This window comes from Hypanus sabinus (genome assembly GCF_030144855.1).
Source record: "Hypanus sabinus isolate sHypSab1 chromosome X2 unlocalized genomic scaffold, sHypSab1.hap1 SUPER_X2_unloc_14, whole genome shotgun sequence".
Taxonomy (NCBI): Eukaryota; Metazoa; Chordata; class Chondrichthyes; order Myliobatiformes; family Dasyatidae; genus Hypanus; species Hypanus sabinus.
Genome location: NW_026778984.1, coordinates 33,908 through 158,523, shown reverse-complemented (window position 1 = coordinate 158,523; position 124,616 = coordinate 33,908). Strand labels below are relative to the sequence as shown.

The window sequence follows — 124,616 nt, the reverse complement described above, 5'->3', positions numbered from 1 at the left end:
GGGATACCTGTCGTTATATGGAAAGTACTGAACAGAACTCTTGGAAGGACTTTTTAAAACATGAATTGTATCAAAAGCTTGAGATGTGTCTGGTGCCACACGACAGAAAACGTTTAATTGCACTGGAGATTCATCAGAATGTATGGTATGGACTGAGGAGCAAGGAGAGACCGCATTGGTGGGAATAATGTTCTCCTGGAGCATCCAATGTTGAGAGGTGATCTTAAAGAAGACAATGAACATGAGGTGCATCGATAATATAAATGGAGACCGCCTTTTCAAGCACGAGGGGGTGGTTGTAAAACTCAAGGGCATAGATTTTACGTAAGAGAAGAAAGACTAAAAGGGGACATTTTATCCACAGGCAATGATGGGGATGTGGAAGGAGCGACTATAGAAAGTGGTAGGGTGGAGTTCAGCTAGAGGGTTTAAAGGATATATTTACAGGCTAATGGATAGTACCTGATCACAGTGTTATGGGCTAGATGCAGGCAAATGGGCTGAATTCAAGTGGGCATGGACCATTTGGAAGGAAGCACACTTTCTCTTCATTGGGACTCTGTGATTCCAGACAGAGGTCTGAATAACAAGGAGTGTTTTAAGAAGAAGCGTGTGAAGTTTAGAGGTGATCTTAGGAATAATTGCTTCTGAAGGTCACCATCTGGAACATAATGACGGAGGACATGTTGCAAGCAAGCATTTAAAGACCATCTCTTTGAGCATTTGAATCAGCAAGGCAGAGAAGGCAATAGACCAAAGGCTGAATTGGAGAAGGCAGATAACTGGGATATAATGATGAGCTGAAATCCCTGTTTCACTACTTACATGCCGGTTTCTTAGCCTTTACACAGGCCTTTTGATCATAGTTAAACACTGTAAAGTTTTATGAGATTTTTTTTTTTATTTAGACGCCTTCTGCAGGAGCCGGTGGGCAAGTTATACACGGGTTTCTGAGATAGAGATTGGGATCCCACAAGGCAGTATTTATTATTTCTTATTATAATTAATAACATTTTCTCTGAGATAGATACAGGGGTGGGTAAATCACTATTTGCAGATGATAGAGCTTTAAACATTAGAGGTAGAAATGTCAGTTTAACTGTATATAGGATGCCATTAGCAATTAATCAGCTGGTAAATAGATGGGACTTGACCTTTCAGTGGAAAAACACAAGTCACGTGTTTTATAAACAGGATTAATAGACCTGCGCTTGATTTGAAATCATCTGATCAAACTCCTGAAGACGTGTCAGTGGTGAGATTTCCAGGCAGGTGGAAGCACAATGAGCTGACATGGAAGCACCGTATCAGTAAAATAATTGAGAAATATAAAGGAGCAGTAAATATTCTCGGTGTCTCTGTGGATATTCTTCGGGTGCGACATGAAAATCTCTGCTGACCATTTACATTTGTTTCATTAGATTTTGTCTTGATTCTGTGGCTCATGGATCAGCTTCATCTCCAACTTTCAAATGTTTGGCTGTGATACAAGCACAGGCTTTAAGATTCTGTTATGGTGCAGTAATGTCGTCTCCTGTTTCAGGTTTACTGATTGATTTTGCGGAGATTGAATTTAATGTTAACGTACTGGATTAATTTGAAGTAGCAAAGAAATGATCAACCTGTTGGAGGTGTGTCGGAGGACTGTTGGGAACATCACAAGAAGAGTGTTATAGTTTTGGGTGCTTGGGTTCTTATTACGCTGGGAACATGGGTTCGTTGAATTATGCAATATGTTCCACTGTGGCATTCTCGGTAACCCCAACTTGTTTTTTAAATGCCTTTATTGATTTTGGGATACACGATTTCATAAGGCCTCAGGATTTTGTTATGTCTGAGAATCTGTTAGTTCATTGGTATATTAAGGAAATTTATTGTGATGTGTTAACTATTTTTCAGAAGGATCAAAATATAATTTAACTGGGATTGTTGGTGTGGCTGTTTTTGTGCCCACATTATAGTTAACGATAAAGAAACGACATTGACTGATTTCTGGAGAAGAACATTCTCGATACACGTTCAGATGAAGCACGTGACCCATCGTGAACTTGGTCACATCCTCATCATGGAAGACAATCCAATTGATGTCATCCAAGCGGTCCTGCAGCATGAAGACCGATTGGTCGGACCAACAGTGGACGGATCACCTATGGCCGCTTCTTGTTTCAGCTTTTGCATGTACATCGGCAGAAGCCGGATCAGAGAGTGATCTGATTGTTGAAGTGTGGTCGGAGAAGCACTTTGTCAGCGTTATGGAAAGGTCGAGAGTGCCAGCTCCCCGAGCGCTCACCTGGATGTGCTGACAACACTTCGGAGGGGCTTCAGTCTGCGATGCTGGATTAAAGTCAGGGCGACAATGAAGGCAGCCTCTGGGTGGGCAGTCTTCAGCGTGGTGAGGGTTTCATACAGTTCCTTGAGAGCCCGGTCAGTATCAGCCTGGGGCGGAATGTACACTGCTGTGATGAAAACACCGTGAACTCCCTGGGCAGCCAGTAGGGTCTAAACAGCTGCTCCACATCTGGGCAACAAAGGATTGGAGCACATGCATATTCTGGGGGTTGCACCAAGCATTGTTGACCATGAAGCATACCCCTTTACTCTTCCCTGTGAGTGGTTTCCACCTGTCCACAGGGAACAGGGAGAACCCAGAGGGTTCGATGGCGTGGTCCGGTGTCTCCTCCGTCAACCAGGTCTCCACAAAACCCGCTGGTGAGAGATTTCAGCTGTCAGTTCACACAGCTTGTTGTCCACGGACTGAGTTCTCATCACTCTGGGAATATGAGTTTGTTGGATTATGCAATATGTCCCACTGAAGCGTTCTTGGTAACCCCACATTGTTTTTCTCAATCCCTTTAGTTGATTTTAGCATACACAATTTAATGAGGTCTCAGGATTGACAATCTTGATTCGTCTGTATATTGTGGAAAATTATAATGATGTGTTAAACATTGCTGCAGAAGAATCAAAAGATAACATAACCGGGCTGTTTTTTGTTCCTGAATTACAAGTAACGATAAAGAAACAATTTACCAACCATTTATCAGTATATACAGTAGAATTTGTTTCCATCATTTTAGGCTTACAGTGGGTGGTGGAAATTTGTTCATGTAAAGTTGTCATTTGTTCAGATGCCTGTTCGGTTTTGATGAGTCTTAAAACAGGTAGTTCTTGCAGTAGGACAGATTTACTGTTGGAAACTCATCAAACATTATTTCATACGCAGAGTATTGGTTTCTATTTCCACTTCTTATGGGTCCCTGCACACAGCGGATCAGTTACAAAAGCTGTTAAAATTTCAACTAGCACATAAGCGAAGGGGTTGTTGGATTGATAATTAAATCAAGATTGGTGGGATAAAGGGCATCAATGGAGACAACTTTACAGAATGTTGTATTTCCATGTGAACCCCCAAACCCGCTGACATCCCCACAAGCACATTAGATTATCCCAGAGAAAGAATCATTTCAAACAGTTCACAGAATAGCTGCCTCCATCTTAAAACGTTGAAAAAGCAAACTGCATTCATTTTTAAAGAATTTGTCTGTTTGCATCTCTATTTGTTCCTTTGCGTCCTCGTATGTGTCTGTCCATCTCTTTGTGTGTCTGTGTGTGTTTGTGTCAGAGACCAGGTCACAGATGGCGCTCGGTCTTTGTCGTGACGGCGTAGCTACTGAGAACACACGGCTATCCCGTCTACTCCACATCCCCTCCCCCGCCTATTCTGTAGCGCACAGAAAGGGAACAAACTGGCCTCTCCCGGAAACCACAAGCCTTTATCTTCTGAGAGAACATTGCTGCTTTCCAAACTATGAAGAATTACACAACATCTATAATTCACTGTGCGTGTCAACCGTCATCACAGTGCGGGGTGGGGGATGTGGGGACGGGTGGGTGGCGGGGAAAAAGGCGACAGAAAAGGGGGAAGATTAGGGAGGAATGTGTGGAGGAAAGAGTTGGGCAGTGTGGATGAGAACGGATGAAGAGAGGAGGACAGGGGAAAGAGATTGAGGCTATATTTATTCATTCTCTCTCTCTCTCTCTCTCTCTCTCTCTCTCTCTCTCTCTCTCTCTCTCTCTCTCTCTCTCTCTCTCTCTCTCACTCTCTCTTTCTCTCCTCTCTCCTCTCTCCTCCTCACTCCCTAACCCGGCCTATTCTGTAGCACATAAAAAGGGAACAAACTGGCCTCTCCCGGAAACCACAAGCCTTCATTTTCCGAGAAAACATTGTCACTGTCCAAACAACGAAGAATTGTACAACATCAGACAATTCACTGTGCGAGTCAACCGTCATCACAGTGCGGGTGGGGGATGTGGGGACGGGAGGGTGGCCCAGAAAATGAGCTGCAGTAAAGGAGGAATTGTGGTGAGGGTGAGAGGCAGGGGAAGCATTGGGTAGAAAGGGAGAAAGAGACAATAAGGGAGAGAAGAAGGGGAGTGAGTGAGTGAGTAGGGTAGGGAGGAATGTGCGGAGAACAAGGGTGTGTCAGTAGGGAAGGGAATGGATGAAGAGAGAAGAGAGAGTGTGTGAAAGAGAGGGAAATAGGTGAGGTGAGAGGAGGAAGAGAAAGGATGAGGGAGTGGGAGACATGAGATGGAGAGAAAGGGTGAGGGAACGGGGAAGCAGAGGTGGCAAGAGAGGGAAGGGGTGAAAATGGGGGCAGGAGAGTTTGAGGCAAGGAGGAGGAACGAGCAATTTTTTGGAAGCGGGGTGAAGGGCAATGGGAAGAGAGAGAGAAAGAGAGGGGGGGGGAGAGAGATAGAGAGAGAGGGGGAGAGAGAGAGAGAGAGAGAGAGAGAGAGAGAGAGAGAGAGAGAGAGAGAGAGAGAGAGAGAGAGAGAGAGAGATGTATGTGTTTGTTTGTTTTCAACTGCTTTACAATCCCTGCCTCTGATCGCCACACTTTGACCATGGATATCCAGTATCTATTCACATCTGTCCCCAGCAGGAAATCCTGAAAGCTTCCCGACAACAGCCCCAACCAATTCCCCTTCATCGACACTTTATTTGGAGTCAGAGAGCACTATAACAAACAAACAAACCCTTTTTCCCATTTAGTCCGCACCGAATTGTTATTCTGCTGAGTCCCATAACCGCAGCTGGACCATGGTCCTCAATACCCCTCCCGTCCCTGTACTGATCCAAACTTTTCTACAATGAAATGCATAACTTCCACTGGCAGCTCTTCCCCGACCCTCACCACCCTCTGAGTGAAGGAATTCCCACTCAGATTCCTTATAATTATTTTACCTTTCACCCTTAAACTGCGACCTCCAGTTCCCATCTCACCCAACCTCAGATGAAAAATCCTGCCTGCATTTTCCAACACCAAAGGGAATAAAGTCCTTAACTTTTTTCTAAAGCTCGAGTCCTCAAGTCCCAGCAAACGTAAATTTCTCTGCACTCTTTCTATTTTGCTGATAATTTTCCTTCAGGCAGGTAACAAAAACCACACACAATACTCCAGATTAGGCTTGACCAATGTCTTATACAACTTCAACATAACATCCCTTCTCCTGTACTCAATACTTTGATTTATGAAGTCCAATGTGCCAAAAGCACTCATTTTGACGCTGTCTACCCGTGACGCCACTTTCAAGTCATTATGAACCTGTGTTCACAGATCCCTCTGGTCTACCAACTCCTCAGGACCCGTGACTTCATGCACCCCAAATCAGTGCACACCCCGAATTCAAACCTTTGAATATGAAACAATGTTTGATGAGTTTCCAGCAGTAAATCTGACCTGTTGCAGGAATGACCTGTTTTAAGACTCTTGGAAACCGAAAGGGAATCTGAACAAATTACAACTTTGCAGCAAAAAAATTCCTCACCCACTGTAAGCGTGAAATGATGACAAGCGATTCTGTTGCACCTGATAAATAGCTGGTAGGTCATTTTTTTATCATTTCCAATAATTCACGCAGAACTCAGCAACATCAACAATCCCAGTTAAATTATATTTTGATCCTATGGAAAATGGTTAAACTTTCTCAATAATTTCCTTAATATACACTGAACCAACAAATTCTCAGGCAGAACAGAATTGTTAGACTTCATTAAATTGTGTATCCTATAATCAAATAAGGGCTTGACAGAAACAAGGTGGGGTTACCAAGAACACAACTGTGGGACGTTTTGCATAACCCAACAAACACATATTTCCAATGTGATAAGAACCCAGGCAACGAAAACTAAAAACACTCTTCTTGTGAAGTTCCCAAAAGTCCTCCAGCACACCTTTAACAGCATACTCATGTTTCCCCCTTAAAATAATCCAATATGTTAAGATTAAATTCAAACTCCATGATTTCAATCAATAAAGCCGAAACAGGGGACGACCTGACTGCACCACAACACAATCTCAAAGCCTGTGCTTGTATCACACACAAACATAATAAAGTTTGAAGCTGAAGCTGATCTATAAACCACAACCATAATCAAGAATAGATCCAATTAAACAAATGAGATTGGTCAACAAATACTTTCATGTAACACTCTAGAATATCCGCAGGGATAACTGAGAATATTTAATGTTTCATTATATTTATCAATTATTTTCTGATCCAGTGCTTTCATGTCAGCTTATTATCCGTCCACATGCCTGGAAATCTTACCACTGACACCTTTTAACATGTTTGACCATATCATTTCCAATCAAGTGCAGGTTCATTAATCCTGTCTGAAAAACACATATCTTGTCCCACCCATACCTGACTCAAAATGTTCAATTAAAACAACTCAAAGTTAGATAATAGCCCCTCCATCTTCATTTCCACAATTTCTTAAAAATTCTTTCCTTCCATAAATACCATTTGCCTTTTGAATAGTAAAAATACTACTGTTACAACGTCTATATTCAACTGGCTTTACTAATACCATCTTCCAAATATAAACATGAATTCAATGTCATACTTGCCCATCCAGACCTTTACAAGATGTACAAATAGAAACAATTAGATAAAAATTGTACAATAGCTCTCTCAATTACATTTCCAAACATTAATCAAAAGTTCGTCCTTCAATAAATATTATTTGCCTTTTCAATATCAAAAATATTGCTTTACAACATCTTTATTTAACTGTACTTTCCTAATATGATCTTACAAACCCAAACTGATTCCAATGTTATTTAAGGCAGAGATTGCTAGGTATCTGAGTAGCCAGGGTATCAACGGTTATGGGGAGAAGGTGGGGGAGTGGGACTAAATGGGAGAATGGATCAGCTCATGATGAATTGGCAGAGAGTCGATGGCCCGAATGACCGACTTCTGCTCCTTTGTCTTATGGTCTTATTCTACCGTTCCAAATTCCCCTCTGATAAAACGTGAAATTACCTCTTTTATCGAAAATATAATTCAAACATTCGATTACCATACATTCTACAAGTTTACATAAATGAGACTTTAATGATATTGGCCTACAAGGAGGATCAGACGGGGAGATCCAGGTTTTAGAATGGGAACTACTACAACCATTTTCCATGTAAAAAGTAGATGGCCAAACCTCCAAATACGATTCAGAAAGTTAAAATCAAGATTTTCTACAAGTTCATGATGTAGTCTATTCCCATTCACAACACTATACTCTGCCCCTTTTCCTTATAAAACTGACATCACCCCTCTACCAACTAACCTGTCAAGCCAAACGACAATATAATCCTGCACAGGAATAAAACTTAAAATGAGCAGGTTTCCTGAACAGATATAACATTGGAAGAAGCCGACAATTCAGAAATAAACTGCTGAAAGTGTTGGCCATGTAAAATCAGGCTTCTTGCATTTCGCTTCAATATTTCAATCCCATTACATATCTTCACAAGTAGACTGGGATGCAGAAACCCCCACAACTCAGAGCTTCATTTACAGCTTCCCACAGAACACCAGTTACATCGAGATACCTTTCTGCAGCTTTCACAATGATTTTAATTCCCTCAGTCTGATGAGATGTCTGACATGTACAATTCACCGCATCCGTTATAAACATCACAAACTTCATTTTAACCAGCAGTGAAGTATCTTTGGTGAGGGAACTGTGATGCCAGCATATATCCACTGACATCACAGTCTGTTCTCTGAGTGGGATCACTTTATCCAGTTTACCTGCTCTGCTTGCTGTACTTGTCCTTGAACAGGCCCTTCTGCTCACTGTGTTGTTCTGAACCAATTGTCACTTCATGCCTTACTAAACCAAGCCCTTCTGACGACAGAAGGAACACATCCCTCCATTCTCCTCACATCCACGTGGTATCTAATAGCCTCTTTTGCACCTGCCTCCACCACCACCCGATATTCACTCCAGACACCCACCACTATGGGAATGAAAAGCAAAACTCGAAACGCAAATATCCTTTAAACATCCTGAGTCAGGTTTTTAACATCATTGCCTTTTCAATTTTTTTTTTTCAACAGCAGCGCTGCAGAGAAAAGATACAAAATGCACTAAATTACAAAATACCTCAATACTGCAAAAAGTCCAATGAGGATGTGTTCCCCCTTTTTCCTGAAGTTCATGCCCACTGGCATTGGACATTTCCACCTTAGAGAAAAAATCCCGGCTCTCCACTCTGTCTGTGTCTCTCACATTCCTGTAAACGTCTGTCAGACCTCCCTCAGCTTCTGCCACTCCGCAGAAAATTCCCCGAGATTGTCCGGTCTCACTTTATCCAGGCAGCATCTCGTTAAGCCTCTTCGGCTCACCATCCAAAACCTCTGCATTATTCCTGCATTTGAATGCAATTCTCCAGATGTGGTAAAACAAGAGATTTATACAGCTGCAACATAACTGCCTGACAATGGAACCACTGTCTGGGAGTTATGAACTCGGATTCCAAGATCCCCCTGCAGATCAACACAGTCCAATCTCCCCCAATGTATATAACAGCAAAGAGATAATGCTGAGGCTTTATAAAACACTAGTCAGGCCACACTTGGAGAATTGTCAACAGTGTTGGGCCCCACATCTCAGACAGAATGTGTTGTCATTGGAGAGAGTCCAGAGGAGGTTCAGAAGGATTATTTCGGGAATGAAGGGGTTAAAATGAGGAGCACTTGGCAGCTTTGACCCTGTGGTCACTGGAACTCAGAAAAATGCGGGGCATCTCATTGAAACCTACCGAATGTTGAAAGGACTGGATAAGGTGGATGAGGAGAAGGTATTTCCTGTGGTGGGGCACAGCCTCAAAGTTGAGGAGCCACCTTTTCAAACAGAGGTAAACAGCTTATTTTTTTTATTATCCAAGGTGTATTGGATCTGTGGAATGCTCTGCCACAGACCGAGTGTGTGGGTATATTCAAGGCGGAAGTTGATCGTTTCCTGATCGGTCAGGGCATCAAAGGATATGACGGGAGGTCAGATATATGGAATTGAGTGCGATCTGGGATCAGCCATGATGAAAAGGTGGCTGACTCAATGGGCTGAATGGCCTAATTCTGTTCCTATGCCTTATGGACTTATGAACAGAAGCCCCCTCAATCATGATGAATCTCCTCTGCACTCTTCCAGCACAAAACATCCTTTGTACAGAATGCTAAGCGGAACTGAATGCAACTTTTCAAGAACGTTGTCAAGTCGAGCCGCATCTGTTGAGGGGAATAGAGTCGATGACTGGGACAGAACCCATCACTTACGGCACTAACACAGGCCCTTCAGCCCAAATTTTCCTTGACACAGAACACAGAAATCTACAGCACATTACAGGCTCTTCAGCCCACAATGTTGTACCGACCATGTAACCTACTCTAGAGACTGCCTAGGATTTCCTGATCGTATAACCTTCTATGTTTCTAAGCTCCATGAACCTATCTAAGAATCTCTGAAAATATCCTATTGTATCCACCTCCACCATCGCTGCCGGCAGTGCATTCCACGCACCCACCACTCTGTGTGTAAGAAACTTACCCCTGACATTCCCTCAGTACCGACTTCCAAGCAGCTTAAAACTACATCCCCTCATGTTATTCACTTCAAGCCTGGGAAAATGCCTCTGGTTACCCACATGGTCAAAGCCTCTCATCATCTTATTACAATTACTTATGTACAGGTTAGGAGAAATATCGCTTCAACATCACCTCACAGCTCTTGAACTCAATCCCACGGTTGATGAAGGGCATCACACCAGACCCCTTCCTAACAACACTGCCAACCTCCACAGGAGCTTTGAGTGTCGTATGGACCCAAAATCTCTCTGACACTCCACACTGCCAAGAGTCTTACCATTAATATTATATTCAGTGTTCAAATTTGACCTGCAGAAATGAATCTCTTCATCTGTGTTGAACTCCATCTGCCACTTCCCGGTTCTGCATCCGAGGCAAGGAAATAGATTGCTGAGCCTCTGGCTAGGATCATTATGTCCTCATTGTCCATGGGAATGGTACCGGAGGATTGGAGGGAGGCGAATGTTGTCCCCTTGTTCAAAAAGGGTAGCAGGGATAGTCCAGATAATTACAGACCATTGAGCCTTACATCTGTGGTGGGAAAGCTGTTGGAGAAGATTCACAAAGATAGGATTTATTGGCATTTAGAGAATCATGGTCTGATCAGTGACAGTCAGCATGGCTTTCTGAAGGACAGATCGTGTCTAACAAGCCTGATGGAGTTCTTTTAGGAGATGACCAGGCATATAGATGAGGGTAGTGAGTGGATGTGATCTACATGGATTTTAGTAATGCATTTGATAAGGTTCCTCATGGAAGGCTTATTCAGAAAGTCAGAAGGCATGGGATCCAGGGATGTTTGACCAGTTGGATTCAGAATTAGCTTGCCTGCAGAAAGCAGAGAGTTGTGGTGGAGGGAGTACATTTGGATTGGAGGGTTGTGACTAGTAGTAGGGTCAGTTCTGGGATCCCAACTTTTCGTGATTTTTATTAACAACCTGAATGGGTTGGCAAGTTTGTAGAAGACACAAAGGTTGATGGTGTTGTGGATAGTGCAGAGGATTGTCAAAGATTGCAGAGAGACATTGATAGGATGCAGGAGTGGGCTGAGAAGTGGCAGATAGAGTTCAACCTGGAAAAGTGTGAGGTGGTACACTTTGGAAGGACAAACTCCAAGGCAGAGTAAATGGCAGGATACTGGGAAGTGTGGAGGAGCAGAAGGATCTGGGGCTACATGTCCACAGATCCCTGAAAGTTGCCTCACAGGTAGACAGAGTAGTTAAGAAAGCTTATGGGGTGTTAGCTTTCATAAGTCTATGGATAGAGTTTAAGAGTCACAATGCAATGATGCAGCTCTATAAAACTCTGGTTGGGCCACACTTGGGACTACTCTGTCCAGTTCTGGTCACCTCACTATAAGAAGGATGTGGAAGCATTGGAAAGGGTACAGAGGAGATTTACGAGAATCCTGCCTGGTTTAGAGAGTGGGTATGGATTATGATCAGAGATTGAGGGAGCTAGGGCTTTACTCTCTGGAGAGAAGGAGGATGAAAGGAGAAATGATAGAGGTATAGTTAAAATTAAGGGAAATAGATCGAGTGGAGAGCCAGCGCCTCTTCCCCAGGGCACCACTGCTCAATACAAGTGGACATGGCTTTAAGATAAGGGGACGGAAGTTCAAGGGGGATATTAGAGGAAGATTTTATACTCAGAGAGTGGTTGGTGCGTGGAATGCACTGCCCGAGTCAGAGGTGGAGGCAGAAACACTAGTGAAGTTTAAGAGGCTACTAGACAGGTATCTGGAGGAATTTAAGCTTAGGGAGGCAGAGTTCAAGGGTCGGTACAACATTGTGGGCCGAAGGGCCTGTATTGTGCTGTATTGTTCTGTGTTCTATCTATTTCTCGCTGGAATCTCTCTTTTAATTGAATTTTTCATTGAAGGCACGACACCGTACAGAAAACGTAATGCATTACATTTTCCTCCATTTTGCTTTTATACCTTACCCGTAAAGAACACCACAACGTCATCAGTGGGGCCTTCTGGGAGTTGTAGTCATTGGTTCTCGCTCGCTCCCTGTCAAAGCATGTTTCGTCAGCCACCACAGACGGCACCGAAACAGACCCACCGAGGCGCGAAGGGGAATCACACCCGTCCTTGTGGGCGCCGAGGCCGGCGACACCGACAGAAGCGACTCGCTGATCTCCACCATGGCGATGGAGCGGAAGAGCAGGGATGCCCCCGGGCCGATTTCCTCCAGCCTATCGTAGCTCAGACTTAACACTGGCCCCTGTTGTCATTGGTTGTAGTGCCTGTCGCTCAAATGGGAACTCAGAGGGTGATTAGTTTCTGTGAACTTCAGTCAGCCTTCCCGTCTTTATGAGTTTGGATTTGGATTTATAACGGGACAGGAAGCAAATTGGGAGAAATGTGAGTTTTTATGTGATGGTGCATCAGTCTCCGAGTTATATTATTAACAATAAAAGGGCAAAGGCCGTGGTGAGGAAGGAGGTGATTTACTGGAGGTTATATGGATGTAAAGGGGGCCCTCAGCTGCGAGTCGAGAGTTCGGAGGGGATCGAATTGATCTCCAACGGTTGTGCACGAAGTGGTTTGGACTTTGATAAGTTTGGCGACTTTTCTTTATTTTTTTTTCTTCATATATACTGTATCGTTATTAATCACTTAGTTATAGTAACCTTTATAAATTGTACTCATTTAATCGCATATGGTGTTGTCAGAAACACACTGAGTCTCAGCAATTTGCAGAACGGTAAACTTTATTTTTCGAGTCTGCAGAGTCGGACCCAACCAGCTCCTGCTAGATTGAGTGCCGAATTACACTTTGCACAGTTTTTTTATACCCTACTTGTTTACGAGTTTGTGAGTTGCACCCATGTGAGGTGCAGACATTCTTCCTTAATCTCATTACAAAATTACAAATGTGATTACCCTTTGGCCCACTTATCAGCCTCAGCGCATTTTGACCGTTATTGTTCAACCGTTAAGCATGTCTTCCCGTTACCCGTATCGCTTCTTTAATCAGCAAGCTATTGTTTCATCCTCATTTTGCAAATTGGTTTATACGTTGCCCAGCAAGTTGCTTTGCACGCTCTTTCTGTGTCAGCACATTCTAAATGGACTCCTTAAGTACCGTCTTTAATTTAATCATTTCTCTCAATCCACCCTTTTTCTTTTTAGAATGTGCTATCAATTGGGCTTTTGCCACGGGTTTACATAGGCTTCTTCCTCTAGCTCTATTTCTTTTTCTCATTCTGGATTATAGTCTCCTTAACTTTATCCGCATAATCGTCTACCAATATCGAGGGAATATCCCACTGTCCTCCCTTGTTAATGCATAGCCATTTATCCTTGGGAGGACAAGTGGTAACACTCCCATATACCCCTAATCCTTGGCCCTCAAACCCCCACACATATCCCTTATTTCTTACTTGATAATATCGCCTTCCGTTTTCCAGGCATTCCTCCTTTTTGTTGTAGTCATAACATTTCTCGTTTACATGCGAGTGTGATACAAAGGACCCTGGAAAAACCGTCATGCCCACCCTTACCGTCGTCCTGCACTTATCACATCCCCCTTCAGCGCTTCTCAACAATAGCAGTATATACATTACAGTCCCAAAGTTCATTCTGTCCGTCTTTTGAGCTTTAGCACCATCGGGTCTTCTCCCTGGACGCAAGTCGGGCTTTACGGGTCCCTTGATTCTCGCGGCGTGGGTCCACCCTTTTTCTTTTGTCCTTACTGCGGCTTCGGTGGTTAGTAGCACCTGGAATGGGCCTTCCCACTGCGGCTGTAACTTCTCTGGCTTCCAAGTCTTAATCAGGACCCAGTCACCGGGCTGAGTTCGGTGGAGTGCGAAGTCCAGAGGTGGGGTTTGTGCGAGTAACCCCTTCCTGCGCAATTCTGCAAAAGAACGAGACAGTGCCTGTAAATAGTCCCTTACAAAGACATCTCCCCCTTGCAGGGAAGGATAGCCCTCCACCTTGTTCCAATATGGAAGGCCAAACAACATTTCATAAGGGGATACTCCTATATCTTTTCGAGGAGCCGTGCGGATTCTTAGTAGGGCCAGGGGTAGACACTTGGTCCAGGGTAGCTTGGTTTCCATCATTAGTTTTGTCAATTGCGTCTTCAAAGTACTGTTCATCCTCTCAACTCTTCCTGAGCTCTGAGGGTGCCAGGGGGTGTGCAGCTTCCACTGGATTCCTAAGGCGTCACAGATTAGCTGGTGTGTTTTTGAGGCAAAGTGTGTTCCCCTATCTGAATCAATAGACCCCATTATTCCATATCTCGGGACTATATTTTCTAATAGGATCCATGCCACTGTAGGGGCGTCCGCTTTAGTGGTTGGGAATGCTTCCACCCACCGAGTGAAGTGATCCACAATTACTAACAGGTACTTCCATCTCTGAACTTGTGGTAGTTCCGTAAAGTCTATTTGGATCCGATGGAACGGCCGGACGGCTAATGTTTGTCCCCCCTTATGGGTGGCACGCATCATTTTCTTGTTTACCTTTTGGCAGGTGTAACAGCCCCACACCTCCTGTTGAGCTAGTGTGAATATCCCTTTACAAACATAGTCCCTTAGGATAGTGTCGCACATAGCTTGCACTCCCCAATGGCTTTGTTGTTGCAGTATATGACGAGTTACTTCCTTATTCAGTACTTGCCGTCCGTCGGGGGTCTTCCACTCACCTTCTGATGTTTGTCGGGCTCCCAGCTGGCTCATAGCGACTATTTCTACTTGGGTGAAGACTGGTAGTTTGTTAAGCCCTTCCCTTATTGGTATCAGGGTTAGAAGTCGGACCGTTTTTTCCATTGCTGCCCGTTTGGCTTCTTCATTTGCGAGCCGGTTTCCTATTGCTTCCGGGGCTGTTCCTCGTTGATGTCCTGGAACGTGAACCACTGCAATTTCTTGAGGTAATGTTAGGGCTTCCAGAGTCATGCTTATCATTTGTTCGTGAGCTAATTCCCTTCCCCTGGCTGTTATCAACCCCCGTTCTTTCCAAATCTTTCCGAAGGTGTGTACCACTCCATAGGCATACTTAGAATCGGTGTATATAGTGCCTATTTTGTTTCTTAACAGTTGTAGTCCCCTCTGCAATGCATATAGTTCACAAGACCTCGCTGACCGATTACCCGGGAGCCGGCCGGACTCCACCGTCTCCCTAGTCCTCCCGTTTATAATAGCATATCCACTGTGTCGTACCCCATTGATGCATCTGGAGGAGCCGTCGATATATAGTTCCTCGCCTTCAATTAGGGGAACTTCTTGTAGATCTTCCCTACTTTTTGTCTGAAGGTCTGTTAGCTCCACGCAGTTATGCTCGGTTTCCTCCCCTGTTGATTCCCCGTATAAGAACTGTGCCGGGTTACAACTATTGTTCTTTTCAAAGCTTAAATCATCCCCGACCATCAGAATGGTTTCGTATTTCAGTATGCGAGAGTCCGTCAACCACCGCTGAGCTTTTTGGGCTAAGAGGGTGCTAACGGAGTGCAGGGTATACACCGTCATTCTTCCCCCAAAGGTTAATTTCCGTGCTTCTTCTACTAGTACGGCTGCTGCCACTACGGCTTGTATGCACGTCGGCCATCCCCGGGATACCGGGTCTAACATTTTTGATAAAAAGGCCACAGGTTGCCGCTTTCCTCCTTTTTCTTGGGTTAGTACTCCTAACGCAGTTCCTTCATTGTTTGTTGCATACAGCTGAAAGGGCTTTTCCAGTGCTGGCAGTGTTAATACCGGGGCCCGAATTAGTTGCCCTTTTATTTTCCTGATCTTCTGTTCTTCTTCTTCGGTCCAGCTGATTATTCCCCGGTCTTCCTTTGCCAATTTGTCGTACATAAACTTCACCAGGGAGGTATAATTCTCTATCCAAATCCGGCAATAGCCCACTAAGCCCAGAAATTGTCTTATTTCCTTCTTTGTCCTGGGAAGCGGTATTTTAGTTATTCCCGCTATTCTTTCTGGGGTTATTTGGCGGTGCCCTTTACTGACTCCGTGTCCGAGATATGTTATTTCCTTCTCGACAAATTGCAGTTTCTTCTTGGACACCCGCAATCCTTTTTCTCCTAGGTAATTCAGGAGTCTTATAGTATCGTCTCGCACTACCTCCTCTGCTGGTCCCGATAGTAATAGGTCATCGACATACTGTAATAGTTGGTTCTTTTCGGTACAATGGAATCCAGCCAATACTTGCTCCAGTACCTGTTCGAATAGGTTTGGGGACTCCGTGAACCCTTGGGGCAAGACGGTCCACCGGAGTTGCTTCTTCCGGATGTCTTGCCATGCTTTTGATACAAATTCAATTCGTATGAATTGTTCCCCTACTGCCGAATTAGGGTCCACCCCCGCATACTGTTGCACATTTTTCCGCACCCTGTCGAGGAAGTCGGTTGGGCTCTCATCTTTCCCTTGGTGGTTTCCAAACGCCTTGGCAAAGTTGTGACCTTTTGGCACAGCCTCCCTTATTCCCTTGATGATGTACTCTCGCCACTGTCGCATATTGCGTCTTCCCTCTTCTGCTTGTTTGTCCCACTGTGGGTCGTTTACTGGAAATTTCCGGTCCCCCGGTAACTCATTCGGCTGTTCCCTTCCCCAAATTGATATTGCAGCTTGTCGTATCATTTGCCTCTCTTGTGCAGAAAATAGCGTTCCCATAATCGCATGCATTTCTTCCCAAGTGTAAACATTAGGTCCTAAGAATTGATCCAACTGTTCTGCCAGTCCCATTGGATCTTCTAATAAAGTTTTCATATCTTTCTTAAATCCTCGTACTTCGGTACTTGTCAGAGGGACGTTTACAAATCCTGTCCCTCCTCGTGCTCCTCCCATTGGAACCTCTCGAAGGGGACACAGCTGTACCTCTTCCTTTTTTAATTCGTCTTTCTTTTTCTTATCTGCTCCTGTCACACTCCTTGTTTCGATCCTTGCTTTTGCTTTTTCCCTAACATCCCTCTCCGGGTCTATTTCTTCTGTTTTTTCACTTTCTTCACGTCCTCCCTCTGCTCCCGCAAGGGGCGCAGAAGGCTGGACATAGGGAGGGGGTAAATGATCGAGTGGGTCCCACTTCCGCTCCCCTTTAATGCCCAATTTAAAACTCTTTGTTGTTATTCCTGGCCAGGGAGCCCAACAAAAAGCGTAAGCAATTTCTTCCGGTTTTACATTTGGTTTTGAATTAACGTAAATGTTTAAGGCTTGTCGTACCCAATCCTCCTCAGACCCAAGCCGCGGCCACCAGGCCGCAGGTTTTTCTATCGGCTGTTTCGACCAAATTAAACAGTACTGTATCATTTTTTTCTTTTGTTTCCCTTTTAGTCTTCCACATCCCCAATTCTCAAACATTCTACCGAGGGGGCTATCAGGAGGAACCCCCGGGTATGGTCCCGGTCTTTCCGTTTCCTCTTTCTTTTTAGAGCCACCCCTCCCATCTTATTCCGCTCTTACTTAATCCCGCACCCTTCTACTGCAACAGTAGGCACTTTACCCGGTGCGTACCAAGGACTTTTATCAGGAGGACCCCCGGGTAGCTATCCCGGTCTTCTCCGTCCTTACTTATTCCCGCACCCTTCTACTATAATAGTAGGCACTTACCCGGTGCGTCCTGGGGACTTCCAGTACCAGGTACTGTCCCCTTCTCCCCGTTTACCGCTCTGCGCTGTCCGGATATCACTCGCTCAAGCCGCGCCGGAGCGACGAGCACGGAGTCAGGGACCGCCAAACTCGGCGGGGTGCACCGTCTCCGATGTCCTTCCTCGTGTCCACCGCGGCCGGTGTGTGGATCCCGGACGAGCCCCCACGTTGTCAGAAACACACTGAGTCTCAGCAATTTGCAGAACGGTAAACTTTATTTTTCGAGTCTGCAGAGTCGGACCCAACCAGCTCCTGCTAGATTGAGTGCCGAATTACACTTTGCACAGTTTTTTTATACCCTACTTGTTTACGAGTTTGTGAGTTGCACCCATGTGAGGTGCAGACATTCTTCCTTAATCTCATTACAAAATTACAAATGTGATTACCCTTTGGCCCACTTATCAGCCTCAGCGCATTTTGACCGTTATTGTTCAACCGTTAAGCATGTCTTCCCGTTACCCGTATCGCTTCTTTAATCAGCAAGCTATTGTTTCATCCTCATTTTGCAAATTGGTTTATACGTTGCCCTGCAAGTTGCTTTGCACGCTCTTTCTGTGTCAGCACATTCTAAATGGACTCCTTAAGTACCGTCTTTAATTTAATCATTTCTCTCAGTGTACTGTCTGTTTTTGTGCGAGGCGGGGACATCACACAGCATCCACACCAGCTAATTACCCAGTTTGACGGGACCGGAGGCTGCTCCCCCTAGACAAGAATGAGCTGAGCGAGCCTGAGGCGACTCAGGGGGTTACATGGAAATAATATTGGAAGCGATATTAAACTTGGAATTGTTTGGGATATGATTTAGAAAGTTGTGAGAGTTATGGGGATCATAATATTCCAGTGTTGATTAATGAGGGCAAAATGATTGTTACTGAAACAGGGAAGGTTGTGTCACTGGCTGGGTCATTTGCTGAGATTCATAGTCAGGATAATTTAAGTGAAGAAATTAAACAATGTAGGGATACGATTTTCACTGAATACCCTGTTGTGCTGGAAGTCAGCTGTAGCAATGACAGTATCACTGATGGAGAGATTTCTTTGTTTGAATTTAAGAAGTCTATTAATAATGCAGGTCAGGGGTCTCCAGGAAAGAGTGATATTTGAAATTGTAATTGTATATAATTCACTTTTGTAAAATATTATATGTTTGAATTGTGCATCTACTTTCCTCATGGAAAATGGAAATAGCAGTGCCTGTTCTAAAACCTGGCTGATCCCCATTTGATCCTTCTAGTCATGGGCCTATATCGTGAATGTCTCATTTAAGTAAACTTATGGAATGTATGGTAATCAAGTATATTTTGGAAAGAGTGGTAATGAAGTTTTTTATTCGAGTTGGTTTTTGAAGGGTGAAATGACATAAGAGTCAGTTTTAGGTTTGGAAGATGATATTCGGAAAACACAATTAAATAACGATGTTGTAATAGCAGTATTTCTTGATACTGAAAAGGGAAATGATATGGAAGAAAGGACTTTTGATTAAATTAGGAGTGAGGTGGACATTGTATAATTTTTCTGAGTTTTTTTTTGGATGGACTGTCCAAGTACCGGTCAGCATGTTATGTGTGTGTTTCTATGAGATAGAGAATGGGATCCATCTTCAAATTAACAATGTTTGTATGTGATACAATTACAGGCAGTATTTGTAGCCCTTTATTATTTAATATTATGATGGGAAAATGGGATTCCCTGGGTAAATCACAATATACAGATGACGTAGCTTTATAGATTAGAGGTATTAATCGTAATTTGCAATTAATAGGTCACAGTGGACATATTGATGAGGATTTTAAGCTTTCAGTTGTTAAAACACATTATGTGGTTTACAAACAGCATTAATAGGCTTGCACTTGATTTTAAATTATATGATTAATATCCTGAGGAAGTGTATGGATGGATAATAAGCTAACGGGGAAGCTATCAGTGAAATAATTGATAAATGTAAAGGAGCTTTAAATCTCCTCAGACATCTATGTGGGTATTCTGTGGTGCAACATGATTATGTTATATTATCTGTTCTTGATTATGTCTGTGTGGCTTGTGGATCACTTTCATCTTCAAATTAGAAATGTTTGTATGTGATACAATTACAAACTTTAAGATTATGTTCTGGTGTGGTAATATTATCTCCTGTTTTGGCTTTACTGATTGCAATGGGACAATTGCCCTCAAAGTAACAGAGGTTCAAGTTGATGTCAATATACTGGATTAATTTGCAGGGGCAAGGAAATGATCATCCTGTTAAAGGTGTGCTGGAGGATGGTTGGGGACATCACAAGAAGAGTGTTTTTTTTTGTTTTGTGTGGCTTGGTTCTTACCACGCTGCGAATATGGGTGTATTTGATGATACAGTATGTCCCACTGTAGCTTTCTCCGTAACCCCACCTTGTTTTTTCCAATGACTTCAATTGATTTTATGTTACACGATCGGATTCAGTTCTGCCTGAGAGTCTGTTGGTTGATCAGTATATTCATGAAAGTTATTATCATACAGTAGCCATTTTTACAGATGAATCAAAAGGTAAGTTAACTGGGGATGTTGGTGTGGCTGTTTATGTGTGCCTGAATTGCAGGTAATGATAAAGAAATTACTTATAGCCATTTATCAACACAGGAAGCAGAATTCTTTCCCAATAGGAAATTGGTCCTTATAATTTGTTCAGAATACATTTCGGTTTTGATGACTCTTAAACAGGTCATTCTGGCAGTAGGTCAGATTGACTGTTGGAAACTTGTCAAACGGTATTTCATATATAAAGTTTGATTTATATGTCTGCACATTATGGGCCCTGCACATCACACTGTTGAGGGAAATGATGATGTTGACTGTTTAGCACCAAAAGCTGTTAAATGTTCTGTGGATATAGATCTTCCACTTAGCAAATTAGAAGCTAAAAGGTTGGTAGTGTTAAGAATTAGGGGCTTATGGCAAGACGTAGGATAATGGACGTAAAGACAGACACCTTTCCAGAATACATAAACCTGTCGGGTTTATAGAAGAAGGGCTTAAAACAACTGAAGGAATGATATTCACATGACAGAAATATCCACACTATGCTTAATTATGCCTTGTAACTAATTGGAAAACTTCATTCTGTGTCGTGTACATTTTGTCATTATGAAACCGTCGAAACACATACTATTTCAATGTGAAGCGTACAAGGCTGAAGAAAAATCAAATGCAGTCTTCAGTACAATCTTTGCGAGGGTAGATAGTTCCAGATAAAAACTTAATTAAATTATGGGAATGACTAATTGACCGTTTGAGCTGGAAAAGGCTTGTAATAATTGTGTTAAACCTCAGGAAATGGCATATAGGACCCGGGGGAGCTCAGGACCGGCCGCCCGCAGCTGCTGCTGATTCCCCGGTGTTTCTGTTCGGTTGACAGATGCGGTGAACAAGTTAAAATTAATTGATCGATAATTCTCATGTTGTGTTTATTTCACTCCATAAAACCATAGAACACTGCAGCACAGAAAGCAAGCCATTTGCTGTTTCTAGTCTGTGCGGAAACTTTTATTCCGCTCGTCCCATTGACCTGCACCCAGTCCGTAACCCTCCAGACCTCTCCCATCCAGGTACCTGTCCAATTTATTCCGAGAACTTAAGAGTGAGCCTGCATTTACCATGTCAGATGGCAGCTCATTCCACACTCCCACCATTCTCTGCGTGAAGACGTTCCTCCTAATGTTCCCCTAAACCTTTCCCCTTTCACCCTAAAGCCATGTCCTCTCATATTTCCTAATCTAAATGGAAAGAACCTACTCGCAGTTTCTGTCTATATCCCCCATAATTTTGTAAACTATCAAATCTCCCCTCATTCTTCTACGCTTCAAGGAATAAAGTCCTAACCTGTTCAATCTTTCCCTGTAACTCAACTCCTGAAGACCTGGCAACATCCTAGTAAATCTCTGCACTCTTTCAATCTCTCCAACCTCTCCATGGATACCTCATGTCTGAACTTTCTGAACTAACCTCACATGTGGGACCTTGTCAAAGGCCTTACTAAAGTTCATGTAGACAACATCCACAGCCTTTCCTTCACCTACTTTGTTGGTAACCTCCTCGAAAAACTCTTCAAGATTCATTAAACACGATCTACCATGCACAAAGCCATAGTGACTATCCTTAATCAGCCCTTGGCTGTCCAAATACTTGTAAATCTAATCTCTCTGAACATCTTACAATAATTTACCCACTACTGATGTCAGGCTCACTGGGCTGTAATTACCTGGTTTACTATTGGAGCGTTTTTTAAACAATGGAATAACAAGAGCTACCCTCCAATCCTCCGGCACTGCACCCGTGGCTGAGGACATTTTAAATATTTCTGTCGGGGACCCTGCAATTTCAACTCTAGTCTCTCTCAAGGTCCGAGAAAATATCAAGTCAGGCCCGGGGGATTTATCTACCTTTATGCGCTGTAAGGCAGCAAGCATCTCCTCCTCTTTAATCTACAGATGTTCCATGACACTACTGCTTGTTTCCCTTCCTTCCATATACACTATGCCAGTTTCCTGAGTAAATACCGATGCAAAAAAACTGTTTAAGATCTCCCCCATCTCGTGAGGCTCCACACATAGACGACCACTCTGATCTTCTAGGGGACCAATTTTGTCCCTTACTATCCTTTTACTCTTAATTTACTTTTGGAAACCCTTCAGGTTTTCCTTCACATTATCTGCCAAAGCCACCTCATGTCTTCTTTTTGTCCTTCTTTTGTATTTTCTTACGTATTCTATACTCTTTAAGTAACTCATTTGCACTTTGTTGCGTCTACCTGCGATACACTTCTCTCTTTTTCTTAACAAGATCACCAATATCCCTTGAAAACCAAGGTTCCCTATGCCTCTTAACTCTGTCTTTAATCCTGGCAGGAAAAATGCAAACTCCGCACCCTCAAAATTTCACATTTGGAGGCCTTCCACTTACTGAACACATCCTTGTCAGGAAAAAAAAAATTATCCCAATCCACTCTTCCTAGATCTTTATTCATTTCTACAAAGTTGGCGCTCAACTCGAGGACCAGACCTATCCTTATCCATAATTAACTTGAAACTGATGACATTATGGTCACTGGACCCAAGATGTTCACCTACAGATACTTCTGTCACCTGACCTGTATGGTTTCCTAATTCGAGATCAAGTATTGCATCCAATCTCATAGGTACCTCTATATATTGATTTAGAAAACTTTCCTGAAAACATTTCACAAATTCCAATCCATTTAGCTCTATTACAGTTAGGGAGTCCTAGTCAATATGTGGAAAGATAAAATCCCCTACTATTACAACTTCCTGTTTCTTACATCGGTCTACTATCTTTATACAGATTTGCTCCTCCAATTCTCTCTGACTATTGAGCGGTCTATAATACACCCCTATTAGTGTGGTCATACCTTTCCCGTTCCTCAGCTCCCCCCATATGACCTCTGTAGACAAGCCCTCCGGGCTGTCCTGTCTTGGCACAGCTGTGATATTTTCCCCGACTAGTAATGCCACTCCTCCCCCTTTCATCCCTCCCCCTCTATCATGTCTGTAACAACGAATATTTTAATCATGTATAAACCTTAGGTGAGAGGTTATCTTTTTGTATTAATGTATTAAAAATAAATTATAAATTCTACCAATGGAGCCTCTTACTAAAAGATTCATATTCAAAATAGTATCCAACAAATCAGATTCTTGCATATATGGAAACTGGGATAATTATTTTTGTAAAAAATATCTAACCTGAGGATCTTGCAGTAAGTGTGTATGAGAGAGAGAATATTTGCTAATCAAAAGTCATCAATCGACCATCACAAAATAAATGAAAATAAAAATAAATAAATCTGCAAAAGAAAGCAGATCCCCTTAATCACTAAAGATTAAACAAGTTTGGGAGAGAGAACTTAATATGACCTTTGTTAATGAAGATGGTCAATTCTTCTTTGATATGTGCCAATCAGTGTTTAATTCAATTTAAAATTGTTTACTGTTGCTATTGAACAAAGGAGAGACTATCCAAAATATTTCCTAACATAGACAATTATTGCAATAGGTATAAAACTGAAGTAGCCACTTTTTCACATATGTTCTGGTCATGTTCTTCATCAAAATCTTTCTGGAAATCTTTATTTTCTACAATTTCTAAAGCTCTGAAAATTAATTTACAACCTAATGTACACACCTTTGATTTCTGTCTATATATGCAGTCCTCGCATGACCTTTAGACTCCTCCACCTCACTATCTACTCTAACACTCTGGTTCCCCTCCTTCTGCAAGTCATTTTTACACCCCCCCCCCCCTCCCAGCGGAACTGCAAATTTACCTGCCAGGATGTTAGCACCCTCCAGTTCAGGGGCAAAACGTCCCGTCGGAACAGGTCCCACCTTCCCGGGAACAAAGCCCAATTGTCCAGAAACATGAAGCCCTCCCTCCTGCACCATGTATTTAGCTGCACTCTCCGCACATTTATATTTACAGGGACTTTACTCCGGACGCCGGTCCCGGGACACGACCCGTTTACAGACCCGGAGCGGAACCGGAGCAGATTCTCAGCCCCTGATTCACATCCACAGTCCGGAAGAGAGGATAAAGTTTCCCCGTGAATTTATTCCCAGTGAAGGTGTGGAGATGGGACATAGTCTCCGCGTTGTAAAAGGAAACTGTCCCGGACTCGTAACTAAGATAAACTCCCACCCTCCCGGGGATGGGACCGGCAGGGAGACGGGCCCCGGGGGAGGTGAGATCACGGGACACGTCACAATCACGATGTAACACGTCACAATACCGCCCGATGACCCAGAACCCGGTCTCCGGACTCAGTCTGACCCATTCCTTCCTCTCCACAGACTCTGCGGCGACTCCCAGACCCCAGAACCGATTCCCCGTCACCTCCACCTCCCAGTAATGTTTCCCCGATGTGAATCCCTCCGATCCCAGCACACAAGGCCAGATTGTGAATCTCTTCCCGGAGTCATGGAGATTCCTCCAGGTCTCGGTCCGTCTCACACTCTTCCGATCCTCAGACACCTCGAGACACGGACCCGCCGTTTCCACATCCAGATTGACAGAGACTGGGGGGAGAAGCAGAGAATTAGAGAGTCCCCGGGGATCGGGGGGGAGACTCGGACAGAGCGGCCCCGGCGATCGGGGGGATACTCTGTCAGCGCGGCCCCGGGGATCAGGGGGAGACTCGGGCAGCGCGGCCCCGGGGATCGGAGGGAGACTCGGGCAGCGCGGCCCCGGGGATCGGGGGGAGATTCGGGCAGCGCGGCCCCGGGGATCGGGGGGAGACTCGGACGGCGCGTCCCTGGGATCGGGGGGATACTCGGGCAGCGCGGCCCCCGGGATCGGGGGGAGACTCGGGCAGCGCGGCCCCGGGGATCGGGGGGAGACTCGGACAGCGCGGCCCCGGGGATCGGGGGGAGACTCGGACAGAGCGGCCCCGGCGATCGGGGGGATACTCGGGCAGCGCGGCCCCCAGGATTGGGGGGAGACTCGGGCAGCGCGGCCCCGGGGATCGGGGGGAGACTCGGACAGCGCGGCCCCGGGGATGGGGGGTGGCGGAGACTGGGACAGCGCGAGCCCGTGGATCGGGGGGAGACACGGGCAGCGCGGCGCCGGAGATGGGGTGGGGGGGGAGACTCGGTCGGCGCCGTCCCGGGGATCGGGGGGAGAATCGGGCGGCGCGGCCACGGGGATGGGGGGTGGCGGAGACTGGAACAGTGCGGCCCGGGGATCGGGGGGAGACTCGGGCGGCGCGGCCCCGGGGATGGGGGGAGGCGGAGACTGGGACAGTGCGGCCCGGGGATCGGGGGGAGACTCGGGCAGCGCGGCCCCGTGGATCGGGGGGAGAATCGGTCGACGCCTTCCCGTGGGTCGGGGGGAGAATAGGGCGGCGCGGCCCCGGGGATGGGGGGTGGCGGAGACTGGGACAGTGCGGCCCGGGGATCGGGGGGAGACTCGCGCGGCGCGGCCCCGGGGATGGGGGGTGGCGGAGACTGGGACAGTGCGGCCCGGGGATCGGGGGGAGACTCGGACGGCGCGGCCCCGGGGATCGGGGGGAGACTCGGGCAGCGCGGCCCCGGGGATCGGGGGGAGAATCGGTCGACGCCTTCCCGTGGGTCGGGGGGAGAATAGGGCGGCGCGGCCCCGGGGATGGGGGTTGGCGGAGACTGGGACAGCGCGACCCCGGGGATCGGGGGGTGACTCGGGCAGCGCGGCCCCGGGGATCGGGGGGAGACACGGGCAGCGCGGCGCCGGAGATGGGGTGGGGGGTGGGAGACTCGGTCGGCGCCGTCCCGGGGATCGGGGGGAGAATCGAGCGGCGCGGCCCCGGGGATGGGGTGTGGCGGAGACTGGGACAGCGCGGCCCGGGGATGGGGGGTGGCGGAGACTGGGACAGCGCGGCCCGGGGATCGGGGGGAGACTTGGACGGCGCGGCCCCGGGGATCGGGGGGTGGGGGGAGACTCGGTCGGCGCCGTCCCGGGGATCGGGGGGAGACTCGGGCGGCGCGGCCCCGGGGATGGGGGGTGGCGGAGACTGGGACGGCGCGGCCCCGGGGATCGGGGGGGATACTCGGGCAGCGCGGCCCGGGGATCGGCGGGGAGACTCGGACAGCGCGGCCCCGGGGATCGTGGGGAGACTTGGGCAGCGCGGCCCCGGGGATCGGGGGGATACTCGGGCAGCGCGGCCCGGGGATCGGCGGGGAGACTCGGACAGCGCGGCCCCGGGGATCGGGGGGAGACTTGGGCAGCGCGGCCCCGGGGATCGGGGGGAGAATCGGTCGGCGCCGTCCCGTGGGTCGGGGGGAGAATCGGGCTGCGCGGCCCCGGGGATGGGGGGTGGCGGAGACTGGGACGGCGCGGCCCCGGGGATCGTGGGGAGACTCGGGCAGCGCGGCCCCGGGGATCGGGGGGAGACACGGGCAGCGCGGCTCCGGAGATGGGGTGGGGGGTGGGAGACTCGGTCGGCGCCGTCCCGGGGATCGGGGGGAGAATCGGGCGGCGCGGCCCCGGGGATGGGGTGTGGCGGAGACTGGGACAGCGCGGCCCGGGGATGGGGGGTGGCGGAGACTGGGACAGCGCGGCCCGGGGATCGGGGGGAGACTTGGACGGCGCGGCCCCGGGGATCGGGGGGTGGGGGGAGACTCGGTCGGCGCCGTCCCGGGGATCGGGGGGAGACTCGGGCGGCGCGGCCCCGGGGATGGGGGGTGGCGGAGACTGGGACGGCGCGGCCCCGGGGATCGGGGGGGATACTCGGGCAGCGCGGCCCGGGGATCGGCGGGGAGACTCGGACAGCGCGGCCCCGGGGATCGTGGGGAGACTTGGGCAGCGCGGCCCCGGGGATCGGGGGGATACTCGGGCAGCGCGGCCCGGGGATCGGCGGGGAGACTCGGACAGCGCGGCCCCGGGGATCGGGGGGAGACTTGGGCAGCGCGGCCCCGGGGATCGGGGGGAGAATCGGTCGGCGCCGTCCCGTGGGTCGGGGGGAGAATCGGGCTGCGCGGCCCCGGGGATGGGGGGTGGCGGAGACTGGGACGGCGCGGCCCCGGGGATCGTGGGGAGACTCAGGCAGCGCGGCCCCGGGGATCGGGGGGAGAATCGGTCGGCGCCGTCCCGTGGGTCGGGGGGAGAATAGGCCGGCGCGGCCCCGCGGATGGGGGTTGGCGGAGACTGGGACAGCGCGACCCCGGGGATCGGGGGGGGGGGTGGACAAAAGCGGGTGGAAAACTAATGTCTCCCCAAGGGTTTTACGCTGGCCGGAGAGCAGAGAGACCCCTGGCGTTTGACTCCTCAGACAGGGGAAATATCCTCCCTCATTCCTGCCTGTTGACCCCTGAAAGAATTTTGTGTTTCCATGAGATCTCCTCTCATTTTCCGAAACTGGGAACAGAGAACATAGAGCAGTACAGCACAGGAACAGACCCGTCATACAATGTTCACATTCATTTGTGAGTGGGAAGTGGGGCAGTGTGATGGTTTGAGACTGTAAAGGAGGTGATAATGGGAACCAGTATGGGTGAGATGAATGGCAGATTGAACCAGGAGGGGGAGGGGTGGAAACCCCGTAGGTGAACTGTGTGTGTAGACGTAATGAGAAGATAGAGGGGGCAAAGATGGCAGATGAGGATGACTTTGTCCCCTTTCCCACAACCCATGCCCCGCAGGCCCTCATTAGGACAGATGTCGAAGGCTGTGCTCACCGTTCTCGACCCACCCACATCCTCCCAACATCGACTCTCTCCAGACAGGTGTCAGAGAGATCTGGCGAGACCCTTCATCAGGACCTGTGTGGCTTGGATTACCAGCATCTGCAGATTTTCTCCTGTTTGATTTTTAAAGCGGAAGTTAATAAGTAAACATCTTGATCGTATGGGAAGGAGGCCGGAGAATAGGATTGAGAGGGATAGTAAATCAGCTATTCTGCTAAACTCCGGTGAGTACAGGCCCAGAACCATCAAACACGCCTCATATGTTAACTGTTTCATTCCTGGAATCATTCTTGTAAATCTTCTGGAACCCCTCCAATGCCAGTACATGTTTTCCGATAGAAGGGACCCAAAATTGCTCACAATAATCCAAGTGTGGTCTGACCAATGCCTTATAAAACCTCAGAATTACATCCTTCCACTTGTATTCTAATCTCCTCGAAATGAAAGCAAACATTGAGTTTGCCGATCTTACCACTGACACAAATTGCAAGTTAATCTTATGGGAATTTTCGCCCTGTTTCCAGAATTGTCTCTGCCTTTATTCCTTCGACCAAAGTCATACCTGCCTAAGTTTGTACCTGTCAAACTCTACCTGTGCTACAAGATTCTTATTCCGTATACTGGTGCATTCAAATAAGACCATAAGACAAAGCAGCAGAAGCCGGCCATTCGGCCCTTCGAATCTGCTCTGCCATTTTATCATGAGCTGATCCATTCTCCCATTTAGTCCCGCCCCCCGCCTTCTCACCATGACCGTTGATGCCCTGGCTACACACATACCTATCAATCTCTGTCTTAAATGACCTGGCCTCCACTGCTGCAAGAAATTCACAGATTCACCACCCTCTGGCTAAAAAAATTTCTTCGCATCTCTGTCCTGAATGGGCGCCCTTCAATCATTAAGTCATGCTCTCGTACTAGACTCCCCCACCATGGGAAACAACTTTGCCACATCCACTCTGTCCATGCCTTTTAACATTCGACATGTTTCTGTGAGTTCCCCCCTCATTCTTCTAAACTGCACGGAGTACAGTCCAAGAGCGGTCAAATGTTCCTCATATGTTAACCCTCTTATTCCTGGAATCATTCTAGTGAATCTTCTCTGAACCCTCTCCAATATCAGAACATCCTTTCTTAAATAAGGAGCCCAAAACTGCACACAGTATTCCAAGTGAGGTCTTACCAGTTCCTTATAGAGCCTCAACATCACATCCCTGCTCCTATACTCTATTCCTCTAGAAATGAATGCCAACATTGCATTCGCCTTCTTCACCACCGACTTAACCTAGAGGTTAACCTTAAGGGTATCCTGCACGAGCACTCCCAAGTCCCATTGCATCTCAGAACTTTGAATTCTCTCTCCATTTAAATAATAGTTTGCCCGTTTATTTCTTCCACCAACGTGCATGTCCATACACTTTTCAACATTGTATTTCATTTGCCACTTCTTTGACTATTCTCCTAATCTATTCAAGACTCTCTGCAGACTCTCTGTTTCCTCAGCACTACTGTCCCCTCCACTTATCTTTGTATCATCAGCATACTTAGCCATAAAGCCATCTATTCCATAATCCAAATCGTTGATATACAACGTAAAAAAGAAGCGGCCCCAACATGGACCCCTGTGGAACACTACTGGTAATTGGCAGTCAACCAGAATGAGATCCTTTATTCCCACTTTCTGTTTCCTGCCTATCAGCCAATGCTCTATCCAGGATATGTAAATTTCCCATAATTCCATGGGATCTTATCTTGTTTAGCGACCTCATGTGCGGCACCTTGTTAAAGGCCTTCTGAAAATCCAGATACCGAACATCTACTGCATTTCCCTTGTCTAGCCTACTTGTAATCTCCTCAAAAAATTTCAGTGGGTTTGTCAGGCAGGATTTTCTTTTAAGGAAACCATGCTGAGCTTGGCCTCCAGATACTCAGTAACCTCATCCTTGACAATTGACTCCAACATCTTCCCAACCACCGATGTCAGGCTAACAGGCTAATTTACTTTTTGCTTCCTTGCCCCCTTCTTAAATACCAGAGTGGCATTTACAATCTTCCACTCCGCCGGAACCATGCCAGAATCTATTGACTTTTGAAAGATCATTGCTAATGCCTCCGCGATCTCCACAGCTACTTCCTTCAAAACACAAGTGTGCATTCCATCTGGTCCTGGAGATTTATCTACCCTCAGACTATTCCGCTTCCTGAGTACTTTCTCTGTCGTAATTATGACTGCGCACACTTCTCTTCCCTGACACCCTTGAGTGTCCGGTATACTGCTGATATTTTCCTCAGTGAGGACAGATGAAAATACTCGTTCAGTTCCTCAGCCATCTCCTTATCTCCCATTACAATTTCTCCAGCATCATTTTCTATCGGTCCTATATCCACTCTCACCTGTTTTTTTATTCTTTATATACTTGAAAAAGCTTTTAGTATCTTCTTTGATATTATTTGGTAGCTTCCTTTCATAATTCATCTTTTCCCTCTTAATGGCCTTCATGGTTTCCTTTTGTAAGCTTTTAAAAACTTCCCAATCCCCTGTCTTCCCACTAATTTTTGTTTCCTTGAATGCCCTCTCCTTTGCTTTTACTTTGGCTTTGACTTCTCTTGTCAGCCACGGTCGCAACGTTTTTCCATTTGAAAATTTCATCTTTTTTGGAATATATCTGTCTTGCACATTCCTCACTTCTCGCATAAACTCCAGCCACTGCTGCTCTGCCGTCCTCCCGCTAGTGTCCCTTTCCAGTCAAATTTGGCCAGTTCCTCTCTGTCTCCACTGTAATTTCCTTTACTCCACTGCAATACCGACACATCGGATTTCGGCTTCTTTTTCTCAAATTTCACAGTGAACTCTATCATGTTACGATCACTCCCTCCTAATGGTTCATTCACCTCAATCTCTCTAATCACCTCTGGTTCATTACACAATATCCAATCCAGTATCTCTGATCCCCTAGTGGGCTCAACAACAAGCTGTTCTGAAAAGCCATCTCGTAGACATTCTACAAATTCTCTCTCTTGAGATCCAGTGTCGACCTGTTTTTGCCAATCCACTCGCATGTTAAAATCCACCACAATTATCATAACACTACCCTTCTGGCAAGCCTTTTCTATTTCCTGTTGTAATTTGTAGTCCACATCACTGCAGCTGTTAGGAGGCCTGTAGATAACTGCCATCAGGGTCCTTTTACCCCTGCGATTGCTCAGCTCAACACAGAAAGATTCTGCACCTTCTGATGCTATGTCACCTCTTTCTAATGATTTAATATCATTTCATACCAATAAAGCCACGCCACCCCCTCTGCCTACCTGCCTATCCTTCCGATACACCGTGTATCCTTGGACGTTCAGCTCTCAGAGACATGCATCCTTTAGCCACGTCTCAGTGATGGCCACAAAATAATACCTGCCAATCTGTAGCTGTACGACAAGATCATCCACCTTATTCCTTATGCTGTGTGTATTTGAGTATAACACCTTAAGCCCAGTATTTGGTACTTTTTCTTTTGATTGCACTGCAACCCATCCCAGTGGCTCCAAATTTGCTCCATCACCTGCCTGTCCTTCCTGACATCTTTACTGCTCACTATCTTAGATTTATTTCTGCTTTCCCCCTCCTCCACTCTATCATTCCGGTTTACCACCCCCCTGCCAAATTAGTTTAAACCCTCCCTACCAGCTCTATTAAACATTCCCGCAATGGTTCCGGTGTAACCCGTCCTTTTTGAACAGTTAATACTTCCCCCTGAAGTATTACCAATAATCCATGAATCAGAAGCCCTGCCTCCTGCACCAGTCTCTCAGCCACGCATTCATCTGCCTGATCCTACTATTCTTGCCCTCGCTAGCACGTGGCACAGGCAGCAATCCTGAGATTACTACCCTGGAGGTCCTGCTTCTCAGCTTCATTCCTAACTCCCGGAAATCTCTCTTCAGGACCTCCTCCATTTTCCTCTCGATGTCATTGGTACCAACATGTACCAAGACAGCTGGCTGCTCGCCCTCTCCCTTCAGAATATTCTGGAGCCGATCCGAGACATCCTGTACCCTGGCACCTGGGAGGCAGCACACCATGCGGGTATCTCTACCAGGCTCACAGAATCTCCTGTCTGTTCCCCTGACTATGGAATCCCCTATGACTACCGCATTCCTCTTCTCCCTCCTTCCCTCCTACACAACAGCGCCAGACTCCGTGCCAGAGACCCGGTCACCGTGGCCGTCCCCTGTCAGGTCATCCCCCTCAACAGCATCCAAAACGATATACTTGTTGCTGAGGGGGGCAGCCACAGGGGTGCTCTCCACTCTCCGGGCATTTCCCTTCCCTCTCCTGACAGTCACCCAGTTTTCTGACCCCTGTAGCCTATGGATGACTACCTCCCTGTAGCTCCCGTCTATCGCCTCTTCATTTTCTCTAATAAGCAGTAGGTCATCAAGCTGCAGCTCCAGATCCCTAACACGGTCTCCGAGGAGCTGAATCTCGGTTCACCTGGTGCAGATGTGGCTATCAGGGAGGCTGGAGGTCTCCCAGGATTCCCACATCTGACACCCTGAACAAAGCACTAACCCTGCAGACATGCTACCTAATTCTACAGGAATGAAACAAAGAAAGATAGGTCTACTCACCCACTTACTTCGGCAAGCACACGGACTTTTTAAACCGTTAGCTAATGTGCCCTGCTGTTCCCCCGTCCGTCCAGGCCGATTTGCCAAGGGGAGAAAAAGAGTCGGTGCCTCGCTATCGCCTCTTCCCGTTACCGCCTAAGCCCGTTGAGCCAAAGCCCTACACTCTGCTACCACCCACTCCGCTGCCCGCTGTATAGGGTGGTCATCTTTTTAAACTCTCCGCGCTGTCCTGCGCAGTCTCGCCGTTCTTGTACGCAAAGTTTTTTAAAAAACTGCCTTCCTTCAGAATTTAGCTCCCACGCCGCCCTTCTTGTCCCAATCTAAAAAAAAAACACCTTCAGTCGTGTATTCATCAGCCTATTCCACACAGTCCACATGAAATTCAGCAAGGCCTTTGATGTCGATGACAGACCACACTTGGAGCATTGTCTGCATTTCCGGTTCCCGAATATGGGGAGGATGTCATTACACTGGACAGGAGGCTTCAGGAGGACGTTACCAGGACTGGGGGCTTGGGTTAAAAGCAGAGAGTGGATAAGCTTGGGCTATTCACCTGTAGTGTAGGATGTTCAGGTATGACCCCTTATCGAGGTAAATAATTCATAAGGAGCTTAAAGTTTCTTTTTCCAAGAACTGGGAGCACAGAACCAGAGGCCTCAGACTGAATGTGAGACGGGAAATTTTTCTGAGTGGTCTATCGGGTAACATTCTCATAGAGAGGGAGGTTGGTAAATGGAATTTGCCGTCAGACACTGTAGAAACAGGTAAAAATAAAATATTTTAAAATAAATTTCGGCTGGTACACAGATGGGAAATGGTTAGAGGAATGGTGGGGGGAAACACACACAAATGGGCCATGCTCAAGAAGACATCTTAGTCTTGCAGATTGATGAAGTGGGCTGTGAGTTCAACATCCATCAACATTCCTGAAGAATCTCACCCGGGAGTCTGTCTGTGAAGTGTTGATGTGACGTCACATCAGAGGGCAGCTCAGTGACACAGAACAGACAGGCTGGGTAAGGACGGCAGATTTCAATCCCAAATGGGAATTTGTGCCTATTTCTGTGGCCGTGTGTCACACTCTGATAGTATATCCGTGTGTGTGTGTGTGTGTGTGTGTGTGTGTGTGTGTGTGTGTGGGCGCGCGCGCGTGTTGATTGTGCTAAATATCCGTCTGGTGCGTATACACATTGAAGGAGAGTGTGCACATTGAAGAATTTGTATGTCACAGTGAGTCATCACATGTCTGGTGTGTGTTGACAATGTGTCACACGTGATTGAATTGTTTAAATCAATAAATGACTGTCGCTGAAGAGACTGGTTTCCAGGTTACTGAGGGAAATAACTACGTACATTGCTGAGGCTCTGACTACAATCTGCCAATCCTTCCTGTGTGTGTGTGTGAGGGAGCTTTGCCAGGCCGGTTATGCTGTGTGTGCTTCTCCCGAGATGAAATCTTGACCCATGTCAATGCTTGTTGGTGTGTCCGAGCTCATTCTCTCAACACTTCAATGTAGTGGTCTGATCACCAAGGCATAGGAGCAGAATTAGGCCATTTGCCTATCGAGTCAGCTCTGCCATTCAATCATGGCTGATCCTTATTTTTCCTCCTCAGCCCCACTCCCTGGTCTTCTCCCCGTAACCTTTGATGCTGTGTCCAATCTGGAACCTATCAAGCTCTGCCTTAAATACACACAACAAGTTCCACAAATTCACCAGCTGCTGGCACAAATTTCTCCGTATCTGTTTTAAATAGACCCCCCCCCCCTCTATCTTGAAGCTGTGCCCTCTTGTCCTGAACTCCACCACCATGGAAAACATCCTTTCCACATCTACTCTGTCTAGGACTTTCAACATTCAAAATGTTTCTAGGACTTTCAACATTCGAAAGGTTTCAATGAGATCCCCCCTCATCTTTCTAAATTCCAGCGAGTACAGACACAGAGCTATCAAACGTTCCTGGTATGATAACCCTTTCATTCCTGGAATCATCCTTATGAAATGAACCTTCTGCAATGCCAGCACATCTTTTCTTAGATGATGAGCCCAATATTGTTCACAATACTCAAGGTGAGGCTTCATCAAATCCCTGCTCTTGGATTGAATGCTAACATTAGGGTTTAACCGCAGATTAAAATCCAGGAGCAACAGCCTCCAGGACAGCTTCTTCAACCAGGCCATCAGACTGATTAACTCATGTGGACACAGCTGTATTTCTCTGTTATATTAACCAGTCTGTTATGCATATTATTCTTCATAAATTGCACATTGCACATTTAGACGGAGATGTAACGTAAAGATTTTTAATCCTCATGTATATGAAGGATGTAAGTAATAAAGTCAATTCAATTCAAATCAATTTCTTGTTTATTTTTTTCATCTCAATCATTCTTTCAGTTCCTCTCTGTAGATATTTAAAAGCTTCCCAATCCTCTGTCTTCCTGCTAATTTTTGTTTAGTTGTATGCTCTCTCTTTTGCCTTTACATTAACTTGTCTTCCCTTATCAGCCACGGTTTTACTATTATGCCATTTGAGTATTTATTTATTTTTGGAATACATCTATCCTTCACCTTCCTCATTTTCCCAGAAACTGACACCATTTCTGCTCTGCTCACATCACTGCCAGCATCTCCTTCCAATTTGCTTTGGCCAACTCCTCTCTCAGACCACTGAAATTTCTTTCACTCCTCTGAAATACTACAATTTCAGAGGATTTTGAAATTCAGATCTCCCCCCACCTCGTCACTGTCTCACCGCCCACCTCGTCACTGTCTCACACCCCCACCTCGTTATCTCCTTATCAGATTTCAAGTTGAACTCAGTCACGTTGTGAGCACTGCTTCCTAAGGTTTCTTTTCACTACTCCCCTCTGGTTCAATACATAACACCCAATCCAGTAGAGCTGTTCCCCGAGTAGGCTCAACGACAAACTGCTCCAGAAAGCCATCACATTGCATTCAACAAACTCACTCTCTTGAGATCCTTTATCAACCTGATTTTCCCAATTGACCTGCATGTTGAAATCTCCCATGATTATCATAACATTGTCCTTTTCATCAGCCTTTTCTATTTCCAATTGTAATCTGTGGGCCACAACCCACTGACTGTTGGGAGGCCTGTATATGACTGGTGTCAGTGTCATTTTTACTTTTGCAGTTCCTTACCTCAACCCACAAGGATTCAACATCCCCCTATCCTATGTCACATCTTGCTGCTGATTTACCAGCAGAGCCACACCACCCCATCGGCCTTCCTTCCTTCCTCCGATACATTGTGTAATCTTGAACATTCAGCTCCCAACTACAACCATCCTTCAGTCACGATTCCGTGATGGCCACAACATCATACCTGACAATCAATAATAGTGCAACAAGATCATCCACCTTATTTCTCATACTCCATATATTGAGATATAACACTTTGTGTACTGTATCTGCTACCCTTTTTAATTCTGCATCCCTAATGCACTGATACTCACCTTGCTAGCTGCAATTTTCTCATCACATCTGTCCATCCTATCTGACAGTTTGACTGCACGCTATCTTTGCATTTTACCATCAGTTCTATCGCTTCACTCCACTTCCAACCCCTCACCCCACCAAATTAGTTTAAACCCTCCCCGAGAGCTCTATCAAACCTCTCTGTGAGAATATTGTTCTCCCTTGGGTCCAGGTGCGACCCATCCCTTTTGAGCAGGTCATTCCTCCACCAGAAGAGATCCCAATGATCCAAGAACCTGAAGCCCTGCCCCCAGCACCATCTCCTCAGCCATGTTTATCTGTCAAATTATCCCATTTCTACCCTCACCAGCAATCCAGAAATTACTACCCTGGGGGGTACTGCTTCTGAGCTTTCTACCAAGCTCTCCAAATTGTATTTTCAGGACCTATTTGCTTTTACTTCCAATATCATTGTCCCCAAATTTGCCAAGATATCTGGCTCTTTTCCCTCCCTCTCTAAAATGCTGCGGACCCGATTCGAGGCATCCCTGACCCTGGCACCCAGGAGGCAACAAACCATTCGGGTGTCCCGTTCACATCAATAGATCCTACTGTCTGTTCCTGATACCTGCTTTTATTCCCTACAATATTATCGTTAGTATTAAATTCCCTGTTCCTCTGGTTGATCCAAACACATGTCCTGGTGTGTTAGTGCATTGTGCCTGGGATCAGGACACAGTGGTTCATCTGCCAGTCCTGTGTATTGGTTGTATTGTGACCCTATGCTGGTGTGTCCAGGGGTCTGACATCTCCAGCTGACCATGTGACAGTGATGCCTCCCAGTTAGTGGGGCAGATGTGGAATAAACTTCAGTTCCCCTTCAGCCCAGTATTACAGACAATCTTTGCCTCAAATTGGAACGAAATTGAGCTTCATAAACAAGGGGAAATGAATCTTTGTAAGTTTTACCTCGATTAATAGCATCAAGTGATTCTCTCAGCACTGTGTTCAATAAATAGAGGTGATCGAATTTTTCAACCGGTAGGGTCTCATCTGTCACTGACAATTCCTGGACATCGTCATTAATCCTGTAAATATTAAACTGCTGGTTATAAATTGCTATTCTGAACTACTTTACAAATCCATTCAGGGTTTCAGTAAAGAGCGTGTCCTACCTGCTGTTCCGACGAGCTTCCTCCTGAAATAAATAAAACATAAATCTGATTAGACTTGGACTTACTGTCCACATCCTGAATTTCATCCAAATCATTACAAGGTGCTGAAAATTCCAACTCCCACAGTCACTCACACACACAGACAATACAGAACCATGGGGTAAATTACAGGGAAAGTTTCTGAATGTGAAACCATTACTGAGAGGATGAAACGTACAGGGAAGACAGGACAGGCTGTGCATTATCATCTGGATATGACGTCAGTGTGATAGGATCGAGGAATTTAAGATCAGTGATGTATGTGATTGTGTGCGGGTGGAGGAAGTACCTCTATTTATGGGGAGACTTGTGGGGAGATGTAATTCCAGATGGATTTTAACAAATTCCACAATAAATTTTGTGAAGAGGATGAGGAACTCAGTGCCACAGGAGTGGCTGAAATGGAACAGCTGAGATTGACTGTAATGGGGAGGCTGGATAAACACGTGAGGGACCAGAGATTTCATGACACTGTTGCTGGTTGTGGTGAGTAGGTGGCAGGAGGATTGTGAAGCAGGGAAATTGCGAGGAGAAAATGGGCCGAATGGCCTGGATATGTTTTGAACGATTGAACGTTATCTGTAAAAGTAAAGAGACAATAATAGTTTCCCTAATTTAATGGAAACCGGATACAGAAGATGTCTGATGTGTGGGTCAAATTCTTTGTTCTCACTGATTGACAGAGAGACGCTCACACCCACCGCACCAGACACACTCACAGCCTTTGACTGGAAATGGGAGTTAATGAGAGTTTTAGAGGATATTTAATGAGGAATTAAGGAGACAGTCAGCAGCTGTCTGTTATGATCAGAGTAAATAATTTCAGAGAGATTTGCATTCTGTCCTGGGATGTACAGAAGTTGTGGAAGTCCACTTTTGGGACAATAGACAATAGGTGCAGGAGAAGGCCTTTCGGCCCTTCTAGCCAGCACCGCCATTCACTGTGATCATGACTGATGGTACACAGTCAGTACCCCGATCCTGCTCTCTCCCCATATTCCCTGACCCCGCTATATATAAGAGCTCTATCTAACTCTCTCTTGAAAGCATCCAGAGACCTGGCCTTCACTGCGTTCTGTGTGAGGTTGCCAGAGCGACAATTGATTTGTTAGAATTGGCTTCGGTGCTGTGTTTATTTCAAATAGACCACTGTTCATTTAGTGCCCTTTGACAGAAACAAATTGAAATATAATCCCTCACCTTGAGAAACATCACACTATCTTTTTGATCCATCTGTTCCTTTAACTTAGTGATTTCTTCCTGAATAATCCTTATATTCTCTTGAATCTTCCAATGATTTTTCTCCATTGGATTGAGAATCCTCTTCTCTTCTTCCCTGAGATCCCTGAGTAAGCTCTGCTCTTTCTCAGTGATAATCTGGCGCAGTTCAGCAAACTGGGATGTGATGTGGGACTGAACACTGTGTGACTGTTCCTGTCGAATGAAAGGTGAAGATTAATGTACTGCATTACTGTGCTCTGTTTCCTTTTGTCGTTCAGTTCGGTCAATTGGAGTCCATGCTACTTCTGAAAGCATTCCCATTAACACCATTCCCTCACCTTTTCATGAAACCTACTCTCACTGATTGACCCATAAACTCCCATCTGATTCACACACACAACCTTCCCACCTTCACAGGGTCAACGGTAATTAGCCATTCATCGGACATGTCATTGGGATGTGTCGGAGTCTCTTGTGGCCATAGGGAGAGCATGCAAACTCCACACAGACAGCAGCAGAGGTCAGGATCGAAACCAGGTCACTGGAGCTGCCATATTCGGCTATTCTGCATAAAAGGGAGCAAAACTCGACAGTAAAATCAGAAATCCCGCTCAGGAAGCCTCACCCAAACTCCGGAAATCTTCTCTTTCTGTTGCTGCTCCTTTTCCTGGAAGTCTGATTTCTTTTTTGTGAGAGAGTCTAAGGAAGATTTTAGCTGATCCTGGAAGTCAGTGAGTGAAGGAAATAGAAACAAAGATGCATCAAAAGAAACAGGTGATCAAACCCGATTATCACACAAAATGCCAGAGGAACTCAGTGAGTCAGGCAGCATCTATTCAGGGGAAATAAAACGGTCGGTGTTCCGGGATGAGACCCTTCATTAGGACTGGGAAGGATGGGACAGGACCCAGAATAAAAAGGTTGGGGATGAGAATCCGCCGACAGGTGACGGGTGAGACAACGTGAGGGGAAACGTGGGGGAGGGTGATGAAGTGAGAAGCTGAGAGGGGACAGGTGGAAGAGGTAAAGGGCTGGAGAAGAAGGAATCTAATACGAGAGGACATTCGACCATGGAAGCAACGGGAGGGACTGGGCTGTTTGCGGCCCTGAATAGTGACGAGGGAGGAGGTTAGGAGTCAGGTGTAGCACTTGTCCCGCTTGCAGGTGTCAGTGTCAGGAGGGAGATCAGTGGGGAGGTGCGAGTGGATCAGGGCGATACAGTAGGGGAAGCGCGATCCGTATAGAGAGCGGAGAGTTGCGGGGTGCGGCGGTTGGCTGTGGGACAGGTAGGTGCTAGAATCCCGTTGGATATGGCGGAAGTTGCAGAGAATGATGTGTTAGTTATAGAGGCTCGTGCGATGGTATGTAGGACAAAGGAAATATGTTAAGTATTAAATTAACGTTTAGTTTTTACCGTGCAGATTTTAACAGCTCCTTTAATCGGCCTGAAGCAGTGCTCTCTGTGTTCCTGCGCAGCTGCACAGATCACACAGATCAGTGTCTTGTCCGTTTCACAAAACAGCTTCAGTTCTTCCTCATGTTCCTCGCAGTGACGTTTACTTTGCTTCTCTTTCGGATTCAGGTTTAGATTTCGAGCTTTTTCAGCCAGATTTGCTAAGGCCCGATTCACCCTGAGGGTGCGGTCAGCAAACTCCTCTCTACATTCCGGGCAGGAGTTTCTCTCCTCCCTTTCCCAACACCGTGTGATACAAGAGCGACAGAAGTTGTGTCCACACTCCAGTATAACCGGATCGATGAAGAAATCCAGACAGACGGGACAAATTGCCTCCTCGCTCAAACTCTCGGCCTTTCTTTTCGAAGCCATGTTAACTCCAGCACTTGCTTATTCAGAATGCTTTCACGTTCAGGGAGCTGCTGATCCTCTGCAGTACCGGGATTGTCCACTACGCGCGCTGCAGACTCGGGGAATCAAACAACACACACACAATGCTGGCGGAACACAGCAGACCAGGCAGCATCTGTAGGGAGAAGCACTGTCGACGTTTTGGGCCGAGACCCTTCGTCATGACAGCTGTTGTGGTATTCCACCCTTTCCTCAGAGTAGTTTCTTTTTAAATCTTTTTATTGATTTTAAGCAAACATAAATGAAACATGAATACAAAGAGCTTGAGATAACATAATTAATAGGTTAAAGTATAAATACAAATAGATGATAACAACCTCCCAAACTCATAGTGGTTACAAAAATTGGAGAAAATAAATTTTAAAAGTTCTAACCGACATGGGCCATTGCATTATATCACTTACACACAGTAGGATCAATAACTCTGCACCTACACCCAAATAATATAGGATATTAAAAGTAAGGTTTCGGAAAAGTAAGTTTAGCTCATATGAAAATGTTGAATAAGAGGTCTCCAAATTTCTTTAATTTTAACTGAAGGGTCAAAGACAACACTTCTAATATTTTCTAAACTCAAACAAGAAATGGTTTGAGAAAACCACTGAAATATAGTTGGAGGATTAATTTCTTTCCAATTCAATAGGATAGATCTTCTAGCCATTAATGTAACAAATGCAATCATCTGCCGGGCAGGTGGAGGGGGGGGGTGGAATAAATGACTATTATCCACCATTGGTAAACTGAAAGTTGTAGTAATAGGATGCGGTTGCAATTTGATATTCGGAATTGTTAGAAATAATACCAAAAATATCTTTCCAATAATTTTGCAAACAGGGGCAAGACCAGAACATGTGGGTCAATGAAGCAACTTCAGAATGACATCTGTCACTGGTTCGATTAACATAATAATAAAATTGAGCGAGTTTATCCTTGGACATGTGAGCCCTATGAACAACCATAAATTGTATTAGGCATGTTTAGCACAAATAGAAGAAGAATTGACTAATTGTGAAATGTTCTCCCACTGCCCTGTGGGTATAAGAAAGTGAAGTTCTTTTACCCATTCCTTCTTAATTTTTTCTGATACTCCTGGCTGTATTTTCATGATCATATTATAAATGATGGCTACTAAACCCTTCTGGCAAGGATTCGAGCCTGATTTTTTTCTGTAATGTCCATTGGACACAATTTCAGAAAAGACTAACATTCAAGAAATTTCTAACTTGCAAGTATCTAAAAAAAATGAGTTTTAGGCTGGACAGCTGTTCAAAGGACAGAAAACTGTTATCTAAAAATAAATCAGAAAAACATGTTATACCTTTTGTTTTCCATAACACAAAGGCCATAAACTCAATAACACAAAGTCCATAAAAGAGGGCTGGAAAAAAAGTTAGATATAAGATGGCTTGATAAGATAAACTTATTCAAGCCGAAGAATTTACGAAATTCAAACCATATTCTTAATGTATGTTTAACTATAGGATTAGTTATTTGTTTATTCAGTTTAGATAAAACAAAAGGAGGCAAAGGTTCTAAAGTAGAAAACAATGAGAAGTCTTGTACAGATTTACACTCCAAATTTACCCATTGTGGGTAAATTTACCCATTACACCAATTCTCGTGTCCAAAATATTAACTATCGGATGTTAACTGCCCAGTAGTAAAATCTTAGGTTTGTCAAAGCCAGAAAACCTTCCTACTTAGGCTTCTGTAAATATTTCTTACTTAATCTAGGATTATTATTCTGCCACATGTATGAAGACATTTTGCAATCAATAATATCAAAAAACGATTTAGGAATAAAAATTAGTAATGCTTGGATTAAATATAAAAATATGGGTAATACTATCATCTTGATAGTATTAATTCGACCAACCAATGACAGAGATAATGGGGACCACCTGGTAACAAGTTGCTTGATTTGGTCAATTAAAGTTAAAAAAATTAACTTTAAATAAACCCTTATGTCTCTTGGTAATTTTAATACCCAAATAAGTAAAATGATCTGTGACAACTTTAAATGGTAAGTGTTTATAAATTGGAATTTGCATATTTAATGGAAATAATTCACTCTTATTAAAATTCAGTTTGTAGCCAGAAAAGCTACTAATCTGAGCAAGCAAGGATGAAATAGGGGTCTCGGGGTCAGATACGTATAGAAACAAATCATCAGCATATAATGATAAATTATAACTCCCTTACCCACAGGTAATACCAAAAATATTAGGTGATTCACAAATGGCAAAGGCTAAAGTTTCCAAAGCAATGTCAAATAATAGAGGACTTAAAGGGCAGCCTTGCCTCGTACCACAGGACAACCGAAAAAATGGAGATCTTCGATTATTGGTAAAAAGTGAAACCAAAGATTTATAATACATTAATTTAATCCATGATATAAACTTCAAGCTAAAATTAAAATTCTGCAACGTATTAAATAAAAACAACCGTTCAACTCTATCAAACGCTTTTTCAGCATCTCAGGTAATGACATTCTGGTATTTTAGATGAAGAAGTATAAATTATATTCATTTATTTTCTAATGTTAAAAGATGAATAGCAGGTTTTAATAAATCCGGACTGATCTTCAGAGATAATTTGAGGTAATACATTTTGTCATGTAGTGGCCTAACTTTTGGTAAAAATCTTAGAATCCGTATTCAGCAAGGATATTGGCCGACAGGATGCACATTCAGTGGGGTTTTTATCTTTTTAAAAAATTGGAGTAATGGAGGAATCATAAAAAGTTTGTGGTTATTTACCTACAGCTAACGCATCATTAAAAATATTACAAAGACAAGGAACGAGTATAGAAGAAAAGGATGAAAAAGATTCAGCAGTATAACCATCCGGACCAGGGGCTTTACCTGAATTCATTGAAAAAGGGAGTGGGTTCCCCTTTCCAGACCCTGCCTGTGGACATGTGCCACTCCTCAGGGTTATATATGGAACCTCTTGGGCAGGGACAGGGAGTCAGTTCCCCTTTCCAGACCCTGCCCGTGGACTTGTGCCACTCCTCAGGGTTATATATGGAACCTCTCGGGCAGGAACAGGGAGTAGGTTCCTTTCTGGAGCCTGCCCGGGGACTTGCGCCACTCCTCAGGGTTATATATGGAACCTTTCGGACAGGGACAGGGAGTGGGTTCCCCTTTCCAGACCCTGCCCGGGGACTTGCGCCACTCCTCAGGGTTATATATGGAACCTTTCGGACAGGGACACGGAGTGGGTTCCCCTTTCCAGACCCTGACCGGGAACTGACCTGCACTCCTCAGGGTTATATATGGAACCTTTCGGACAGGAACAGGGAGTGCGTTCCCCTTTCCAGACCCTGCCCGCGGACTTGCCTGCACTCCTCAGGGTTATATCTGGAACCTCTCGGGCAGGAACTGGGAGTGGGTTCCCCTTTCCAGACCCTGACCGCGGACTTGCCTGCACTCCTGAAGGTTATTTATGGAACCTTTCGGACAGGGACAGGGAGTGGGTTCCCCTCTCCAGACCCTGCCCGGGGACTTGTGCCACTCCTCAGGGTTATATTTGGAACCTCTCGGACAGGGACAGGGAGTGGGTTCCCCTTTCCAGACCCTGCCCGGGGACTTGTGCCACTACTCAAGGTTTATTTGGAACCTCTCGGACAGGGACAGGGAGTGGGTTCCCCTTTCCAGACCCTGCCCGGGGACTTGTGCCACTCCTCAGGGTTATATATGGAACCTCTTGGGCAGGGACAGGGAGTGGGTTCCCCTTTCCAGACCCTGCCCGGGGACTTGTGCCACTCCTCAGTGTTATATATGGAACCTCTCGGACAGGGACAGGGAGTGGGTTCCCCTCTCCAGACCCTGCCCGGGGACTTGTGCCACTCCTCAGTGTTATATATGGAACCTCTCGGACGGGGACAGGGAGTGGGTTCTCCTTTCCAGACCCTGACCGGGGACTTGCCTGCACACCTCAGGGTTATATATGGAACCTTTCGGACAGGGACTCGGAGTGGGTTCCCATTTCCAGACACTGCCCGGGGACTTGCCTGCACACCTCAGGGTTATATATGGAACCTCTCGGACAGGGACAGGGAGTGGGTTCTCCTTTCCAGACCCTGACCGGGGACTTGCCTGCACACCTCAGGGTTATATATGGAACCTCTCGGACAGGGACAGGGAGTGCGTTCCCCTTTCCAGACCCTGCCCGCGGACTTGCCTGTACTCCTCAGTGTTATATCTGGAACCTCTCGGGCAGGAACTGGGAGTGGGTTCCCCTTTCCAGACCCTGACCGGGGACTTGCCTGCACTCCTCAAGGTTATTTATGGAACCTTTCGGACAGGGACAGGGAGTGGGTTCCCCTTTCCAGACCCTGCCTGGGGTCTTGTGCCACTCCTCAGGGTTATATATGGAACCTCTCGGACAGGGACAGGGAGTGGGTTCCCCTTTCCAGACCCTGCCTGGGGTCTTGTGTCACTCCTCAGGGTTATATATGGAAACTCTCGGACAGGAACTGGGAGTGGGTTCCCCTTTCCAGACCCTGCCCGGGGACTTGCCTGCACTCCTCAAGGTTATTTATGGAACCTTTCGGACAGGGACAGGGAGTGGGTTCCCCTTTCCAGACCCTGCCTGGGGTCTTGTGCCACTCCTCAGGGTTATATATGGAACCTCTCGGACAGGGACAGGGAGTGGGTTCCCCTTTCCAGACCCTGCCTGGGGTCTTGTGCCACTCCTCAGGGTTATATATGGAAACTCTCGGACAGGGACAGGGAGTGGGTTCCCCTCTCCAGACCCTGCCCGGGGACTTGTGCCACTCCTCAGGGTTATATATGGAACCTCTCGGACAGGGACAGGGAGTGGGTTCCCCTTTCCAGACCCTGCCCGGGGACTTGTGCCACTACTCAAGGTTTATTTGGAACCTCTCGGACAGGGACAGGGAGTGGGTTCCCCTTTCCAGACCCTGCCTGGGGTCTTGTGCCACTCCTCAGGGTTATATATGGAAACTCTCGGGCAGGGACAGGGAGTGGGTTCTCCTTTCCAGACCCTGCCCGGGGACTTGTGCCACTCCTCAGGGATATATATGGAAACTCTCGGACAGGGACAGGGAGTGGGTTCCCCTCTCCAGACCCTGCCCGGGGACTTGTGCCACTCCTCGGTTATATATGGAACCTCTCGGACAGGGACAGGGTGTGGGTTCCCCTTTCCAGACCCTGCCCGGGGACTTGTGCCACTACTCAAGGTTTATTTGGAACCTCTCGGACAGGGACAGGGAGTGGGTTCCCCTCTCCAGACCCTGCCCGGGGACTTGTGTTACTGCTCAGGGTTATATATGGAACCTCTCGGACAGGGACAGGGAGTGGGTTCCCCTTTCCACACCCTGCCCGGGGACTTGTGCCACGACTCAAGGTTTATTTGGAACCTCTCGGACAGGGACAGGGAGTGGGTTCCCCTTTCCAGACCCTGCCCGGGGACTTGTGCCACTCTTCAGGGTTATACATGGAAACTCTCGAGCAGGGACACGGAGTGGGTTCCCCTTTCCAGACCCTGCCCGGGACTTGTGCCACTCCTCAGAGTTATATATGGAACCTCTCGGACAGGGACAGGCAGTGGGTTCCCCTTTCCAGACCCTGCCCGGAGACTTGTGCCACTCCTCAGGGTTATATCTGGAACCTCTCGGACAGGAACAGGGAGTGGGTTCCACTTTCCAGACCCTGCCCGGGGACTTGTGCCACTCCTCAGGGTTATATATGGAACCTCTCGGACAGGGACAGGGAGTGGGTTCCCCTTTCCAAACCCTGCCCGGGGACTTGTGCCATTCCTCAGGGTTATATATGGAACCTCTTGGGCAGGGACAGGGAGTGGGTTCCCCTTTCCAGACTCTGCCCGGGGACTTGTGCCACTCCTCAGTGTTATATATGGAACCTCTCGGACGGGGACAGGGAGTGGGTTCTCCTTTCCAGACCCTGACCGGGGACTTGCCTGCACACCTCAGGGTTATATCTGGAACCTTTCGGACAGGGACACGGAGTGGGTTCCCCTTTCCAGTCCCTGACCGGGAACTGGCCTGCACTCCTCAGGGTTATATATGGAACCTTTTGGACAGGGACAGGGAGTGGGTTCCACTTTCCAGACCCTGCCCGGGGACTTGTGCCACTCCTCAGTGTTATATATGGAACCTCTCGGACGGGGACAGGGAGTGGGTTCTCCTTTCCAGACCCTGCTCGGGGACTTGTGCCACTCCTCAGGGTTATATATGGAACCTCTCGGACAGGGACATGGAGTGCGTTCCCCTTTCCCTGGCAGACGCCCGAAGGTTACCGGGATCCACCAGAGGGGCTGATGTAATACAAGCCCTGGCACGGTTGGTCGCTGAGGTAAGGGAACCCATTTGAATGACTGCCCGACTGCACGCGGATTTTGGTGAATTTACCTGATAACTACAGGAAAAAGGAGAATCCCTTGGGCGCTTTCTAGCTCGTTTTAAGGATACGTGAGAGTCCAATGCCGGCAAACCCCTGGACAGATCAGTGTGTCCAGCTGGCAGTGCAGACTTTCCTAAACTGTCTCAGACCCAAGCCTGCCCACTCCTTTAAGTTAACTAATCTCAATTGGTTGTGTCAGACCTGGCCCCGGGTGACATAAATTCTGATGAATATGGAGCGCAATTGACTCTTTAAAGGGACTGGGGAAAAGCGAGAGTGTGCACAGAGAACCGGTAGTGAGGAGATGGAGTTCGGGTCCCGACGAAGAACCCAGAACGGGTGGCAGGATCGTGCGGACGGTGCAGATGAAGAGGACACTTGGCTAAGGACAGAAACGGAGTTTATAGAAAGAGGGGACATTAGGCCAGAGATTGTCGCACTGCAATCACAGACAAGAATAATAAGGGGCAGTAAGTGATCCTGGATGACAGTGACACTCGACAAGAGTGCCACATTTACTCTCCACAATTCCTTCGGTCCCGGATAGTGCAGGCCAGAGGGGACGGATCAGAGTAATACTCGACAGAGTACCACATTTACTCTCCACAATCCCTTTGGTCCCGGAAAGTGCAGGCCAGAGGGGACGGATCAGAGTAATACTCGACAGAGTAAAATATTTATTGTGCAGAATCCCTTTGGACCCGGATAGGACAAGCCAGAGGGGACGGATCACAGTGATACTCGACAGAGTACCACATTTACTCTCCACAATCCCTTTGGGCCAGTTTCCGGCAGGCCAGAGGGGACGGTGATACAGGCGGCTGTGATCAGGCTCACCACACGGGCAGGCTCTTTTCTAACTGCTGTGATCAGGTAGAAGGTACAAGAGCCTCAGGACTCGCCCCACCAGGGTCAGGAACAGTTACTACCCCTCAACCATCAGGCTGTGGTACACACAGGATAACTGCACTCACCTGCTGTCCATAGAGTTGCTCCCACAACAAATGATCGTACTGGGACTGTCTGAAACTGAGTGAAACAAGAGGTGGTTTAACTGAGACAGATTGAATTCCTGTCTCAGAATTAGAGAAATATAATCTCACAGGATATTTAAAGTGGAAATGCTGGAATGATGTTTCCCAGAAGGTGTGGATCTAGCACTCACAAACTCAGAATCCGAGGACAACTCAGCAGGACTGAGGTGAGGAGAAATTTCCTCACCCAGAGTGCAGTTAATCATTGCAATTATCTTCACAAGGTTTCTAAATTGAATAGACATATCCTGGGGCTCAGCGGTGATGGAAAGTTGCAGGAAAGTGGTGCTGAGGTCAAACGTCAAGCATGTTCTGAGTTGAAGGGCAGTGGTAGCGCAAGGGGCCGAATGGCCACGCCTTCTCGATTTATTGTTTTCTGAAACACTCGGTTACCTTTGTGCCTCACTGTTTCTTGTCCTGTCAGATTGGACACGGAGAGCTGAGAGCACCGGACATCTATCGGCAGCCGCTGCGGTTATTTCATGTTCTCCTTGTTTATTTGCATTGGCGAAGTTTGTTGTCTTCTGCACTTTGGCTGATCTTTCAGTGATCCAAATATAGTTACCGTTCTGTAGCTTTGCTCTGCATGTTTGCAGGAGCTGCATGTGGCGACTTATATGTACTCTGTTAGTTTTTGGAATAGACGCTTGGGGAATCTGAGGTGGAGGATTTGGGGCTTATTTAAAATATACATAGATATTATCCAAATAGTGATTATTTGACAAGGGTTAATTCTGATATTGAAACTAACTGCTCTTTTTGTGGTTTATATCCAGAGGATTTATTTCATCTGTTTTGGGATTGTGAATATGTTGAAACATTTTAGGTTGATGTTTGTCAATTTATAGATCAATTTATTAATGTGGATTTTACTTTTTGTTTTGAAAATGTCTTATTGGGTTTACTAGTAATACCAAATCTCACAGGGATCACTTCTCTATCATAAATCTTTTGTTAATTTACAGCAAATTTTATATCCATAAATGCAATCACAGCAATAAGAAACCTTCATTTAGATTTTTACCTCAGACTTCTGAACACTTCCCGTAACTGGAAAGCTGTAAAGACTGGACAAATCTGTCAACATTTTGTGTTATCTCTGTAAATGTTCCTGCTTTGTGACTCCTCTCAGATACAGTTCCCTCCGTCCAGCAGTATTTAGAGCGGATTTCCTTGTTTATTTGCATATTTAAAGTTAATGGTTATATATTCGTTGCTGCTTTTGTGTGATTTCCTGGCTTTGTTAGCATATGTTTAGTGTTTCTGTTTTTGTTTGTGTTCAATAAAAATTTAAAATATTAAAAAATAAAAATAAAATTTACTTTGAACTTTGAGCCTCGGGGAACTTGCTATGAGACTGGGAACAAACGGTGACTGACATCTCCAGCTCCCGGCAGCAGTCCGCCCTCGGACACACTCCCAGCCAATCAGCGAACACCGCTGGTAGAATCTTGCTTCCATTGGCTGAGGAGTATCAGTGGGCGGGACACTGGGCGGACCGAAGTTTGGAACCGGGAACGAGTGGACCCGGTGAGAACCCGAGATTGGGAGGAGCTCCCGGGGTAAAGGCTGCAACAGCGGCCGGAGTTTTGAACCCTTCCGATGGCGGAGGTGAAGATTCGGGCGGAGATTCCGTGAGATGTTTCAGCCACACAGGGGGTGCCCGGTCTTTCCCCGCCGTGGATCGGGGCCTGTTGTCGAGCGCTCCCCTGTGCAAAAGGACAGGCTGAAGGTCAAGGGAGAACCAGGCGCAAAGGTAAACTCGGACTTTAGAAACAAATAAAACAGGAGCAGGCTAGGCCACTCGGCCCGTTCCGCCTATTCCACCCTTTCCTCAGAGTAGTCTTTTCTTTCTAAATCTTTTTATTGATTTTAAACAAACATAAATGAAACATGAATACAAAGAGCTTGAGAGTACATAATTAATAGGTTAAGGTATAAATACCATATTAATATTAATCTCCCAAACTCATAGTGGTTACAAAAAATGGAGAAAATAAGAAACCCTCCCCCTCCCAAAAAAATGGAAAAAAATCCTAACCGATATGGGCCATTGCATTACATCAATTATACACAGTAGCGTCAATAACTCCGCACCTCCATCCAAATAATTAAGGACAATAAAAGTAAGGTTTAGGAAAAGTCAGTTTAGTTTTTATGGAAATGTTGAATAAACGGTCTCCAAGTTTCTTCATATTTAACTGAAGGGTCAAAGACAACACTTGTATTTTTTATTAAACTTGAACAAGAAATAGTTTGAGAAAACCACTGAAGTATAGTTGGAGGATTAATTTCTGTCCAGTTCAATAGGATAGATCTTTTAGTCATTAATGTAACAAATGCAATCATCTGCAGGGCTGAGGGGGGATAAACGACCATTATCCACCATTGTTAAGCCAAAAATTGCAGTCATAGGATTCAATTTGATATTCAGAACTGATGAAATAATACCAAAAATATCTTTCCAGTAATTTTGCAAATAGGGGAAAAACCAGAACATGTGGGTCAATGAAGCAACTTCAGAATGACATCTGTCACTGGTTGGATTAACATAAGAATAAAATTGAGTGAGTTTATCCTTGGACATGTGAGCCCTATGAACAACCTTAAATTGTATTAGGCATGTTTAGCATAAATAGAAGAAGAATTGATTAATTGTAAAATGTTCTCCCACTGCCCTGTGGGTATAAGACAGTAAAGTTATTTTACCCATTCCTTCTTAATTATTTCTGATACTCCTGGCTGTATTTTTATGATTGTATTATAAATGATGGCTACTAAACCCTTCTGGCAAGGATTCAGAGCCTGAATTTTTTCTGTAATGTCCATTGGACATAATTTCAGAAAAGACTAACATTCAAGAAATTTCTAACTTGCAAGTATCTAAAAAAAAAAGGGTTTTAGGCTGGATAGCTGTTCAAAGGACAGAAAACTGTTATCTAAAAGTAAATCAGAAAAACATGTTATACCTTTTGTTTTCCATAACACAAAGGCCATAAACACAATAACACAAAGTCCATAAAAGAGGGCTGGAAAAAAAGTTAGATATAAGAGGGCTTGATAAGATAAACTTATTCAAGCCGAAGAATTTACGAAATTCAAACCATATTCTTAATGTATGTTTAACTATAGGATTAGTTATTTGTTTATTCAGTTTAGATAAAGCAAAAGGAGGCAAAGGTCCTAAAATAGAAAACAATGAGAAGTCTTGTACAGATTTACACTCCAAATTTACCCATTGTGGGCAAATTTACCCATTACACCAATTCTCGTGTCCAAAATATTAACTATCGGATGTTAACTGCCCAGTAGTAAAATCTTAGGTTTGTCAAAGCCAAAAAACCTTCCTACTTAGGCTTCTGTAAATATTTCTTACTTAATCTAGGATTATTATTCTGCCACATGTATGAAGACATTTTGCAATCAATAATATCAAAAAACGATTTAGAAATAAAAATTAGTAATGCTTGGATTAAATATAAAAATTTGGGCAATACTATCACCTTGATAGTATTAATTCGACCAACCAATGACAGAGATAATGGGGACCACCTGGTAACAAGTTGCTTGATTTGGTCAATTAAAGTTAAAAAATTAACTTTAAATAAACCCTTATGTTTCTTGCTAATTTTAATACCCAAATAAGTAAAATGATCTGTGACAACTTTAAATGGTAAGTGTTTATAAATTGGAATTTGCATATTTAATGGAAATAATTCACTCTTATTAAAATTCAGTTTGTAGCCAGAAAAGCTACTAATCTGAGCAAGCAAGGATGAAATAGCAGGAATAGATCTCTCGGGGTCAGATACGTATAGAAACAAATCATCAGCATATAATGATAAATTATAACTCCCTTACCCACAGGTAATACCAAAAATATTAGGTGATTCACAAATGGCAACGGCTAAAGTTTCCAAAGCAATGTCTAATAATAGAGGACTTAAAGGGCAGCCTTGCCTCATGCCACAGGACAACCGAAAAAATGGAGATCTTCGATTATTGGTAAGAAGTGAAGCCAAAGATTTATAATACATTAATTTAATCCATGATATAAACTTCAAGCTAAAATTAAAATTCTGCAACGCATTAAATAAAAATAACCATTCAACTCTATCAAACGCTTTTTCAGCATCTCAGGCAATGACATTCTGGTATTTTAGATGAAGAAGTATAAATTATATTCATTTATTTTCTAATGTTAAAAGATGAATAGCAGGTTTTAATAAATCCGGACTGATCTTCAGAGATAATTTGAGGTAATACATTTTGTCATGTAGTGGCCAAAATTTTGGTAAAAATCTTAGAATCCGTATTCAGCAAGGATATTGGCCGACAGGATGCACATTCAATGGGGTTTTTAATTTTTTTAACAATTGGAGTAATGGAGGCATCACAGAACGATTGTGGTTATTTACCTACAGCTAACGCATCTTTAAAAATATTACAAAGCCAATGAGCGAGTATAGAAGAAAAGGATTTAAAAAATTCAGCAGTATAACCGTCTGGACCAGGGGCTTTACCTGAATTCATTGAAAAAGGGAGTGGGTTCCCCTTTCCAGACCCTGCCCGGGGACTTCTGCCACTCCTCAGGGTTATATATGGAACCTCTCGGGCAGGAACAGGGAGTGCGTTCCCCTTTCCAGACCCTGCCCGCGGACTTGCCTGCACTCCTCAGGGTTATATCTGGAACCTCTCGGGCAGGAACTGGGAGTGGGTTCCCCTTTCCAGACCCTGACCGGGGACTTGCCTGCACTCCTCAAGGTTATATATGGAACCTTTCGGACAGGGACAGGGAGTGGGTTCCCCTTTCCAGACCCTGCCTGGGGTCTTGTGCCACTCCTCAGGGTTATATATGGAAACTCTCGGGCAGGGACAGGGAGTGGGTTCTCCTTTCCAGACCCTGCCCGGGGACTTGTGCCACTCCTCAGGGATATATATGGAAACTCTCGGACAGGGACAGGGAGTGGGTTCCCCTCTCCAGACCCTGCCCGGGGACTTGTGCCACTCCTCATGGTTATATATGGAACCTCTCGGACAGGGACAGGGAGTGGGTTCCCCTTTCCAGACCCTGCCCGGGGACTTGTGCCACTCCTCAGGGATATATATGGAACCTCTCGGACAGGGACAGGGAGTGGGTTCCCCTTTCCAGACCTGACCGGGAACTTGCCTGCACTCCTCAGGGTTATATCTGGAACCTCTCGGGCAGGAACTGGGAGTGGGTTCCCCTTTCCAGACCCTGACCGGGGACTTGCCTGCACTCCTCAGGGTTATATATGGAAACTCTCGGGCAGGGACAGGGAGTGGGTTCCCCTTTCCAGACCATGCCCGGGGACTTGTGCCACTCCTCAGGGTTATCTATGGAACTTTTCGGTCAGGGACAGCGAGTGGGTTCCCCTTTCCCAGGCAGACGCCCGAAGGTGACCGGGAGCCACCAGAGGGGCTGATGTAGTACATGCCCTGGCACGGTGGGTCGCTGAGGTAAGGGAACCCATTTGACTGACAGCCCGACTGCATGCGGATTTTGGTGAATTTACCCGATAACTACAGAAAAAAGGAGAATCCCTTGGGCACTTTCTCGCTCGTTTTAAGGATACGTGAGATTCCAATGCCGGCAAACCCCTGGACAGATCAGTGTGTCCAGCTGGCAGTGCAGACTTTCCTAAACTGTCTCAGACCCAAGCCTGCCCACTCAATTAAGTAAACTAATCTCAATTCGCTGTGTCAGACCTGGCCCCAGAGTGACATATATTCTGATGAATAGGGAGCTCAATTGACTCTTTAAAGGGACTGGGGAAAAGCTAGAGTGAGCACAGATAACCGGTAGTGAGGAGATGGAGTTCGGGTCCCGACGAAGAACCCACAACGGGTGGCAGGATCGTGGGGACGGTGCAGATGAAGAGGACACTTGGCTAAGGACAGAAAAGGAGTTTGTCGAAAGAGGGGACATTGGGCCAGAGATTGTCGCACTGCAATCACAGACAAGAATAATAAGAGGCAGGAAGTGATCCTGGATGACGGTGATACTCGACAAGAGTGCCACATTTACTCTCCTCAATTCCTTTGGTCGGATAGTGCAGGCCAGAGGGGACGGATCACAGTGATACTCGACAGAGTACCACATTTACTCTCCACAATCCCTTTGGTCCCGGATAGGGCAGGCCAGAGGGGACGGATCACAGTGATACTCGACAGTGTACCACATTTACTATCCACAATTCCTTCGGTCCCGGATAGGTCAGGCCAGAGGGGACGGATCACAGTGATACTCGACAGTGTACCACATTTACTATCCACAATTCCTTCGGTCCCGGATAGGACAGGCCAGATGGGTCGGATCACAGTGATACTCGACAGAGTACCACATTTATTCTCCACAATCCCTTTGGTCCCGGATAGGGCAGGCCAGAGGGGACGGTGATACTGGCGGCTGTGATCAGGCTCACCACACAGGCAGGCTCTTTTCTCACTGCTGTGATCAGGTAGAAGGTACAAGAGCCTCAGGACTCGCCCCACCAGGGTCAGGAACAGTTACTACCCCTCAGCCATCAGGCTGTGGTACAACACAGGATAACTGCACTCACTTGCTGTCCATAGAGTTGCTCCCACAACAAATGATCGTACTGGGTCTGTCTCAAACTGAGCGAAATAAGAGGTGGTTTAACTGAGACAGATTGAATTCCTGTCTCAGAATTAGAGAAATATAATCTCACAAGATATTTACAGTGGAAGTGCTGGAATGATGTTTCCCAGAAGGTGTGGAACCAGCACTCGCAAACTCAGAATCCGATGACAACTCAGCAGGACTGAGGTGAGGAGAAATTTCCTCACCCAGAGTGCAGTGAATCATTGCAATTATCTTCACAAGGTTTCTAAATTGAATAGACATATCCTGGGGCTCAGCGGTGATGGAGAGTTGCAGGAAAGTGGTGCTGAGGTCAAAAGTCAAGCATGTTCTGAGTTGAAGGGCAGTGGTAGCGCAAGGGGCCGAATGGCCACACCTTCTCGATTTATTGTTTTCTGATACACTCGGTTACCTTTGTTCCTCACTGTTTCTTGTCCTGTCAGATTGAACAGGGAGAGCTGAGAGCACCGGACATCTATCGGCAGCCGCTGCGGTTATTTCATGTTCTCCTTGTTTATTTGCATTGGCGGTTTGTTGTCTTTTGCACTTTGGCTGATCTTTCAGTGATCCAAATATAGTTACCGTTCTGTAGCTTTGCTCTGCATGTTTGTAGGAGTTGTATGTGGCGACTTATATGTACTCTGTTAGTTTTTGGAATAGTCACTTGGGGAATCTGAGGTGGAGGAGTACTTGGGGCTTATTTTAAATTATACATAGATATTATCCAACCAATGTTTATTTGACAAGGGTTAATTCTGATATTGAAACTAACTGTTATTTTTGTGGTTTATAACCAGAGGATTTATTTCATCTGTTTTGAGATTGTGAATATGTGGAAACATTTTAGGTTGATGTTTGTCAATTTATAGATCAATATATTAATGTGGATTTTACTTTTTGTTTTGAAAATGTCTTATTGGGTTTACTAGTAATACCAAATCTCACAGGGATCATTTCTCTATCATAAATCTTTTGTTAATTGACAGCAAATTTTATATCTATAAATGCAACCACAGCAATAAGAATCCTTCATTTAGATTTTTACCTCAGACTTCAAACTATACGTTTATACTCTGAAAACTTCCCGTAACCAGAAAGCTATAAAGACTGGACAAATCTGTCAAAGTTTTGTGTTATCTCTGTAAATGTTCTTGTTTTGTGACTCCTCTAAGATACAGTTCCTTCTGTCCAACAGTATTTAGAGTGGGTTTCCTCGTTTATTTGTATATTTAAAGTTAATCGTTATATATTTGTTGCTGCTTTTGTTAGCATATGTTTCGTGTTTCTGTTTTTGTTTGTGTTCAATAAAAATTTAAACTATTAAAAATAATAATAAAATTTACTTTGAACTTTGAGCCTCGGGGAACTTGCTTTGAGTCTGAGAACAAACTGTGACTGACATCTCCGGCTCCCGGCAGCAGTCCGCCCTCGGACACACACACAGCCAATCAGAGACCACCACTGGGAGACTCTTGCCTCCATTGGCTGAGGAGTGTCAGTGGGCGGGACTCTGGGCGGACCGAAGTTTGGAACCGGGAACGAGTGGACCCGGTGAGAGACCCGAGATCGGGAGCAGCTCCCCGGGTAAAGGCTGCAACAGCGGCCGGTGTTTTGAATCCTTCCGATGGCGGAGGTGAAGATTCGGGCGGAGATTCCGTGAGATGTTTCAGCCACACAGGGGGAGCCCGGTCTTTCCCCGCCGTGGATCGGGGTCTGTTGTCCGCAGTTTCCTCCCGGTCCTGTCTCCTGCTGCTGGGATACGGGAGCTGGCCCGCAGCGGCTGCCGATGGAGCTCCGGTGTGCGAGCGCTCCCCTGTGCAAAAGGACAGGCTGAAGGTCAAGGGAGAACCAGACGCAAAGGTAAACTCGAACTTTAGAAAATAAGAAACAGGAGCAGGCCAGGCCACTCGGCCCGTTGCGCGTATTCCACCCTTTCCTCAGAGTAGTCCTTTTAAAAATCTTTTTATTGATTTTAAACAAACATAAATGAAACATGAATACAAATAGCTTGAGAGTACATAATTAATAGGTTCACGGTATTAGCCTCCCAACTCATAGTGGTTACAAAAAATGGAGAACATAAGAAACTCTCTCCCGCCCCCCAAAAAATGAAAAAAATCCTAACCGACATGGGCCATTGCATTATATCAATTATACACAGTAGCGTCAATAACTCCGCACCACCATCCAAATAATTAAGGACAATAAAAGTAAGGTTTAGGAAAAGTCAGGTTAGCTTATATGAAAATGTTGAATAAATGGTCTCCAAGTTTCTTCATATTTAACTGAAGGGTCAAAGACAACACTTGTAATTTTTTCTAAACTCGAACAAGAAATAGTTTGAGAAAACCACTGAAATATAGCTGGAGGACTAATTTCTTTCCAATTCAGTAGGATAGATCTTCTAGACATTAATGTAACAAATGCAATCATCCGCCGGGCTGAGGGGGGATAAACGACTATTAACCACCATTGGTGAACCGAAAATTGCATTAATAGGATGCGTTTGTAATTTGATATTCAGAACTGCTGAAATAATACCGAAAATATCTTTCCAGTAATTTTGCAAATAGGGGCAAGACCAGAACATGTGGGTCAATGAAGTGACTTCAGAATGACATCTGTGACAGGCTGGATTAACATAAGAATAAAATTGAGTGAGTTTATCCTTGGACATGTGACCCTATGAACAACATTAAATTGTATTAGGCAAGTTTAGCACAAATAGAAGAAGAATTGACTAATTGTAAAATTTTCTCCCACTGCTCTGTGGGTATAAGACAGTAAAGTTCTTTTACCCATTCCTTAATTTTTTCTGATACTCCTAGCTGTATTTTCATGATCATATTATAAATGATGGCTACTAAACCCTTCTGGCAAGGATTCAGAGCCTGAATTTTTTCTGTAATGTCCATTGGACATAATTTCAGAAAAGACTGACATTCAAGAAATTTCTAACTTGCAAGTATCTAAAAAAAAGAGTTTTATGTTGGATAGCTGTTCAAAGGACATAAAACTGTTATATAAAAGTAGATCACAAAAACATGTTGTACCTTTTGTTTTCCATAACACAAAAGCTTGGTCCTTAAAGGAGGGCTGGAAAAAGAAGTTGGATATAATAGGGCTTGATTATTCAAGCCAAAGAATTTACGAAATTGAAACCATATTCTTAATGTATGTTTAACTGTAGGATTAGTTATTTGTTTATTCGGTTTAGATAAAGCAAAAGGAAGCGAAGATCCTAAAATAGAAAACAATGAGAAGTCTTGTACAGAGTTACACTCCAAATTTACACATTGTGGGCAAGGTACTATGACCGATTCTTGTGTCCAAAATATTAAATATTGAATATTAACTGGCCAACAGTAAAATCTCAGGTTTGGCAAAGCAAAACCACCTTCCTTCTTAGGCTTCTGTAAATATTTTTTACTTAATCTAGGATTTTTTTATTCTGCTACACATACGAGGATATTTTGGAGTCAATAATATCAAATAAAGAGTTAGGAATAAAAATTGGTAATGGTTGGAATAAATATAAAAATTTGGGTAATACTATCAACTTGATAGTATTAATTCAACCAAACAAGTTGCTTGATTTGTTCAATTAAAGGTAAAAAATTAACTTTAAATAAACCCTTATGTTTCTTGGTAATTTTAATACCCAAATAAGTAAAATGATCTGTGACAATTTTAAATGGTAAGTTTTTATAAATTGGAACTTTCATATTTAATGGAAATAATTCACTCTAATTAAAATTCAGTTTGTTGCCAGAAAAGCTACTAAACTGAGCAAGCAAGGATGAAATAGGAATAGATCTCTCAGGGTCAGATATGTATAGTAACAAATCATCAGCATATAATGATAACTTACAAGTCCCAATACCAAAAATATTAGGTGATTCACGAATGGCAACGGCTAAAGGTTCCAAAGCAATGTCAAATAATAGAGGACTTAAAGGGCAGCCTTGCCTCGTACCACAGGACAACTGAAAAAAAGATCTTTGATTATTGGTAAGAACCGAAGCCAAAGGTTTATAATACATTAATTTAATCCCTGATATAAATTTCAAGCTAAAATTAAAATTCTGCCACATATAAAATTAATATAGCCATTCAACTCTTTCGAACGCTTTTTCAGCATCTAAGGAAATGACTCTGCTATTTTAGATGAAGAAGTATAAATTATATTAATAAATTTTCTAATGTTAAAAGATGAATAACAGTTTTTAATAAATCCGGTCTGATCTTCAGAGATAATTTGAGGTAATACTTTTTCTAATCTAGTGGCAAGAATTTTGGTAAAAATCTTAGAATCCGTATTCAGCAAGGATATGGGCCGATAGGATGCACATTCAGTGGGGTCTATATCTTTTTTAAGAATTGGAGAAATGGAGGCATCATAAAAAGATTGTGGTTATTTACCTATGGTCAACGCATCTTTAAAAAGTTTACAAAGCCAAGGAGCGAGTATAGAAGAAAAGAATTTTAAAAAATCAGCAGTATGAGCATCCGGACCAGGGGCTTTACCTGAATTCATTGAAAAAGGGAGTGGTTCCCCTTTCCAGACCCTGGCCTGGGACTTGAGCCACTCCTCAGGGTTATATATGGAACCTTTCGGACAGGGACAGGGAGTGCGTTCCTCTTTCCAGACCCTGCCCGGGGACTTGTGCCACTCCTCATGGTTATATATGGAACCTTTCGGACAGGGACAGGGAGTGGGTTCCCATTTCCAGACCCTGCCCGGGGACTTGTGCCACTCCTCAGGGTTATATATGGAACCTCTCGTACAGGGACAGGGAGTGGGTTCCCCTTTCCAGACCCTGCCCGGGGACTTGTGCCACTCCTCAGGGTTATATATGGAACCTCTCGGACTGGGACAGGGAGTGGGTTCCCCTTTCCAGACCCTGCCCGGGGACTTGTGCCACTCCTCATGGTTATATATGGAACCTTTCGGACAGGGACAGGGAGTGGGTTCCCATTTCCCAGGCAGACGCCCGAAGGTGACCGGGATCCACCAGAGGGGCTGATGTAATAAAAGGCATGGCACGGTGGGTCACTGAGGTAAGGGAACCCATTTGAATGACAGTCCGACTGCACGCGGATTTTGGTGAATTTACCCGATAACTACAGAAAAAAAGGAGAATCCCTTGCGTACTTTATAGCTCGTTACGTGAGAGTCCACTGCCGGCAAACCCCTGGACAGATCAGTATGTCCAGCTGGCAGTGCAGACTTTTCTAAACTGTCTCAGACCCAAGCCTGCCCACTCCTTTAAGTTAACTAATCTCAATTCGATGTGTCAGACCTGGCCCCAGAGTGACATAAATTCTGATGAATATGGAGCGCAATTGACTCTTTAAAGGGACTGGGGAAAAGCGAGTGTGTGCACAGAGAACCGGTAGTGAGGAGAGGGAGTTCGGGTCCCGACGAAGAAGCCAGAACGGGTGGCAGGATCGTGCGGACGGTGCAGATGAAGAGGACACTTAGCAAAGGACAGAAACGGGGTTTGTAGAAAGAAGGGACATTGAGCCAGAGATTGTCGCACTGCAATCACAGACAAGAATAATAAGGGGCAGGAAGAGAGCCAGGATCACAGTAATACTCGACAGAGTAAAAAAATTACTCTCCTCAATCCCATTGGTCCCGGATAGGACAGGCCAGAGGGGACGGATCACAGTGATACTCGATAGAGTACCACATTTACTCTCCACAATCCCTTTGGTCCCGGATAGGGCAGGCCAGAGGGGACGGATCACAGTGATACTCGACAGAGTACCACGTTTACTCTCCACAATCCCTTTGGTCCCGGATAGATCAGGCCAGAGGGGACGGATCACAGTGATACTCGACAGAGTAGCACATTTACTCTCCACAATCCCTTTGGTCCCGTATACGGCAGGCCAGAGAGGACGGTGATACAGGCGGCTGTGATCAGGCTCACCACACAGGCAGGCTCCTTTCTCACTGCTGTGATCAGGTAGAAGGTACAAGAGCCTCAGGACTCGCCCCACCAGGGTCAGGAACAGTTACTACCCCTCAGCCTTCGGTCTGTGGAACAACACAGGATAACTACACTCACTTGCTGTCCATAGAGATGGTCCCACAACAAATCATCGTACTGGGACTGTCTCAAATTGTGTGAAATCAGAGGTGGTTTGACTGAGACAGATCACATTCCTGTCTCAGAATTAGAGAAATACAATCTCACAGGATATTTACAGCGGAAGGGCTGGAATGATGTTTCCCATAAGGTGTGGAACCAGCGGTCACAGACTCAACATCCGAGGACAACTCAGCAGGACTGAGATGAGGAGAAATTTCCTCACCCAGAGTGCAGTGAATCATTGCAATTATCTCCACAAGGATTAGAAATAGAATGGACATATCCTGGGGCTCAGCGGTGATGGGAAGTTGCAGGAAAGTGGTGCTGAGGTCATAAGTCAAGCATGTTCTGAGTGAAGGGCAGAAGAGGTGCAAGGGGCCGAATGGCCACACCCTCTCTATTTCTTATTTTCTGAAACACAAGTTTACCTTTGTGCCTCACTATTTCTTGTCCTGACAGATTGAACAGGGAGAGCTGAGAGCACCGGACATCTATCGGCAGCCGCTGTGGTTATTTCATGTTCTCGTTGTTTATTTGCATTGGCGAAGTTTGTTGTCTTCTGCACTCTGGTTGATCTTTCAATGATCCAGATATAGTTACCATTCTGTAGCTTTTCTCTGTATGTTTGTAGGAGTTGTATGTGGCGACTTATATGTACTCTGATAATAAATTTTACTTTGAACTTTGAGCCTTTGGGAACTTGCTTTGTTTCTGATATCAAACCTTGACTGACAGCTCCAGCTGGGAGAACCAGGCGCAAAGGTAAACTCGGACTTTAGAAACAAATAAACAGACTTTCCGTCTTTTCCGCGTTTCACACAGAACATGCCTGATCTTTGACCTCAGTGCCACTTTCGCGCAACGTTCCCAGCATCGCAGAGCCCTAAAACTTGTCCTTCGATTTTAGAAACCTTGTGGAGAAAATTCCAAAGTTTCACTGCCCTCTGGATGAGGAAATTCCTCCTCATTTCAGTCGTGCTGAGGTGAACTCGGATTCTGTGACCCCCATTCCTCACCACAGCCAAAGGAAACATCATTTCTCCCTCAAGACTGTCAATACCCTGTGAGACTGTGTCTGTCTCAGTCAGACGGCCTTTTATTTCTCTAATTTTGAGACAGGCCCGGTCAGTATAATCTCTCCGAGGACACTACCTCACCTCCTAAATCAATCTGGGAAATCCCTTCATTCCCTTCATCCCACAGCCTGACTCCATGAGTGAGACCAGACCTGTGCACAGTGTTGCATGTACGCTCTCACCAGGGCCCCATATACCTTCAGAGGAGATCTTTATTCTTCTATTCAAACCTTCCTTCCCATTCAATGCTCTTCATTTAATATCGAACTCAAACAGTGAACAGACACGACACAGCCTCAGCCATGAATTTAAAGGGCAGGTGTTGCAACAGTTTGAGCTTCATACCGGGGGCCACGGAGCAAGCAGGGTGTCATAAAGGGAGGAATGTGGGAGTGTTGTATGTCTGAGCCCAGCTGTGTGTGTTTGTGTATCAGAATCAGGTTTAATATCATCCGCATATGTGGTGAAATTTGTTCCTTTGTGTCTGCAGTACATTGCAATACATAGTAATAAAAACTATAAATTACAACAAGTATTTATAAAATTAAATTTGAATTGTAGTGCAAAACGTGATGGAAAATACTGAAGAAATATTCTTGAGTTCATTGTCCATTCAGAAATCTGACAGTGGGGAAGAAGCTGTTCCTGAACCAGTGAGAGTGTCTCCAGGGTCCTGTACATCCTCCTTGATGGTAGCAATGAGCCGAAGGCATGTCCTGGGTGATGGGGGTCCGTAATGATGGATGCCACCTTTTTGTGGCATCATCTTTTGAATGTGTCCTGGATGCTGTGGAGTCCAGTGCCCATGAAGGAGCTGGCTGAGTTTACAACTTTCTGCAGCATTTTCTGATCCTGTGCAGTGGCCTCTCCACACCAGGCAGTGATGCAACCAGTTAGAATGCTCTCCACAGTACATCTGTAGAAATTTGCAAGAGTCTTTAGTGACAGACTGATTCCCCTCAATCTCCGAATGAAATATAGCCGATGTTGTGCCTTCATTGTAACTGCATCAACATGTTGGGCCCAGGATAGTTCCTCAGAGATGTTGACAGGCAGGAAATGGAAACTGCTTACCCTTTTCACTTCTGATCCCACGATGAGGACTGGTGTGTGTTCCCTCGACTTCCCCTTCCTGAATCCACAATCAATTCCTTTGTCTTCATGATGTTGAGTGCAAGGTTGTTGCTGCGACACCACTCAACTTGCTGATCTATCTCACTTCTGTACTCCTCCTCATCACCATCTGAAATTCCACCAAAAATAGTTGTGTCCTCGGCAAGTTTATAGATGAACCCAGACACAGAGATGTGGTGTAGAGAGAGTAGAGCAGTGGACTGAGCATGCATCGTTGAGGTGTGCTGGTGTTGATTGTCAGCAAGGAGGAGATGTTATTTCTGATCCACACAGACTGGGGTCTCCTGGTGAGGATCCAGTTGCAGAAGGAGGTACAGAGGCCCAGGTTTTGGAGCTTGTTGATTACAATTGAGGGTCTGATTGTGTTGAACGCTGAGCAGTAATCAGCAGCTTGACTTGTGTATTGCTATTGTCCAGGTGATATAAGCCTGAGTGGAGAGTCAGTGAGATTGCATCTGCTGTAGGTATATTGTGGCAATCGGCAGATTGCATTGGGTCCAGGTCCATGCACAGACAGGAGTTGATTCTAGACATGACCAAACCGTCAAAGCTCTTCATCACAGTAGATGTGAGCACCACTGAGGGATAGTCATGGAGGCAGTTCACCCTGTTCTTTTTGTGTGTGTGTGTGTGTGTGTGTGTGTGTGTGTGTGTGTGTGTGTGTGTGTGAGAGTGTGGGTGTGTGTGTGCGTGTGGGGTGTGTGTGTGTGTGAGTGTGTGTGTGTGTGTGTGTGTGTGAGAGAGTGTGGGTGTGTGTGTGGTGTGTGTGTGAGTGTGTGTGCGTGTGGGGTGTGTGTGTGTGTGTGTGTGTGTGTGTGTGTGTGTGTGTGTGTGTGTGTGTGTGTGAGTGTGTGTGTGTGTGTGATGCTGCAGCTTTGCAAACTTCAAAGGAAGGAGAGGCACTGCCGTGCTTTCTTCGTAATTGCACTTGCAGTGCTTATAAAAAGTATGCGGACACCTTGGAAGTTTTCATCTTTTATTGTTTTACAACATTGAGACACAGTGGATTCAGATTTGTTTTATTCACACTGATCAGCAGAAATAAAAACTCTTTTGTGTTAATGTGAAAATAGATCACCAAAAACTGGAAAAAAGTAATTACAAATACAAAATAGAAAATCTTTGAGTGCATCAGTATTCACCCCTCATACGTCAGTATTCTAAATCGTGCAATCCCATTTCACCAGGTAGAAGATTTGATTTCATTTTGACATACAGACCCTCCCCACACCTCTGCCTACCTGTCTGTCCATTCAGTACAATCTGTATCCTTGCACATGAAGCTATAATCTATAATCTTCCTTCAGCCACCATTCCGTGATGCCCACAATGCCAATCTGTAACTGTGACACAAGTTCATCTCCCTTACTCCATGTATTGCACGCTTTCAAATATAAAACCTTCAGTTCCGTATTCATCACATTTTTCATTTTGTCACCCTTTTGCATTGCAACTCATCCCGCCTACTGAAATTTTGCGCTATCGTCAGCCTCTCAATGGTGGCAGTCTAACTACACACTGCCGCTGTTTGAAAACTTAGAACATTCGCCTCAGCCCTATCACTCCAGTTCAGATCTGCTGCCAAATTAGTTTAAAACCTCTTAGACAACTCTAGCAATCCTACCCGCATGGACATCAGCAGACATTGACCACTTCCACCCCCCCCCCCCACCACCACCCACCGAGTTCATGTGTAAACTGTCCGTGTTGTGCAGGTCCTGTGTTCACTAATTGGCTCACACAGACTTGCCAAACTCTCCAGACCCTGCCCAGGGACTTGTGCCACTCCCCAGGGTTATATATGGAACCAGTTGGACAACGACAGGGAGTGGGTTCCCCTTTCCAGACCCTGCCAGAGTACTTGTGCCACTCCTCATGGTTATATATGGAACCTCTCGGACAGGGACAGGGAGTCGGATCCTCTTTCCAGACCGTGCCCTTGAACTCGCCCCACCAGGGTCAGGAACAGTTACTGCCCCTCAACCATCAGGCTGTGGAACAACACAGGATAACTGCACTCACCTGCTGTCCATAGAGATGCTCCCACAACAAATCATCGTACTGGGACTGTCTCCAAATGAGTGAAATAAGAGGTGGTTTGACTGAGACAGATCACATTCCATATAACCATATAACCATATAACAATCACAGCACAGAAACAGGCCATCTTGGCCCTCCTAGTCCATGCCGAACCCTTAATCTCACCTAGTCCCACCTACCCGCACTCAGCCTATAACCCTCCACTCCTTTCCTGTCCATATACCTACCCAATTTTACCTTAAATGACACAACTGAACTGGCCTCTACTTCTTCTACAGGAAGCTCATTCCACACAGCTATCACTCTTTGAGTAAAGAAATACCCCCTCGTGTTTCCCTTAAACTTCTGCCCCCTAACTCTCAAATCATGTCCTCTAGTTTGAATCTCCCCTACTCTCAATGGAAACAGCCTGTTCACGTCAACTCTATCTATCCCTCTCAAAATTTTAAATACCTCGATCAAATCCCCCCTCAACCTTCTACGCTCTAATGAATAGAGACCTAACTTGTTCAACCTTTCTCTGTAACTTATTTGCTGAAACCCAGGTAACATCCTAGTAAATCGTCTCTGCACTCTCTCTAATTTATTGATATCTTTCCTATAATTCGGTGACCAGAACTGCACACAATATTCCAAATTTGGCCTTACCAATGCCTTGTACAACTTTAGCATTACTCAATGCTTTGATATATAAAGGCCAGCGTTCCAAAAGCCCTCTTCACCACCCTATCTACATGAGACTCCACTTTTAGGGAACTATGCACAGTTATTCCTAGATCTCTCTGTTCCTCTGCATTCCTCAATGCCCTACCATTTACTCTGTATGTTCTATTTGGATTATTCCTGCCAAAATGTAGAACCTCACACTTCTCAGCATTAAACTCCATCTGCCAACGTTCAGCCGATTCTTCTAACCGGCATAAATCTCCCTGCAAGCTTTGAAAATCCACCTCATTATCCACAACACCTCCTACCTTAGTATCATCGGCATACCTACTAATCCAATTTACCACCCCATCATCCAGATCATTTATGTATATTACAAACAACATTGGGCCCAAAACAGATCACTGAGGCACCCCGTTAGTCACCGGCCTCCATCCCGATAAACAATTATCCACCACTACTCTCTGGCATCTCCCATCTAGCCACTGTTGAATCCATTTTATTACTCCAGCATTAATACCTAACGACTGAACCTTCTTAACTAACCTTCCATGTGGAACTTTGTCAAAGGCTTTGCTGAAGTCCATATAGACTACATCCACTGCCTCGTCAACATTCCTCGTAACTTCTTCAAAAAATTCAATAAGGTTTGTCAAACATGACCTTCCACGCACAAATCCATGCTGGCTACTTCTAATCAGATCCCGTCTATCCAGATAATTATACATACTATCTCTAAGAATACTTTCCAGGAATACATTCCTGTCACAGAATTAGAGAAATACAATCTCACAGGATATTTACAGCGGAAGGACTGGAATGATGTTTCCCATAAGGTGTGGAAACAGCACTCACAGACTCAAAATCCGAGGACAACTCAGCAGGACTGAGATGAGGAGAAATTTCCTCACCCAGAGTGCAGTGAATCATTTCAATAATCTCCACAAGATTTCTAAATTGAATAGACATATCCTGGGGCTCAGCGGTGATGGAAAGTTGCAGGAAAGTGGTGCTGAGGTCAAAAGTCAAGCATGTTCTGAGTGAAGGGCAGAAGAGGAGCAAGGGGCCGAATGTCCACACCTTCTCTATTTCTTATTTTCTGAAACACGAGTTTACCTTTCCGCCTCACTGTTTCTTGTCCTGTCAGATTGAACAGGGAGCGCTGAGAGCAGCGGACATCTATCGGCAGCCGCTGCGGTTATTTCATGTTCTCATTATTTATTTGCATTGGAGAATTTTGCTGTCTTCTGCACTCTGACTGATGTTTCAGTGATCCAGATATAGTTACCATTCTGTAGCTTTGCTCTGTATGTTTGTAGGAGTTGTATGTGGCGACTTACATGTACTCTGACAATAAATTTTACTTTGACCTTTGAGCCTCGGGTAACTTGCTTTGTTTCTGAGATCAAACCTTGACTGACAGCTCCAGATCCCAGTAGCAGCCCGTCCTCAGGCACACTCACAGTCAATCAGAGAACACCACTGGGAGGATCTTGCCTCCATTGGCTGAGGAGTGTCAGTGGGCTGGACGCTGGGCGGTCGGAGTTACGAATCGGGAACGAGTGGACCCGGTGAGAGACCCGAGACTGGGAGCAGCTCCCCGGGTAAAGGCTACAACAGCAGCCGGAGCTTTGAGCCCTTCCGATGGCGGATGTGAAGATTCGGGCGGAGATTCCGTGAGCTGTTTCAGCCACACAGGGGGTGCCCGGTCTTTCCCCGCCGAGGGTCGGGGCCTGCCGTCGGGAGTTAACTCCTGCTGCTGGGATACGGGAGCTGGCCCGCAGCGGCTGCCGATGGAAATCCGGTGCTGTGAGCGCTCCCCTGTGCTAAAGGACAGGCTGAAGGCCCAGGGAGAACCAGGCGCAAAGGTAAACTCGTACTTTAGAAACAAATACACAGACTTTCCGTCTTTAACGCCTTTCACACAGAACATGCCTGATCTTTGACCTCAGCTCCACTTTCGCGCAACGTTCCCAGCATCGCAGAGCCCTAAAATTCGTCCTTCAAATTTAGAAACCTTGTGGAGAAAATTCCAAAGTTTCACTGCCCTCTGGATGAGGAAATTCCTCCTCATTTCGGTCCTGTTGAGGTGACCTCGGATTCTGTGACCCCCCATTCCTCACCACAACCAAAGGAAACATCATTCCTGCCTCTACCCTGTCAATACCCTGTGAGACTGTGTCTGTCTCAGTCAGACGGCCTTTTATTTCTCTAATTTTGAGACAGGCCCAGTCAGTATAATCTCTCCGAGGACACTACCTCACCTCCTAAATCAATCTGGGAAATCTCTTCATTCCCTTCATCCCACAGGCTGACTCCGGGAGGGAGACCAGACTTGCGCACAGTGTCCCATGTACGCTCTCACCAGGACCCCATATACCTTGAGAGGAGATCTTTATTCTTCTATTCAAACCTTCCTTCCCATTCAATGCTCTTCACTTAATATCGAACTCAAACAGTGAACAGACACAACGCAGCCTCAGCCATGATTTTAAAGGGCAGGTGTTGCAACAGTTTGAGCTTCATACCGGGGGCCAGGAGCAAGCAGGGTGTCATGAAGGGAGGAATGTGGGGGTGTTGTATGTCTGAGCCCAGCTGTGTGTGTTTGTTTATCAGAATCAGGTTTAATATCATCTGCATATGTGGTGAAATTTGTTCCTTTGTGTCTGCAGTACATTGCAATACATAGCAATAAAAACTATAAATTAGAACAAGTATTTATAAAATTAAATTTGAAATGTAGTGGCAAACGTGCGGGAAAATACTGAGGAAGTATTCTAGAATTCATTGTCCATTTAGAAATCTGACGGTGGAGGGAAGAAGCTGTTCCTGAGACATTGTGTGTCTCTTCACGGTCCTGTACATCCTCCTTGATGGTAGCAATGAGCTGAAGGCATGTCCTGGGTGATGAGGGTCCGTAATGGTGGATGCCACCTTTTTATGGCATCATCTTTTGAATTTGTCCTGGATGCTCTGGAGTCCAGTGCCCATGAAGGAGCTGGCTGAGTTTACAACTTTCTGCAGCATTTTCCGATCCTGTGCAGTGGCCTCTCCACACCAGGCAGTGATGCAACCAGTTAGAATGCTCTCCACAGTACATCTGTAGAAATTTGCAAGTGTCTTTCATGACAGACCGATTTTCCTCAATCTCCGAATGAAATATAGTCGATGTTGTTCCTTCATTGTAACTGCATCAACATGTTGGGCCCAGGATAGTTCCTCAGAGATGTTGACAGGCAGGAAATGGAAACTGCTCACCCTGTTCACTTCTGATCCCACGATGAGGACTGGTGTGTGTTCCCTCGACTTCCTCTTTCTGAATCCACAATCAATTCCTTTGTCTTCATGATGCTGAGTGCAAGGTTGTTGCTGTGACACCACTCAACTTGCTGATCTATCTCACTCCTGTACTCCTCCTCGTCACCATCTGAAATTCCGCCAACAATAGTTGGGTTGTCAGCAAGTTTGTAGATGAGTCTAGACACACAGACGTGGTGCAGAGAGAGTAGAGCAGCGGGCTGAGCACGCATCGTTGAGGTGTGCCAGTGTTGATTGTCAGCAAGGAGGAGATGTTATTTCTGATCCACACAGGCTGGGGTCTCCTGGTGAGGATCCAGTTGCAGAAGGAGGTACAGAGGCCCAGGTTTTGGAGCTTGTTGATTACAATTGAGGGTCTAATTGTTTGAACGCTGAGCTGTAATCAACAGCCTGACTTGTGTATTGCTATTGTCCAGGTGATCTAAGGCTGAGTGGAGAGTCAGTGAGATTGCATTTGCTGTAGACAGATTGCGTTGATCGGCAAATTGCAGTGGGTCCAGGTCCATGCACAGACAGGAGTTGATTCTAGTCAGGACCAACCCCCTCAAAGCTCTTCATCACAGCTGTGTGTCTGTGTGTGTGCGTACACGCTTCAAACAGTGATCCCAGTTTGATTCAGGAATCTTTCCTGTAGCTGGGGTACCTCAGAAGAGGGGTCATTGTGATGGGATGATCATTCTGATCCGAGCCAAATCATTTAGCCAGTCGATGCTGAACCTTTAGAAATTACAAAGCACATGTGTGTTTGAGAGAGTAATTTAAATGTAGAATTCAAAATTTACAAAGTAAGTTTATTATCGAAGTTTACGCTTGTCACCATGTTCAATCCTGAGATATTTTTTTTTCGGACAAACTCAGTAAATCAAAGAATCATGATTGAATCAATGAAAGCCCGAACCCAACATTGGAGACAAAATACAATGTGCAAAAGACAACAAACTGTGCAAATACAAAAGAAAAAAAAAGTGATAAATAATTACCATGAACAGGTGATGAAGAATCCGTGAATGTGTCCATGGGTTATAGGAACAGTTCAGTGATGGAGCAATTGAATTTGAGTAAGATTATCTCCTCTGTTTGAAGAACTTGATGTTTGAAGGGTGATAACAGTTCCTGAACCTGGTGGTGTGGGTCCTGAGAATCCTGCACTTTCTTCCTGATGGCATCAGTGAGAAGAGATCATGTTTCACTTGGTGGGTTCCTTGATGATAGTTGTAGCTTTCCTATGACAGCACACCAGAGAAATGTGCGCAGTGGGGGGAGGGTATTACCCGTGATGTACTGGGCCATATCCACTACTTTCTGCAGGATTTTCCTTTGAGGGGCTTTGGTGTTTCCATACCAGGCCATGATGTAACCACTGAACATATTCTCCACACACACCTGCAGAAGTTAGTCAAGGTTGTAGATGTCATGCTGAATCTTTGCAAGCTTCTAAGGAAATGGAGATGTTGCTGTGCTTTCTTCGTAATTACACTTCCATGCTGGGCTCAAGACACATCCTGGAAAGTGATGACATTGAGGAATTTAAGGTTGCTGACCTTCTCCGCCTTTGATCTCTGATGAGGACAGGCTCACAGATCTCCTGGTTCCTCCTCCTGAAGTCAATAATTAGCTCCTGGCTCTTGCTGATGTTTAATGAGAGGTTGCCATAAGACCATCAGATATAGGAGCAGAATTAGGCCATTTGGCCCATCGAGTCTTCTCCGCCATTTCATTTTAGCGGATCCAATTTCCCTCTTGGCCCCAATCTCCTGCCTTCTTCTGGTAGCCCATCATGCCCTGACCAATCAAGAAACTATCAACCTCTGCCTTAAATGTACATGAAGATTTGGCCTCCACAGCTGCCTATGATTCACTATCCATAGAATCCATAGATTCATTACTCTCTGGCTAAAGAAATTCCCCCTCATCTCCATTCTAAAGACACCCCTCTATTCTGAGGCTGTGTCCTTTGGTCTTAGACTGTCCCAAAATAGGAAACATCCTGTCCATATTCACGCTATTAATCCTTTCACTATTTGATATATTTCAATTAGGTCTGCTCTCATTCTTTTGAATTCCACTCAACACAGGCCCAGAGCCATCAAATACTCCTCATATGACAACATATTTAATTTGGGAATCATTTACGTGAACCTCTTTTGGATACTCTCCTGTTTCAGCACATCTTTTTCTCAGATAAGGAGTCCAAAACTGCTCACAGTACTCCCAGTGAGGCCTCACCAGTGCTTACAAAAATTTCAAAATTACATCCCTGCGTTTATATTCAATTCCTCTTGAAATGAATTATGACATTACATTTGCCTTCTTCACCACAGACTCAATCTGCAAATTGACCTTTAGGAAGTATTTGGAAAATAGTCAGCCCTTTCATTTCTTCTACCAAAGTGCATGCTGATACCCTTGGCTGACACTGTATTCCATCTCCCACTTCTTCGCCCATTCTCCTCATCTGTTGAAGACCTTCCATAGTCTCTCTATTTCCTCAAAACGACATAACCCTCAACCATCTTCATAGCACCTGTAAACTTTGCAGCAAGGTTATCAATTTCATCATGCACATCACCGACATTTAACAGAAAGAGTATCAGTCCCAACACAGACGACTGTGGAACCCACTCATCAAGAGGCTCCGTTTATACCCACTCTTTGCTTCCTCTCAGTCAGCCACGGCTTTGTCCATGCTGGAATCTTTCCGGTACTACCATGGGCTCGTGGGTTGTTAAAGCAGCCTCATGTGTGGCATCCGCTCAGAAGCCATCTGAAAATCCAGGTAAACACCATCAATCGATTCTCCTTTGTCTGTCCTGCTTGTTATTTCTTAAAATAATTTCAACAGGTTGGTCAGGCAAGGTTTTCCCTTCAGGAAAACATGCTGACTGTGGTCTATTTTATCTTGTGACACGGTACTCTCAGACCTCATCATTAATAATCGACTCCAACATCTTCCCAATCACTGCGGATAGACTAACCACCTATAGTTTCCTTTCTTCTGCCTCTCTCCCTTCTTGAAAAGTGGTGTGACATTGGCAATATTACATTCTTGAGGAACCATTGCGGAACATTGTGATTCCTGAATGTTCATTACTAATGGGGCCACAATCTTTTTAGCCACCTCTTTCAGAAAGCCGGGGTGTACACCATCTGGGTCACGTGACTTATCTAACTTGGCCTTCCAGTTCCTCAAGAACCTTCACTCTGGTTCTGGTAACTTTGCACACTTCTGACTCCTGACACCCGGAAGTTCCACCATTCTGCTGGTGTCCTCCTCAGTGAGGACAGACACAACATACTTATTCAGTCTGTCTGCCATTTCTTTGTCTCCCGTCACTGCCTCTGCAGCATCGTTGTCCAGCCACCCTAGACGTTTTATTCGATAAAAATTGGGGTGCAAGTGCTTTAATTGGGCAAGAATGTTGCACCAACACACCAGACAAAACTGAAAATGTAACTCACCTGATGGATTATATTTGAGAGGCAGCAGATAGAATGAGAGAAGTGGGAGAGCAGTTCCACAATGATAACCCCTCAGGAAGCCGGTGGCCATTTGGGACTCTGGGAGGATGGTGGGATACTGGTTTACATTGTACAGTTCCACAATGATAACCCCTCAGGAAGCCGGTGGCCATTTGGGACTCTGGGAGGATGGTGGGATACTGGTTTACATTGTACATTTCCGCAATGATAACCCCTCAGTAAGTCAGTGGCCATTTGGGACTCTGGGACGATGGTGGGATACTGGTTTACATTGTACATTTCCACAATGATAACCGCTCAGGAAGCCGGTGGCCATTTGGGCCTCTGGAAGGATGTTGGGATACTTGTTCACGTTGTAGAGTTTATCAATCATAACCCCTTAGGAAGCTGGTGGCCATTTGGGATTCTGGGAGGATAGTAGGATACTGGTTTACATTGTACATTTCCACAATGATAACCCGTCAGGAAGCCGGTGGCCATTTGGGACTCTGGGAGGATGCTGGGATACTGGTTTGCATGATGGAATAACCATTGGAGCAATAATAATACAAACAATCTGATTACGATTCTCGTGCTCATTCGGGTGTCTGAAAAGGAGGAGATATCAGGGTTCTGGCTCCTCATGGGGAATGGACGGGGAAAAGAAAGCCCTGAGATCTGAAGTATTTTCACTTTAAAGACATCATTCACTTCGTAAGTTCTGATGATATTGGATGTCTGTTGTCATGGGACAACAAAGAGGAGGGAATGGGGAAATATGTACTGAACTTTAGATTTTATTGTAAGTATCTGATGAGACAAAATGGAGCTGTACAAACCCCGGAGTGCTGAGCTAGTATATGCGATATATGTAGGTGGGAACAGTAACCTCGTCTCGTTCTTATGTACGGAAGGAATATTTTGTAAACGCTGTGTTTGAGGTCCCCTCCCATCCCTGGTGAGAATGGAGGTGAACTTACCCCCGGCAGGTAATAAAGAATAAAGCTGCTTGATGAAGAAACACTCAGTGTTGGGATTGCGTTCTGTGAGTCTCAGCAGAGAGATACTTGACAGGGGGTTAAGGGTGAAAGGTGGGGAGTTTATGGGGCACATGAGGGGATACCTCTTCACTCAGAGGGTCACAGGAGTGTGAAATGAGCTTCACCCACCCACAAAACGTCTCCCCCCGAATGAGGCGGAGCCCAAATGTCGGGTCCCTCAAATGAGCTGCTGCCAACCGGAGACCGGGGTCTTCGGGCTGGTTTGTTGCCGCCAGAGAACATGATGTGTGCCCCTGGTGATGGACACACTGACGGTAGGTGTCGGCGATTGAAATCCCGTGTTTCCCTGCACCCCCCCCCCCCCACGGATCCAGCCAGTCTCGTTCCCCCTGGGAGATGAAAGAGAAAGTAAATTCATCCGCTTACAACTGGACAATGATGTGTGTTAATTATTTGGACAATGCAGTTCAAACAATTAGTGAGGTTGTGGATGTCACCAAAACCGGTGTGTGGAGAAAGTGAGGGTTGTCTAAGGTTCCAGTGGGATCGAGACCAGTTGGGAAAGTGGGCCGAGGAATTGCAGGTGGATCTTAGCTGTCACTCAGAAACAGTTCTTCAGGGGGTCAAAGACGACTGAGACACGAAAGAGAGCTTTTCTTGGGCTCTGGATTCAAACAGACAAGACTGGTGCACTCGTACCAAGGCAGAATATAAGTTGTTGCTCCGCCACCCTGAGGGTGCAGTCATCAATTAGGAGCAACTTCGCACCATCCTCCACAAGTCTGACTTACCAGTCAGCACGCATTTTAATTCTTCATTCCCAGTCCTGTTCCGCCGTGTCGATCCATGGACTCCTCTTGTGCCAAGATGAGCTCCCATCCCCCCACCCCAGGGTGGTGGAGCAACACATTATATTCCGTCTGGGTACCCTCCAACCTGACGGCATGAACATCGATTTCCCCTCCTGTGAATAAATTACCGTCACCCTCCTCTATGCCCCACTCTGACCTTGTACTTCTCACCTTCCTACATTCCTCCCGGGACCCTCCTCCTGCCCTCTCTCTGGTCCACTCTCCCCTCCTATCAGATTCTTTATTCTCCAGCCCACCCGTTCTTGACCTTCCCCACCCACCCGGCATCAAATTCCAGCTCGCCTCTTCCCCTCCCCCACCATATTTCTATTCTGGCACCTTCCCCTGTGCTTCTCTGCCCTGCAGAAGGCTTTCTGCCAAAAAACGCCGTCTGTTCATAATTTTCTATAGATGCTGCCTGAGGTGCTGAGTTCCTGCAGCGTTTTGTGTGAGTCGCCTTGAATTTCCAGCATTTGCAGACTTTCTCCTGTTAGTTCCAGAAATCGCCGTCCGTGACCAGACGATCACATGCGCATGCGTAAGGTCGCGGTGAGTTTCGCGCGTGCGCACGGTGGACAAAAAGCTCGGAGACTCGCTGCAGGTAGGAGCGGGGATCCGGGCGGATTATCATCGGTACCGGCGTCCGAACCGCGACCGGCCACACCTTTCTTCCCCACCCCGGGTTAGTCCAAGTCCTTACCCCTCTCTCTCCGGGGGCTCCGGGGAATTTGCTGCTGAGGAGCGGAGACGCTGGCGGATAGATGGGTCTCTTCTTCGTGTAGGTTTCTGGGTAATGAGGCAGCCATTGATGACAGGGCCAGCGTTTTCCCCGTTAGTCCGTAGGCCGTATTTGGAATCGCAGGGGGAGGGAAGGGGAGTAGATGGATCACTCGGGCACCACCGAGCACTGAGGAGCTGACCTTCCAGTCAATGAAAATGTCAATTTTTACTGTATGAAAAGAAGGAAACAAAATCCTTACATCAGCTTTAGTCCTTGTGGAAATCACCTTTGTTCCATCTTGATCTGGACCTTTCTACCTGTGAGAACTTGTTTAGTACCATTCGCTTTGGGTACATAATAATACCAATTACCTTTGGCCTGGTTAACAAGTGACCTGTAGCGTTCTCATCACAAATATGCCACTCTCCAATGAGAACAAGGACTGCCCTCCCCATCATGTTCATTGGCATTGCCGCTGACGGGCTCTCCACCGTCAATCACCTGTGCGGAGGGGCAGAGTAATTTGAAACTCTCCAGGGTTTGCTATGTAACATCACATGCTCTTTGTAGTGCTGCCGTACACGATCAGAACTTGAAATAATACCTATGTTTTCTCTAATTTATTTTTCTCAGAACGTATGGACCGACCATTTGTCTGAAAGTTAAATGTTTAAACAGCCTGAAAACAGCACGGCATCAACAAAACACCAGCTGTGCAGCAGCAAAGGCTGTCTGTGTGGGAACATTTCAGTTACTGCGCAGCTCGGAATAATATGGGACAGAGAATAATACTAATGGAAGGAATCAGACTGAGCTAAGTCACAGATTGAAATTCCCATTCTCACACAGACAGGAAATCTGTTGGGGAATTAGATGGACAGACCAGTTGCCGGCGTCATGAGCAGTTAGAAGGTGAGTTTTTCCCCCAACTTGGGTTGATCCTCGCTGTAACAGTGTGATGTCAGAGTTCAGAAAGGAGATTAAAATTATCTCACAATATATCGGCTGTGAAAATTAATCAGATACAGGAGCCGAATGAGGTTGTTTGGCCCATCGAGTCTGCTCATATAACCATATAACCATATAACAATATAACCATATAACAATCACAGCATGGAAACAGGCCATCTTGGCCCTCCTAGTCCGTGCCGAACCCTTAATCTCACCTAGTCCCACCTACCCGCACTCAGCCCATAACCCTCCACTCCTTTCCTATCCATATGCCTATCCAATTTTACCTTAAATGACACAACTGAACTGGCCTCTACTACTTCTACAGGAAGCTCATTCCACACAGCTATCACTCTTTGAGTAAAGAAATACCCCCTCGTATTTTCCTTAAACTTCTGCCCCCTAACTCTCAAATCATGTCCTCTAGTTTGAATCTCCCCTACTCTCAATGGAAACAGCCTGTTCACGTCAACTCTATCTATCCCTCTCAAAATTTTAAATACCTCGATCAAATCCCCCCTCAACCTTCTACGCTCCAATGAATAGAGACCTAACTTGTTCAACCTATCTCTGTAACTTAATTGTTGAAACCCTGGTAACATCCTAGTAAATCGCCTCTGCACTCTCTCTAATTTATTGATATCTTTCCTATAATTCGATGACCAGAACTGCACACAATATTCCAAATTTGGCCTTACCAATGCCTTGTACAACTTTAGCATTACATCCCAACTTCTGTACTCAATGCTTTGATTTATAAAGGCCAGCGTTCCAAAAGCCCTCTTCACCACCCTATCTACATGAGACTCCACTTTCAGGGAACTATGCACAGATATTCCTAGATCTCTCTGTTCCTCTGCATTCCTCAATGCCCTACCATTTACTCTGTATGTTCTATTTGGATTATTCCTGCCAAAATGTAGAACCTCACACTTCTCAGCATTAAACTCCATCTGCCAACGTTCAGCCCATTCTTCTAACTGGCATAAATCTCCCTGCAAGCTTTGAAAATCCACCTCATTATCCAAAACACCTCCTACCTTAGTATCATCGGCATACTTACTAATCCAATTTACCTCCCCATCATCCAGATCATTTATGTATATTACAAACAACATTGGGCCCAAAACAGATCCCTGAGGTACCCCGCTAGTCACCGGCCTCCATCCCGATAAACAATTATCCACCACTACTCTCTGGCATCTCCCATCTAGCCACTGTTGAATCCATTTTATTACTCCAGCATTAATTCCTAACGACTGAACCTTCTTAACTAATCTTCCATGTGGAAATTTGTCAAAGGCTTTGCTGAAGTCCATGTAGACTCCAGCCACGTAGACTACATCCACTGCTTTACCCTCGTCAACATTCCTCGTTACTTCTTCAAAAAATTCAATAAGATTTGTCACACATGACCTTCCACGCACAAATCCATGCTGGCTACTTCTAATCAAATCCCGTCTATCCAGATAATTATAAATACTATCTCTAAGAATACTTTCCATTAATTTACCCACCACTGATGTCAAACTGACAGGTGTATAATTGCTAGGCTTCCTTCTAGAACCCTTTTTAAACAATGGAACCACATGAGCAATACGCCAATCCTCCGGCACAATCCCCGTTTCCAATGACATATTAAAGATCTCCGTCAGAGCTCCTGCTATTTCTACACAAACTTCCCTCAAGGTCCTGGGGAATATCCTGTCAGGTCCCAGAGATTTATCCACTTTTAAATTTCTTAAAAGCGCCAGTACCTCCACCTCTTTAATTGTCATTGGTTCCATAACTTCCTTACTTGTTTCCCACACCTTAGACAATTCAATATCCTTCTCCTTAGTGAATACCGAAGAGAAGAAATCATTCAAAATCTCTCCCATCTCCTTCGGTTCCACACATAGCTGACCACTCTGATTCTCTAAGGGACCAATTTTATCCCTCACTATCCTCTTGCTTTTAATATAACTGTAGAAACATTTCGGATTTACTTTCACCCTATTTGCCAAACCAACCTCGTATCTTCTTTTAGCTTTTCTAATCTCTTAAGATTCCTTTTACACTCTTTATATTCATCGAGCAATTCCTTTACTCCATGCTGCCTATATCTATTGTAGACATCCCTCTTTTTCTGAACCAAATTTCTAATATCCTTTGAAAACCATGGTGCTCTCAAACCTTTAACCTTTCCTTTCACCCTAACAGGAACATAAAGATTCTGTACCCTCATAATTTCACCCTTAAATGACCTCCATTCCTCTATTACATCCTTCCCATAAAACAACTTGACTCAATCCACTCTCTCTAAATCCCTTTGCATCCCCTCAAAGTTAGCCTTTCTCCAATCAAAAATCTCAACTCTAGGTCCAGTCCTGTCTTTCTCCATAATTATATTGAAGCTAATCCATTTCCATCTCAGCCGCACTCTCCTGCCTTCTCCCCATATCCCTTCCTGCCCTGACTAATCAAGAATCCATCACCCTCTTCCCGAAAACAGACCCAATTACTTGGACTCCAGAGCAACTCATAGCAGCAAATCCCCCAGAGTCACCACGCTCCGGTTAAAGAAATTCCTCCTCATCTCCATTCTGAAAGAACAAAGCTCGATTTTGATGCTGTGTCCTCTGGTTTTGGACTCCCCCACTCTTGTCAACATACTCTCCATATCCACTCTATCGAGATTTTTCAATGTTCGATAGATTTCAATGAGGGCCCCTTCATTTTTCTGAACTCCAGTGAGTAGAGGCCCTGAGCCATCAAATGTTCTTCATCTGACAAACCTTATAAGTCCTGAAATATTTTTGTAAATTTCCTTTGAACGCTCTGCAATGTAAGTACATCTGTTCTACTTAAGGGGCCTGAATCTGCTCTCAACAGTCCAAGTGAGGCCACATTTTATAAATACTCAACAATACATCCTTGCTTTTATATTCTCCTACTCTTCAACATTATTTCCTCTCTATTGAGAAAACAGTCTGCACTCTCATTGCCTCTAACAAAGTGGATGACCATACACTTCTCTGAATGATGACTTTCATTCATTGATGTCTTTTGTAAATCTTTTTTACAGGTTAGAAATGACAAAAATTGTGTACGGGAATTTTAAACAGAACAACATGTCAGTTTGCTGTCTCTGCCCAGATATTTAAGGAGTTACTAGATATTTAACAATGTATCACTGTTGATCCTTGGAGATGAAGAATTTTGTCATCACAGCTGGAAAAGTGCTTTGTGTCTGAAATTAAGTTTTCTGTTGTAACTCACTGAAATCCACTGGAACCGGGGAACTGAGAACACACCAGCATTTGTTCACTGGAGATCAGTTCTTCAACTACTTTGATTGTGCAAGGGGTTTACTACATCTGATATTTGACTTATGAATTGACAAAGAACTGTGGGAAGGGATTCACTCTTCACTCACTCATCTCACCTGCATGCACAACAGCGAGTTCACACTGATAAGATGTCTTTCACCTGCGCTGATTGTGGGAAGGGATTCACTCGGTCATCCTGCCTACAGACACACCAGCGAGTTCACACTGGTGAGAAGCCATTCACCTGCTCAGACTGTGGGAAGGGATTCACTCAGTCATCGCAACTGCGGAGACACCAGTCACTTCACACTGGGGAGAAGCCATTCGCCTGCTCAGACTGTGGGAAGGGATTCACTTGGTCATCTGAACTGAAGATACATCAGCGAACTCACACTGGAGAGAGGCCATTCACCTGTTCAGACTGTGGGAAAGGGTTTATTCGGTCATCTCAACTGAAGGTACATCAGCGAACTCACACTGGGGAGAGACCGTTCACCTGCTCAGTCTGTGGGAAAGGATTCACTCAGTCTTCTGTACTGAAGGAACATCAGCGAATTCACACCGCAGAGAGGCCATTCACCTGCTCAGACTGTGGGAAAGGATTCACTCATTCATCTGTACTGAAGGTGCATCAGAGAATTCACACTGGGGAGAGGCCGTTCACCTGCTCAGACTGTGGGAAGAAATTCACTGACTCATCCAGGCTACAGGCTCACCAGCGAGTTCATACTGGAGAGAGGCCGTTCACCTGTTCAGACTGTGGGAAGGCATTTACTCGGTCATCTCAAGTGATGGTACATCAGCGGATTCACACTGGGGAGAGGCCATTTTCCTGCTCTGAATGTGGGAAGAGATTTATTCATTTATCTGACCTGCAGGTGCACCAGCGAGTCCACACTGGAGAGAGGCCGTTCACCTGCTCAGACTGTGGGAAGGCATTTACTCGGTCAGTTGAACTGAAGACACATCAGCGAATTCACACTGGGGAGAGGCTGTTCATCTGCTCAGACTGTGGGAAAGGGTTTATTCGGTCATATCAACTGAAGGTGCATCAACGAGTCCACACTGGGGAGAGACCATTCACCTGCTCAGACTGTGGAAGGGGATTTATTCAGTCATCTCGACTGATGATACATCAGCGTATTCACACTGGGGAGAGACCGTACGCCTGTTCTGATTGTGGAAAGAGATTCAGTCAGTCATCCGACTTACAGACACACCGACGAGTCCACACTGGAGAGAGGCCATTCTCCTGCTCCCAATGTGGGAAGAGATTCTCTCAGTCATCCCACCTTGTGACGCACTACCGAGTTCACACTGGGGAAACTGTTTAAACAGGCGACAGGCTACAGGCTGGATATTTCACCATCACAGTTACTGAATCAAGTTCAAAAGTGACTGTTGGTGCCGAACTCGGCAATTACTGCTGCTGTTTAACAAACCCAGTTCTGCACTCTGGTCACTGGGCATGGGAGTTATTCCTCAGCGAATGTTCACGTTTAATGGGACTGGAATTTAATGGTTTGGATCTGTGACGCAGAAATCAGTTCTAATTTAAATCCTGTCCACACCTACAGAATCTCCTTTCTCTCCCCAGAATATCATCTCTTATAACTGCCACAAGGGCTAAATTTACACTTCCCTGTTAAGCTTCAGAGTGGACAGTGCTGCCGGCCTTTCTGTTGCTTCCATGCCCCAATGGATCAACTCCCCACCCACTGAGCAGTATCCAACAAGGTGTTCTGCTGTGGAGAATGCCCACAGGACAGCCCTGCACTGTCTTCCTAATGACCCTTACCTCTGCTGGTGGTCACGCTTCTCCTGTCCGAAGCTTGTACTCTGGGTGTGGCCACCTCTTCAGATGTTTCATTGATAGTATCTTCAGGCTCCCGAATGATCCTGAGTACATCCAACTCCCTGAACCAGTCTGTGATTGGGTGCACTTCTTGCAAATAGTCATCGGCAAACTGTCGGATGTCCAGAGTTCCCACATCTGACTGGAGGAGCATCCCATCCTGACTGCTCTGCACCAAAATACACCACTGTCTGAATGAATTAACATACGCAAGAAAACATCGAACGGGAATGGGGCAATGACAGTGGAAGTAGAGTGTTCAATTACCTGTGTTTTTGCCATGAGGTCGAAGGAATAGAGGCTGCCATTTTGTGAAGCTGTTCTGTCACCCCCATTTTGTGCACTGATTGCTGTGGGATAACCTGATCAGATCAACTGAACACAAGAAGTTACTGGTATTCCCATTGTAAGCCTGAAATCACTCTCACATAATCTGTGCATTATGTACACTGTCGGGTTTGCAGAAGTAATCTCGTTATCTCTGAACCTGAAGTCACTCTGAGATAAGGTGTGTATTACGTACAGTGGCAGTTCTGCAGAAGGAATCTCGATATTTCTGCTGAGAGTCCGAGCGACACAGTTTGTCTGTTTGGATCCATTGTGGAGGAGAACAAAATAAATTACCTTTGACATGATGTTGTGTAGCCCTTGGACTACATCCAATGGAAATCTGTTAGTCATCAGCCTGATGGACCTCAGCCAACAAGAATGAGATGCGTCCTCTGAACTGATAAGAGTTGTGTCAAATGTTTCAAATCATGCTTGTTTCAAAACAAGTAAAGAGTTTCAAATGCAAAGGTGTGATAACTCCGGAGACTAACTATCACAAGGAAGAACCCCCATGGAAGGGATAGGAGAAGAAATGATCGATCATTTGGATACAGTGGGATCCCCTGTTTCAGTGTTGTGAATTTGAGAAGTGGTCAGGGTGTTTATTAATACAGAGGCAGCAGTGGAATTCATGTTTCAGTTGTTAGCCTGGGGTTTTCATTGTTACTTTGTTGTTTGTGCAGGAAAATTAAAGAGAGAGCTGTAACAATTACGAGTTTCCTGATGAGGTTCCAAACTGATCTCAGTTGATGAACGGTGAACATATTTTCGCGCCCTGGGTGCACTCGAAAAGAAGGAAAAGTGGTCTGGGACCCTGGTGTCGAGTTGACCCACACAGTAGATTAGGATATTAAACTGTGAAAGGGAAAGGACAGGAGGAAGAAACCAGGGATTCAGAGGATTTCAGAGATTACTTTCATCGTTAATTATTAAGGAAATGGTCAAATTATGAGGCGTGGTTAGAAAAGTTTGACAGCCAAGGTTCCGGGACTGTGGAGGAAGAATTGTGGAAAATAGTTCGTGAAAATAAGTTAAAGAAATTACCAGGGATTAAAAATGTTGTAATGTGATGTTTGTTGGATGATCTAATTGAAGTGAAGAGAGAAAAAACTGAAATTGGCAGAGAAATTGTGTAAGTGTAGGGAAGAGTTAGAAATTGTGACGGAGCAGGATCAGGTGAATTTGATCCACATGAGTCAGTTTCAGGCTCAGTGTGAAAGCGTTAACAAGAGAAAATGAGAAAACAGAAGAGGAGGATAAACAGGCGGATACAGAATTAGAGAAAGGAAAAGTCAGGGTCGGGATTTACGGCTGTTACGAATGTCATGAAGAAATTGGCAGCTGAGAAGAAAGGCTGCGCTGATCACAAGTGTTTAAAACAGATGGAAAATCTGCAAAGTGAACTCTCAGCTCGGAGAGGAGTGATATGTGCGAGGACGGACGATGATGGTGATGCAGATTGGGGTGATTTAACGTATGAAGAGACGCTTGTATCACACACCGGTCACCAGTCACCTGATGAGGTAATCGTAGCCTTTGTCCGGGGTCAGATATGGTCAGGTCGTGTCCAAATTTCATAGAGTGTTTCAACCGTTAACCACTACTCTTTCCAGTTGGTGGATCAGGAGTGAGGGTCAAGTCACTGCCCAACTGTTCCTGACTTCGAGCTCAACCCCTCTCTCCAGCTCCATACCCAGTAAGGGGCTCTTTCTGCTCCCTCCCCCATCCTGCCAGCTGCTTGCTTCTTGCTCTTTTCATCAAGGCCCAGCACAGACAGCTACCTCCATGCTGGCCGTGCCGGGAACCCACTACAGTCGATCTCCATGAGAAACAGCCACGTCTGCCATCCTTTGTCCCTGCACTCCGGGACTAACAGTGTCAGAGCCAGGATTATTGGGGAAGTGGCCCGCCTCCCAGCAGGTTTTTCCGAGAGTGGGTGGAAGCTTCAACACCCAGTGCCCCAGTGGCGCCTGTAGTAATGGAGGGACTGCAGGACACACCAGAGTCGGGGGTGTAGGGCGTTTGTGACACGTTATTCTGTCCCCTTTGACGTGGCCCAATTGAGTGCTTGAGCTGTGAATGAGAGATGATTCTCGGAAATTTTCCCGGTGCATTCAGCAGATAGGATAACTCACGGTCTATATGAAACGGAGGAGGGGAAGCTAACCCTTCACTGTCTAACTTCAGCTTTCCCTTTAGCCCTGCCTGAGGAACAGGCACCCTCCCAGGGGACACGGGGTGATTTTCAGAAGGCACCATTAGAAGCTGCTGGACTAATAGAGGTGACAGTGGAGGTTTTGCATAACTGCAGACAGTGGAAAGGGAGGAACCTTCTTTATTTGTTACGAGGTTGTGGCCGGTTTTCTCGAGTATTTTGGGTCCTACTTTGGATACGCAGAATTTGACTCCGTGACAGAGTAGGAACTGGCCGAGGAACTTGGTATCGCACAGTACCGAGGAGAGCAGAAGGGTGTGTGAAATGATTGCTCCATTCAAACCCCACACATGCTGAAGCATGGGCTCTCAGAAGGATGATGCGAATGAGGGAAAGGGAGTGAGGGAGAAAGGTACTGAGGAGGATAAGGGGAAACAGGGTTCTAAAACGACCCTATCACAGAACAAAGTTTGCAGTGGCAGAATGAAGGGAGACGGGGGTGGGTGCGGCCGATCAGTACAAACTCCACAACACCACCTAATGGCTGGGTAGTCAACGACGTGGTTGGAATATCTATGTTCCCCCCGTTGTGAATACTGGATCCACAAAGTAATGATGCAATACTGGACACGAAGTTTATTTTGGCATTGATTGCCCACAACCCAGGTGGGTTGGGACTTGTCAGCATGTAACGATGGCCTATTGCCCCAAGAAGGTCAACTGTGTTACCTATAATATAATGCCCATGGTGCTGATGATAAGCCACGACTTGAATCCAGAGTTACCCAGGGGGTCTCCAAGATACATGTGCGTTCACCACATGGTCGGATGGTGCAGCTGGACCCCTTGTTGAAACTAAAGTAGGAATCCGCCCCATAAAATTTCTTGCAGATGATACTAAGGTAGATGGCGTTGTGGAAAGCTTGTTTCAAAGTTTACAGAAAGTTAGAAGAGTGGGCTGAACGATGGCAGATGGAGTTTAATGCTGATAAGTGTGAGGTCCTACATTCTGGTAGGAATAATCCAAATAGGACATAAATGATAAATGGCAGGACATTGAGGAATGCAGTAGAACCAAGGAATAATGGTGCAGAGTTCGCTGAAGGTGGAGTCTCAAGTGGATAGGGTGGTGAAGAAATCTTTTGGTATGCTAGCCTTTATAAATCAGAGCATTGAGTAATGTTAAAATTGTGCAATGCATTAGTAAGGCCGAATTTGGAGTATTGTGTACAGTTCTGCTCACCGAATTATAGGAAAGATATCAACAAAATAGGCAGAGAACAGAGAATATTTACTAGAATGTTACCTGGGTTTCGGCACCTAATTTACACGGAAAGGTTGAACAAATTACGTCTTTATTCTTTGGAGCATAAAGGTTTGAGTCGGGACTTGATAGAGGTATTTAAAATTATGAGGGGGATAGATAGAGTTGACGAGGATAGGCTTTTTCCACTTAGAGTAGGGGAGATTAAAACAAGAGAACATGATTTGAGAGTTAGGGGACAAAAGTTTAAGGGTAACACTAGGGGGTATTTCTTTACTCAGAGAGTGGTAACTGTGTGGAATGAGCTTCCAGTAGAAGTAGAAATAGTAGTGTATATATATATAATATATATAATATATATTCATAATGCGGGAGAGTCTCGAACCACCCTAAACATGGCTACATTCAATGCAACACATTGGGAAACAGAAGATGCAGTTATTATGAATGAATTTACGTGACACTCACGTGTGGGAGTACCGTTGATATACATTCAAAACTTGGAGATTTTTTAATGTATTTAATCTTGTAATGTGCTCAATAGACCCTACATTATCCCAGATTGCTTTGCTGTATGCTAACTAAGGACGTGGAAGGAGGCGTGTGACTTTGGCTTCGAAGGACAAAAAATAAGATGATCAAAGTAAATATGTTATTATGACCTGAATTCACTTTTGTGTTGAAAATGCATTTTTGTGTCAGTGTCCCACGCAGCTGTATCCACCCCCACCCCCACGTTTCTTTGTAATGTGTGAAAGTGCACTGTTTATTTTAAGTTTTGCAATTATTCTGTGGAACGAAACAGCTGTGGGATTGGGGACAATGTTTCTGTTGCGTTTTTATTTGTTTTTCTGCATTTCGTGCGGAAGAGGAGTTGTTGATGTTTTTTTCTTGGTTTCGAGGCTATATGGTGAAGAAGAATCACAGGATTGTGTACTGCATACATATTCTGATAATAAATATAATGAAATGAAGGAATGAAAGAATGATACAAACATTGATTTTTGTACTGTCTTGTGTGTGTGTGTGTGTGAGAGAGAGAGAGAGAGAGAGAGAGAGAGTGTGTGTGTGTGTGTGTGTGTGTGTGTGTGTGTGTGTGCGTGTGCGTGTGCGTGTTTCGTTGTGTTTCCTTATTTGTTTTCCATGTAATTGATATTAAGGTCACCCGAATTCCACTCTGGCAATGTGAAATCCTGGTTGAGCAGATGGAAATCCGTGCATCTGTATTCGGATATAGCTGCCTACATTTCAGGAGAATATTACTCATTGGTGTACCGTTACGTTTGGGAATTTGAAATTAACAATTTTGTTAAGACTGGAATAATTTGAGAGCAGTCCTAAAAATTGCTTAACTAACAAGATATTTTTTCTTTTATAGAACAGAAAAGATTTTCAAGACTTTTGACAACTTGGTTAGAGTCCCCCAAACACAAACTAATCCAAGAGTTCATACTCTCGAGGAGAATGATAACAGTAGGTGATGCAATACAATTTTACAGGCTACAATGACATAATTTACTTCAGTATTATGTTTCTCAAATGGCTCCATTGAAGTACATACTTAGAGTGGGAGAATATTGAATTGATAAGAAACCACTGAAGGTTCAGTCACCTTTGTTGGGACAAACTAATTCACATAAACAGTCCACACATTGCACTCGTTCATTATTTAATCGCAATCTGTCACCACGGGGATTGCATCTGCCTGACGTAATTGGTTTGTAAATAATTTTAAAACAGCTATTTTTAAATCTGTTAAAATGTGTCCCTCTGGAGTCGCTAAATGGTATTAAAAACCGTAGGCTTGGGCTGCCTTTACATTTCATTCCAAGAGATCGCCTGTAGCACAGTGGGGACAGATCACTGGACAGAGAAAATGCCTGCATTGTTCAATAGGTACAGAAGTGTGGAGAAAATACTGTACGTGTTCATCGCCGTCATTGGAGTTCCTGGTAAGTGAGCAGAGCAATTCTTGTTTGGTATTTCTGTGTGTTAACCATGTGAATCTGTTTATGATCATTTGACGAGCTTCTAACTTGATGATCATTGTAGAAATATCCGTCAGAGATATTGATCCTGTCAGTTCAACACTCTGAATTTTCATATTTAATGACAAGCGGAGCTAAACTCCTGTCTCTCATCAAACTCACGTGATCGACTCGAACGTTGTTCTTGCCTTCAATGACACCTTGTCCGGAGTTGTCCCAGTGTGGGGACAGGCAGCTCTCCCGCAAGGTGTGACTGGAATGGGTTTACATTGTAAAGTTCACTGTTTCTGAGTTATCGATCAGAGAGAACCCCTGGTCCTGTGTTTCATGTCTCCCTGTGGAGTCTGTCACAGTCGGATCCCACTGCCTGTCGGTCAATAATTGGGTCTGATCATCTGAACCAGTGTCAACGGATCTGCTGACGAGAGTTATCGAATTGAACTGCGCTGTGGAATTAATCCATTAACGGAGCCGCTCAGCCTCAGGTTGCTCAGTTGTTCCTGCTTTCCCTCTGAGACGCGTCGTAAATTTTCTCCAGGACAACTCTTCGTCCTGGAGAAAAGTCTCGGCCCAATACCAAAGTTTGTTCAATTCCATGTACAGAATGTTGCCTGACCTGCTGAGTCCCTCCAGTGTTTTGTGTGTGTTCCTCTCCTCTGCATGCCTTATCGGCCCCATCATTTACGAGTTTCCAGGGGCCAGGTCAGTCACGATTAAATCAGTGAAACCGGCCAGGTCAGGGACAGGAATCGTGATCAGCACCGACCTATGTTGTTCATGCAGATCGCTTTTATCGCCGACGATTGTCCACAATTGTCTTATCTCCACACTGAAGAAGGCAGGTCAGAGACAGTGTGACCAGTGTCCCATGTTAGGTTAGCAGCCGTGCACTGACTCCACAACTCCTGGTCTTCAGCTGAAACCCGATCCCTTGAGGAATGCGTTCAGTAATGGCCTCTGTCTGTTATCTCTCTCTCCCTCACTCTCTCTGCTCCCTCGCCCTCCCACCTCCCCTCTCCCTGTCTCCCTCCCCCTCTCCCTCCTCTTCTCCCCCTTTCCCACACGCAGTGAATGTAGTGGCGATTGTGATCCTGTCTCGGGAAAGTGCGGCCTCTCTACCTGCACCACTCGCTACCTGGTTGCCATGGCAGCGGCTGATCTACTGACCATTGTCACCGCGGTCATTTTGTGGCGAATCAAATCCTATTACTTCAGGTGGAGTTTTCTGGACATCACCCCTGTGTGCAGTGTTATCGATGTACTGAGATGCACAGCCACAAACTGTTCTGTCTGGTTCACCGTCGCTTTCACCTTTGACCGGTTTGTCGCCATTTGCTGCCAGAAGCTGAAAACAAAATATTGCACCGGGAAAACTGCAGCTGTGGTTCTAACAACAATCGGCGCACTATTCTGTCTGAAAAATGTTCCCCGATACTTCACACGGCAACCCAGGGTGATCATCGACAATGTACCGTGGTTCTGTAAAGTGATGGACAGTTATTTCACTGACCCCGGGTGGGGAGGGTATGACTGGTTCGATACGGTTTTAACTCCGTTCCTCCCTTTCGCTGGGATCCTGCTGCTCAACGCTCTGACAGACACATTTTAGTGGCCAGTCGGGTCCGAAAGGGGCTGAAGGGACAGTGCAAGGGGGGGAACCGCAGTGACCCGGAGATGGAGAGCAGGAGGAGGTCTGTGATTTTACTCTTCACCCTCTCCGGCAGCTTCATCCTCCTGTGGATGACACTGGTTGTAAATTTCATATATTATCAGGTCTCAGGGAAAGGATTCAGTTTCAATGATTCTGAATGCATCTTTATCTACGTCGGGGTTTTGCTGAGTGATTTCAGCTGCTGCACCAACACGTTTATTTACGCGGTGACTCAGTCAAAATTCAGGGAACAGATAATTAGGTCGGTGAAATATTCTGTCACCTCGGTGGTTCATTACATTAATAAAGCTGCGTCCTGAGCACAAGCCGGACGCAGCCACAATTTCTCCAGTCCGGAGGCCAACTCCTCACATTCACCGCCTGATCTCGCAGTTGTTATTCCGGGGCCGACTGTCCCATTGACCAGTAGGTCTGGGACATTAGGATAGTGTGTTTCTGGGGAGGGGCAAAGCACTGTCCTGGACTCGCCAGATGTCAGTCAACGAACTACTCTGAAATGCCAGCCATCCATTGGTCTGGGAATATGTCCATCTACTCCTATTCCCACCCACCAACCTCACAGACCGACTTTCCCACAAGACAGCTGGTGTTCTAGTCTGATGCTGGTAGGATAATCAAATGTCAAGCACACCAGTTTCCGCCTTCCGCTTGAATGATTGGCTAACGTGCATATAAATAGGGCGGGTTTTGGATACATGGTGGTTGGTACTCCAAATTAATGCACGTTCCCGCCACTAACTGGACTGGAATATGGTGTAGAGGATTGGGAAATAAAACCCTTGCTGCTTCTTTGTTCTAATGAAAACTGAATTACACTCCAAAAATCCTACAGATTGTACCCACGTGAAGCCCAATAGAGAGAATCAAATTAAATTCATTCCCACGACTGAAATGAAAGATATCCGCTCCCAACGATTGTAATGAAATCTGTATTTCATTTCTGTCTACCTGATCACCTTCACCCTGAAATAGTGTGTGTTCAAGTGCTTCATAATGACAAGAACTACATGACCCAGTATGGAGTTTTCCAACACGACATAAGGAATAATTCGTTATAGTCGGGCTAATTCAGGTCGTATCAATATAATTCCTTCCCTTCTTGTTTTTACCCGGTTCTCCCATGAACCGAACACAGGTGTTCTCTAAAGGTGCTCCCCTTGTGCCCAGTATCCCACTAGATTTACCATAAGCCCCTAATTCTTAACCCTGCAAACTCTGAACCAGCTTCTGATTTGCAAAGTGGAAGGTTTGAATCTACAGTTGAATCTTCAACAGCTTTTGCAGCGAAATAGTCAACCCGTTCATTCACACCCAATTCTGAATGGACGCCCATTCCAAGTGAACCACAATATTCGACAAATGAACCACAATTGCTCACATCCGCAAACCGGTGTGTACCCCGTATATGGCAAATTACATCAGCAAATTACTGTGCATCCCATATTGGCCGACGCATTCCGTAATCTGTGTACACCCCAAATCCATGTTCAACCCCAAATCGGGGCGCCCCTCCAAATCCGCAAGCAACCCGCAAATCAGTGTGTACACCCAAATCCGTGTGCACCCACAAATCTGCGCACATTCTGAAACAGGAGCGCACTCCATAATCATTTTGCACACCAACCAGGTGAAAGCTCCACATGCAGTTCATCTAATCCCAAAGCATAATTTTCAAACAGTACACAAAACGGCTGACTCGATATTAAGCACTCGCACGCAACCCACAATTCTTGTGTAAATCCAAATCCGCTGGCGTTCGCTGATCCCATATTCGACAACACAGAAATAAGAGAGCACCACAAAATCTATGTGCACCCGTTGAAAGGACAAAGCACAGGGGTTATAAAAGTATCGGAAATTAAAACCCGTCACAACTCCAAATCCGCAGTCTCCAAAAAATCTGTGAGAACACCGAACTCAGTAAACATCGCCAGAAAGCCCGAAAGCAATGAAAATCTGTGCCAGCCCCAAATCAGTGCGCACCCCAAACACCTCACATGCATAATAGCTTGTCTCAGAGCAAGAATCATTTCAAACAGTTTAGAAAATGGCTGTATCAACATTAAAAAAGTCCCCAGCCAACCAGTTGTTTGTTTGCACCTTCCGATCGGCCGAAACCCCAAATCTGGATGCAACCTTAAATCTGTGTGCAGTCCTACCTCCGACAGCACAATCCTAAATCTGCGTGCACCCCCAAATCCAAATCCCCCCACCCAAAGCCGTGTGCACTCCATAGTTGCCGACAAACCGCTAAATCTGGTCCCCAGGTAAGTGCGCCCCCACATGTTCGGGAAGACAGCCATGAATTCGTGTGCAACCCTAAACGCATGCGCACCACCAAGGACCACGATGGTCGTTCCAAATCAGTGCGCACAACAACCCCATATGTGCATGAGATTATCTCAGAACAAAAAATGAGTCGCATTGAAAATCTGCCTCGACGTAAAAACTCCGAACCCAGTCCAAAATCCGTGTGGAAATCTTGATGTTCAAGAACTTCACGTGCTGCCACGTATGCACCCCGATATTTGAAAGCGGACATCACTAAATCCGCGTGTGTTCCCATGTTCGACAACGCACACTAAATCTGCGAACATTTGGGTGCGCACCCTCAAATATGTGCACATCACCAAATAACATACCCCCTAAAAATCTGACACGCACATTAGAATGGTTTCAAGCAGTTCTCAGAATAGCCTCCACCACCTTCAAAAAGCTGTGTACATTCATTATCAACGTACAGGAAACAACCTTTATATTTATTACTCAACCAAATCTACCGACACCCCTAAATTCATTTACATGCACGTCCTGAACTGGGGCTCTGCCAGCGAGATGTTTCCTGAGACGCCCGGGCAGAAAGGGGACGCTTCACGCAAAAATTAGAGTTTCTGACATTGAAATAGTCTGTGAAGCCGATCTATTGACTTACATCCTGACCTTGGCAAAGTTGGATGCCAAAGTTCATCGTTGGTTCGTCGCGTTGTCTGTCTATGATTTCAGTCTGATGTACCGGTTGGGCAGCCGGAACATTGATCCAGTTGCTTTGTCCCACGTGAGCATGAAGGTCTGGAAATGGACTGAGAGCGGAAGAGCGTTCCTGAGCCTGGATCTAAAGCAATGTGCCTGTTTTCCATCACGGGGCAGGTTTGAGCGGTGGGTCATTTGGGAACTTCTGGTTGCGCCATTCCACAAGCCTGACCACTCTGGATGCAAAGCAGTTCTCTGAGCTGCTTCCAGAGGGAGTGACCTCCGCTCAGCGAGATGACCCTTGTGTAATCACCATTTGGTCGGCTGCTGCGGAAGCGGATATGGCCCAAGCTGAAATGAAGAAACACCCTGCAGTATCTCTACTGCGGAGAGACTGGCCGAAACGGCAGTTGAGGAACCAGATTCTATGCCGGGTCACGTCTGCTCCAGAAAGCTCTCCGCGTTCCCAGTTGATTCTGTCTGGGAAGTATCGAGGATTGTATTGAAGTCATTTGATGATAGTTCAGGTTATTTGGGGGTTGAAAAGATCTAGGGATTGGATCGTTTCTACTGACCCCGAAAGAAAACTATGGTCGAAGAGAACTGTAAACCGTGACTGCGTAAAGACTGTGTAACCCGCGCATTCGATGTGTTCGGAGGAAGACGCTGCCTACAAGGCCCATTCCGTTATCTCATTTGCAGAGAGTGGGGCCACTTGTTCTGGTGTGTATGGATTTCCTATCAATAGAGTCTGGTTGCAGCAACACAGCGATCTTGTTTATTACTGAACACCACACCGGATGTGCTCAAACCTTCCATACAAAGGATCAGAGGGCATCGACCATGGTCAGTGTTATGCTCATTCTGGCCGCCCCAGACGGATACATAGCGATCAGGCCCAATTAAGGAGGTAGTAGCAAGATGGGGAATTACCCGAAGGAACAATGACAGTACCCTTCCCCTCAACGGAAGCCTCGAGGCAAGATCCTCCATGATTGTCCAGATGGTCCCGGTGAAAGTGTTGGATGAGGGAAGTGTCCAAGATAAAGGAACTGGAAACCTAGGAACACTGGGCCCAGTTTCACATCTAGTAGCCGCCGGATGGTTAGCAATGATCCGGGATCGTGTAGGGGTTTCAGTCGGAGGACACAAGGGGCTGACGGAAAGTGGATTTAACTGGGAAACGTGCATAGATCTTGGTAGTTTAAGTCGGACCGCTGTGGGGTTGATGATACTTTAGACTTCTAAAGGTTCCAGGAAGCGAGGGGCGAGTTTCTTCTGCTCGATTTTGAGAGGGATGTCTTTGGATGAAAGCCACACCATCTGCCCAGGTCGATACTCAGGCGTAGGAGTCCGGTATCGATCGGCAATCGTCCCATTGCGATCAGCTGATCTGGGCAGGGTCGTGCGTGTGTCCTCCCAAAGTCGCGGCACCTATAGATATGGGCCTGAACAGACGGCTCTTCTTGCTCGGGAACAGCGGGGGTCGGTGCCCAAAGGAGCACGCGAAGGGAGATCTTCCGAAGGCCGCATTAACCAGAGAGTTGTGGGCGTACTCAACACACGCGAGGTGATCACTCCTGGTAGATGGGTTGTTGGTTTTTATACAACGTAGCCTCGCCTCCAAGTTTGACACGACCATGGTTCCTGCCTTGGACCAGCTTGTCATTGCACTCTTTCCTCCCACTTTGCCCAGAAAAGACCCAAGGCTTGAGCTTCAACCCTCCGGCCTTTGGGATCTGCTCCACATTTGCCGTAATGGATTTTAGCTGGTCAAGGTTGTGGTGGGATGTGAGAATGTCACTGACGTATCTGTTGTGTTGGAGCACCTGCCGGTCCTCCTTGAGGTGGGTGAAAGGAGGGAGGTTAGCAGTTTCGCGCATTGCGAGCTGCGCAATGCCCCCTGCTGGTTTGTCTCCGATGTTCACTCTTGTGATCGCATATTCTCCCAGCTCCTCGTCCTCGGAGTCTCGCCAGAGGAATCTATGCAGGTGCACTTCCCGGTCTTCCAACCAAATCGAATTGTACATCTTTTTAATGTCACCCAGAGCAGCGTATATTCCTACCCCTAAATCCGAGTAGGACAGATCGAATCTGGTTGAGGACATCTGGACCTTTCATTAGCAGGTCGTCCAAGCTCACGCCTCTGAACGTTTGGCTGCTGTTCCACACGAGTCTCACTGGGGTCGTGACAGAGGGCGGGATCGGAGCAATAAGGTGACTGGAACTGGCCCGTTCCAGTTGAACACCGTGTCCTCGGACAATTTCATTTCAACCCTTCGACCAACCATGTCGCTCACTTGAGCAGTGTAGGCAGCTTTCCACTCGGTTCTTTGGCTAGTTGCTTTTCCGTCCTGAGAAACGTAGCCTCGACTGTTCTTTTATTGTTTGGCAAGGAAGCTGGATCTTCTAACCAAGGATACCTGGCGTGGCAATGTGGTTCCTTGCTGTGGCGGTCACTTGTGACGTAGGTGAAGCCTCTTCTTACAACTTCAGGTTCCCTCTCTTCAGCAAGAGTCATTCATTCCTTTGCCGCCCGGCTGGCAGTTTCCGCAGCGGCAACCCCGGCATCTTGGCTCGGATGCTGCGCCAATACGATCCCACTTCCTCCACTCCAGGAAGTCCCGGTTGGTGGTTGAAGTACCTGACTCCTGGAGCTTGATGCCATCCTGTCTGTTTGGTGGAAGTTGCTCTGAGACTCTGCTGGTGAGCTCCTCGTACTGGACAGCAGCCGCTCTCATTGACCTTGCAAACTGTGACTTGGACATGGGGACCGCCACAGACAGCTACTCAAAGAGGTCAGGATGTGCTCCTCTGGCCATCTTCCCCAGGGGTCCGTCCCACAGCACGAGGTCTCCAACAGCTCCGACTCTCTGAGACGCCAGCTGACCTTCTCTATGGCTTATGAGTAAATCTATTTCTCTGGGTCGCACAAGTTCATCAGGCGGTATGTCTGGGAAGAATTTCTGCAGTTGCTTCGGTGTCACAAGTTTGTGGAGATTTGTGGAGTCTAGACAATAACAAACCGATTGCTGTGATTTGAGAGTGCCCTTGGGTGTGACGTTTAGAAGGTACCGCTTTGTCTCCACCTGAATCTTCATCCCCGCAACCCCATGGACGACGAGAGTGATTTCCTCACTCCTGAGGTTCAGTCCACTTGCAGCCTTCTGGGTTGTATAATTGCTGTCTGAAGCCAAGTCAATTAACGTCCCTATTTTTTGTCCAGCATCAGCTGTGACTTCGAGAAGTCACTGGCATCTCTTACAATCCACTTTCCACCGGAAGGCCCGGCTTATCTTTCACAGTGCTGAAGGCTCTGGATGCGGTGTTTGAAAATACATCGCAACACTGTTTGGCCAATTCCGGTGAAAGTTTACTGAAGAACTCCTCTTGATCCTCTCTATATTTCTTCCTGCCTTTATCTTCCTCTGGAACGAATCTGCTCTTTCCCTGACCTGCGCTGCTTTTCTTTATTTCAGCATTGGGGCACAGATAGTAATGATGCTCGGGAGTACGCTCATCCTTGCAGTCTTGGTCTTTACACAGACAGGCGGGTTTGCAGTATGAACAGTCATCATGGACCTCGAGACACCTCTTGCATGCCGCCACCTTTCTTACTGCAGCCTTTTTCTCTCGTAGCTTTGGCGCTCGAAACCGTTTGCAAAAGTGGAGCTTCCTTTTGTGCTTTCCTTCACCGCAGACGACACACCGCGCATGGTCGTCGCCCGACTTGGTAGACTTGGCTCAGCCCTGGTTTCTCTTCTACTCGGATCTTCATCCCTCAGTTGCTGCAGCTGCTCATATACGCTCTCTTGCTCTTTGGGGAATTCCAAGAGACTGTCAAACCGATTATAAGGTGCCACAGCATTTCCCCCGTCAGCGACATAGACCAGCTATTCCTTTTTGACAGTTTCTGTAAGTTTACTTTCAATTGAACTTGTCACCAGTGGATTTTTGATAGCACCCGTGTCTCCAAGGCCACTCAAGTCTTGTCGTGCCTACTCCACAGTTTGAATTAATTCCAATATTTTCCGTGGCTGACGATTTCTGGCATTTTCTGTAACTCCTCCACTATTTCAACAGCAATGCGCGTTCGATTCCCATAGCGGTTTTCGAGAACACGGAAGATGTCATCAGCAGTGTGATAAGTAGAGAGGCGAAGGTCTCTTCTGATTTTGTGGTCAAGACTGTCCGGTGGTTGAATCTCTATCACCTCTCTTGAACAGGTCGGCTCTCCCTGCCTCTGCAGTGCTTCCCAGCCCTTTTTCCATCTGTGAAAATCACGTTTTCTCCCAGTAAACTTGGGAAGGGCCGTCGGTTTCAGTCTGCTGGCGGGCGTGGGAAAATAGGAGGAAAAGCCCAACGCCGTTGGGGTTAGTCTTTCAGCATCCTCATTTCTCCTTTCTTTCTTGGAAACCAACTTGGGGATGTGGAGTTCGAGCCACTTTAGGCGATTCAGAAGGTGCTTCCGATCACCTGGCGGGATCCATCATTTCCACCGACCATGCACCTCCTTCGCTGTCTGTACCAGTCCTTGCAGGTGGTTAAGCAAGATGTCATACGCCTCCTAGTGGCCATCGGGTTGTACAGCAGCGACGTTTTCACATTCATCCTCTGCTGCTTGTAGTGCTGTGAACAGTTCAACATTTCCAAAGTTATTCCAAAGAGTCTCCTGGATTACGTTTCTGATCTCCTTCAGTTTCAACTCAGACTCATTTGCCGTCTTTGCCAGGTCGGCTTTTTGCTGTTCAGTTAACACGGCTACTTTCTCTGCGTTCAGCTCCGCCTCCCGTTCCACAATGAATCCGGCCTCCACATCATCATTGGCTTCCATGACTTTCTCGGCTTCTGTTGTGAGTTTATTGAAATTGACTCTGAGATCCTCTTCAGACATGTTTTGATGGGCCCTGGTAATACTGTTGGCCAGACGAGAAAATACTCATTTTGCTGTCGTTCGCATTACCTTGAGTTGCTCAACTGATTTCCCAATAGCCTGATCAGCCATGTTTGATTCCACCTGCAGGCTGTTCACAGGTGAAAGGGCAAGTACAACTTTTTAATGGCGCTTTGATGTTGTTTTATCTCAACTTGATTTTCTTCCTTTTTGAGGATTCCAAGTTATTGCTCCTACTGCTCCAGCTCAAGGCTCCCAGATTTCTGTTTCCTGGTCCTCCAGCTTCCCGGTCAAAAAGTTTTATTTTTCCCCACTGACAAGCAGCATTTTCACTGTAAAGCAGTGTTTTCACTGTCAACACACACAAAACGCTGGTGGAACGCAGCAGGCCTGGCAGCAACTATAAGGAGAAGCGCTGTGTGTGTTGCTTGAATTTCCAGCATCTGCAGATTTCCTCGTGTTTGCCTTTTCACTGTCAACCAGTTTTTCACTGTCAAGTCGGAGTTCTTGTTCTGTTGTTTGAACATGTGCAGCTTCCCCACTTGAAAGAGATTGAATGCGCCTACCTAAAGGTTTTTAACTGGATTCCACTCAATGACCAAACAACGTTTCCTTATATTTTTCGCAACTGCGGCAGTTTTAAAGTTCCGTTAGTTCTTAGTCATAAGTCATAAAAAATGTCATAAGTAATCAGTCATAAGTTTTCATTAGGTTAAGGTTAAGGTTGAGGTGAAAAACTGGCTGCCTCTCGGATTTTGTAGACGAATTCGGACCTGCACCTCGGTTTCTCTACTGAACCGCTATGGCCTCCGACCGGGCGAACTCTCTCGAAGGTTCGCGAGCTCTTAAGCCCCACGTCATCTCCAAGAAGCGCCTGCGCGCGATGGGCCCCGTGTCGGAGTTAACTCAAACGCAGTGACAGCGGTGCTCTTTTCCATGAAACGGGCTCCAGTTATTTAAAGTTCGGCATCTTACCGCAGATTCCAACGCTGCTCTCGGACTGCCGGCGTGATGATGCAGGGTCCGCCAAACTGTTTCAGGCAGTAGGTTCTGTCTGGTCTATCAGTAAATTCTTGTTCTTGCTTTTAACCATTTAAATATTATTTTCTTTTGCCTCTGTGTCCCAATGCTTTCTAGAAACTCAAGTTTGACTTGACACTCACCTTACTCCCCACCGCTCCACCATCTCACCACAATACCACAAGTCATAGGAACTGAAATACTCATTCCGTCCGTTGAGTCTCCTCCACCATTCGATCACGACTATTGGATTATCCCTCTAAACCCCGTTCTGCTGCCGCTGCCCCGTCACCTTCGACACTCGTATTAATCAACAACGCACCATTTATTTACTTAAAGCCTATTACTCCGCTGGGTTTAGGACAGCAATGCAGAGGTTCACCAGGATGTTGTCTGGATTAGAGGCATGAGCTGCTGTGTAAGGAGAGTTCGAACAAACTTGGGCTGTTTTCTCTGGTGTGGGGGCGGCTCAGGGTGAGCTGAGAGAGCTTGATCAGATTACCAGAGGTATAGACAGAGTAGAGAGCTGCCACTTTTAACCTTCTGCGTCAAAATGTCCAATAGCAGAGATCATGCATTTAGAGAGATTGCAGAAGAGGATCACCAGGATGTTGGCTGGATTAGAGGCATGAGCTACTGTGTAAGGAGAGTTCGGACAAACTTGGGCTGCTTCTCTGACGTGGAGGAGGCTCAGGGTGCCCCGACACGGCTTGATAAGATTAAAAGAGATATAGATAGAGTAGATAGCTGCCATTGTAAATCTTCGGGTCAAAATACCTAATACCAGACAGCATGCATTTAGGTAGATGAGGGGCCTGTGGAATTTATTGCCACTGACGGCACAGTTGCCAAGTCATTATTTAAAGCAGAGGTTGATCAGTGCTTGATCAGTAAAGGCATCAAAGGTCATGGGGAGAGGGCAGGGAATGGGGTTGAGAAGGGAAATAAAAGACACACGGGCAGACTCATTTAGGGGCTCTTGTCTGGCACGGAGCAGTGGGGCTGAACACCGTTTTCCACTATCGGACCTTCACTGAGACCATTTCCCATCAGTACATGTTTTACCAACAGTACATTTCAATGTTCAAGTTCAATGTAAATTTATTATCAAAGCGTGTTAAGCAGATGTTATCGAACAATTCCTTTTCTTGTTGGCAAGGTGACTCAATGCTCACCCCCAATCTTGGGGAGGGAATGGGACCAATTCCAGAGGGGAGGGTTGGGTGAGTGTGGGACTTTGTGAAGGAGTCCGAACTCCATCCTCCTCATTCCCCTTCCCCTTCTCACTCCCCTCCCTCCCACTCCACTGATGTGTTTGTGAGAGAGACAGAGAGACCTGTGTGCCCAGTCACATTCCGTTAGTGATGTGCTGTCCCTACTCACACTCCTCACTCCTCTGTACACAGCAATCCTCACAAGCTCAAATGATCCAAAAATCTTATCCCCTCCCTCCTGCACCAACTCTTTAGCCACGTGTTAAACTGTATAATCTTCTGATCCCTGCCACATCACACGGACAGCAGTCCTGAGATCACAGACCTGGAGGAGTTGTCCTTTCAATTAGCACCTCACTCCCTGAACTCCCTTAACTTAACCTTGTTACTCTACCAGCCCATATCATTGTTACCCACATGGACCACGACCTTCACTGTTCGCCCTCCTGAGGAATGCTGAGCACTCAACCTGAGATGACCCAGATGCCAGCATGCAGGAGGGAATTTCATTCATCCTGGAATTTCATTCTCACCTACAGAACATCCTGTCAGTTCCCTGAGCTAACAAGCCACGTATCAACACAGCTCACCTCTTCTCCTCCCTGCCCTTCTCAGTCTCAGAGCCATGCTCAGTGCCAGAGACCCTATTGCTGTGACTTTTCTTTGCCAGGTCATCCCACCATCCCCGACTGTACCTAAAGTGATACCTGTGTTGTTCAGAGGGATGGGCACAGGGGGAAACAGAGAGTCCAGTTTCTTCCTCACTGTCACCCAGTTCCCTGTGCCGTGCACCTTGGGTGCAAATACCTCTCAAATGTCCTACCTATCACCCCTTCAGCCTCCTGAATGATCTGGAGTTCATCCAGTTCCAGCTGCAACTCCGTAATGTGGATTGTTCGGAGCTGAAGCTGGATGCCTTTCTCACAGGTGTAGTTATCAGGGACACAGCAGGGTCCTCTGCCTTCCCACATCCCAGAAAGCAGCTTTCCACCACCCCGCCTGTCATCTCCACTGTTTCAACTGAGAAAATGTAAAGAAGGGGCAAAAAAAATTCTACATCCATCATGATTTTGCCTTCTCTGACTGACTGCTCTCCCCACTGAAACCTCAAAGAATTAAAGCCTCAAAGTCTCCGCTCCAACTCTGTCCACTCCAACAGTGACAGCTCCATTTGCTCCAGCTAATGAAGGTTTTCTTGATAATCCATCCTGACTGTGGAGTGGCCACCGCTGAAAGCTCAAAAATAACCAGCCCTGAACCACTGCCTTTAATACTCCATTGGTGAACCTGAGTGAATTACGTCCTCTGAAGCTTATGATCTCTCAGATTCACGTTGGGTCAAAGCTTGATACGGTGACACAAGGATGAATGACTGATTGAAACCCATCCCAGTCAGAGCAGGTGACCACCCTCATCACAGTGTGAACCCACCACTGTCTCTGCAGTGTGGATCAGTGTGTGAATGCCTTCCCACAGTCTGAGCAGGTGACCACCCTCATCACAGTGTGAACCCACCACTGTCTCTGCAGTGTGGATCAGTGTGTGAATGCCTTCCCACAGTCTGAGCAGGTGACCACCCTCATCACAGTGTGAACCCACCACTGTCTCTGCAGTGTGGATCAGTGTGTGAATGCCTTCCCACAGTCTGAGCAGGTGACCACCCTCCCCACAGTGTGAACCCACCACTGTCTCTGCAGTGTGGATCAGTGTGTGAATGCCTTCCCACAGTCTGAGCAGGTGACCACCCTCCCCACAGTGTGAACCCACCACTGTCTCTGCAGTGTGGATCAGTGTGTGAATGCCTTCCCACAGTCTGAGCAGGTGACCACCCTCATCACAGTGTGAACCCACCACTGTCTCTGCAGTGTGGATCAGTGTGTGAATGCCTTCCCACAGTCTGAGCAGGTGACCACCCTCATCACAGTGTGAACCCACCACTGTCTCTGCAGTGTGGATCAGTGTGTGAATGCCTTCCCACAGTCTGAGCAGGTGACCACCCTCCCCACAGTGTGAACCCACCACTGTCTCTGCAGTGTGGATCAGTGTGTGAATGCCTTCCCACAGTCTGAGCAGGTGACCACCCTCCCCACAGTGTGAACCCACCACTGTCTCTGCAGTGTGGATCAGTGTGTGAATGCCTTCCCACAGTCTGAGCAGGTGACCACCCTCATCACAGTGTGAACCCACCACTGTCTCTGCAGTGTGGATCAGTGTGTGAATGCCTTCCCACAGTCTGAGCAGGTGACCACCCTCATCACAGTGTGAACCCACCACTGTCTCTGCAGTGTGGATCAGTGTGTGAATGCCTTCCCACACTCTCAGCAGGTGACCACCCTCACCACAGTGTGAACTCACCACTGTCTCTGCAGTGTGGATCAGTGTGTGAATGCCTTCCGACGGTCTGAGCAGGTGATCACACTCACCACAGTGTGAACCCACCACTGTCTCTGCAGTGTAGATCAGTGTGTGAATGCCTTCCCACAGTCTGAGCAGGTGATCACACTCACCCCAGTGTGAACCCACCTCTGTCTCTGCAGTGTGGATCAGTGTGTGAATGCCTTCCCACAGTCTGAGCAGGTGACCACCCTCCCCACAGTGTGAACCCACCACTGTCTCTGCAGTGTGGATCAGTGTGTGAATGCCTTCCCACAGTCTGAGCAGGTGACCACCCTCCCCACAGTGTGAACCCACCACTGTCTCTGCAGTGTGGATCAGTGTGTGAATGCCTTCCCACAGTCTGAGCAGGTGACCACCCTCATCACAGTGTGAACCCACCACTGTCTCTGCAGTGTGGATCAGTGTGTGAATGCCTTCCCACAGTCTGAGCAGGTGACCACCCTCCCCACAGTGTGAACCCACCACTGTCTCTGCAGTGTGGATCAGTGTGTGAATGCCTTCCCACAGTCTGAGCAGGTGACCACCCTCCCCACAGTGTGAACCCACCACTGTCTCTGCAGTGTGGATCAGTGTGTGAATGCCTTCCCACAGTCTGAGCAGGTGACCACCCTCCCCACAGTGTGAACCCACCACTGTCTCTGCAGTGTGGATCAGTGTGTGAATGCCTTCCCACAGTCTGAGCAGTTGATGTTCAGTCAGTTGAGATGTCTGAGCGAATTCATTCCCACAATCAGAACAGGTGACTGGCATCGCCCAGTGTGAACTCGCTGATGGACTTTCAAGCCTGATGACCGAGTGAATCCCTTTCCACAATCTAAGCAGGTGAACGGTTTCTCCCCAGTGTGAATTCGGCAGTGCCTCAGCAGGTTGGATGACGCAGTGAACCCCTTCCCACATTCACAGCACGTGAACGGCTTCTCCCCAGTGTGAATTCGGCAGTGCTTCACAAGGTGGGATGAGTCAGTGAATCCCTTCCCACATTCACAGCATGTGAATGGCTTCTCCCCAGTGTGAATTCGGCAGTGCTTCACAAGGTGGGATGAGTCAGTGAATCCCTTCCCACATTCAGAGCAGCTGAACGGCTTCTCCCCAGTGTGAATTCGCTGATGTACTTTCAGATGAGATGACTGGGTGAACCCCTTGCCACATTGAAAGCAGCTGAACGGTTTCTCCCCAGTGTGAACTCGCTGATGTTCAGTCAGTTGAGATGACCGAGCAAATCCTTTCCCACATTCAGAGCAAGTGAACGGCCTCTCCCCGGTGTGAACTCGGTAGTGTCTCACAAGTTTGGATGAGTCACTGAATCCCTTCCCACATTCAGAGCAAGTGAATGGCCTCTCCCCGGTGTGAACTCGCTGGTGTCTCTGTAGTGTGGATGAACGAGTGAATCCCTTCCCACAGTCTAAGCAGGTGAACGACATCTTTTCAGTGTGAACTCACTGGTGTTCATTCAGTTGAGATGATTCAGTGAATCCTTTCGCACACAGAGCAGGTGATTGGCCTCTCCCCGTTATGAACTTGCTGGTGTCACTGTGGCATGGTTGAGTGTGTGAATGCCTTCTCACCATGTAAACAGGTTACTGTCTTCTCACTGGGGAATTTTCAGATGTATATTTAGCACCGTCGACAGAATGAATTGCTTCCTGCTGTCAGAACAGGTGGAGCATCTCACTGTGGTGTGAACTTGCTGATGTATCTTCAGGCTGGATGACTGGGTAGTTCCCCTCCCTCACACAGAGCAGGTGAATGGCCTCTCCTCACTGTGAACTCACTGGCGTGTGTGTGGGTAGGCTGTGAGTGAATCCCCTCCCTCACACAGAGCAGGTGAATGGCCTCTCCTCACTGTGAACTCACCGGTGTGTCTGCAGGTAGGCTGTGAGTGAATCCCTTCCCACACTGAGAGAAGGAGAATGATATCTCACTGCGATCAATCATCTGGCAATTCAGACAGTCAGATGTTTGAATCCCTTCTACAATCAATGCAGTTGAAGAACTGATCTCCAGTGAGCAAATGCTGGTGTGTTCTCAGCTCCCGGTTCCAGTGGATAACACTGAGTTACAACAGAAAACTTCATTTCAGACACAAAACACATTTCCAGCTGGGATGAGATAATTCTTTATCTCCAAGGATTGACAATAGATGTGTCGGTCTTGCAAAGAAAATATTTGGCCAATCCTTATATATCCGTAAATAGACAGCCCATGCACAAGTGTTCTGCCATTTCAAACCTGTAAAAATATTTGAAAGGACATCAATAGGTGAAGGACAGTTTTTCAGGTGAGATTTTAGTCTGTGGTGAGAACATACCCGAAAGTTAAAGTGATGTCCTCTAGTTCTACTCTCAACTACCAGTGGAAACAACTTTTCTACCTCTACCTTAACTATCTGAATCATAATTTTGCATGTTTCTATAAGATCATCTCTCAATGTGAGCTCTGGCATCACAATATCACCCAGTTCATCTCATGTTGAGATATACCACAGGTGACTGTGGGAAGCAGATGGAGTTCAACCTGGTGGTTCATTTCGGTAGGTCCAATTTGAAGACAGAATACAATATTAATGATAGGACTCTTGGCAGTTTGGAGGAGCAGCGAGATCATGGGATCTGTGTCAATAGTTCATGCAAAGCTGCTACGCAGCTGGACAATGTTTTTAAGAAGGCCTTCATCAGCCATGGGACTGAATTCAAAAGTGGTGAGGTACTACTACAGATATAAAAGGCCTTCGTTAGGCCCTACTTTTAGCACTGTGTTCAATTCTGATTACCTCACTACAGGAAAAAACACTCTAAATAGGGTGCAGAGGAGTTTGACAAGGATGTTGCTTGGATTGGACAGCATGCCTTACAGGAGTAGGCTGAGTAAACTTTGGAGCAATGGAAGATGAGAGGTGACCTGAGAGAGTTGTATAAGATGATGAGAGGCATTGATCGTGTGGATAGCCAGAGGTTTCTTCCCAGGGCTGAACGAGCCAACATGAGGGGGCATAGTTTTAAGGTGCTTGGAAGTAGGTACAAGGGGGATACCAGAGGTAAGCTTTTTTTTCACTCTCTTTTCACACAGAGAGTGGCAGGTACATGGAATGCACTGCCAGCGACGGTGGAAAAGGTGGATACAATAAGGGTCTTTTCAGACACTGTTCAGTAGGTATGAGGAGCTGGGAATAATAGAGGGATATTTGGCAGTGAAACTCTGGGTAGATTCTAGAGTCGGTTACATCGTCGGCATGAGGTCGTCATCCGAAGGGCCTGTAATGAATTGCAGACTTATGTTTCTGTGTTTATATGTGAACTCCCCATCTTCTAACAAGGCATGGATCAAGTATCCTGACTGACCAACAAAATCTCTGTCTGTATGAGAAAGGGCTCTACTTCTGCCTTCAATCAACCTATGACTTGGCTCAGTCTGTCTCTGTCCTTTGGTATTATTTCAAGTTCATGTTCCACAACACGACAAAGTGAACTTGTTACTACATGTCTGATCCTGGAGGTTTTCTAATTACTGGGATCCCCTCCCCCCAGCTGAGTGACAGTGATGAACCCATCGATGGCAATGCCAATGACCATGAAGGGGTGGGCAGTAGTTACTCTCATTGGAGTGTGGCAATTTTGTGATGTGAAAGCTACAGGTCACCTGTCATCGAGGACAAAGGTGTTTCATATCGTTATTTACCCAGAGAGAACTAAAGCTGACCGGTGGAATTTTTTATGCTATACAATAGTAATTGACATTTTCACTGACTGGGAGGTAGACTCTTCATCCGAGAGTAACTGGACACTACATTTTTGTTCCGAGGTACTGATCCTCGGATTTACATGGCTGGAGGTCGCTGCGTTATGGACAATCTCTATGGGGACAACGCTGGCGTGTAAACCATGACTGGCTCCTTACCCAGAAGACACCACGGCGGAGAAACCTGTCCATCCGCCATTCAAGGACCCAGCGATGCGCATGCGCCGAAGAAATGGCGGCGCCGCCAGCTCTCAACCGCCGTAAACTCCCCGTGGCTCGGGTAAATCGTGGGGCTGAGAGAGACGGAAAGGACTGGGACTGTCCTGAGGTGCGGGACCAGTGTGGACGGAGCTTCTGGTAATTTTCCTTTAATCGCGGTTCAGACGCCGGTGATTAAGCTCCCACCCGCGGCCCCGCTCCTACCTGCGTCCGATCCCCGAGAGCCTCTCGTCTGCTGAGCGCATGCGCAATGTTCACGATTGGCTGTGCCGCCCACGCATGCGCATTGGTTTAAACAGGATTAAAAAATCTGCAGACGCGGAAATCCAAAGCAACACCTGGAGGAACTCAGGGGTGCAGCAAGCAAATATGGAGAGGAGAGAACAGTCGGCATTTCAGACCCACACCCTTCTTCAGGACTGGAAAGGAAGGGAGGGAGTCAGAATGTGGGGGGAGATGAAGTGATAGGGTAAACCGGGAGAAGGGGAGAGTAAAGAGCTGAGAAGATAATGAGTGAGAGAGATAAAGGGCTGGAGAATAATAATATTTTATTGATCCTGAGTGGGAAATTCATTCCGTTACAGCAGCAACATTTAGAAACACACTTAACAGTGTGCAGACTTTACTAATAAGAAAGTAGAGAATAGTAATATATACAGTAATACTGTACCAATGTGCAATAATATTGCATAAAATAATAATGCAGGGGTTATTGAACTAAGATGTGTGGTCACCTATCGCAGAAAGATGAACTCTTGCATTTGGTAAGAAACAATTTCTGTAACTATGCTTGAGAGGGCGGGGTTGAGTGAGTCTGTTAGAAAGAGGGATGGGGAATCTGCTGCCTGTCGGGTAGGTGATGGAGAGGATATGACAGATTGTCCATAATCGGTAAGTTTATCAAAAAATGGATGCATGTCTCCTGATGAGTTTATTTTGTCATTTTGCACCGATGCTGCTCCCCCAACAGAAAGCAGCAAAGAAGACTGCACTCGCTACAACAGACTGGTAAAAGATCTGCACCAACCTGCCTCACACATTCAAGCATCTCGGCTTCATAGAAGACAAAGTCTACTCATCCCCTTCTTGAAAACAACCTTTCTGTTGGTTTTTCAGTCATGTCTTTACCCGAGGTGAACACCCAACTAATTGTCCTCCACCACAGTGACCTCTTCTCCCAGAATGTGTACAGGACTCGTCACTGTCCTCTTCCTCCTAAAATCAATCACCATTTCCCTGGTTTCGGCCACATTCAGGAGCAGGTGATTCCTCCCTCACTATTCCACAATCCTGTCCACCAGTCCTCTGTTCTCCGACTCCTGCCCATCTCTGATGCACCCAACTACCGCAGAGTCATCAAAGAACTTCTGCAACTGGCCAGACTCAGAGTTGGACTGAAAGTCTGAGGAGTACAGTGTGTACAGAAAAGGAGACAGGACAGTCCCTTGTGGGGCTCCAGTGACACTCACCTCCACCTCAGGCACAGAACCACCCGGCGGTACAAGCTGGGCTCTATCAGTCAGGAAGGCGGTGATCCAGGAGAGAGTGGATCCATTCACCTCCACCTCAGGCACAGAACCACCCAGCGGTACAAACTGGGGTCTGTCTGCCAGGAAGGCAGTGATCCAGGAGAGAGTGGATTTGTGTACACCCATTCTTTGCAATTTCTTGCTCAGAAGACTGGATGGATTACACTGAAGGCACTAGAGCGATTTAAAATTATGATTCTCACAATGCCACCAGCTTCATTCCGGTGGGAGTAAGCTCACTGCAACAGGTGGATGATAGTACACAGAAGCAAAGAGAATCTGCAGCACAACACAGGCCCTCCGGCCCACAAAGCTGAGCCCAACATGTCCTTATCGTAGAACTGCCTAGGCTTGCCCATAGCTCCATGTACCGGTCCAGGAGTCTCTGAAAAGACCCTACCGTTTCCACCTCCACCACGGTCGCCGGTAGCCCATTCCACGCACTCACCACTCTCTGCGTAAAAAAACACAGGTCCCTGACATCTCCTCTGTATCTACTTCCAAGCACCTTCAGAATACCTCCATTCGTGCTCGCCAGTTCAGCCCTGGGAAAAAGCCTCTGACTATCCACATGATCAATGCCTCTCGTTATCTTGTACACCTCCATCAGGTCACCTCTCATCCTCCGTCGCTCCAAGGAGAATTTAAAGCCTCATTCCGGACACGAACTGGACATAGTGTGGTGTAGAGAATTGGGACATAAAACCCTCACTGCTTCCTTTTACAAATGAAACCTAAATTACCCCCCAAAAGTCCTATAGTTTGTACGTAACAAAACACAATAGCTTGAGTTAAATTAAAATTATTGCCATTTTTAAATGAAAACTACATACCCAGAATGATGCTTCCCAACACGAACAAAGGAATACAGTAATTAGGCATAGTGTGTCAAATTCTAAGTCGTGTCAATGTAATTCCTTATCTTCTTGTTTCATCCACAAACTTCCATAAACACAACAAGTATGTATTCTGTAAAGATGTCTGCATTGATGCCCTTTATCCCACCAATCTTGATTTAATTATTAATCCAACAACCCCTTAGCTTCTGATGTGCTAGTTAGAATTTTAACAGCTTTTGTAACTGATCCGCTGTGTGCAGGGACGCATAAGAAGTGGAAATATAAACCAATACTCTGCGTATGAAATAACGTTTGATGCGTTTGATTTCCAACAGTAAATCTGTCCGACTGCAAGAATACCGGTTTGAAGACAAAACCGAACAGGCATCTGAACAAATTACAGCTTTGTGTCACACTTACCCAACAGGCTGGTATATGTCTCGGGGAAAAGGAGATCCAGCCACACACCAACCCCACCTCCCGTACACACAGGTGCTGTGAGAATCAAGTTTATGCCTCGCGCCCGCACACAGTATCAAATTCACACCAGATACCGTTATGAAATACACTTTAAAGAGTTTACTAAAACTAAAAGAGTACTAGGCAATGCAACATATATGAAAGAAAAGAAGAAGCAAAAGGCGCCAACTTATCAAAGTTCAGTCAGTTTAGTGCACATCGTTGGAGCTCAACCATCGAACCATTCGACCCCTCGTCGCTTGCCTCCGCCCTCCGCGTCTTCGCACCCGGGACCACACCGGTGTTCGACCGGGCACGTCCACCTTCCTCGGCGTCTTCCTCCCGACTCTCTGGAAAACCCGCGAAAACACCCCGGCCCCCAAGTTCCCAGCCTCACAAGACAAAATAACAATCCCCATTGGTTACCAAATGAATACAATCCCCATATCAGCAAGTCTAAAGCTAAACAACTGCGAGAGAAACACCTATCAGACAAAGAAGCATTCCTACTCTTAACAAACCAAAGAAGCCATTTTGAGTCACATACACAGGACATTGTACATTTACATGAACAAATTTCCACCACCCACTGTAAGCCAAAAATGATGGAAACAAATTCTACTATGTATACTGATAAATGGTTGGTAAATTGCTTCTTTATCGTTACTTGTAATTCATGAACAAAAAACGGCCACACCGTCATCCCGGTTACGTTATCGTTTGATTCCTCTGCAGCAATGTTTAACATATCATAATAATTTTCCACAATATACTGACGAATCAAGATTGTCAAGCAGAACGGAATCCTGAGACCTCATTAAATCGTGAATCCTAAAATAAACTAAAGGCAATGAGAAAAACAATGTGGGGTTACCAAGAACGCGACAGTGGGACATATTGCATAATCCAACAAACCCATATTCCCAGCGTGAATAGAACCCAGTCCGTGGACAACAAGCTTTGTGAACTGACAGCCAGAATCTCTCACCAGCGGGAAACAAAACAACGTAACGTTTTGTGCTTTGCGGAGACCGGGTTGACTGAGGAGACACCGGACCATGCCATCGAACCCTTTGGGTTCTCCCTGTTCCCTGTGGACAGGTGGAAACCACTCACGGGGAAGAGTAAAGGAGGTGGGGTACGCTTCATGGTCAACAATGCTTGATGCAACCCCCAGAATATGCATGTGCTCCAATCCTTTGTTGCCCAGATGGGGAGCAGCTGTTTAGACCCTACTGGCTACCCAGGGAGTTCACGGTGTTATCATCGCAGCAGTGTACATTCTGCCCCAGGCTGATACTGACCTGGCTCTCAAGGAACTGTACGAAACCCTCAACACGCTGAAGACTGCCCACCCAGAGGCTGCCTTCATTGTCGCCCTGACTTTAATCCAGCATCGCAGACTGAACCCCCTCCGAAGTGTTGTCAGCACATCCAGGTGAGCGCTCGGGGAGCTGGCACACTCGACCTTTCCATAACGCTTACAAAGTGCTCCTCCGACCACACTTCAACAATCAGATCACTCTCTGATCCGGCTTCTGCCGCTGTACAGGCAAAAGCTGAAACAAGAGGCGGCCATAGGTGATCCGTCCACTGTTGGTCCGACCAATCGGACTTCATGCTGCAGGACCGCTTGGATGACATCAATTGGATTGTCTTCCATGATGAGGATGCGACCAAGTTCACGATGGGGTCACGTGCTTCATCTGAAAGTGCATCGAGAATGTTGTTCTCCAGAAATCGGTCAATGTCGTTTCTTTATCGTTACCTATAATGTGGGCACAAAAACAGCCAAACCAACAATCCCAGTTAAATAATATTTTGATCCTTCTGTATTAACATATCACAATAAATTTCCTTAATATACCTAAGAACTAACAGATTTCCAGGCGTAACAAAATCCCGAGACTTTATTAAACCGTGTATCCCAAAATCAATAAAGGCATTTACAAAAACAAGTTGGGGTTACCGGGAATGCCACAGTGGGACATATTGCATAATTCAACGAACCCACATTCCCAGCGTAATAAGAACCCAAGCACCCAAAACTATAACACTCTTCTTGTGATGTTCCCAACAGTCCTCCGACACACCTCCAACAGGATGATCATTTGTTTGCTCTTTCAAATTAATCCAGTCCGTTAACATTAAATTAAATCTCCGCAAAATCAATCAGTGAACCTGAAACAGGAGACGACCTGACAGCACCACCACAGAATCTTAAAGTCTGTACTTGTATCACAGCCAAACATGTGAAAGTTGGAGATGAAGCCATGAGCCACAGAACCAAGACAAGATCTAATGAAACAAATGTAAATGGTCAGCAGAGTTGTTCATGTCGCTCCCGAAGAATATCCGCAGAGACATCCGAGAATATTTATTGCTCCTTTATATTTATCAATTATTTTACTGACACGGTGCTTCCCTGTCAGCTCATTGTGCATCCAGCTGCCACTTCTCACCACTGACACGTCTTCAAGAGTTTGATCAGATGATTTCAAATCAGGTGCAGGTCTATTAATCCTGTTTATCAAACACTTGACCTGTATTTTTTCTGCCACTGAAAGCTTATGTCCCATCCATTTGCCAAATGAATAATTGCTAGTCGCATCCCATAGACAGTTAAATTGACATTTCTACCTCTAATCCATGAACCTCCAACATCTGCAAATAGTGACTTACCCACCCCTGCACCTATCTCAGAGAAAATATTAACTATAATAATAAATACAGCCTTGTGGGATCCCAATCTCTATCACAGAAACCCGTGTATCACTTGCCCACCGCCACCTGCATAAGGCGTCTAAATAACAAAAATCTCGTAAAACTTTACAGTCTTTAACTATGATCAAAAGGCCTGTGTAAAAGCTAAGAAACCGGCGTATAAGTAGTGAATCAGGGATGTCAGCTCATCATTATATCCCAGTTATTTGCCTTCTCCAATTCAACTCTGCCTTGGTGATTCAAATGCTCAGAGAGATGGTCTTTAAATGCCTGCCTGCAACATGTCCTCCGTCATGATGTTCCAGATGCTAACCTTCAGAGGCAATTATTCCTCAGATCCCCTCTGAACCTCACACTCTTCTTAAAACTCTCCTTGTTATTCAGACCTCTGTCTGGAATCACAGAATACCAATGAACAGAAAGTGTGGCTCCTTCCAAATGGTCCATGCCCACTTGAATTCGCTCCATTTGCCTGCGTCTAGCCCATAACCCTGTGATCAGGTAATATCCATTACCCTGTAAAGATGTCCTTTAAACCCTCTAGCTGAACCCAACCATACCACTTTCTATAGTCGTTCCTTCCACATCCCCATCATTGTCTGTGGATAAAATGACCCTTTTAGTCTTTCTTCTCTTACGTAAAATCTATGCCCTTGAGTTTTACAACCACCCCCTCGTGCTTGAAAAGGCGGTCTCCATTTATATTATCGATTCACCGCATGTTCCTTGTCTTCTTTAAGATCACCTCTCAACGTTGGATGCTCCAGGAGAACATTGTTCCCACCAATGCGGTCTCTCCTTGTACCTCAGCCCACCCCATACATTCTGATGAATCTCCAGAGCAATTAAACATTTTCTGTCGTGTGACACCAGAAGTATACACTTTTCAAACAATTAATGTTTTAAGAAGTCCTTCCAAGAGTTCTGTTCAGTACTTTCCTAATATCGACAGGTATCCCACTGAATACCTTCATTCTATTTACCTGTCTCGACACCTTTAGGTACCGCTGTACCTCTGCGTCAATGCTACGCCTTCTGCAAGAAATTCAGAAGGCGCAGGATAGATACATCCCGAAGAAGAAGTATTTTAAAGGGAGGATGAGGCTAAGCAAAAGAAGGGGCATAGAATATAGCAACTATTTGTAGAAAGCTCGAGGAATGGAAAGCTTTTACAACTCGACAGTATCGACGTTCAGAAGTTCAAAGTACATTTATTATCAATGTATATATACTGCATACAACCTTGAGACTCGTACCATACAGGCAGCCACAAAACAAAGAAATCACATAGAACTTCTTAAAGAAAGAAGACCGACAAACACCCGATGTACAGGGGAAAAAAAAGATCTTGCAGAGAACAAAGTCAGCACATAACATATTGAACTGAGTTTCTCGATAGTGAGTTTAAAGCCATAGAACCAGGCATCACTGTAGTCGATTCAGGAGCCCGTTTATTGCAGACCAGCGCAGAGACAAGTAAACCCCGCAGTGCTGTGATCTGAACTTTCCTGTCCTGTCCTCCAGCCCCCACACCCTGACATTTTCAGTCTGCCCTCGTACTTCAACCTCCTGAATCTCAGGTCATTCCACGACTCTGGTTCTGGGCCGTGCCGCGTCATAACGCTCTCAGCCATCTCAATGCGGAATGCAAAGAGAACAGAGCAGTGAGGACAGAAACGATGAATATCAGGGTAATCTAGGCAGTAACATAAAAGAGGAAACTAGAAATCCCCTTTTTCAAATACACATCACAACGCGTACAAGAGAAGTAAAGTGGATATCAGACAACTGTGAAATGATGCTGGAGAGGGAGCAAAGCAGAACAAAAAATAGCAGATCAAGTCAATGCTATTTTGCGTCAGTCTTCACCATGGAAGACAGCAGCAGAACGCCTGAACATCGGAATATCAGACAGTAGAAATGGGTGAGCTGCCTTTACTAATAAGAAGGTATTTTGGAAGCTGAAAGGTTTGAAGGTAGATAGGTCACCTGTTAGCAAAATAGATTGTTGAGCTAATATCAATGACTGATCTAGAATCACTAAGTTCTGGAATTGTTGCAGAAGACTGGAAAATGGCGGATGCCTCTCCAGTCTTTGAGAAGGGATGGAGGCAAAGAAAGAAAATTATAGGTGAGTTAGCCTCACTCAGGTCAGTTAGGTTGGTAAGTGTTGGAGTCCATGATTAAAGATGTGACTTCAGGGTACCTGGAGGTACATGACAAAGGCCGATTTGCACAGATTGTTGAAGGGAAATCGATCTGATTTGATCTGAAGGAAAGATCTGATCTGTTGGAATTCTTGCCTGGAAAATCAGTTGAATTCTTTGAGGAAATAACAGGTAGGATAGAGAAAAGGAATACGCTAACATGGATAGAAGAATGCCTGACTGGCTGCAGTTAAGGAGTAGTAATGAAGGTGGCCTTATCAGCTTCACTGTACGTGACGTTGTTCTGTTTATAAAAACTTTAGTAATAAATTCTATATGATCTTCGAGCTCTGTCTTGTTCTTTTTTTAAAAAAATGCAGACAGCCGTTTTGTGAACGTATGAAATGATTGTTGCTTTGGGATCATCGAATGTGCATGCGGGAGGGTCAAGGGGCTTAGGAGCGTACGGATTAGGGGTGCAGACGGATTTGAGAATATGTGCTGAATTAGGGGTGTTTTACAGAACTTAGGGTTTACAGGGATTTGGTGTTGTGCTGTGAACAGAATTGGCTTTTTGCCAGTGAATGTTGAGGTTCAGGCGGATTCGAAGTTTTGGAAGATGTGGGGCACACACTGACGTGGGGCACACGAGTATTTGGGTACAGACGAATTTGGGTTAACGTGCCGATCTGGGTGTGCAGAGATTTGGCAAAGTCTGCGGATTTGAGGGTGCACACGGATTTTGGGGAAACTGTCGTTTTGGAGCGATGTCATGGATTTGAGGGTACACATGGATTTCGGTGATCGGTGGTTTAGGAACAATGTCATGGATTTGGGGGTGCACACGGATTTTGGGGATCGGTGGTTTTGGAACAATGTCATGGATTTGGGGGTGCATACGTATTTCAGGGTTGTCAGGATATGGAGGTGTGACAACTCTCGAAGTTGTATTAGTCATAGATCCTTCAGTAATAAATGCAGTTTGGAATGAAATTGCTTCTTGCTGTTAACTCAAGCGGACACAGCCGTTCTGTGAACTATTTGAAATGATCCTTGCTCTGGGATAATTCACTGTGCATGTGAGGGTGTCTGCTGAGTTGGAGCTCTACCGATTCTCAAGATTGTCTCATTCGTTCATACATTGATCATGAAGTTAATTTGAATTATGACCTCTATGTTTTTTTTATGGTTCAGGCAGCCATTTTGTGAAGTGTTTGAAATGAGAGTTCGAGAGCATGCTGTTACGTACTCGTGACACATGACAGTGGAGCCCTTGTCATGTGACTGGGGTTGAAGCTGTACTGGACTTGAGGTGATGGTCTTGTGATGGCGGAATGACGTTATTTTCCCGCCAGTAGAGATCATGTGACGGTTTTTTTTACAGGTTATAAAAGGTAGACCCCATCCTGTGAGGAGGGGCAGTTCGTGGCTGGATTTGCCAAGTTGACTTCATGCCACTGCGTGTTTGAAGTGATGACGCAGTTTAGTTGAAGGATGAAGTTTTTATTTAATGTCTAAAGTTTAAAAGGTCATTGCCAGCAGGTTCTTTATGATTCTGTTATTTCGCAATTAGAGGAGAGTGAAGATTCAAAGTTGGAAGTTAAAGATCGAGGAGAATCGCTTTCTGCGGTGAAACGGGGGCGAACTTTGTTTGATCCTTATCTGGAAGGATTTCGTTGACTATCTTCGTGTTAATCCCTGGGTAACCAGAAAGGATTGAAGGTAGTGGAGAAGGAAAGGTCAGTGCCTTTAAGCCGTTCTGTTTCGTGAATTCTTCGTGGGAAGTTCGACGTCGGGGGTCGAAGCAAGCGACGTGAGAGAGAACCTAAATCGTCTTTTAAAGTCTCTCCTTTTAAATGGACTGTGAGCATATTGAACTTTTGGCAATACCACTTTAAAGAACTGTTTTGGAATACCACTTTACGAACTGTTTGAACAGCCGCTCAGCAGCTGTTTCCGGTTACGGTAGTGTTTGTTTACTTTTGGGGGGTTTGTTTTCTGTGTTTAATAAAAGTGTTGTTTGTTATAAGAAACCCTTGCCGATCTCATATATTTATTGTTGCCTGAATACGTAACAATGCGCAGTTTGCGGACATAGATGTGAAGGGACTGAAACAAGGGGATAAAGTGATCTCGAAGTCTACGGACAAATGTTCATTCAGGCAGGGTCAGGCGGAGACAATGGGTTACCCACACATAGCCTCACACACACACACACACATACACAGACACACACACACACACACACACACACACACACACACACACACACACACGCGCGCACACACACACTCACACACAACTGCACTGTCTTCACCGTCTAGAGAACATGGAAAAGAAACATAGAAAACCCTACCGCACAATACAGACACTTCGGCCCACAAAGCTGTGCCGAACATGTCCTTATCAAAGAAACTACCTCGGGTTACACATAGTCCTCTATCCTTCTAAGCTCTCTAACCCAACCAGGAGAATTTTATGAGACCCTATCGTTTCTGCCTCCACCACCGTCGCCGGTAACCTGTTCCACGCTCTCACCACTCTCTGCGTAAAACAACCTATCCCTGGCCTGTGCCTTCTTCCAAGCACCTTGACACTGTGTCCTCTCGTGCTAAACATTTCAGCCCAGGAAAAAGACTGATTATCCACACGATCAGTGCCTCTTATCCTCTTATACACCTCTATCAGGTCATCTCTCATCCTCCGTCGCTCCAAGGAGGAAAGGCCAAGTTCACTCAACCTACCCTCATAAGGAATGATACCCAATCCAGGAAACATCCTTGTAAATCTCCTCTGCACACTTTCTATGGTTTCCACATCCTTCCTGTAGTGAGGCGACCTGAACTGAGCACAGTACTCCAAGTGGGGTCTGATCAGGATCCTATATAGCTGCAACATTACCTCACGGTTCCAAAACTCAATCTCACGGATGATTAATGCACCACTTGCCTTCTTGACCACAGAGTCAAACTGCAGAGCAGCTTTGAGTGTCCTATGGACTCGGACGCCAAGATCCCTCTGATCCTCTACACTGTTAATAGTCTTACAATTAATATTCTATCCGCCATCATATTTAACCTACCAAAATGAACCACTTCACACTAATCTGGTTTGAACTCCATCTGCCACTTCTCAGCCCAGTTTCGCATCCTACCAATGTCCCGCTGTAACATCTGACAGCCCTCCACACTATCCACAGCTCTTTGACACATACGGGGTGAGATGATTAGAACACACTCACCCCTACCACTAGACTGCTGAGTTTGATGGCCATGCATTAGGGTTAGGGGTGGACCTGGACGAGCCCCCGATGTTCTGCCTGTGACTGTCACTGAGGAAACTGGAAGGTTTCTTAAATATGAAAGTGTTTATTCATCACCACAGACAGACATTTTCTTGGGGACCCTCTCATTAGAGTGCACCAAGCACAAACTGGAGGAGAATGGCAACAGTAGGTGATTCAGTACAATTTCACAAGCTACAATGACATAATTTACTTCAATATTCAGTGTCTGACAAATGCTTCTGTCACAACCACGGATTCAGCAGCGCGGCAGATTCGGCAATTGCGCTCGCGAATATGCACGTGGCAGCCAATTATTATTTCATTGTGATCGTATTTAACCACATTCGTCCCATCGTAGTTTTTGTCCGGACTTGAACCTCGGACACAGCAACACTTCCCTTTCCGCCTTGCCTGTGAAATTGGACTGTTGAGTCACCTGAATCTGAAGACTGGCGGTTTTCGTTTAATTCTCACTTGTTCTTTTCAGCCGCGGTGTCGGCTTCGTTTCCCATTTGAGAGTTTTAGTTAACGGCCACTTTGGCCAAGCGTGTTTTTTTTCCCTTTAACATTGTTGGCGTTAAAGTCTGTGTACTGTCGAACTGCTTCAGTGTCTCTCGCTGCGCACTCTGGCCATGTCCGCACCGCTGTGACAGGTTCCTTTGAAGTTCATATTTACAGTGGAAGCACAAATAATTGATAAGCTACCTGTCAGGTTCAGTCACCTTTGTTTGGACAAACTATCTTCTACAAATGGTTTAAATATTAAATCTTTAATTTAATCACATTCTGTTACCGCGGGGATTTCACGTGTCTGACGAAAATAGTTTGTAAATAATTACATGTTTATTTTTAAATCTGTTGCAACCTCTCCCTGTGGAGTCGCTAAATGGTTTTAAAAACCCCAGGCAAGTGCTGCCTCAACATATCATTACAAGAGATCACCTGTGACACAGACGGATCATTGGACAGATAAAATGTCTTCAATTATCCACAGGTATCTGAGTGTGCAGAAAATATTATTCGTGTACATTGCCGTCGTTGGAGTTCCTGGTGAGTGAGCAGAGCAATTCATGTTCGGTATTTCTGAGTGTTTACTGGTGTGAAGCTGTTTGTGATCATTTAACAAGCTTTTAACTTGATGATCATTGAGTACATCTCCGTCAGAGGTGTCGATCCTGTCAGTTCCATATTCTGATATTTATATTTAGTGACAAGCGGAACTAAACCGCTGCCTCTCCTCTCACTCACGGGACCGACTCGAACGTTGTTCTTGCCTTTAACGGGACGTTGTACAGAGTTTCTCCAGCGCTGGGGACAAGCAGCTCTCCGGGAGGGTGTGACGGGGAGGATTTCAGTGGAGCCTTTTCCAGAGCAGTCCCGTTGCTGGGTACAGGCAGCTCCATAGAAAGGTGTGACAGGGTGGGTTTAAATGGGATTTTTCCCAGTGCTGGGGACAGCACCTTCCAGGGAAGTTGTACCTCGGAGGGTTTTACATCGTGAAGTTCCCAGTTCCTGAGTGATTGATCAGACAGAACCCCTGGTCCTGTGTTTTACGTTTCGTTACCAAGTCTGTCACAGTCTGATCCTACTGTCTGTTGGTCAATAATTGGGTCTTATCACCTGAACCAGAGCTCATAGATCTACGGACTTGTGATATCGAACTGAACTGCGCTGTAGAATTAATCCATTAACTCAGCCTCAGGCTACTGGCTTGTTTCTGCTTTCACTCTGCGACCCGTCGGGAATCGGGGCCCCGCTGAGTCCAGACGAATGATCTCGGACCGAATTCAGCGTCTTAACTCCACATTGAAGAGGGCAAGTTAGAGACAGTGTGACCTCTGTTTGATGTTGGATTAGCAACGGTTCACAGACTCTCGCACTCCTGATCTTCAGATGAAAACCGATCCGTTGTAAATTTCCGCAGAATGTGTTCAGTAATGTCCAGTGTCTGTTCTTTCTCTCTTTCTATCCAGTGAATTTATTGGCGATTGTGATCCTGTCCCGGGGAAAGTGCGGCCTCTCTACCTGCACCACTCGCTACCTGGTGGCCATGGCAGCGGCGGATCTACTGACCGTTGTTACCGAGATCATTTTATTTGAAATCAGTTGGTATTACTTCCGGTGGAGTTTTCTGAGCATCACCCCTGTGTGCAGAGTTATCGCTGTATTGAGGTTCACAGCCACACAATGTTCTGTCTTGTTCACCGTCACTTTCACTGTTGATCGTTTTGTCGCCATTTGCTGCCAGAAGCTGAAAACAAAATATTGCACCGAGAAAACTGCGGCTGTGGTTCTGACAACAACCGGCGTACTGACCTGTCTGAGGAACGTTCCTCGATACTTCACACTGGAACCCAAGGTGATCATCGACAATGTACCGTGGTTCTGTATGATTATGGACAATTATTTCACTGACCACGGGTGGGTTGGATATGACTGGTTCGATACGGTTTTAGTTCCATTCCTCCCTTTCGCTGTGATCCTGCTGCTCAATTCTCTGACCGTCCGGCACATTTTAGTGGCCAGTCGGGTCCGTAAGGGGCTAAAGGGTCAGAGCAAGGGGGAGAACCGCAGTGACCCGGAGATGGAGGGCAGGAGAAGGTCTGTGGTTTTACTCTTCACCCTCTCCGGCAGCTTCATCCTCTTGTGGATGACACTGGTTGTAAATTTCATATATTATCATGTCTCAGGAAAAGGATACAATTTCAATGACTCTGAATGGATCTTTACCTACGCCGGTATTTTGCTGAGGAATTTCAGCTGCTGCACGAACTCATTTATTTACGCGGTAACTCAGTCAAAATTCAGGGAGCAGGTGATCAGCGCGGTGAAATATCCGGTCACCTCGGTGCTTCAGTTCCTCAATAAAGCGGAGTCCTGATTACAAGCCGGAGGCGGCCGCAGTGTTTCCAGTCCGTGTCCAGCCCCTCACGTTCACCACCTGATTTCCCAGGTGTTATTCCCAGGCCGATTAACCCATCGTCCGGCAGCTATGGGATATCAGCATAGTTTGTGTATGGGGTGGGACAAAGCAAAGTCCCCGAGGGTCAGTATCTCATTGGTCCGGGAATATGTCAATCGAAGAACTGCTCCGGAAGGCGCGAACCCATTGGTCAGTGGATATTTGGATCTATTTCCATTCCCTTGGACCATCCTCGCATTCCGACGTTGCACCTTGTCGGCGGCGTATAGTACGATGCTAGTTGGCTTTTCCAATATAATCACAGCAGTCTCCGCTGTCCCTTGAATGACTGGCTAACGTGAAGGAATAGGGCGGGATTTGGACTAGCGACGGTCGGCACTCCTACTTCAAGGCGCTGATCCCGCCGCCATCTGGACTGGAGTGTGGTGCGAAGAATTGGGAAATAAAACCTTGGCCGCTTCCATTGTTTTTCCATCTGAAAGGTAATTTACCCCAAAGTCCCAGAGATCGTATGCAATGAAACACAATATTATGAATTAAATTAAAGTCACTCCCATTACTTCAGAAAGTTTTTAGGTAAAATCTAACAACCCCCGAAGATTCTAATGAAGCCTCCATTTGATTTCTTTCTTTCTGATTCGCTTTTCACTGAATGAAAATGTGTTCATCTGTTTCATAATGACTAAACGTACACGAGCCAGAATGATGTTTACGAACACGACATGAGCTATAGTATTGCCAATTGGAAGACGACTCGTGTTTTAAGCCCTTTCCCCATAAATCCAACACTTCTATGTATTCTATGTCTCCCCTTGTGACAATTATCGCACCAGTCTTGCCATAAGCCCACAATTATTAACACTAAAACCCCTTACCTGCTAATTTCCTAGGTGGAAGCTCTTTACCGACTGTTAAAGTTTTAACATCTTTGGTAAGTAAACAGTCAACCCGCTCATTCCCCTCCAACCCTCGATGTGCAGAGAGCCTTAAGAATTAGACATATAAACCAATACTTTGAATATGAATACACACAAAATGCAGGTGGAACGCAGCAGGCCAGGTAGTAATTTAGACCTGACGAAGGGTCTTGGCCCGAAACGACGACAGTGCTTCTCCCTATAGATGCTAACTGGCCTGCGGTGTTCCACAAACATTTTGTGTGTGTTGCTTGAATTTCCAGCATCTGCAGATTTTCTCGTCTTCAAGAGTTTGATCATATAATTTCAGATCAATGTCAGGTACATTAGTCCTGTTTGTAAAACACATAACTTGTGTTTAGGTACTGAAAGCTATTTGCCTATTGTGTAAATATATCAATTGCTAAATGCAGTCTCCATACACTTAAATTCAAATGTCTACCTCTAATCCAGAAAGCTCCTTCAACTGTACATAGTAATTTAACCACGCTATCTCAGAGAAAATAGCATTAATCAAAATATTATACAATAAAGAGTTGAAAATACTGCCTTTTGGGATACCGTTCTCGATCCCATAGGAACTAGAAAGTATCTTTCCTACCTTTATTTGCAGAGACCGTCCAAATTAAAATAAACTCAGAAAAGATGATACAATCTCCCCTCTGGATGTCCGTAATTTTATCAAAAGTCATTCTTTCCGTAAATATCAGCTGCATTTTCAATATTAAGAACACAGCTATTACAACTTTATTTAACAGCACTTCAACAGTATCAGTATCGTCTTCCAAACATAAAACTCTACTTAATGTCATGCTACCCTTCCTAAACCCACTCTGATAAAACGACACATCACCTCCCTCTTCCAAAATATAATGCGAGATTAACAAACGTTCCATAAATTCACTTAAATGAGATGTTAACTAGAAGGATCGGGGAAAGCTATATCGTTAACATCTCATATATGTGCAGAAAATTAAACACTTTAATGCCCCTACACATTGAATGAATTAATTCTGCTACAGATCCCACATACGTTCCACTCACATTCGAAAGTGGGACCTGTGCTGTCGGAGGGGGGAATCAGAGTTTCATCACCCTCCGTCTCTATCCAGTCTCCTTCGGATGCAAGTCCTCCAGTCCAGGAAAGAAACGTCGTTAATCCTTACTGCTCCTTTCCTGGTTAATCACATCCTTCCGCTCACTGCGCTGTTCTGATCCAATTGCACTAGCGTTTCATGTTTTACTAAAGTTGCAACACACATCTTGAACCATTCTGAGGCATGTCTAGCATTGCATAAGTGAATTGATCTCCAGTAGCAGTGTCGGGAAAAGGTAGACAAGTTCAGGAAATTACAAATTAAATAAATAGTACATAAACAAGGACTAATGAGCCCGTGTTCCTCTGTTCACCTTAAATCTACGCCCTCTAGCGTTAGACATTTGCTCCTCAGGCTGTCTACGCTCTTTGTGCCTCTCATTTTCCTGTAAACCTCGGCCCGCCTCCCTCAGCCCTTACCATTGCCGAGAAAATATCTCTAGATTGCCCAATCTCTCATTACCCTGCCGTGTCCTCGTAAACCTCTTCTAATCACCGTTCAAAACCTCCACATTTTCCCAACCGTGGGATGCAATACTCCAGAAGCTGTTCAACTAGAGATGTATAAAACTGTAAAATAATTACCCGATACTGGAACTATGTGCTTTCACTACAAAAGACAAGGAGGCCCAACATCGCCTTGAACAACCCACCATCGTGTGTACATATTTCAGTGAGTTATAAATTAGGATCCCAAGATCCATTTGTATATCCAGAGAACAATCTCGTCCCATGGCACAAGACCCTCAAACTCTCCCAGCAAACAGTGAATCTCTTATGCAGTTTTCAAGGGTGAAATATCATTTTGTATATAACCCTAACCAGAAATGAACAACTCCTTTCCCTTTCAGAATTGACATATGCCCTTAGGCCCAGCTCTTCCATGCCTACCTGGTGCCCACCTGAACTAATTCCACCTGCCGGCGTTTGACCCATCTCCTACGGGACAGGAATTAGCTTGAATGTACGTCGCTACCACATGGGCTGAAGGATCCTTTCCCTGCTCTGAGTGTCAATGACTAAACCTTTCGCGTCCACAATGTCTCGTAAATTTGTACAAGTCATGTTTAGTCAGTCACAGCACAGGATATTTCCTCACAGCATGGCGGGTTATAATTCAGATTATTGGGAGAGGCAGGAAATGAATTACAGTGGACTTTACCAACATGTGTGTGTTGTATCTAGCCGCAATGGAGATACCTGGAGATCGGCAATACATGTTATTCTCTTAGTTAAGAACTGGAATGGATAATGTGGGATAAATGTAGATTGGTGAGTCTCATGTCTGCGGTAGACAAGTTACTGCAGAGGATTCTGAACGACAGACTCATTGAAACCCACAACAATAAACTGTTCCAATTATCTTAAATTACCCTCTGGCACTTCCAATTTTCTGGCCTGGTCGCATGGACCTGCACCAGGACCACAGCCTCCTATCCATGTACCTATCCAAATTACTGATTAAAAATACTTACTCAGTTCGCTCGACATTACCTTCGTCCTACCTCTCCAACATCATTTTCCAGTGGTCCGGTATCCGCACCAGCTTCTATTTTAAACATAGTACAGTACAGCACTATATAGGCCCTTCGGCCCACAATGCTGTGCCGACCCTTAAACCCTGGCTCCCATATAACTCCTCACCTTAAGTTCCTCTATATACCTGTCTAGTAGGCTATTAAATTTCACTAGTGCATCTGCCTCCACCACAGACTCAGACAGTGCATTCCACGCACCAAAAACCATCTGAGTAAAAAAAACCTTTTTCTAATATTTCCCTTGAACTTCCATCGCTTACCTTAAAGCCATGTCCTCTCGGATTGAGCAGTGGTGCCCTGGGGAAGAGCTGCGTTTTGTCCACTGTATCTATTCCTCTCAATATCTTGTTAACTCTATCATGTATCCTCTCATCCTCCTTCTCTCCAAAGAGTAAAGCCCAGCTCCCTTGATCTCTGATCATAATGTATACTCATAATGTATACATAATGTATAATGAAAAGTAGGCAGCATCCTGGTAAATCTCCTCTGCACCCTTTCCAATGCTTCCACATCCTCCCTATAGTGAGGCGACCAGAACTGGACAGAGTACTCCAGGTGTGGCCTCACCAGAGTTTTATAGAACTGCATCATTACCCCATGACTCTTAACCTCTGTCCCCCGATTTATGAAAGCTTACACCCTGTAAACTTCCTACGCTATCTACCTGTGAGGCAACTTTCAGGGATCTATGGACTCCGTAATCGTTGTCAACGAATGAGGCAGTGAACACGCACGTGGATGTGTGTTTGGTTTTGAACTTTGTTATTGCTAGTTTTACGGTGGAGGTAATTATTTTGTGAAGCGTTTGAAATGCTTCCTGCTCTGGGAGAGACTAACGTGTAGGTGTACCACGGATTTGGAGTGCACTAAGATTTGGGGATGTGCGAATATTTCGGAGTCTCTCAGCGAATGTGTGATTATACGGGGATATCATTTGGGTTTCAGTTGCTTTGGGGTTGCACAGTGATTTGAGGTTTGAATGATGGTTTGCCGGTGAGCAGAGATTTATGGGTGTACACTGATTTTCAGATGTATTCAGAGTTGGGTGTGTTGGCGGATTCGGGGGGAACACTGACTTTGAGGAGCTATTAGATTTGCTGGTGTGTCGAACCTCAGGGTTGTTTCGTTTATAGATAAACGCGATATGAACTTTAAACTCTGTATTTTTTTAAGTGGAAGCGGCCATTCTGTGAAGTATTCAAAATAATTCATGCGCTGGGATAATCTAATGTGCATGTGGGAGAATCGGGTTCGGGTGTCCAACGGATTCGGGAGTGCAGACGGATTTGGGAATATGCGATCAATTAGGAGTGCTTTGGGGAATATGGGGGGAGCACAAGGATTGGGGAATGTGGACAGGAATGAGGATTGAGGGCACACATGAGCTTAGATGCAGACGGATTTCGGGGCCAACACGTATTTGTGTGCCAGTGCAAATTTGAGTGCGTGCAGGGATTTAGGACTGTTGGCGGACTTAAGGGTGCATGCGGATTTTAGTGGTTCGTTGGTTCTGGAGCACACATTGGGGGTATGTATATATTTCAGAGTTCTGAGGATTTGGAGGTATGACGACTATCAGATTTGTTTTACTTAGAGATAATTTAATAATAAATGCATTTTTGATCGTTGAAGTTTGTTCTTGCTATTTTCTAAGGCGGAGGCAGCCGTTTTGTGAACTCTTTGAAATGATTTTGCTCTGAGATGATCCAATGTGCAAGTGTGTCTGCTGATTTGGAGCTCTGCCGAATCTCAGGGTTGTTTCATATGTACATAGATTAATCTTGAATGCAATTTAGATTTTGACCTCTGCTCTTGATTTATATGGTTCAGGCAGCCAATTTGTGAAGTGTTTGAAATGAGAGTTCGAGAGCATGCGCAGTTTGCGGGGACAGATGGGAAGGGACCGAACCGAGGGGATAAATTGAACTCGAGGTCTATGGCTACGTGTATGGTCAGGCAGGGTCAGGAAGAGACAATGGGTCGATCCACACGGATACACAGAAACATGCTACACACTTTCTTATCCGCCTCTCCGGCACTCCGCCGTTTTCTTTAACACATACGTGGAGATATGATTGAAACAGACTCAACCCCCTACTAGACTTTCTGATGATGTATTAGGCTTAAGGTTGGGCCCTGGCCGAGATCTGAAATGTTCTAACTGTGACGAAGTCACTGAAGATGTTGAAGGGTTCTGTGGATATGAAAGTGTTTATTCACCATCATAAGCAGATCTTTTCTTGGCGACGCCCTCGTTAGAGTCCCCCAAACATAAACTAATCCAAATGTTTATACTCTCGAGGAGAATGGTAACAATCGGTGATTCAATACTAATTTACAAGCTACAATGACATAAATTACTTCAATATTCTGTGTCTCTCAATTGGCTCCATTGAAGTACATATTTACAGTGGGATCACATTGAATTGATAAGAAACCACTGAAGGTTCGGTCACCTTTGTTGGGACAAACTAATTCACACAAACAGTCCAAACATTGCACTAGTTAACTATTTAATCGCATTCTGTCACCACGGAGACTGCACCTGCCTGACATAATTGGTTTGTGAATAATTTTAAAACAGTTATTTTTAAACTTGTTAAAATGTGTCCCTGTGGATTCTCTAAATGGTATTAAAAACCGCAGGCATGTGCTGCCTTAACATTTC

General features: G+C 45.8%; 3 protein-coding genes across 15 annotated transcripts; 1 reads left to right on the top strand and 2 right to left on the bottom strand.

Moving 5' to 3' along the window:
• Positions 1 to 24,014: 24,014 nt before the first annotated feature.
• LOC132385741 (zinc-binding protein A33-like) lies at positions 24,015 to 40,115 on the bottom strand. The gene is made up of 6 exons (XM_059957965.1): positions 39,649 to 40,115; positions 38,860 to 38,955; positions 38,214 to 38,447; positions 36,975 to 36,997; positions 36,769 to 36,887; positions 24,015 to 24,594 (listed from the first exon to the last, which is right to left on the bottom strand). Exons 1-6 carry the CDS (start codon positions 40,057 to 40,059, stop codon positions 24,041 to 24,043), a joined length of 1,437 nt encoding a protein of 478 aa, XP_059813948.1. The 5' UTR covers positions 40,060 to 40,115; the 3' UTR covers positions 24,015 to 24,040.
• Positions 40,116 to 49,009: 8,894 nt separating this feature from the next.
• Positions 49,010 to 88,856, top strand: LOC132385742 (zinc finger protein 234-like). Of its 12 annotated transcripts, none has more exons than XR_009509263.1 (8): positions 49,010 to 49,277; positions 51,389 to 51,526; positions 71,149 to 71,258; positions 74,288 to 74,394; positions 75,148 to 75,426; positions 78,533 to 82,484; positions 84,925 to 85,023; positions 85,759 to 88,856. XR_009509263.1 is itself a non-coding variant. In XM_059957966.1 (6 exons), exon 6 carries the CDS (start codon positions 78,926 to 78,928, stop codon positions 80,108 to 80,110), a length of 1,185 nt encoding a protein of 394 aa, XP_059813949.1. In that variant the 5' UTR covers positions 49,010 to 49,277; positions 51,389 to 51,526; positions 71,149 to 71,258; positions 74,288 to 74,394; positions 75,148 to 75,426; positions 78,533 to 78,925; the 3' UTR covers positions 80,111 to 85,354. The 12 variants fall into 12 exon arrangements, 1 of the variants encoding a protein (XP_059813949.1); XR_009509258.1 differs by having other exon boundaries at positions 78,533 to 85,023; positions 85,759 to 85,853; positions 86,183 to 88,850; XR_009509262.1 differs by having other exon boundaries at positions 78,533 to 85,023; positions 85,759 to 85,853; positions 87,437 to 88,848.
• Positions 88,857 to 101,087: 12,231 nt separating this feature from the next.
• On the bottom strand, positions 101,088 to 104,734 carry LOC132385746 (gastrula zinc finger protein XlCGF8.2DB-like). 2 transcript variants are annotated; one of them, XM_059957972.1, is made up of 2 exons: positions 104,694 to 104,734; positions 101,088 to 102,764 (listed from the first exon to the last, which is right to left on the bottom strand). In XM_059957972.1, the coding sequence occupies exon 2, from the start codon at positions 101,954 to 101,956 to the stop codon at positions 101,231 to 101,233; it is 726 nt and encodes a 241-aa protein (XP_059813955.1). In that variant the 5' UTR covers positions 101,957 to 102,764; positions 104,694 to 104,734; the 3' UTR covers positions 101,088 to 101,230. The 2 variants fall into 2 exon arrangements, with proteins under 2 accessions (XP_059813955.1, XP_059813956.1); XM_059957973.1 differs by lacking the exon at positions 104,694 to 104,734 and adding an exon at positions 104,430 to 104,640.
• Between the last annotated feature and the right edge of the window lie 19,882 nt (positions 104,735 to 124,616).

Coding starts and splice junctions, on each gene's coding strand:
- LOC132385741 (XM_059957965.1), bottom strand. CDS start 40,059: ATGGCTTCGAAAAGAAAGGCCGAGAGTTTGAGCGAGGAGGCAATTTGT. Junction 38,956..39,648: donor GAGCTGTTAAAATCTGCACG/GTAAAAACTAAA, acceptor ACTGACTTCCAG/GATCAGCTAAAATCTTCCTT. Junction 24,595..36,768: donor ACTTGATGCTATTAATCGAG/GTAAAACTTACA, acceptor TTCTCCCCCCAG/TCTCTGTCAATCTGGATGTG.
- LOC132385742 (XM_059957966.1), top strand. CDS start 78,926: ATGTCTTTCACCTGCGCTGATTGTGGGAAGGGATTCACTCGGTCATCC.
- LOC132385746 (XM_059957972.1), bottom strand. CDS start 101,956: ATGTCGTTCACCTGCTTAGACTGTGGGAAGGGATTCACTCGTTCATCC.